Raw genomic sequence first — 116,303 nt, forward strand, 5'->3', positions numbered from 1 at the left:
ATCTGAGAAGTTCCTTGTTCAATATAGAATAAAATGAATATATTTGCAATTGAGGAAGGATATGATTTCAGGAAACCCAGTTCAATTACATGCACCATTTTAAATTTTGGTACGTTATCACCACAAATACACAAAATGTTATCGCAAGGAAAATGCGTTTTATACTGTCTTTATTTGAAATTTGATTCATTATTCACATATACAGACAAGATATAAGATATTTGGGAAATTAACAACAATCATGATTGTTTTAGAAATCCTAAAGTTTCAATGAATCATCATTAGGGTACAGTTCGCAAAATATTACTTTTAAGGCAAATTGACTGTAAAGCATCCATAATAAAAGTTGTAAAGACACTCTAATTAGTTGTACGATGACACATAGTGAAATATATACATTATATAATTAATTTTTGGTTTTTGGATATTGGGTGAATTGTCATAAATATGGTAATATCATTAATTAATAAAAGATGGATTTCTTGAGTCGCAACTTCTTGGGCTTTGCCGACGGAGCTCGAATATATAACTTAGATAATTTGAAAATTCTAAACTGGTGAAAATATTTCAATTAAAATGTACTTTAATCCACATTAATATCGACAGATGTCCCATACCACCTTAAATTCAATGATGTACCATAAAATACCAGTGTACCACTGACAAGACAAACAAGGCTGTCTAGCCGATACCTTATTAAAACTGGTGGAAAGCGGGTTCAAGATAGCCCGAGAAGTTTCAATGGGGAATTCTTAAGTATGAAGATAAGTATGAGATTTTAATTTTTCAACAACTAAAATACTAAGGCCCTATCAGAAATCAAAGTACTGAAGTACTGAAAACTGGGCTCTTTTGGTTTGTCTTTATGCATATTGTGTAGTAAAGACTGACAATCTCTCTCTCTCTCTCTCTCTCTCTCTCTCTCTCTCTCTCTCTCTCTCTCTCTCTCTCTCTCTCTCTCTCTCTCTCTCTCTCATGATTTTAATATCGGCAAAGCGTCAGATAGCGACCAAATTTTGTAAGCGGGTATGAACAAAAATATGTCTGTCTAGTAGAAAAAAGTTCAACAGTTGCTGCCTTGAATTTTGCAACAAGCGTTATATATTCAATCCCCATTTCTCCTACGCGCAGCAAAGTAGTTCGTGGAAATTCATGCGCATTGTATGTGTCCAAAATGCATAGTCTTGTTTTTAAAACACGTTATTAATAAGAAAACTAAAAAAGAAACAAAATGCCTACACTTTTGACAAAACTTGGCTCTTTGTGTAACTATTTGGTATAGCGGAAGCTTTTACTTTGACGCTGTTTGGTTTTTTCTTTACTTACTAAGTTGTGCTATTTATAGTAACATTGGCGATTTGCCTGCCTACAGCCAGAACTCTGCTTTCAGCAGAGCCCGGCTAAAAATAAATTAACTTCCTGGTGGAATATTTTTTTACCCGTTCCTTTCTGTGCTTCCGTGGTTTTGACCCGTTGTTATATTTATTTAGATAAACTAACACTTGATCAGTTAAAACTCAAGGATTTATTGTCCCGGATCTGTCCTCATTTTAAATTTCTCCAAAGTTTCCAAATGTGTAAGTTGAGAGGGTTCAATCGCCATGGCCTTTTTTAGACTATGTGGATATCCTTAAGAAGAGCTCTACACAAAATAGACCTAAGAAGATATAAGGCTTTTAGAACCATTTTGACAAGAGCTTGGACTTAGTAGTTGTGTCAAACAACAATGTGACGTAGACATGTCTATTTCATTGCTGGCCACTCAGCCATTGCTCTTTGAAACCAACAAGATTTGTTTTTGAGCTAAGACTATGCAATCGGTGCATATTTCGCTTGAAACCTCGTCATTTTTAACTTGTTTTGACGCAAGAAATAGATAGCTACGTCCAACCGAAAGTCCACAGTCTTGTTAAACTGGTTCTATTTATTTTAAAGCTGAAATATGTGCATTTTTTCTGTACAAAAAAAAAGGTTTAAAGCTTACTTAAGGGCACACACGACGTTCCTCAGTTTTTGATAATTTGCCTTGCTACATGTATATCATTACGGGCCGCCGGAAGGCGGTCCGTTATTTGATATACATTTAAATATTGTTACTGCGTTTCTGCGGAATAGTTCTTTTTTAATAGAATCAATATTATGCTTATTTTTATGAATTAAAAGTAAATTTGCATGCAGAAATATGTTTTATGCCTTTTAAAAAATATCACATATCTTTTGTTTTTCTCGTAAATGAATAATACATGTATGTAATACTAACTAAAATTTCGGAGTTCTTCATTCTTTTCAAAACAATGCATCGGCATCGAGATCGGTAATCGGGGAATACTAAAGTAACAAAGACCTGAATGTAATTAAATTTTATATAAATGATATATTTGAATTTCTATGCACCGTGTCAAATAAAATGACTTTGTGTGTGTATTTATTATATTTCCATGTAAAATGTGGTAGAAAATATTATGAAATGACATCCATATCAATTATTTACGCAAAAATATGACGGAAATGAAAATTTTCATTGATGAGTTGAATTTGGTATTAGAGTAATGTAAAATCAATGTGTTCTCCATTACTTCATACTATAGCAATGATCATACAATTACCGTTATAAATGCTTACAGTAACGAACTCGATTCTTTATGATAATAGTAAAATATTAAACTTCAAAACAAGTTGCTGAAAGTATATTAAAATTTACCATAAAAATTAGTACAACCAACTCTTATTTTCTTCTTTTTGGTGTGTTTTTATGTAAACAACCAATGATTCATACCACAATTATGTTTTTTGCGGCCCATTTGACGCTTGCGTCAATATGATTTCTTGTTTCTTCTTTATTTGCATTTTTTTGCTTTTTATAGCTTGACAAATGCAATTGAGTGCTTATAAATAATGCCATAGTATATATTTTCAATTGAAACTATTATATCCACATAGAAAAATATCATATCTAACATGAAAATAAAAATTTTGAATTGCGCAGTGGAAATCTTCAAATTGCGAATATGAAAAATTAGAAAATAAAGGAAGATAGGCCGCGGCTGACCTCAATTTCTTGAAGATTATAAAAAAGACATAAAGACTCTTTTATTAACTACCTGTATATAATGTAATAAGAGTTACTATGTATTTATATAGCATCTGTATTTCATAGCTAAATTTTAATATCAGAATAGGAAGTTGTAAGATGCACACCGTTTCCATTCCTTATGAAATTTGTTTAAGAAAAGAAAATATGTGTTCATGTTCATTTTTATGATTGATAAGATATATAATATATAATTCAGTAAGAATGGTCCAGTGGTTAGATTAAAACGAGGAAGTACGAAAACACACACGTTTTATCGATGATTCAAATCTAAATTGTTGATTTAACAAAAAAAGTTTCTGCATTGGATTGATTAGAAATTCAAAATGAAAGGGAGGCAAAACAGACAGAATAGACGGACTAATGACATTGGCATTTTATATTCAATTTTTTTTCCTGAAAAGCAGCGAGCCATTTGTAGACTATATTTATCTCCTTAAGCAGAAAAGCCCTGAATAAAGATAATAAAGATGAATAGGAAAACATTGAAATTGTAGGCTTAATGCATGGAAGTTTTCTTTACTAAATAATAAGTCTATATCTAAACAAACTGTTTAGAAAATTTAAGGTACATGTACACCTGATTGCAATATGTTGACCCTAAATCTCCTCCTGAATATTAGTTCATGTACATGGACTTATAAGAAAGATATTTGGTAGTTTCCTAGCCAAGTTTGTGACACATTTTATGCCCTTTCTTTCTTAAAAACAAACCAAAACTAAACTGTATGCACAATATGATCGGAAATCAGACAAAGTATATGCTGCGCTATCCGACAATAATTTCCTCGTCCTGTAGGTTCTTTCTGTATATCTTTGTCAGTTTGTAAAGAAACGGGATTGCTCTATCGAGAGATCAATATAACCTTGATCTCTTATGGATTAATCCAAAGGTAGATTACAGTGAATAAACATGTATATATAGTATATAGAACTGAGAGTATGTATCAGGTGCAGATCTAGCATTTTAATCTCTTGGGGGGGGGGGGGGGTGTCAGAGGGATTAATAGGTTTGCCAATGGGTACTGCGAGGGGCGGCTAGGGGGTGGGGTGTATCGTGGTCCACATGGCGCAGTGGTTACAGGCGTTAAGACAGTAACCCAAGGTCGCTGGTTCAAACCCAGCTGTACACGGCTTACACTGCATGGGAGATTATCTGCGATGGACTGGTGTCCCAGCCGACAGGAGTCAGGGACTTTTATCCGCTTTGCACCGGGGGTAGGCATCGGCCGTATGTGCCCTCGATCGTACATGTAGCTCGGAGAAGGGAAGGTTGATGCCTATTTTCAGTATTTTACTTGCATTGTGGTCTTGTTTATAAACAAAATACTTATATGATTAATTCTTTAAGTTTGAATTTTCAAGGGGATGTGGATCCCCTGACACCCCCCCCCCCCCCCCATCGATCCACCCATGAAGCCATATATAATGATTGTATTTAATATAAATGAAGAAAAATTATTTAAACACTGACTTTAAAGTTGATGCTTTGGTCACACATGCATTGTACAGCTGCTGTAAGTAGTTAGCCTAAAATAAAATGATATATATCTTATTTGTTGAAGTGTGTCTGTCAATGCTACTTGCACTCTCTGCAAATGTTTATATTGTACACATGTATTAACATACTTTTACAAGTTCATAAAGCGTATCAGCTACAGGTTTAAAGTATTTCGGAATTCGAATTTCCCTCGCTCGTTGATTAAAAATTAAAGAGCCGGGAATCCAACTACCTTTTGACAAACCAAAATAGACCACCGAGTCCGATAACGCCGACTGATTCAGTGTTTACAGTGTGAACTCGTTAACAGCAACGAGGAAGTAAATGTTCCGGGGAAAAGAAAAAACAGGGCTTAAACAGCGGAAAGTTAGGTGACTGTACTGATCTCGTCAATAAATCTAGTCATTCACGTCCCCGAGTACTGCTCCAAAGGTTTCGGAGGCAAGAGAAGCAACACTGGACCGAATTATCTCTGTTGTGTTCGATTTACCTGGACAGGTGATGTAAACAAACCATTCACTTGGAGACGGGGAGGTAAGTTCTTTTGTGAAAATTTGTCTCCTCCAAAGCATCTCAGACCTAGTTCAGAATTTTCCACAGGAAGCGTCAATTTATTGTGAAATAGTTTTCACCGGGGGAAAGGGGGGGGGGGGGTTACGTACAGGTATCATAGACTTTTGCCATCAAATCTGAATAATGATACTGTGATTTAAGCATACCTGAGAGTAAGGTGTTTACTTAACTAAAAAAACAAGTTTTTCCTCCCTCAAGTATATGTATATCAGTATTATGAGAACATTATTTACATCAGTTATTTTACTGACAGACACAGGTGTGGGTTTAAAAAAAAGGCCATGCTATTGATTAATGATATGAAAGAGGAATAGCTTATTATGTCGGGGTCTTGTTACACTGAAACCGCTCTCTCTCTCTCTCTCTCTCTCTCTCTCTCTCTCTCTCTCTCTCTCTCTCTCTCTCTCTCTCTCTGAGATCAAGAGAGATGTAAGGTTATACAGTATACTTGTTTATATGTATATACTCGAGATGACAATACTTTCCAATAACACACTGTCTCTTTCTCGAGGGTCCATTCAGTGTTTCATAGTGTAAGTGGTCAAAACCGTGAAGTGCAGACAATTTTCTAGCAGTAAGTAATCACTAAGTGACATACACGCTTTAATTGACGTCCTTGTCGATGAATATAAGAATATTATGTAACATATGTAAGACGAGGTTAAAATTTAAAACGAAAAACACGCTGCATTGATCAATATATTGTATAGTAGTAGTTGAATTTTTTTTCTGAAAAAAATAAACATATACATATATGTAGTGTATCTACATTTTTTATTATTTATTTTTTAATTTTTATGACAAGCTTAAATTTGCCCAATTAATACAAATCCAGTAAGATATAAAGAGGGAAGAAAATACTTATCTGTTATAAAAAATGGACTCTTTTCAGTTTTATTTAGTTACCTCACATTCAAGAGGTGTAGAGGTCTTCATGGCCAATAATGTCCGTAAAAGTCTGAATGAGCCAATAATACTCATTACTTTTTAAGAAAAAGGACACCCCATTCGGAACCCCTCTCTTGATGTATTTCTCTTCACGCATATCAAAAGAAGCTTTTCTCCTATGGCTGTATACATACATTTGATTTATGTTGAGGGTCTTTTAAAAAGGAAAAAAAAGTGGTAGATAGGAAGTAACTCCTTTAAAAGATATAATTTTAGGCTAGTCACTTCATTTATCATTTGATTGTACAGTATTAGATTTATCATGTGAAAAAAAACGCTCTCTGATCCGTGAGATCAGGATGCACGCGGCCATCGAACTAAAATAACGCCAGAATTTACAACACACAGGGAAGTAAGAAGTCGACACAAACTTACGATTGGTGATCGATTAATTATCTTCCAATACACCTATGTTATACAGTCGTTGCCAAGAATCCGTTGTTATCGTTATTTCATTCAACGAAGGTTTTTCTTCTTCAATTTGCTATTTTAAATAAAATGAAAATATTCCTTTTCTTGTACGTTTGCTTATATGTAAGTACAAGTACGCGCTAGCTCTTATCTGTAAAACAAAAAAAAAATCATTTATTGCCATTTGCATACCATTTTTGTGAGTATTCTCCCTTTACACCTTCAGATCTTATATTGATGATGACACAGGGAAAAAATCAGTACTAATTATTATTTTTAACAGTAATAGACATACAATGTACGTGTATATATAGAAGTATAGAGGTTGCCAGTACATTTGTACTCTTTCACTTTACTTTAAAACTATTTATTAATAATAATTGGATGATATATAAAGAATTGTACAATGTGATTTTTTTACGACCGTTACAGAATTGCACAACAGGTTATATCGATATGCATGCACCAAGTTTCGCTTCTATATCTGTAAATATATACGTACAATGTTATGCAATATTCCCAAACAGAGAACATTCGTCTTTGACTTTGGGCTTTAAAATTCAATTATGTTATTTATATTAAGAAGTAATTCTATACATGCCGTGATTATACACGTGATCTGAACAAATAACGTGCAATGAATGGGTGACGACAACGAATATTTTGGAAACCATGTACGTTCCCGAGAGCTGTTTTACTTTGTATTTATATAGCGTCAATCTACTGGCTGCAGCTAAGATAAAGTCAGACCAAAGATTGTGATCGTGTGTAGATGTTTAGATTACATTGTACCTCTTTTCCACACGGATAGCGCCCCCCCCCCCCCCCCCCCACACACACACACCTTGCTATTCCCTTGTATTCAAGGAATCGAATTTTAATTACCTGTGACGTTTTGGTGTTGAACCCGTCAACATTTGTTTGAGTGGAGGGTATAGTAAAGTACATTTCGGTACTCGTCACTATATATATATATTTTTTTTTTGGGGGGGGGGGGGGTTGTTCACATGTATTACGTGTCCATATTACAAAAGTCACAAAATTCGTCAAATCAAAGCCGGTCCAGTGGAATGAGGAAGTCTTTTTTCTATTATCCAAAGATTGAGGAGCTTTATATTGTCTGTATCTATCGTACATGTATGTCCCTTTAAATTGCCGTGTTGTTGAGATCCCCCCTCCAAGCTTAAGAGGCTGTGATACAAATGCATACACCTATACATGTAATAAGATTGAATTCTGTACAATTCGGCGCAAAACTTCTAGGCGAGAACTTACCTGTGGTATATGGTATGTTTATGGGAAGATAAAACCATCACAGCTAAAGTTAATGACATATGCGCATGTAATATATTACGTTCTTATGTAGGCTATCGCCATTTTGAAATAAATTTACAAGTACCTAGCACCTAGAGAGCAATGCCTTTTTGGATCATTAATAAACCCCATATTTGCAATATAGTACCTTAATTTTGTTTGTGCATGCAGATTTGGGCATTTTTGAAAGAAGGAGTTGTAATTTACGGCTGGGATTTTCATATATTTTTTAATAATAAAGCTAATGATTAATTTGTTTTCCAAAGTCTATCGGAGTAAAGACTACCGTATGTTTATATTAAATTATTACAAGCGGACATCTTGGAGTACTGAGAATATTTTTTAAATCAACAACAGGATCTGTTAGAAATTATTAGAACATGCTAGCACATATGCTTTTATGAAGCGTTTGTTTTTGTCCAAAACCTTGAACGACATAAAAGTTAATTTGGTCAACCAGTTGCAATGATCACATTTGCATATTATAAAATTCACATATTGATTGCGTGTTTGAGGAAATGCAGATTAATTGTTCAACTAAAAATTAAGGAAACTATTTTTTGAAATGATGCATGGATTGATATACATTTTATTAATAAATTTTGACTGATTTTATGTAAAAATGACAATGTGAATTGTAAAACAAAATCATGTTGCAATTTTACAGCTTTTTTCGCTATCTGAATATATGTACATAAAAGTTTACTATTTTAAGATTTTACTATCATAAAAGGCATATTTCGCAAAATCTTGTGAATTATTTTAATAAATTGGTACATTTTTAATCATAAAGGTAAATCTTTTGAATGCATTGCTAAAATTGGCTTATCAAGTGCCCTGTCATGTTGTAAATTTTGTATTTACTGCCACCCGGTAAATTCAAAATTTACATCACGACAGCCCCCTAACCGTCCGTGCAAACACGTACGTGTCAGATACCCAGTGTTTCTCGATTTGGAAAACGAATGGTACCATTTATGAACTTTATTATACACAACTGTTGCTCTACGGGAAAACTCGGTATTGAAGAAACTCTCACGCTTTCCGCTTTCCTAATTTTCGAATGGGTCAGCTTTCCAGGAGGCGAAAAAGGTCGAGCCCTCTCGGAAGGCCCGGGAAACTGCGAATGAAAGTTACGACTACAATAAAGCAGCTATATATATAGAGCTCGTTGGGACGGACAAATAATTATATTGAAAGCATCCCTGGCAACCCTGGATACATTAACATTAACTTACATTCTCTCTCTCTCTCTCTCTCTCTCTCTCTCTCTCTCTCTCTCTCTCTCTCTCTCTCTCTCTCTCTCTCTCTCTCTCTCTCTCTAAAGAAACACTTTAAACACTAGTAGTGTTACACTACCATGGATATTTATAATACTTCCATCTTTCTATAATCGCTCTAATCTCATTATGAAAATTTGACATCAATTTTATTTGGATAGAAATTATGATTTTGATTTCTCATAAAAAAAAATCCAAACCATTTTTGATAGAAAAGGGCAGCCCAACAAGTACAGATGTCTTATCATTCTACACTGTATCCTATCAGGAGATTATTATTATTGTTAAAAACAAATTCTCTAAGTATATGCACTTTCTTGCCGTTTATTGCAAGCAAATGTTACTGGATAAAATGATTAAATCATCCACCTAGCTATTATACATTTTTTTACATCATGTTAAATATTGACACTGAAAGTGGTTTTTAAAACCCCAAGATTACACCATAACAAGTCTCAGATACGGACAAATAGCGGTGGTGAAAACAAGAAATATATTTCTAAACAGGAAGTGAAATGGAATTAAATGTCGACTTTTGTGCAAGAGGGCACTCCAACTGTAGAAACTTAATCTAAGAAGATTTTGGCTTGTTGAATTGACTTATGCGATGTTTGATATAGTGTATTGTACATTTTTGTGAATTAATTTACATGTAACTATGAATTTAAAGAATGGATAAATGTCCCTAGATTCAAGGTTCCATGAATAAATTGCTTGTATAGACCTGTTTATATATGAATTCAAAGTACAATCTTCGTCAGAGCTTAACGTTACATACTTTCTTTTTTATTCAGTTGCCAGGTTTCATTTTTTAAGAAACAGACAGCACCATGACTCACATAGATTTTGGGAGCTGATGCCCACAAAGAGATAAGATAGCGACTCCATTACGAGAGGCCGCCATTGACCAGGAAGAAAATTAGACGAACAGATTCACGTTGGGAAAAAAATCATAATGACTATTCTTCAAGAATCTGGTAGATGGATATCGTTTGTAGTTTGTCTTCTGGTTGTTGTGGACTCGACCGTTTCCGGGTTTAATTACTTTGAGCCCACGGATGTCAAAGAACTGAGACTACTTGGGCAGGTCAGTGCAACATCGTGTGGATCCGGGTCACACTGCAATTCCACTTCCGATTGCACGAGCGGGATCGTGGAATCTCCACAGTACATTGATATTCTGGATAATGTTGAAGAAATCTGTCTAGCTGATGATTTCCTTTCTAAGAATGAGCTGCATCAAGGAATAAAGAAAGATAGTAATTTTTCAACCACTTCCAGCAATCTTGGTAACTGCACCAACGTTACAAAAAGTCTTAATGGAAAGATGTCCACTTACTATGGACTTTCGTTCTGGATCTTCGCATCAACACCAAAATGGTACTTAAGTTTATGCTATATGGTATAATCATAGTTCTTTCTGATTTCATTTTGTCTGTCCGTTTAGGCTTCTTCTTTAGAACTGCTGGACTTGACAGTAAACGGATTTATAAGGGAGGGGAATAGCTACCGTTTAAGGAGCCAAAGCCTTTTGGGAATTATTTTTTTAAGAACTACATGTAAATATGTACATTGCTCAATCTGTGCCATTACCAATAAATATAACGTGAAAATTTCACATTGTTGAAACAGTGCATGTTCACTAAGATTACAATGGGGGCTCCAAAAAGGGTTATAATTGTAAGTGAGAAAATAAATTCTTTTTAAACATATTGTAATAATTGTACACTACTTCCTGAAATAGATTCAAATTTTTTAAAACCATGCAAGGTTTCTTGGACCAATACTTGGGTATTTAGATGGGTGAAAGGTCTAGCATATGAAAATAGCAATATGTGGACTAATGGAAAGTCAATTTGTGCTATATTCACGGAAATTAAAGTTCTGTAAATTCAATAAATATTCATTGAATGAATCTGAAATATTTACTGTAAGTTACATGTATCACTTCATAACAATGTTTACACTATCTGCATTTCTGTTTAGATAAGCCTCTTAATTAAGAAAGAGGAGTTACGAGTATGTTCCTTATATATATGAATGACAAGTACCTTTTATGTGGATTAATGCATGTCAATCAGTGTTCAATTAAATCTCAATTGTTTCATGAACTTTCAAATGATATTTTTATTACTAAATCTGGTCGGGTGAAAAGAAAATTTTTGTTTACTTTTTAAATTTAGATTTTTTTAAAGGAATAATAGATTTAAGAAGTTATATTTTCATGAGCTTAAATGTCTACCTTCATGTATGTAGAACATTATGTATTTATTAATTTAATGAAAAAAAAATGCATTTTCCATTATATATCCAATCATTTTGTTTATTTTTGGCAGCAACCTTTTTAAGGTTACAAATTCAAGCAGTGGTGAATCACAAGTTAAATTAACATCAGCATGGAGCATTGGTATAAATACATTGTATAATTCAAAGACTGGTTCAAAAGTAAAGAGCGGGACATGGAATCATATTTTCTTAAGGGTATGTACAATGCCAGGTGTATATCAATTAATTGCTTACATCAAAATGACAAATGAAGGCTTTAATAATCTTTTTAGTTCACTGAGAGTCGGGGGAGCTTATGCTATACCCTCGGTGTCGGCGTCTGGACCTGGTTAAAGTTTTTGTTGCAGGTCCTGTATCTAAGTTATTACTTGTCCTATCTTTACCAAACTTGCATTGATGATGCTTCTCAACCTACTTATAGACCTGATATACTTAGTTGCAGAATGTGGGCCATGAATTTCAGATGCTGGAGGAGATTAAAGTGTTTGGAGCAGGTTAAAGTCTTTTGAGCAGATACCCTTCGATGGCCATATCTAAGTTACTTCTGTTCCTATTCTTACCAAACTTGCATGGGTATTGCATCTTGTGATACTAATGCACTCCACAGCCTTGGATGCTTAATCTGAGCCATAGGTTTTGGATGATGGAAGAGGTTAATAAGGTTTTTTGAGCTGGTTAAAGTTTTTGGATCAGGTGCCCTTTGATGACCATATCTCAGTTACTACTGGTCCTTACTTCACCAAACTTGCATGGATGATGCGTCCCATGATACTTGTGCACTTGACAGGCTTGAATGCTGAATCTGAGCCATAGGTTAATGGAGGAGGTTAAGGTGTTTTGAGCGGGTGAAAGTTTTTGGATCAGGTGCCCTTTGATGACTATATCCAAGTTATCACTGGTCCTAACTTCACCAAACTTAGGTAGCTATTGCATCTTGTAATACTCGTGCACTCCACAGGTTTTGATGCTGAATCTGAGCCATTGGTTTTGGATGCTTGATGAGGTTAATGTTTTTGGAGCTAGTTTAAGTTTTTGGAGCAAGTGCCCTTTGATGGACAAATCTTTGTTATCATTAGTTCAATCTTTACCAAATTTCCATAAATGATGCATCTGGTGATGATGCACTCCACAGACTTGGTTGCTGAATCTGAGTCAAAGATTATAGATGTTGGAGGAGGTTCAGGTTTTTTGGAGCTGGTCATATGTTAAATATGTAAATAATAGTACTTATTCAAACTTGCAAGGTTGATTTAAATATGTAAATGAATCACAAAGTAACGTAGCTTCAGATACTGAGAGTGATCTTATTTATCTTATGATGCCAAGGCAGGTTTAAAATTTTAGAACAACTTAAATTTTGTAAGGGTTTTGGAGCTGGTTACAAAATGAAGTAATCTGTGTTCATACCTAGTCATACTTTTTCAGTTAATATAACTATCATGGGTTTGTAAATAGAGATAGCTTCAGATACAGAGCTTGATCTTGATTATCTTGATGTTGGAGAAGGTGTTTTTTGAGTGGTTAAATGCAGGTTTGACTTTTGAAAAAAAAATTGTCCTGACTTATATTTAACTTTGGTTTTGAAAAATATGGCTAGCCCCAGATACAGGGACTGATCTCCATCATCAAGGATGCTAAAAAAACCTTGTCCTTCCTCACTCAAACTTGCTTCGTACATGTAATTGTTGATATATGATATATACATGTATTATCATGATTCCTATTTTTTATTGTATTGAATCATATGATATAATATTTTATCATATGATATGATTTTGTATCATATTATGATATTGTAAAAAATATAATAATAAAAGTATAATAATGAATCATTTCTTGCATTAGATCATATGATATTGCATTATATAAAATGATATTGTATTAATATATCATAAAATTGTTTCATATAATGTTGTATTATATTATATAATTATACACCCGCTCCAAAGGAGAGGAGGTATACTGTTTTACCCTTGTGTGTCTGTCTGTCTGTCCGTAACAAAAATTTCTGTCGCATTTATCTCAGCAACTATTTATCGCAGATGCTTGAAATTTTTACAGTGTTTGTTAAGGCATGCCATATCGTGGGATATATTTTTGTATCAATCGGACGTCAACTTCCTGTTAAATAATGATTTTGTTTATTTTTAGCCAAAATTTTCAAACAAATTTTCGTCAAAGATTTCTCAGCAGCTATTTATCGCAGATGCTTGAAATTTTTACACAGTGTTTGTTAAGGCATGCCATATCGTGGGATATATTATTGTACCAATCGGACATCAACTTCCTGTTAAATGAGTACTTTGTTTATTTTAGCCAAAATTTTCAAACAAATTTTCCTCAAAGATTTCTCAGCAACTATTTATCACAGATGCTTGAAATTTTAACACACTATTTGTTTAGGCATCCCATATTGTGGGATATATTTCTGTACTAATCGGATGCCAGCTTTCTGTTAAATGTCGACTTTGTTTATTTTGCATATTCACATCAGAGCGGGGGTATCACTAGTGAGCATTGGCTCACAGATATCTTGTTAATATGTATCTTCTAATCTTTTGATATTGTATCATGTTATAATGATACAGTGTTGTATCATATGATACATTATCATATAATACAATATCATATAATATTACTTGATACAGTATAATATCATATGAAACAATATTGATTCAACTGATACGATATTGTATCATATATAATGTTGTTTTAAATGATATTGTGTCAATGATATGATATTATTTCATATTTACGTGGGGGTGTAAAGAAGCATATGGGCAATTTAGCGTCTTATTTTGACTGTTATATTCACAATCGTGAAATTGAATAACTGTTTTGAATCAGACCAAAAACTTAGTATTATCCTTTGAAATAGATGTCAATGCAATAAAATCGGGTAGTGCATTACTGCCACATTGGTGCGTTATCACATGACAACTATAAATAGCTTATGTATGTTCCTTAACACAAAATTAGATAGAACAACACTACCCCGCGGTTTCCAAAATACAACAAACATACCAAGTGAAGGCAAAACATCTCAGTTTGATCAAAACTACTGCTAGAATCCCATGTTCTTCTTTATTAAATAATATTTATTTATCCGGTTCTTGAAAAACCTTCCCAACTTTTATACATTTTGCACTGAAAACGGTATGTTGCATTAAAACAACACAAAACATAGCATCCTAGCAGCACTTTTCAACTTTAAGCATTGATCAAACTATCGATAAGTGTAAAATTTGAAGTTCAATATATATGGGGTAGTGTTGTTCTAGTCGGATTTTACATCATAAACAACAACAGAGGAAAGCCTGTCCAGGAAATTAAAAAGCAGATTTACATACATGTACCTTTTTAAGCAAATGATTGATAAAAATAACATCTCTCCCAGCATTTTTGTTCAATGCTCAATATATCACACCAATATACTTTAAATTAATAGAGTCCTTAGATTAGTTATATTTCGAATCTGTTTACAATGAATGCTCTCCGATCAAATTCACACGACATTCAACTTTCAGGCAGGACGTCATCAATGTGTAAATGTACGTAATACAATCTAATTTGTGGAAAGAATTGTCTTCAGTATTTTTTGTTTTAGGTCTACACTTCATTTCTTAAATATTTGAATATGTACATAACTAAGAATTGTGATTTCAGGAATTACATGTAACTCAGATTCCATATGCTTCCTTAACACCCCAGCGTATCGTGTGATATGAAACAATATAATATCATATGGTATCATATGATATGATATTTTATCTTTTGATATGATATTGTATATTATATGATTATATATGATATGATTTGTGTTGTATGATATATGATATTGTATCATATTTATCATGTTATTTGATGCAATATCATATCTCATCATATCATATGATATTTTATCTTTTGATATAAAATTGTATTATACAAATATTGACTGGGGTTGAGGGCAACATTGATTATATTAGCCCCCGAGGGACGAAATATTGCCCGACGCGAAGCGTCCCACGGGGGCTAATATAATCAATGTTGCCCGAAAACACAGTCAACATTTGTTTTGTTATATGAAGAAACAAACCAAAAATTTAAGAAAGTAATTGAAAACAGATCGCCGTAATTTTCTCAGCTCAACAAAGAATTCAAGAATTCAAATTTGTGCAAAGTTCATTTCCAAAATATCCTCAGCATCAAACGGTCACTGTTGATATTCCGCCGACCGGAAGAATGAAAATACAGATGTTCTACCTGATTTTACTTCACAGTAATTCGCAAATCCTTATATCCGTTATGATAGCAAACCGTCGCATTGCGCGTCCATTGTTTACTTGCCTTGACTGACTGTCTATTATGACGTCACCTTGTTTTGGAGTCGCGAAGAGTTATTTACGTCATCGTTTACGAATCAACAAATCAGAGGCGATTATTTGAAATAGAGGGAATGTTCTCTAGATATTATTCCTAGCTGGTCAATATCAAAAAAATATTGACCGGTCAATATTTTTCGGACGAGCTAATATTACAGTTATTGACTATTTGTCTATATAGAGTTATATAGTGAGAATATACTACTGAATATAACAATATAATATGATACCCTTATGTATCTTATGATACAATAATGTAATATGTGAAATGATAATGTTTCATGATATGTTAAAAAAAAATTATATTGTATCATATAAGTTGTAATATTTGATATAAATTATGTATCATAAAATTTTGAATTCTTTTATATCATTAAATAGTGTGTCTAACGATGCTACAATATCTTATATTTTGATATAAAAGATCATCAACAATGATTTTCATATTCTTGTATTATGATCAAAGTGGTCTTATAGAGGGGATCGATGCCTCTTTTGTTGAGCTTTGTAATCTGTGATTACCTATGTTTTTATAGTTATTCTTGAACAGAAACTGTTATCAGATAATCTTTTTGTATATATGTATAGATATTTAAATATCAATGTTAAGATAAGTATAAACATGATAAAGTTGGTGATTGATTTATTTTTTCAGACTGAGAGCCTAACTCAAACCTCGGTTTTCATAAATGGAGAGTATTTTAAACCTACCTCTTATACTGGTCTGCCTCAGAATCCAGAAAATGTCATTCTAAATATCGGTACGTTTAAATTTATCTCCATAAATGCATTGTTTTCATACTAAAATGATCTAGAAAAAATGAAGGACACGAAAATATAAAAAAAAATCATTAAATTTTTTTTAACAAGAAATGATTTAATGCCAAAGTAACAGAGTATTTATAGCAATTTGTAAATTAATTTGATGATTTTATTGCAAGATTTTAATTTAAAAACATGTTTTAAAAGGATTTTTTCTTTATTAACTTTTTATTTTTCAAAATTAAGTGAATTTGAAAAATGTCTCAAAACTGAATTGTTATTATTTTACAGACTGTTCCGGTATTATTGTTGTTGACTTTCGTTTCTATTGGAGATACCTTACAAACAGGTATTGTGAATTTGTTGTTTTTAGTTTACCTCAGAACATGGCATGAAGTTTTTAGCTCACCTGAGCTGAAAGCTCAAGCAAGCTATTCTGAACACATTTTGTCTGTCATCCGTCCGTCCGTCCGTCTGTCCGTCCGTAAACTTTTCACATTTTCAACACCTTCTCAAGAACTACTGGGTCAAAACCAACCAAACTTGGCACAAATCATTCTAGGGCAAAGGGGATTCAAAGTTGTGAAAACTAAGGGTCACACCTGTTTTCAAGGGGAGATAATTAGAAATTAATGAAAAATTACGAGAAATTTTCAAAAATCTTCTTCTCAAGAACCATATAGCCAGGAAAGCTGAAACTTGTGTGGAAGCATCCTCTGGTAGTGTAGATTCAAAGTTGTGAAATTCATGACCCCCGGGGGTAGGGTGGGGCCACTATGGGGGGGTCTAAGTTTTACACAGGAATATAAAGAGTAAATATTTAAAAATCTTCTTCGCAGAAACTAAACAGTCAGAAAAGCTGAAACTTGTGTGGAAGCATCCTCTGGTAGTGTAGATTCCAAGTTGTGAAATTCATGACCCCTGGGGGTAGGGTGGGGCCACAATGGGGGGTCGAAGTTTTACATAGAAATATATAGAGTAAATCTTTAAAAATCTTCTTCTCAGAAACTAAACAGCCAGGAAAGTTAAAACTTGTGTGGAAGCATCCTCAGGTAGTGTAGATTCAAAGTTGAGAAAATCATGATCCCCGGGGGTAGGGTGGGGCCACAATGGGGGGCTCGAAGTTTTACATAGGAATATATAGAGTAAATCTTTAAAAATCTTCTTCTCAGAAACTAAACAGCCAAGTAAGCTTAAACTTGTGTGAAGGCATCCTCAGGTAGTGTAGATTCAAAGCTGTGAAAATCATGACCCCCAGGGGTAGGGTGGGGCTACATTGGGGGGCCATAATTTTACAAAGGAATATACAGAGTAAATCTTTAAAAATCTTCTTCTCAGAAACTAATTAGCCAGCAAAGCTGAAACTTGTGTGAAAGCATCCTCAGGTAGTGTAGATACAAAGTAGTGAAAATCATGACCCCTGCAGGTAGGATAGGGCCACAATGGAGGATCGAAGTTTTACATAGGAATATATAGAGTAATTCTTTAAAAATCTTCTTCTCAGAAACTAATCAGCCAGCAAGGCTGATACTTGTGTTGAAGCATCCTCAGGTAGTGTAGATACAAAGTTGTGAAAATCTTGACCCCTGGGGTAGGTTTGGGCCACAATGGGGGGTCTAAGTTTTACATAGGAATATATAGAGTAAATCTTTAAAAATCTTCTTCTCAGAAACTAATCAGCCAGGAAAGCTGAAACTTGTGTGAAGGCATCCTCAGGTAGTGTAGATTCCCAGTTGTGAAAATCATGACTCCTGGGGGTAGGGTGGGACCACCATGGGGGGTAGAAGTTTTACATAGGAATATATAGAGTAAATCTTTAAAAATATTCTTCTCAAAAACTAATCAGCCAGGAAAGCTGAAACTTGTGTGGAAGCAACCTCAGGTAGTTTAGATTCAAAGTTGAGAAAATCATGACCCCCGGTTGTAGGGTGGGGCCACAATGGGGGGCTCAAAGTTTTACATAGGAATATATAGGGTAAATCTTTAAAAATCTTCTTCTCAGAGACTAATCAGCCAGGCAAGCTGAAACTTGTGTGGAAGCAACCTCAGGTAGGTAGTGTAGATTCAAAGTTATGAAAATCGTGACCCCCGGGGGTAGGGTGGGGCCACAAATGGGGCTCGAAGTTTTACATAGGAATATATAAAGTAAATCTTTAAAAATCTTCTTCTCAGAAATTAATCTGCCAGGAAAGCTGAAACTTGTGTGAAGGCATCCTCAGATAATGTAGATTCAAAGTTGTGAAAATTATGACACCCGGGGGTAGGGTAGGGCTACAAAAGGGGGGGTCAAATTTTGCATAGGAATATACAGAGTAAATCATTAAAAATCTTCTTCTCAGAAACTAATCAGCCAGCAAAGCTGAAACTTGTGTGAAAGAATCCTTAGGTAGTGTAGATACAAAGTTGTGAAAATCATGACCCCCGAGGTTGGGTGGGGCCATAATGGGGGATCGAAGTTTTACATAGGAATATATAGGGTAAATCTTTAAAAATCTTCTTCCCAGAAACTAAACTTGGCACAAATCATTCTAGGGCAAAGGGGATTCAAAGTTGTGAAAACTAAGCGTCACACCTGTTTTCAAGGGGAGATAATTAGAAATTAATGAAAAATTACGAGAAATTTTCAAAAATCTTCTTCTCAAGAACCATATAGCCAGGAAAGCTGAAACTTGTGTGGAAGCATCCTCTGGTAGTGTAGATTCAAAGTTGTGAAATTCATGACCCCCGGGGGTAGGGTGGGGCCACTATTGGGGGTCTAAGTTTTACACAGGAATATAAAGAGTAAATATTTAAAAATCTTCTTCGCAGAAACTAATCAGTCAGGAAAGCTGAAACTTGTGTGGAAGCATCCTCAGGTAGTGTAGATTCAAAGTTATGAAAATCATGATCCCCGGTGGTAGGGTGGGGCCACAATGGGGGGTCAAAGTTTAACAAATGAATATATAGGGTAAATCTTTAAAAATCTTCTTCTCAGAAACTAATCAGCCAGATGATTCTTTATAATTGTTAAGACTTAGGCCCCAGGACAATTCTTTGGCCTCACAAGAAGGTTCAGAGTTTGATGTAGGTTTATATCCCATATATAAACTATTGTTAAGGATCTATTTGAGAACTGCAATACTCAACATATGATATGACTATAAAATCATCCTGTTAGAAAAGGGACTAATGATTATAAACATAAGAATATCCAGGGGAAAAATGGATTTTATTTATACAGGATCTACATGTATTATTGTACATTGTCCAGATAGTTTGTATTATGACTCCATTAAGCTGATTTTATCATACCTATTGTTCCTCAGGTGAGCAATGTGGCCCATGGGCCTCTTGTTTCATGTGCTATTAAAGGTGTTTTATTGTCACTGCTAATAATATAATGCAAGATCTATTATCTGTCAAGCAATGCATGGTGTTTGAAAACAGGTTACAATATCACATTGAACATTTAAGTTATTTCAATTTAGCTAGCGACCTTATGTAATTTATGTTACATTTAAACAATAAAATGCTTTCTGTGGTGATCGATTCATGCGGGATATGAAGGTGGCATTATTGCAGAAAAAATTAATACAAAACATGTGTTAGTGGGTTATGTAAATTTTTTCTGCAATGATCGCTACATTCATAGCCCACATGAATCTTCAAAGAATGCATTTTATTGTAAGACTATATTTACATCTTTCTTTTGACAAATTCATAAACTGATTGTAAAAAGTAAGTAAAATTCCCTAGATCACTTTTAATGTACATAAGTACGTTGGCTAAAAGAAACATCCAAATATTGTCTAGCTCCTATAGCTATGGGAATATAAGTCTGACATCATCATGATTATTTCGTGTAGTCTGTGATTTTTCTTGGGTCGCTGTAGGTTTTGACCAATCGATGAATGGGCCATGTAGATTTCAGTCTGGCTGTTTCTTTAGAGCTATATGAATTTATTACTATAAATTTCTGTAAGAAATAGAGAGAATCATTCTTGATAGATGTAAATATGTAACTATGATTATGTGTGTTTGTACAGATATGTGTACTACGTGTGTGCGTGCATGTTTGGGTGTATGTGCTCTGTATTGTCCAATGAACTGTGTATCGATTAAAGTGTATATAGAGTGGAACACTATAGGTATACTAAATTTACTTTTGAGAGTGCAGTTATGATTGACTTCTTTCAGGGAAATCCAATATGAAATAAATGACGGAGTCAGTTTGTCTCGCTTGCCAATTAGTTTTCCTGAGTGCAGGTGCCCCCAGACCCACCCTCAATTTGTGATGGATGCTGCTGACCCCTCAGGCGTATTTTGCAAACAGTTAACAACAGTTGACAAAGTAAGGAGATTATCCAATGGGACGGTGGATAATATGCGGGATAATGATTACAACACAGTATGGACAAGTTCAGAATCCATGCCAACAATTTATTTTACGTTTGATCAGGTTTTTATGGTAAGTATCCTGAGATTATATATAGTACTGAATTGTGTCTGTGGCTTGACCACTGCATTTATTTTTTTTTTTTCATGTAATGATATTTAATGAAGTTTTATTATTTGCTACTGGTATATTTTTATATAAATTTAATTAATTAACATAGATTATACAAGGAGTCTTTTTAAATGTCTAGATTGACAGTGTGAAGATAAATTTTGTATCCAATGGTGAACCAGGAAGTGTAGAAATAACTTTGTCAATGAGAGGCAAGAAGATGAATTCTAAAGAATTTACAAGGTATTGTGGTTTTATTTCTCTAGTACGCGTGTTTGTTGTGGTTAAGATATTTAAATTCTGCTGTTTTGCCTGGAATTATTTTCAACCAGTAAATATGCAGTATGCCCCTAAGATATGTATATATATCGTTTTTACAAATGATAATATGTTCGAGAGAGTGGTCAGCAGGTTTATATTAGAATCATTTTAGATTTATTGGAATTATCATGTTTGTCTGTTCATCCAACTGTTATATCTGAACCTTGACTTACATGGCAAAAAATATCATAGGCACAACATAAATGTTACCTGAGACGTGATAGTATGTCATGACCCTGATTTGAGGTCATTGACCTATGTCAAGGTCGTATCATCATTGTTATGGAAATTATTTAAAAGAGCTTTAACATGTATAAAGCTCAGTATTCAATTTAATATCAATCATTTAATTAAAAGTTTAAATTTGAAAAAACTTTATGATTAATGCAAGATGAAATATGGAAATTGGATACTTATAAAATCATCAATGAAATCTCTAATGACTTTCTGTTATATATGATAACATTTTGTTTTTCCAGCTATCAGTCAAACATTTTAACCTGGGATATTCGTAACTCTTTTGGTCCACTGTCAGAAAACAGCACAAGAAGTGAGGTAGAAAAAATGGTAGCCGATAAAATTGAAATAAGAATGAACAAGATGGACTCTTCGTCAAGTGTTAGCATCAGTGAAACCAGTATTATGGGAAGGTAAGAATGTAAAGACTGTGGGAGCAGTTATTGGTGGTTTATGGGAAATTAGGATTCATTTTTTCATATATATATATATATATATATATATATATATATATATATATATATATAACATCGACTTTTCAGCAGACCAGGTAAACCTTGTTAAAATGTAACTAAATTTAATGTTATCATTAAGGCATAGGATATTTTAATGTGGGGCTAACGTGGTCATTTGCATGAAAAATTTAACAAATGCCCTTTATTCACAAAATTTTATGAAACTTTTTATGCAATGTAATTATTGATCAGATTTTCATCTTATCACAGTAATATTGCACCTTAATAAGGAGCCCTCTCATATTCATTAGTGTGTCTATGTGTCCATCTGTATGTCCAGTATCACTCATAGGGGGCATGTTTTCTCTGCCTTTGGCCCAGCCTAGCTGATACTTCACCCACAGGGTGCTTTTGAGTGTGTACTGACCTTGAACAAAATTTGAAGATCCATTGCCCATTTTATGTGGATTGATCCGATATACACAGTGCACTTGCTATTACTGCATTTTATTGCAGCAGTAAACAGCTTGTTTTCATAATGATATCGAAATTTGAATACCAGAAAAGAATTAGTATTTTTCTGTCTTTTAAGGTATCAGATACGAAAAATAAATTATGTTTAAAGACCATTCTTCTTTATTTGTTTTGCCCAGTTTAGTATATAATTCATTCACCAAAACAGCAATTACAGAATAATCATCTTCTAGCCTTTTTAACCGAGTTTTCCAACAGAAAAATCTGGTTATTGAAATGGTGAAAATGGCGGGCGGGTAGGATGGCAGGCGGGTAGGATGGCGCGCGGGCGGGCAGGCGGCTACCAAAAGGGTACCCTCATTGTATGGATAACTCTTTCTACATTTTTCAAGACAGGAAGTTTTTTGTTTTTTTGCAGATCAATTGTACATGTATCAGAGGTGTGCATATTGCTAGGATTTTGATTTCTGATAATTTATGAAAAAAATACCAGATTTGGAACTTGGTCATTTCTTGTCAAAATATTGCATATAGGGTACTCCATTTCACTGGATACAGTTGGTAGTGTTTATCAATTCAGGGTTGACATGGATAATGGATACAGTTGATATAAAAGAGAACCTAGTTTGCTGTCACATTGACAGCTTTTCAGTTGTCCTCGAGTTCTTTTGATGTTTCAATATTCACTTGCTTATGGCAGATTTATTTTAGTGTATGTCTAAAGAAAATTTTTATAAAAATATTCTTCATTTAATGTGAATACAATGGTCTATGCAGCTGTCATGAGAAAAGGAAATGTTTTGGTACTATTGACTTGAAATTGACCTACAACACAAATGTTGTTGTCCCTATATACAGACATCGCACCCATCTTCAAACAAAACTGTACATGACACCGACAACTCGCACATTAAATTAGTTTGTCAGGTTTGCGTCACACACTCAATCACTTCAAGATGATTTTTAACACTTAGCAGTCAGCCAGAATTAAGAGCCATGACTGGCAAAACCCATAGCACACCCACGGTCACCACACACGTTCGGTCAGTTGTGACTGAGGCTTAAACCCCAAAACTAGGAAAGAGTGAGATTAAAACACTGATGAAATTAAAATGCAAATAAAATTAATACTGGTATCGATCTCCCTATTTACCAAAAAAATGTTAATAATATTAACCTGTAGATTGTATTTAATAGTGTTTTTTTTAACTTTTATCATTATGTTTTCAGGTGCTACTGTAATGGACACTCAAATTCTTGTCAAATCTTTGGGAGGAACTTTAATTGTACCTGTAACAATGAGAGGAATGTACAGGGGGACAGCTGTGAGCTCTGTACTGAACTAGGCAAGTTCCAGGAGGAGTTTGCTTGTGACAACTCGTGCAACTGTAGCAGCAATGGAACTAATGGAAATACATCAGTCTGCCAAGGTGTATGTATATCAAAGACCTTTTTCAGTTGTAGATAAAGGATCTCATGATATATATAATTTTTTTTTCAATGACATTGAATTGTGTCAAAGTCTGTCAGCCTTGGTGAGAGGATAGAACATGTACAGCGACTCATAAAAAGTTGCCAATGGATAAAAGTCATATTGTCAAACAAGATTCTATTTATTACATTACATTTTGACAACGATCAGATGCAAAAGAAACTTATAATGGCATTTCCATTGTAACACTGGAAGGGTGTTACAATGGATTTATACGCAATCCTGTGGAAATGTCATTAGGTTCTTTTAGCTTCTGAATGCATGATGGCTATATATAAAAAGGGATCATTCCAAACAAAGGAGGTTAACAAATTTGATTAAGGTATTTTGTATGAATTGCAGTAGAATATTATATAAATAGTGCCTGTTTGGGAGGGTAACAGTTGAAATTGACACCCCGAGAAAACCATTGTCAACCGACGCGAAGCGGAGGTTGACAATGGTTTTCGAGGGGTGTCAATTTCAACTGTTATCCTCCCAAACAGGCACTATTTATTTTGTTATACTGAATGTCTTAATTTTACAGAAAACATCACTGCTTTTAGATAGGAATAACATGAATTCTAAGGCGAACCGTACGCGCATGATTTTCGCGCATATAACAATTCGTAATGTTACCTGTTGCTAAGTGCGTTGCTAACGCTGAGGGAAATAGTAAGAACAGATTATGAACTGCGTCTAAACCAATCAGATTTCAGTATTGAACATGAAAGTATAACAAAATATATTGTTACTTAAGCATATCACTGAGTAAGACTGTAACCCAAATTGAACTAATAGAACTGCAGGATACAACATTTTAAAAATTATGTTTGTTTTGGGTATATTTCTGTGTGAGCTGTGCGGTATAAGGGGTGGATCTGTGCATTTTTTAGGACATGTGACAATAAGATATAAATAGTAATTGCTTGAGCTTTGTGGTTGTTCTATAACAAAGATACTTATTGCCCCTGCTGGGGTTTGAACCCGGGTCCTTTGGCATGCCAGTCCAGCACTCTACCGATCGAGCTAAAGGCTTAACCCACTAGCCAGAGCTAGTAGGAATGCCATATACCTGACTCTATCACATTGTCCCCCTCCAAGGAAAGAGGAGTCCCGACTCTCCTGGGTGCCAGCACCTATGGGGCGAAGTACTAGAGACAATTTCTCTCACGTGCCAGAGAATCCTCAGGTCCCAACGTGGGCACCAAATGTAACAGTGACACTTTTTGCCTCTGCTGGGGTTCAAACCAAGGTCCTCTGCACGCTAGTCCAGCACTCTACCTTTGAGCTTAAGGGTTAACCCACTAGCCAGAGCTAGTAAGAATGCCATATACCTTTCTCTATCACAATTCTACCGCTCGTTAGGACATAGTGAAGGTGTAATGGCTACCAGTAAATTGTTATTGTGATACAATATTATGGTGTTGGTGTGTGTTTTTTGTAATTCAGAATACTGTATAAATATACTACCGAGCAGTAATCCATATTAATGAGTTTTTTTATTTTTCAATTGATGCAGCTTATTTATACTATATTGGTCCAGGAGTATAATTATTCTATATTCGGACAAACAGACTGAGGGAGAATATAACAGGCCATCTTTTCAGTGTATTTAATTTTGTCTTTCAGGTTGGAGGCCAATGTAACTGTAAGACAAATGTGATGGGGAGAGTGTGTGACGTGTGTAAACCATTACACTACAATTTATCTCAGAGCAATCTAGACGGTTGTACAAGGTGTATCTGTGGTCCCGGAACCAAGTCATGTGACACCAATACTGGAGCCTGCACCTGTAAAAACAATACGGAGGTGTGTGTATACAATTTAACAATAAACAAACAGAATTAAAGTTTGGGAAAAGTATTCTATTCTTTCAATTTATTTTAAAAAATCAACTTTTTTTATGTTCGAGTAATTTCAAGGATTTGTGAGATTGAGCTTGCATTGTTAAAATCATCACAGAAAAATCACAGAAAAATTTATTTTGTTTAATGAGAGATAATTTTCATTATTAAGCTTTTATTAAGTTTTTAAAGAAGCATAATCATTAATTTTGTTTCTGTATCATAAATACAACATTAGATGTTACGGTTGCAATTGTAGTTACAGTAACAGATTCATAGGTATTTGTCCTAAAGATATTTTGTAAAAGGCATCCATAAATTAGACTTATAATTGTCCTCACCTTGCCCATATATAATTACAGTAAAACTCAGTTATAGCGAAGTCCTAGGGACCAATGGATTTAGTTGGTTATATCCGTAATTCGGTATATCCGTATAACAAATAAATTCATTCAAATTATGTTAAATGGTAGTGCAAACTTTTTAATTTGTGAAGAAATTCGTTGTAAATTTAAAAGTATAATTCAATTTTGTTATTATTCACCTCTACAGGACTCAAAATCAGTTCGCTATATCCGTAAATTTGTTATATCCAAATTCATTATGACCGTAAAATTTGGAAAAATTTGAAAAGGTTTGGTAATATTTTACCGGGGACTTAAAAAAACTGCAATATATACGAGAATTTGCTATATCCGTGTTCGTACTAAACAGGTTTTACTGTATTACCCAAGGCTTATAACCATAACAGCACAAAGTAATCAGAGAGCTATTGATTCTTGTGAACTAGACTTTATACTGATACAGATAAAGGAGCTTTTATTTTTTATCGAGTTTTCCAACGGAAAAATCTGGTTAATATATTAAAATGGTGAAAATGGCTGGCGGGCGGCTGCCAAAAAGGGTACCCTCATTGTACGGATAACTCCTCCTACAGTTTTCAAGATAGGAAGTTGTCTTTGTACATATATCAGAGGTGTGCATATTGCTAGCTATATAGGATTTTGATTTCTGATAATTTAAAAAAAATACCAGCTTTTGAACTTAGTCATTTTGGGGCAAAATATTGCATGCGGGTACAGTATTTCACAGGATACGGTATGTAGTGTTTATCAATTCAGGGTTGAGTCAGACATGGATTATTGATACAGTTCACATAAAAGAAAACCCAGTTTGCTGTCACTTTGACAGCTTTTCACTTGTTAATTATTATTTGATTTGGATATTTCTGTATGATTTTGTAGACCACTTCCGATAGATGTGAGAGGTGTCTCCCCGAGTATTATGGAGTGTCGGGTACAGAGTGCGTACCGTGTGGTTGTGACAACAGGGGGATTATTGGAGGAAACCTCTCTTGTTTAGAACCCACGGGACAGTGTGAATGCAAACTGAACGTCCAAGGTGGGTGGAGTGGAAACATTACCTTAAACTATAACTTTATTTAAGGAAAGAATTCAATATTTATTTGTTTTATATGATATAAAATGGTTTGGGGCAGTTTACGCTTTATAGACTGCGAAGCAGTTTAAAAAAAAGCGTAAACTGTTTCAAACCATTTTATATCGTATAAAACAAATAAATATTGAATTCATTGCTTATAATTTAATTTTTTTACTCTTCATTGTAGATAAAAACGGTCATTTGACCTTTAAAATGACGTAAAATTGTACAAAATTCAAACGTAACGTCAGGCGTATTGATACGTTTTTGACGTTAGTCTTACTGTGACGTAGGCAACATTCTTTATACGATATAAAATAAATTTTTAGCCAATCAGAAAGCGTGTTACAACCAGAATTAAATTATTGATAATTATAACACATTGTTTCAAGATCAGGGTGTGTCATGGTTGTTGCCATTTTTAGACTGTGTTGATCTCCTAAAAAATAATTAGTAGTTTAATTTGTATAAATTTCGAGATAGGAAGTAATACAAAGAGGTATGGCGCACTTAATTTCACATAAATCTCGCCTGACGTATAGCACTTTTGCAAACATCAAACATTTTCAATATTATACAATATTTAGGTCATTTGAGTATTAAGGTCTGTAGCGGGTTTAAAATTTTGCGCCCTCTGGGTAGGTATTTCACATTACTGTTGTAAAACACAAGTTTAAAGTAAAATGTTTAATGATACAGGTTATCATGTAACGTTTTTATTTCAGAAAAATTACTTATCAAAAAATTATTTTAAGTGAAATGAATCGTTAGAATAATGTCAGAAGTATTTTAATTTTTTCGCCGCTTCTTCAAAATCGACGTTATTGTCGTCGGAGTCAACGTCTTAGGATGACATCAGTTGAGACTCTGACGTAACAATTGACAAAAATTAACGTCGTGCATTTTCTATTACAGCGTCAATAATTAAAATCAAAACTATAATTTGCAAAATAAAAACATATACGCGACCCTTCTACGTTCTGTGTGAGTGGAAATGTATTTTTTCTTCTAATACAAATAAAATTAAATTTGATTCGTAAACATCCTTTTGTTTTATACAATTCTAATGTAAAATGGCTGGCACGGCACGTTTATGGGATCAAACTATGAGGACGGATAGCTTAAAAACCATTTGATCAATTTCGTTTTAGTTTGGCAAAAAGTTTACTTATATGTTATCCTTCCATCGCTGAAAATTTAAAGAAAATCGTATGTTTGTAAGTTTTTAAATATGAAATTGAAAATAAAAACCCTCATTTTCCTGTATAATCCTATATAAAATGTTGGTGATGAATCCGACATACGACCAAAATTTGAGCGCGACAAACAGATAAACTATCCGGTCAATTTACTTTATATTTTGCACATAGTTTACTCATAAGTTGACATTTCACTGTAAAAAATTTAAAGGAAATCGTATGTTTGAAACATTCTCCCCCTAGACTCCTTAAAGAAAAAAATTATGTAACTTTTGAAATTTTTATTGTAGGTCGTCAGTGTAATGAATGTAAAGACGGATATTATAACTTGAATAAAAGTTGTTTTCCTTGCAAGTGCAATAAGGTCGGGAGGATGAGTGAGATCTGCGACAAAGGAAATAAGGGACTGTGTACGTGTCGCGGAAACTTCACTGATCAAAACAACATTCGCTGTGTGAGTAAATTATGAGATTTCAGTGTTTTAATCCCAGAGAAATTAAAATCTTCCTTGATATCATATATTCCAATGTTTAAATTCAAACCATCATGACTGTCACATTGAAAGCCAATCTTTATAATTATGAATGGATGGCTTGTTTATCTAAGGTGTGACCCCAGTTGACTGTTTTGACAAAAAATTTATTTGATGAAATCACAGAAGGATGTTTAATTCATGAATGAATAGATTATTTATGTCTTGTAAGGCCAAAAAATTAATGTATTATTTCTCAAGCACTGCTGCATATTAGGCAAAATGTTGCTATATATCTATCAATTTTACAAGGTTTTAAATTAATACATATTTATTACATTTTGAAAGTTTTGTGACACAGGATAAAAATAAGATTATTAATACAGTATAAATTTGTTGATATACATGTACTCTTGCTTTATGTAGGATCCAGTGATTGTTCCAAATCAGCTTGATCCAGCATTTGGTCCTGTGGATGGAAATACTACAGTCACTGTCCGTGGGAAATTACTTTACAGATCGGGTAGCAATGTAACGTTTTCTATTGGTACCAGCCGTAACAATAGTCCCTTTTTAGTGTAAGTTAAATATTTTGGAAGTTTAAAATGAAAGCTTTAAAATAATATGTATTGATACATTTTTATTTTGAAAATACTTTGTAAAAGCAAATTTTGAACATTTGATTCATTGCCATTTAATGAAGAGGATCATACCTTAAGATACCATGATTATATTGGTAATTTTGGCTATAAAGTCATACTGTGTTTAAATATCGAATGTTTAGCTTATTTTTTGTCAGTTATTATTTACATCCTTGAATGTTAATTAATCTAGTACCACTTTTTACTTTAAACAACTTTGTAAAATCAGTCGCAAAAACTCTCAAACCCTACTTCTTTGAACCAAATACCATTAGAGTAGTCTATGATAAGGCCCAAGTCGGTGGTTTCCCTTTAGTGATCAAAGTGTCTTAACATGACATCATTTGTCATGAGCATATTTTCTCTTAATTGCCATGGCCAAATATGGCTCAATCTTCACCCTCTCAAAGTGCCTTTGAGTGGAAAAGTATCCAGTGACCTTGAACCACGTTTCTAGGCCAAAGGCCAAGGCCAAAGCAGACCTATGTGCAAAATCCTTGTCCAAACCATGTGTTTTTTCTCTTAGGCCAAATCTTGGTCATCCTTCACTAATATAGTGCCTGTGAGTAAAGAGTGTGTAGTGACCTTGTAAAGGGTTTTTAGGTCCAAGGTCAAATTATATCTCTAAGAAATATTCTAGTCCTAGCTAAAATTTCTCTATCCTTGGCTCAATATACTAGTGCTTAACATAATGAGTGCTTGATGGGAACAAGTGTGCAGTGACCTGGAACCAAGTTTCAAGGATCAAGGTATTAGTCATAGTTTAAGTTTTTTTGGCCCTTATATAAAACAGCTAGAGGCATATTTTGTTACCCTGTTCTGTTATTTTGTCCTTCCCTCATTCCATCATCATTAATTTTCCACTCATTATCTTGGCAAATGTTGTACATATTCAGCTATTGATCAGTCTCATAGGCAATGAGGCATAGCACCCATGTTCACATATTCTTCTCACTCTTCAACTTTAATGTTCTGTTGTTATTTAATTTTAAACTTTTTTTTAGCTCACCTGAGCTGAAAGTTCAAGTGAACTATTCTGATCACATTTTGTCTGTCGTCCATTGGGTATTGACTTTACAACGCTTGTTGCCAAATTCAAGCCATCAACTGTTGAATTTTTTTTCTACTAGACAGACATATATTTGTTTATAGCCGCTTACAAAATTGGGTCACTTCTGACGCTTTGCCGACATTAATATATATATGCCTGAGATATGTGTTATAATATTAATAGCATAAAAGTATGCACCACATTTTCTCTGTCCTTTGCCAAATGTGGTTCAGACTTTAGCAAACGACTACATTTAAATAAAACTTTAATGCAGTACGTGGCCTTAAAGCAAATTTTAGGTGAGCAATTTTGAGTCCAGACCTTATTTTCTTTCACCTTAATTGCCTTACTTCCCATACACAGTGCACTTAATTTCACCCATAGAATCTTTGCTAGATATAGCGTGTTAAACTAGGTTAGTTTTTTATTTAAACAATATTTTATTCAGTATTGAATGGGATTAGGTTGCAGGTACAGCCTCTGTCTGCCTTCTCTCTAAGCCAGAGGGTGTAGGTCAGAGTTTCAGGTCAAAACAACAACAACAAAATCTCAAATGCTTTTTGTCCCATTTAATGTATATTGTTAAACTGGGGCCGATTGAAATGATCACCATGCCCATAAACTATCTCAGGTTACATAATATAATGTATTTTACATTTCTCATTTCAGTAATGACACTGTAATTCAACTTTTAACTCCCCCCAGTACATCAGCAGGAACTGTTATTCTGAAATTGAAGTGGGCTGATGCTTATGATGTTGATAGTGAACCGCCGGACTTCTACTGGAATTTTACATTTGAATACCGACCAAACCCAGTGGTGAGCAGCGTGCAGTCGATAAATGCTTTTATGAGGTAAATCAATATGATGGTCTGTTACTTTAATGAAATGCCTTCTGACATCTATCTGCATCTTTATATCTAATATAGCTTAAGACAGTTGTGTTCTTGGAATTTCAGCCAAATTTAAGTTAGGATCTAGCAAATGTGAGGGGGCTTGACTTGTTTTATCGTGAATTTATCATAATATAACAGTCTTCTTTACTGTTTCTCATCTAAAATTTATGGTTCTTGTGTTGGAAAGGGGGGATAGTTTATATTATTATAGCCATTTTGTGATATTCTTATTCTTATTGGCATCTATCAGGCATCATTTGGATGAGCAAATAAACCTAAGCTCGAGACTTCTGAAATTATGTTATAATAAATTGGAAACCCTTTAGTGAGTGGTTTGTTGTTAGAGGAAGGGGGCTGTGTTTGCCATGTTTAAGCTGCAAGGAGGTCCACCGAATTGTAACATTTATGAGTCATTGGTGATAAGAGGTTCTGGATTTAATAAGGCAATGGCATTACTGAATATATAGGGAAACAGTTTGTAATATTTTTTTCTGAGATAAATCTATGTCAAAGGAACTTGAAAAAGTGTGGCAATTTGAGTTATAAGCCATTTTCCCCCTCTTCATTTATTTTCATTGATTTAAAATGTGTGGCTTTATCTTGAAAAATTACTGATAAAGTTGGACTTTGGTATTTATTCATCTAATTCAAGCAGAATCAATGATAATTCATCATAGTTAATTATTACAGTAATATAGTTACAGTAATTTGGTGTCACTGTGTCATTTAAATTGAAAACAGAAAGAACAAACAGTGAATTTAAGCTGATAAATGGTCCAGTGCTGTATAATTTAGGTTTAATTTAAACAATTTTAATTTTAAATAACCTTGTTAAATATGGATGCATTTGCAGTGGAGGATGTAAAATATCAGTCACAGGAACAAACCTCAACAGTGTGGCCAAACCGATGCTGGTTGTGTATGGAAATGGAATTAATAACAGTTTGGAGGTATAATTACTTGAGCATATTATTTGGATTTTTTTATTTGATCTAGCTTACACCATTATTTTAATGACAGTTTTGAACTATAATTATGAATTAAAAGTTATGACAGCTAGGTTTGATGTTTGTGATGTTGTATTCTAGCAATTTGATACAAACGAGCATAATCATGAAATTAGGTACAATAAGGAATCAACCGTTACTGTATTCATTTGCCTTTAAATCAATTGCTGCCAAATATTGTATTTGCTGCAATACATGATATACTGTAAAAGTGGTTATTTACACATGGGGGAAATTTACACTAGTTTTGTGGTAAGATTAAAACCACGTAAAATGCCCCCAGGAGTGTGGTAAAAAAAGATCAAACCTTTTGTGAGGTAAATGACACGTCCACGTATTTAATACATACGCATAATGTTTGACTCCAAAAAAGTGTACTTTTAAATCACCTACTTAAATTTACAGTACACTGAATGTATACATAAAAAACAGTTATACATGTGATAAAAGTAGTTGTACAAGACGAAGTAAACAGATTCTACAGAAATATACTGAGGAAAAAAGCATTAAGTTGAAGATAAAATCTGTATATATATCATGTTAATTCACATAATAGGGTCAGAATATATTTAAAGCAAAATGAGATGCAATTTTTATGTTGAAAAGTTTTTATATGAAAATGTTATTTTTTATTTAAAGTACAAAAAATATCATGGCTTTTAAATTTCTGTTTGCTTTATTTTTGTGGGAAAAGCCGTTAAGAAGCCTTAATTGAAGCAAAATTGAATTATTGTCATCCTGTACATAAATTGATTTGCTATATATTCCTTAGAAGAGAAATCCTTCTTCTGACAAAAATTAATGATTTTTTTCAAATCTTGTTTTAATTCTCATAAAAGTTTAAGTTACATGCAGACATATCATTCTAACAGGTTTTTGAACCAAAATAAAATTCTAAAAAATACAGCTAATTTATAATAGCTTTAATATGAATCAACTTTTTGCAACAGGATTGCACTCCTGAGGGCCCCGGTCTTATTCTCTGCAATTCCCCAAAGGGGTACAATGTAGGGGCTACCTTGAGATATGGATTACAGTTGGACGGCATTAGGATGTACGAGGACTTGAACAGATTTCAAAATAACACAATAAAAATCGTGATTGACCCAGTGCCCACAAGAGAGGATGAGATAGTACAGGACTACAAGCCAGTGTTTGAAACAGAACTAACCATTGAGGTAATCACTGACAGAGAATGGTACAGTCACTTGAATGTGAAGCCCTTTGTGGCCACACAGGGAGTTCTCATTGTGTTTGTGTGTAAAATATTCTCATAGGGAAGTTGAAAAATGGTCAATCAATCAACATTTATTATTGTTGCAATCTCTTTTTTGTTGGAATAAAATGGTTTTCTTTTAGTCACTCGGCTTCAAATTTTTGATAGTTTTAAAATCAAGAGTCATATTAGCCTTAATTGAGTTGTTTTCTAAATCACACTTTGGCCTAGCTAGTTCAAGCCAACATTGATCAAAGTTACATTAATATTCTTCCATTATGGTCAAAATGACATAAGTCTTATTACATGAAAGTAATATTTTTTTTAATTTTGTAACTACCCGGTATATACGAATTCCTCCTTTATGTTACTGTGTTTTACCTGAACAACTTCTTTCCTTTCATCACAGGGCGAGCAATTTACTTCAGGTTGTTCCGATTCAGACTTCAAAGTGATGTTGCGTGGAAGCTCAGCTAATTATAGCTGTCTAATTAAAAGTCTCGAGCAGGAACTGATTAAGTGTGAGCCTGACTTGGGTTTCCCAGGAGTTGATGAAGAAGTGATGATGATGGTAGAGTATACAATGTGTTTATCATTCAATATATTGGGATTTGTGTTTTATTTAATATAATTATATAATCTAAATGTATTACTGTAGAAGCAGAAATATTCGTTGAGGATTTGATTTCGTTATTTTCGTTGGCAGTATAAACCAACGAATTAAATCCATGACGAATTTTTAACCAAAGTATTAATGAATACAAAGAGATTACGATATGGCAAAATTAAATGCCAACGGAATTTTTTTATTGGTTAAAAAAACAACGAAATTTTGACCCAACGAAAATATGTGCTTCTACAGTATTAAACATGTAAGCCCCACCTTTGGCAAATTTTAGATTTGGCAAAATGACCCTTGTCAGTTGTTTATATAGGTGGAAAGGCCCATGTGAGATACAATTTTAATACATTTTGACCTTTTGACAGTTGAATGTTGGAGAAACAGCCCTTGTGATACTACTTTTTGATTTTGACCTAACAACAGTTTTACATGCATCGGTGAAAAATCCCATATTAAAAATACAATTTTAAAAGTTTTCAATGGGACCTTTTGACAATTTCAATCCATTGGTGTGATCTCCCATAAAAATATAATTATGTTTTAGTTTGGGGCCTTTCAACATTTTTCTGAGCATGTGTGCATTGACGGATAAAAGTCAGTGGCCAGGCCATAAAGTACTACATGTATTTTAAAAGTTTTGGGTCTTTTGACAGTTGTATATTGGTGGAAAGCCCTTTGACATACAGAAGGTAAAACTGCACACCTTTTGGAACACCTGGCAGTTTATCCTGATTGCTGTCGGGGGGTCAGTGTTCATTCTGCTGGTCACACTAATACCCCTCTTCGTCTGCTGCTGCTGCCGCTCCAAAAAAATGAATGTGAACAACGACACCACAGACACTGGTAAAGGTAACAGATACATGTATGATTGCATGATGACACCACAGACTCTGGTAAAGGTACAGATACATGTATGATTGCATTCAGACACCACAAACTCTGGTTAAGGTACAGATACATGTATGATTGCATGCAGACACCACAGACTCTGGTTAAGGTACATATACATGTATGATTGCATGACACCACAGACTCTGGTTAAGGTACAGATACATGTATGATTGCATGATGACACCACAAACTCTGGTAAAGGTACAGATACATGTATGATTGCATGACACCACAGACTCTGGTTAAGGTACATATACCTGTATGATTGCATATAGACACCACAGACTCTGGTAAAGGTACATATACATGTATGATTGCATGACACCAAAGACTCTGGTTAAGGTACAGATACATGTATGATTGCATGACACCACAGACTCTGGTAAAGGTACAGATACATGTATGATTGCATGATGACACCACAGACTCTGGTTAAGGTACAGATACATGTATGATTGCATGACACCACAGACTCTGGTAAAGGTACATATACATGTATGATTGCATGCAGACACCACAGACTCTGGTTAAGGTACAGATACATGTATGATTGCATGCAGACACCACAGACTCTGGTTAAGGTACAGATACATGTATGATTCCATGCAGACACCAAAGACTCTGGTTAAGGTACAGATACATGTATGATTGCATGACACCACAGACTCTGGTAAAGGTACATATACCTGTATGATTGCATGTAGACACCACAGACTCTGGTTAAGGTACATATGTCCATGAATGATTGCATGCAGACATAAGTGAATTAAATATGCTTTTTGATCGAAATGATTAAACTGATAACAAATAAAATTGATAATCACTAAATATAACATTGTTGATCACTTAAACTTGTTTTCAGATTTTACATCTCTGAATAATTTGGACCCACAGCTACTGGTAAATCGTCAACAAAACAGCTATGTGGATGTTCGGATAGATAAAGTATGTAATATACAATAGAGAACAAAGGGGAGGGCATGCATGTAACGTGCAAAATTTGTTAATTCTAGAACAATATATGATTGATATGTTGAATTAAAGGTTCCAAATGATTGTTAATAAGTGCATGCATGTAAAGATAATTAAATAAGGTCAAAATATATATGGCCATATAAAATTAATTTTTAGATTCTCATCCCTGACGCCCCTCTGAAAATGGCCCGCCCCGTAGCAATTTATTTTGTTTTGAAAAAGAAAAAATTATGGAAAAAAAATTTCGGGAAAAAAAAGTCAGGCTCAGTACACAAAAATTCAAAACATTTTAATGGCTGCCTAAACATTAGACTACCATGTCATTCAAGTCATGTTTGTTATCATAAGGATACAAATGTCCTCATGCATTAACAGTTATGTCGAAATAAAATGGAATTAAAAGATTACAACTTGGTTTGTGTACTCACATTAGCATTAACAACTGGAAAGAATAGAGCAGTTGTTATTTCTAGAACATGAACGATAAAAAAAATGTTTTTAAAAAAAATTATAAATAAAATCGCCCATGCACCTGCCCCATATTTTTTGCAAATCAGGATGAGAATCTAAATATTAATTTCATATGGCCTAAGACCAGTTCATTTGTCAGTTTGAAACTTTACCATTGTATTATTCATTATATCATGTACCCATTACAGTAAATCCAGTTATGTCATTAATGATATGCAATTTATTGAATTTCTTTTGACAATTTTTGAAAATTTATTTTGTTTGATTCTATCAATACCAAAGTCAGATTCATTCCAAATTATCTTTAAATTTATATGTAACCTGATCAGATACATGCACAACAAATTAGGTTTCTATAAAATCAATATAGCTTGCACCTAAGGCTCTGATATAACCTTTCTTTAATGTAGGTATTTATATTTGATTATATGTTATTTGCAACATGCAGTCTTATTTTTCCTGTCGTTTGGTAGGACTGCTGGACAGAATTTATACACAAAGTGAGCGAATCGGTCAGGAAAATGTTAAAATCCAGCCAAGTGGATAAATCAGACATTGTTGTGGGGTCCCGATGCATAAAGAAAGGTGACTGCAGTGTTAATTTATTTTTAGATCATTCAATTAATGATTATGATATTATATTGTATGTACAAGGGAATTCAGTGTTTGCTTTCCTTTTTCTAATATAAAAAATGTTACTGTTTCTTGCAGGAGCTGATGTTCGTATTGTTGATGGCCATTTTGCCCCAGGAACGGGTAAACCTTATGCTGGCAAATCCACAATGATCAAAACTATGGTTGGCAACTTCGGCAATTTCGGTATGTCAATATATTATTTTAATTATGAATTAGGTTGAATTTGCTTTGAGTTGAGAGTCTGGGGAATTTAATTCTTGTATTTTAAAGACTGATCTTTTTGAAAAATATAACAATTTATTTGTTGGAAAAATAAAAATTTTCCAATTTTTTAAGCTCACCTGAACCGAAAGTTCAGGTATACTCTTCTGATCACCTTTTGTCCGTCGTCTGTCTGTCTGGTTATCCATCAGAAAACTTTGCACACTTTTGACTTCTCAAACACCACAGAGCTAAATTCAACCAAACTTGGTACTTATGCTCAGGAGATTCTAAATTAATAAATTGGAATAAATGGTCAAACTCTTTTCAAAAGGGGAGATAATCCCAAAACTGTAAAAAAAAAGGGTGTGTTCCTCTTAAAATCCTCTTCTCAAGAACCATTACACCAGACATGCGTATGTTTACATCAAATCATCTAGATGCTTATAGAGGCTTAGGATAAAAAGATTTGTCAGTTGATGCATCTTAGAATATGATGTTCCCAAAGTAGGTTTCTATGATCTACATTTTACATTTTGTTTTTATGCATTGTAAAATCTGGTAATGTGTGAGAATTTTGGCAAGTTTTACATTTTTTAAAAGAGTTTTATATTTAGAAAAATATAGAGAGAAATACACGTACTGTTGTTTAGATGAGAAGTGTAGTCCATTTGGCCTCTTGTTTCTCAATTTAAGAGATCAATTCAACTCTGATGTTAATATGAATTTGACGTAAATTAGTCTCAGGTGTCACTAATTATCATATGATACAAGTACCGGTATTTTAACTTTTATTCTTAAAGAAAACAACTCGGTACCGGAATGGGTGAACACAGGGCTACAAGAATGTTTGAGGTTCCGAGACATCTTTGACGACAACGTTCTACAGATGCAGGGAGTGTCGGTGGACAAGGAACGGTTCTACATTCTGTACCGCGGCTATAAGCGAAGTCTGAAGGATTATCTTAATGACCAGAGCAACGTAAGTAATGAAAGATTTCAAACACATTAATCAAGCTAAATTAATATCTTATATAGTGATTCCAGACTAAGAAAATTAACAACTAGTAGACTAATTGTTCTCGAACAATTAGAGGTCTTTCCACCTGATTGTTTTTTATGTTTGAAATAAGATTGCTTCAATAGAATAAACTATTTTTTCTGCGTTACTTCATAAAAAAAGTGTCAAACGATTAAGTTTGCATTTTTTTATTGCCTGACGACCTTGACCTTTGACCTTTATGTCATTTTCATCTGACAAGGTAGACGCTTCAATACCAAGTGGTCCGATGTATCTATGATTATTGATTCAAAAGTTATTTGTGTTTTCATTGAATGTTCGAAACTTTCTGGGGCAATAACTGCTAGAAAGGGACTTTGGACCCTGTTGGTATGATATATTGTAGAAGCGCCTAAGTATACTGAATACATTAGTAAAAGTTTCAAGTCTCTATCTCTAACGGTTAATGAGGAGTAGCGATAACAAGCATTTTGTACAATAGGGGCAATAACTCTATAATTGTTACAAGGTAAGGGTTAAAGGGTTATATTTTTAAAAGTCTTAAGATGTCCTACTACATCCATGAAAAACTTTTTCTCTACCATCCTAAACAAAAGAGATACAAAATTTCATTAATTAAGAGATTTCCAAATGACCTTGACCTTTGACCTTTATGTTATTTTGTTCGGCCAAGGTAGACACTTTTATCCCAAGTGGTCCGAAGTCTCTATGACAAATAATAAAACAGTTGGAACTGATTTTATAGAAATGTAAATACTTTCAGGGGCAATAACTACTAGAAGGGGGCCTCAGATCCCTTCGGTATGAATAGATTGGAGAATCCTTTAAGTGTACTGAAGACAGTGGTAAAAGTTCCAAGTTTCTATCTCTTATGGTTTCAGAGGAGTAGCGATAACAAGCTATTCGTAAATAGGGGTAATAACTCTGTAACTATTTAAAGGAAGGAGCCAATGGGCTATATTTTAAAAAGTCTCCAGATGTCCTACTACATCCATGAAAAAGTTTTTCTTTACCACTCTAAACAAAAGAGATCTAAAAACTCATTAATTAATGGATTTCCAGACGACCTTGACCTTTGACCTTTATGTTATTTTGTTCGGCCAAGGTAGACGCTTCCATCCCAAGTGCTCCGAAGTCTCTATGACAAATAATAAAAAAGTTGGAAGTGATTTTATAGAAATGTAAATACTTTCAGGGGCAATAACTACTAGAAAGGGGCCTCAAATCCTTTCGGTATGTATAGATTGGAGAATCCTCTAAGTGTACTGTAGACATTGGTAAAAGTTCCAAGTTTATATCTCTTATGGTTTCAGAGGAGTAGCTATAACAAGCTTTTCGTACACAAGGGCAATAACTTTGTAAGTTCTGGGAGTTATCAAGCAAAGGGTCATTTGTTACCATAACTTTTAATGGCCAATAACATAAAGAAAAAATTGTTTTAATATCTCTTGAAATAAAAAAGCTGTCCCTGGAAAAAAAGAGAAGAAAAAAAATAATAAAAAACATAAGAAATACAAAAGGTCTTTCACCTGAAAGGTGGAAAGACCTAATGAGAGAGAGAGAGAGAGAGAGAGAGAGAGAGGGGAGAGAGAGTCAGAGAAAATTTTAGATACATGCATATTTATAAGTAGAAGAGAGAATGGTTATTTTTTGCATCTAGGGAAATATTCTCAAAAGTGGATTGGTCTGTCAACAACTTTACATATTAATTATGTTTATGTAATTTTGTCTACTTCTCAAACTTTTGACATAAATCTTGATATTTAGCTGTAAAATAAAGATTTCCAAATTGGAAGTGTCAAGAGAAATTCATGTTTATTCATTCTTCCAATTTGAATTGATCTAATGATAAGATTTAGACCTGTATTGTAATTTATTTGACCATTGCACATTTAACTAAATATTCTACAGTGACTGTAACAACATACTGCTTAACAAATAGTCACCATGTGGAGTAATTTTCTGTTATTGTGTTTTATCAGGGGGAACAACTCTTATTTTTCATGGTTTACAAATGTTCTACTGATTCAGCTTCTTGAAAACGCCAAATGCATACCAGTCCTGTTTATTTGTAAATTTAATGTAAAATTATCTTATTTTTTACATGAAGACTCCTACCAAAGCCATCTTGTTGAATATGTGTGTTCAGTTAATGGAAGGTCTCCAGTTTATACACAACAATGGCATCACGCATAAAGACTTGGCAGCCAGGAACTGTGTGTATGTACATGTACTTTTCTCTCTATAATTAAAGTGTTGATGCTTAAAGTTTACTTACTCTATGCCAGCTCATATTTGTAACAACTTTATTTCACATTTTTCTTCTGGTAAACTAGTGATATGATGAGAGAAACATGCATTTAAAGACAGCATAATATTGAAATTGTATTGTAAGTTTAATAGTTTATACATGTGTGTTCCTTATGAAGATTTGTACATTTTAAAGAGTATATATATTTTATGGCATCTGTTACTCAGACAAAAAATATTCATACAAGTTTATCAATAGTTAGATAATGTATGTATTTGTAAGAATAAGAAAAATTAATGCATGTTTATTTTCTGCTTTTTTTTTAAGTGTTGATGAAGATGGAAATTTTTTCAAAGTGTCTGATGGAGCATTTTCCTGGAGTCTTTACCCAGAGGAATACATGTATGACTCCCGCCGGGAAAAGTTCCTGCCCGTCCGATGGATGGCCCCAGAGAGTTTGACAGCTGGGTTTTATGATGCAGCCTCGGATGTGGTAATAACATTTAGCCGTTTTATGAATTTAAGTTCATATATATTTGCTGGTTTTACAAATCAAAAGAGATTAAGTTGTGAATAGCGTTAAATATCTTTAATTATAAGATAGACTCAGATGTGGTGATTACTTGCTAAGACAACTGATAACGTGTATTGATTAACACAGACCTAGAGTCATGGTAGCAATAAGCTGGGAGGTGGTTCTTTTGCCTGGGTTTGAGCAACCATTTTCAGATTAATGCAAAAACAAAGTTTTGTGGGCATAATAATTCAATAATTCATTGTTTCAAAGTGACTCTATGAGAACTTAATTGATTTTGTTGTAAAATTTCACAAAATCAATACTGAACTAACATACAAAATTAAGCCAGCGATTAAATTTGTTTGATAATCATTATGAACAATCATAAAATTTCATTCTCAAAGAACATTTCTAAGTACTGTAAATTCCTTAGTTTACGGAGTAATTAATTCTGCAATTCCACTGTTTTGCATCAAATCGCACAATTATAACATTGCGAGCACCAATTTTTAGCTCACCTGAGCTGAAAGTTCAAGTGAGCTTTTCTGATCACATTTTGTCTGTCGTCCGTCTGTCCGTCCGTCTGTCCGTCCATCTGTCCGTCCGTCTGTCCGTAAACTTTTCACATTTTCAACATCTTCTCAAGAACTACTAGGCCAATTTCAACCAAACTTGGCACAAATCATCCTTAGGCAAAGGGGATTTCAAGTTGTGAAAATTAAGGGTCACACCCGTTTTCAAGGGGAGATAATTAGAAATTAATGAAAAATTTCGAGAAATTTTCAAAAATCTTCTTCTCAAGAACCAGAAAGCCAGGAAAGCTGAAACTTGTGTGGAAGCATCCTCAGGTAGTGTAGATTCAAAGTTGTGAAATTCATGACCCCCGGGGGTAGGGTGGGGCCACAATGGGGGGTCGAAGTTTTACATAGGAATATATAGAGTAAATCTTTAAAAATCTTCTTCTCAGAAACTAATCAGCCAGGAAAGCTGAAACTTGTGTGGAAGCATCCTCAGGTAGTGTAGATTCAAAGTTGTGAAATTCATGACCCCCGGGGGTAGGGTGGGGCCAAAATGGGGGGTCGAAGTTTTACATAGGAATATATAGAGTAAATCTTTAAAAATCTTCTTCTCAGAAACTAAACAGCCAGGAAAGCTGAAACTTGTGTGGAAGCATCCTCAGGTAGTGTAGATTCAAAGTTGTGAAAATCATGACCCCCGGGGGTAGGGTGGGGCCACAATGGGGGGTTGAAGTTTACCATAGGAATATATAGAGTAAATCTTTAAAAATCTTCTTCTCAGAAACTAATCAGCCAGGAAAGCTGAAACTTGTGTGGAAATATCCTCAGGTGTTGTGAAAATCATGATCCCTGGGGGTAGGGTGAGGCCACATTGGGGGGGGGGGTGTTAAAATTTTACATAGGAATATATAGAGTAAATCTTTAAAAATCTTCTTCTCAGAAATTAATCAGCCAGGAAAGCTGAAACTTGTGTGGAAGCATCCTCAGGTAGTGTAGATTCAAAGTTGTGAAAATCATGATCCCTGGGGGTAGGGTGGGGCACAATGGGGGGGGGGTCGAAGTTTTACATAGGAATATATAGAGTAAATATTTAAAAATCTTCTTCTCAGAAACTAATCAGCCAGGAAAGCTGAAACTTGTGGGAAGTATCCTCAGGTAGTGTAGATTCAGAGTTGTGAAAATCATGACCCTTGGGGGTAGGGTGAGGCCACATAGGGGGGGGGTGTTAAAGTTTTACATAGGAATATATATAGAGTAAATCTTTAAAAATCTTCTTCTCAGAAACTTATCAGCAAGATGATTCTTTATAATTGTTAAGACTTTGGCTCCAGGACAATTCTTCGGCCTCAAAAAAAGGTTCAGAGTTTGATGTAGCTAAATATCCCATATATAAACAATTGTAAAGGATCTTTTTGAGAACTGCAATACTCAACATGTGATATGACTATAAAATTGAAGCAGGCAGCTATTTTTTCATTAGAATCTTTTTGTATTACTGTTTTGAGTTATTGCCCTTGATTTATTGATTCTTGATTATTTTAATTAATGCATCCACTGTTAATCAATTATTGTGATGATTATTTTTATACAATAATAAATATTCAATGTATATAAGTTGTTCTGCATAAGTAGTTTTGGGTTAGGCCGGATTAGTTTGTTTATTTTTGATTTCCAATTTTTAGATACTATGAATTATTTTAGGCCGGCACATATATAGGGACAGTGTATATTGCTTTGAGACGAGCTACTGTTTGGGGTTACACTTGAACAGGTACGGAGAGATTGAGGGTGTGGACATCCCTGCTCTATCTAATCTTCATGTTTTTCTAACCTACGATACAGAGTGTGCGGTCCTTCCTGCCCTGTATCGCATTAATACAAGTGTGCGGTCATACCTGCTTGTCTTGGTAGTGGTTGCAGCGGAGCACTAGTGTATGGTCATCCCTTCTGGTGTTCTGGCCTTTCTAGCGGTCATCCCTGCTTGCGTTATCTCTGTTTGCGTTAACGTTGGTACCTGTGAGTTGCGTAGGTGTGCGGTCATCCCTGCCTGCGTAACTTTGAGTCCCTATATATGTGCAGGAGCGGTGATTAAAGTCTGGTCTTGTAAATATTGGCAGCAATCAGGGCTATCCGAGTTCCAAGGGGGAAAAATGGATTTTATTTATACATGATCTACATGTATTATTGTACATTGTCCAGATTGTTTGTATTATGACTCCATTAAGCTGACTTTATCATACCTATTGTTCCTCAGGTGAGCGATGTGGCCCATGGGCCTCTTGTTTGTTATGGTTTCATATTGCTCAAAACTGTCTGAAAAATAAAAGTGTTATTTTAAAATCAGCGAAAAACTGCTTCTCGAGATTTTACATGGAAATTAATTCCTTGTGTTTAATTAGGAATTTACAGTATTCAAAGGTAAATAATGTAGATATATAACGTGATTATTATGACCTATATTTTCAGTGGGCTTACGGAGTATTAATTTGGGAGATCATGTCGTTGGCATTATATTTGCCATACCATGACCAGGAAGAGGACGAAAAAATCAAGAGCTACGTCGTAGATTCTGGATTCCGACTCGGGAAACCTGAGCTTGCGTCTGACTCTTTGTAAGTTTCTTGACTTCATTGATAAAAATTTTAGAGGATTTTTTATCTAGGCTTTGTTGAGAGCAAAGTCCTGGTGTAAGTAGGGAAATCGCTAATGTTGCTATGAATAGTACAACTGCAAAAGTAAACAAAAACCAAAACAACACTTAGAGTAAAAGCTACCGCTTTACCAAATAGTCATACAAAGAGCCTTCCTTAATTGTCAAATCTATTAGCGTAGGATTTTTGAAAATAAATGTTAGTGGAGGAAAAAATATATTTTTAAGGTTTTCACAATCAATACCTGTGTTAAAGACAAAATTGGCATTATTGGCACACACACTGCAGCATTTTTTTTATTAGTTCTGAATCAAAAGACATTATTTGGAGAGAGAGAGAGAGAGAGAGAGAGAGAGAGAGAGAGTGTGTTTTTCAGTCTTATCTACACAATATTCACAATTACAATTACACATCAAAAGATCCTGGCTTTTAATACTTTCAGTATTTGATTTAACAAGCCTTTTTTTTGGATATTAGGTCGAATCAACTCTTTGAATTTGTTTTTCAACTTTTGACTCATTTGCATACCAAGGTCACCATTTATTGTTTTATTCCTAATTCCTAAGAATGTTGACCTGTATGGTATACATATATTTAAAAATTAATCAGTAAATTGATTGAAAATATTTCAGATATCAAGAAATCATGCTTCCATGTTGGGAGCATCAAAGCGCACAACGACTAAAATTATCAGAGATCGGCGACAAATTCGAGCTTCTGCAGAACCCAGGGGCACTTGACCATCAGACGTCTTACGTTAATAGTGCTGAACTCCTGGAGGAGGATATGGCAGTGTATTATAACTATGGTATTGAATAAGGAGAGGACATTTTGAGTGGCTGTTAGCATATTTGACATGTAGAAGCTTGCCTATTCCTCTGTGCCCAAGGCAATTTTTGTGATACTTGGAAACATTCCTCATTTATTAATACATGTATCTATGCATTAACATAATTATTTGATGTGAAAACTGTTGATCTGCCATATTTTTCATTTTCATATTTTTCATTTTTTTTTATAATCTATACAATCATGAACAAATGTTACATATTTACTTACCATAGTGTATGTGCAGGCCGGTTCTTTTGTTTTGTTCACCTGGGTCACTCAGGTGACTTATTGATTGCTCTCTGTTATTTTGTCTGACATTGGTGCAACATATGCTGTGTTAGGTTCAATTTCAGTTTTTCTCATAAACTACATAACTTCAATTTATCCAAACATGGTGTGTAGCCTTAATACCAGTCCAACACATTTTTGCATCCATGATCCCTGGATCAGTGGCTCCAGTATTGGGGCAGGGCTTTATTGGTCAAATTATAATGAAAATCCATGAAGTCATATAAAATTTCCTTCTCTACATTGGGACATCATACATGTATGTTACAGTACATGCAAAAGGAACACTATAATGTCTGTTCAAATGAAGACAAATACTAATCTTTATCAAAATTAGGGAATTCATGACATAATCCTTGAGTAAACAGTTCTTTGATATAGTCTTTTATATGACTATAAAAGGGAAGGGCTCCATGATTTATATCAAAATTGCATTACCGCTAACTCTTTCGATTTCTTCTATTCCAGGTCAATTGGACTAGAAAATATGTAAAAATAATTAATTAATTATCTTTGTAATCAAATACATGTAATTCATTGTCTTTTGGTCAAATTTTAGATGGGACGTACTATTTTGATTGTACAGTGAAAATGAATTGATTCTCACTTATATTTTGAATACATTTTCCCTTACCATACATTTTGTCAATATAACAACACATCAATTTATTTAAATTAATACATTTTAAGCACCATTTTATTCTCAGGTGACCATAAAGGCCCATGGGCCTAGTTATCAGTTAATCTTATCAATCATTAAACTGATTTTTCATTGTATACAATGTTATAAATAGTTATAGTTACATGTATATGTTTACCCAATCATTTAGAATTCATTGTTTTACTATTAATTATAAATACTTCATTGTAAAAATACCAGAAAGTTTAAAATTAAGGGGTTTTTTTTCCATCATGTATATATATACATTTGATATACCGTATGAGCATATTTATATATATAATTACGGTATTATATAATATTAATCTGCTATATTTATTTCATCAAATATTGACGTTGAAGTAAATGTTAATGTTGTACATATTTACATATGTTTTAAATGTTATATTTTATAATTAATCAGATATCAGCTTTTGATTAGGAATCATTTTTTTCTCATATTATGACTACATTTTTTAAATTGACTATGCATCATGATTTATTTACTATATATGCTTCACATTCCGACCGAGTGATTATCATGTACATTGAAATATGATATAATTATCTATCATTTAAGGAATTTATTATAATTATCAGCTTTTTAATGGCTACTTAGATACCTTTTGTGGTATATAAATGGTTCAATCTGCAATTAATTATGATCTTAATTAAAGAAAAAAACTATATCAGATTAAATTCCCTATCAATTCATATACGATATATGTCAACTTAAATTATAACAGATGAGCTGAATAGTTTACAATGATATCATCATGCAATAGTATAGAAAAATTTGTTTTGTTTATTTGGTGATCTTTTTTAGCTTTACAATCACTATTTTTTCCTCTTTAATATTTATTTTGGAAGTTTGTATCTTAATTTACATGTGATTGACAAAATTATCAAAATATTTCGATGGCACGTTGCTCTGTGATATTCAATCCGTAGTGCTTTAGTAACACAGTATTATAAGTACCTGGACACATTCACGAAAACGTCGTAAATTAGGTTTTACCTAACCAGTTACGTTCTACTTACGTCTTACGGATGCACTTAAACTAAGTACTGCCTACATCACACCTATGTACTATGTACAATTTACAGCGTTTTTGTCAAACAGGTCTTGACCTGTATACTTTCTGTATAATTATATATACTACTAGAGGTATACAATCACACTATCCATTGCATGGTTTTACACGTTACAATTAATGCCTTGAAAAATTCAATCTTGTCTTTACAGTATTAATTTCTTTTTTAAAATGAGTGGATATGTTAACATTGCTAGTGCTGAAAGTATGTCATAATTAAACGATGTCAGCTATCCTCAGCAGAATGTTCAATAACTCCAAAATACCTGGGGCAGGAATTCTGTTATTATTTATGTACAATTAATAGCTTTTTAGCTCACCGAGCTGAAAGCTCAAGTGAGCTATTCTGATCACATTTTGTCTGTCGTCCGTCTGTCTGTCTGTCTGTCCGTCCGTCTGTCCGTCTGTCCGTCTGTCCGTCTGTCTGTAAACTTTTCACATTTTCAACATCTTCTCAAGAACCACTGGGCCAATTTCAACCAAACTTGGCACAAAGCATCCTTAGCCTAAGGGGATTTAAATTTGTGAAAATTAAGGATCACGCCCTTTTGCAAAGGGAGATAATTAGGAATTTATGAAAATTTTCGAGAAATTTTCAAAAATCTTCTTCTCATGAACCATAAGACCAGGAAAGCTGAAACTTGTGTGGAAGCATCATCAGGTAGTGTAGATTCTAATTTGTGAAAATCATGACCCCCGGGGGTAGGGTGGGGCCACAATGGGGGGTCGAAGTTTTATATAGGAATATACAGAGTAAATCTTTGAAAATCTTCTCCTCATGAACCATAAGACCAGGAAAGCTGAAACTTGTGTGGAAGCATCCTCAGGTAGTGTAGATTCTAATTTGTGAAAATCATGACCCCCGAGGGTAGGGTGGGGCCACAATGGGGGGTCGAAGTTTTATATAGGAATATACAGAGTAAATCTTTGAAAATCTTCTCCTCATGAACCATAAGACCAGGAAAGCTGAAACTTGTGTGGAAGCATCATCAGGTAGTGTAGATTCTAATTTGTGAAAATCATGACCCCCGGGGGTAGGGTGGGGCCACAATGGGGGGTCGAAGTTTTACATAGGAATATACAGAGTAAATCTTTGAAAATCTTCTCCTCATGAACCATAAGACCAGGAAAGCTGAAACTTGTGTGGAAGCATCCTCAGGTAGTGTAAATTCAAAGTTGTGAAAATCATGACCCCCGGGGGTAGGGTAGGGCCACAATGGAGGGTCGAAATTTAACATAGGAATATATAGAGTAAATCTATAAAAATCTTCTCCTCATGAACCATAAGACCAGGAAAGCTGAAACTTGTGTGGAAGCATCATCAGGTAGTGTAGATTCTAATTTGTGAAAATCATGACCCCCGGGGGTAGGGTGGGGCCACAATGGGGGGTCGAAGTTTTACATCGGAATATACAGAGTAAATCTTTGAAAATCTTCTCCTCATGAACCATAAGACCAGGAAAGCTGAAACTTGTGTGGAAGCATCCTCAGGTAGTGTAGATTCAAAGATGTGAAAATCATGACCCCCGGGGGTAGGGTGGGGCCACAATGGAGGGTCGAAATTTAACATAGGAATATATAGAGTAAATCTTTAAAAATCTTCTCCTCATGAACCATAAGACCAGGAAAGCTGAAACTTGTGTGGAAGCATCCTCAGGTAGTGTAAATTCTAATTTGTGAAAATCATGACCCCCTGGGGGTAGGGTGGGGCCACAATGGGGTGTCGAAGTTTTACATAGGAATATATAGAGTAAATCTTTAAAAATCTTCTTCTCAGAAACTAATCAGCCAGGAAAGCTGAAACTTGTGTGAAAGCATCCTCAGGAAGTGTAGATTCAAAGTTGTGAAAATCATGATCCCCGGGGGTAGGGTGGGGCCACAATGGGGGATCGAAGTTTTACATAGGAATATATAGAGTAAATCTTTAAAAATCTTCCTTTCAGAAACTAATCAGCCAGGAAAGCTGAAACTTGTGTGAAAGCATCCTCAGGTAGTGTAGATTCAAAGTTGTGAAAATCATGATCCCCGGGGGTAGGGTGGGGCCACAATGGGTGGACGAAGTTTTACATAGGAATATATAGAGTAAATCTTTAAAAATCTTCTTCTCAGAAACTAATCAGCCAGGAAAGCTGAAACCTATGTGAAAGCATCCTCAGGCAGTGTAGATTCAAAGTTGTGAAAATCATGACCCCCGGGGGCAGGGTGGGGCCACAATGGGGGATCGAAGTTCTACATAGGAATATATAAAGTAAATCTTTAAAAATCTTCCTTTCAGAAACTAATCAGCCAGGAAAGCTGAAACTTGTGTGGAAGCATCCTCAGTTAGTATAAATTCATAGTTGTGAAAATCATGATCCCCAGGGGTAAGATGGGGTCACAATGGGGGGTCAAAGTTTAACAAAGGAATATATATGGTAAATCTTTAAAAATCTTCTTCTCAGAAACTAATCAGCCAGATGATTCTTTATAATTGTTAAGACTTTGGCCCCAGGACAATTCTTTGGCCTCACAAGAAGGTTCAGAGTTTATGTACGTTTATATCCCATATATAAACAATTGTTAAGGATCTTTTTGAGAACTGAAATACTCAACATATGATATGACTATAAAATCGTCCTGTTAGAAAAGGGACTAATGATTATAAACATAAGAATATCCAGGGGAAAATGGATTTTATTTATACAGGATCAATATGTATTATTGTACATTGTCCAGATAGTTTGTATTATGACTCCATTAAGCTGATTTTATCATACCTATTGTTCCTCAGGTGAGCGATGTGGCCCATGGGCCTCTTGTTTAGATTTAGCTTTTTATGTTGCTCAATCTGTTAATAATCTTATCTTACCTATGATAAATATCAACAACTTTAGCCCAGTGATATTACAGACAGCACTATGCTTGTTGTGTGAAGAAAAAAGGGCCTTGGGTTAAACCCTCCAATTCTCCTCAAAGGATCTACTACTTCTGTACCACATTTTTTCTCCACATTTAGTTAATTTGTATAAAATCTCATCATTCAAAACCAAAGATCTTGGACTAAGAGCCTCATATATGTATGAATATATATGAATTGATTTTGTTAAACATGAACGACACAAAGACATATATGCTAATTGTTTTCTGTTGAATATACACAAATGTTAATTATTTTAGTTTTAGCCTTTTCCTACATTAGTACTTAAATATATTGTAAATATGAGATGTATTTTTGTTGAGAACTGATTTCAATTGATTTTTTTTTTGTTAATATAAATGAAATAAACATATTTAAATTATTTTAATTCTTTTAATTTGGAGCCCTTTTTTATAACATTGTATATATAACATGGGGTATAGGTATTATATATCATAATGATTAATAATTAATGATTCAGCACATACTTGTGAACACGAGAACGTAAGGCACTTAATAATTATGGTACATTTATTGTGAGGACATGCTGGCGGTCCTCTCAGATTTAGATTTATAAACTGAATATTTTTGATCACTTAGCGTACCCTAAAAAGTGCTGTATTATATTGTTTCTACCACCAAATCTCTCTCTCCTCTCTCTCCCTCTCTCTTTCTCTCTCTCTGAAAGATAATATAACAAATGTTAAACACCAAATCCAATTTATTGTAATTGCACTATAGATAAATGAAGTTGGCTTGACTTTAATCTGCGACATAATTCTTTTGCCATGATTGGAACAAATCAACAACAATTTCATAAAAGCAGAATGACATAAATTCTACAACATCTTTAAAGCAGATGCTTTAAAATTGAGCTTGGTCGAGTAGAGTAGATAATAAACGGACTTCCAGAGTTATCAGGTGATTGAAAACTGTTTTCAAAACCACTTCAACTTTTTAAAATAATTGAAAAATTGAACAGGAATTCGTTGTTAATTAAAATCTGTTGAATAAGCTTCAAAAAAAGCAAAGTGCTTGGCATAATCAATATGATACATAAATTGGGTTTTTTAGCTGTTCAGAATTGTTACACAGTAGTCAATCCTTTCAATATAAGTGCATGTACTCAGAGGTGTCTTGCACAATTTTACATACATGTATAATGTTGGTAATCTGTAAAATCAACTTTAAATATTCAAGACTTAAAAAAACAATTTTGGCCTGAAAAAGAAACTTAATGCATAAACTATTTACTGATACAATTCAAAATGGTACAAAGGAGTGCATTTTTTAAAATGATAAATGAAAATAACAAACAATATTCAACCTTTAATTCTGTATCTTTTTCAAAAATAATAATTATCATAAAATAAAATTGTATATTTGAATATTTTGATTGATCAGAATTGACTAGGAAACTGTTTTTGGGATCCTTATGTAAAATTATAAACCTTTAGTTACTAATTAAAACCAAAAAGCATAAATTAAAATTGGAAAGATTGGTGCACTATTTTCCAGAACCAATATTGCTTGATTACACCGGATTCCATTTCTCACTTTGTTCAAATCAACATGGATTACTGAATATAGTGCAGGGCAACTTGTAATCAACAAAAAAAATTTCAACATTCTATTTCTAATTTTCAAGTTTTGGATAAAGTAACACACTGGAATGTAGCATGATTTTTTTTTTTCATGCATAACTGAGGTGGTCCAAGTAGAAAATGAACGGTTTGAGAGCATCCTGATAAAATTCATCTTATTGGTTCATTGCAAATATTCATCATTGCCGTACTTTTAACATTTTTACATAATTCCTGCAATGAAAACAACATTGGCTAATTGAACATTCCGAAAAGCACTAGGGAAACCTGAATAGTCTGTTGGTAAATACGGTTATATCAATATAAATTCAAAATCTTATTATTATTAGTAAGGTAAAATAAAAATACAAATTTATTTGTATATTGTAATGACTTAGTATCGGTAAATTTTAAATTTATTTTGCTTTGTCCATGTGAATTATATTAATATAGAGAAGTAGTCAAAACTAGTGTATTGATTTTGCAATTATTGCTGTAATTAATCACGCAAATTACATCATCCATTCTGAATCAGGTGCCAAAAACATTTTAGAAAAAAAAACACAAAAAAGAAACAAACTTGTCCCATGATAGCAATTCAGTTAGATTTCAAAGTTCACTTTTTATAAGAATGTACTCTATCACTTGCTACATCAAGTACAAATGTATTTCAATATTACCGTAAATCTTGACATCAGAAGATTGTGCGTAGAAACCTGAAGGTGTGACGATGTTGTAATTCAATGGCTGATGATGTGTATGTGTGTGTGTGTGAGACATATGTACATGCACATGTGTCATTCTAATTGTGTCTCTCTAAGTGATGTGTAATCATCTAAAGTCACTACACATGAAACAAAACCACAGAAACAAACACGTTTATCACATAACAACTCCATTCATAGACTTTTTGTCATTTGAAAAGAAATTTTACACAAATAAAAATCTTTATAAAGTAATAATTATTTTCATTAGTAAATGAAATTGTAGGTTTTATAACTATGGTCCTCAAAAGTTAAAATTTAAAGTCTGATTTTAATATGTATTTTAAAAAAAAAACAATTTAGAATGAATAGTTAAAGATTTTTTTAAAACCTGTTTAATTATCAACCTTAGGAGAAATTGTGATATTGTGTGATAACTTGTACATTTCCTCTAAGAACATTATATCTAATAAATGATAAATCAAGAGTTTAATAAAAGGGCATGCTAAATTAACTTTCTAGGAAGATGGTTCTACTACCAATTTCTTTGTTTAATAACACTAATTAGTCATGTTTAAGCACAGATAGATTCAATTTGAGAGTTCATAAATGAATATAAATATAGCACTATTAGATTTTAGTGTTTAATCCATGGTGAACAAGAGATGGTTGTCAAAGCTACTCTATCTGATTTTTGGGTATAGATGTTACATGTAATACTGTGTTGATAAAAGCATGAATTTGTCTGAACACTGAGTTGAAGTGTAAAAAAAAAAATACAGGAAAAGGTAATTAAAAATAAAGGTTAATCAAGGCAATATCAGCTAACAAAAAAGACACTTTAACAATAAACAATATCAGATAGATAATAATATATAATAATACATATACAGAAAAACCTGTCAATCCCGATACCTGTTTAACCTGAAACTCTATCATATCCAAAATCACTCTGAAATATACAGACATTCACTTCATTCTTGTAAACACTTCGTATCATTCCAACTGCAATATGCATTACAAATACATCTCATGAAAAAACTGTCAATGATGCCATAAAAAAACACACCCAATATACATGTACCGGTAAACAAGTGTCGGAAAAGACAGATTGGTCCGAGGTTTTCTACAAAAGATCTACAGTTATGCCCAAATAAGCCGTCTCTGTGCAGGTTTTTGTTTTTAATTTTTTAAAATTTACTTTAAATAAAATTTCAAGGATTTCTTCTTGTTTATACTACAGCGTATTTCATTTGAGCGATGATTGTAGCACTAATGTATTATAATTGTTTTGTTACAATAGTTGAGATACAAATGTAACAAAGACTGTTTAATTTCATCTAAATGCCAATTCCTGCAATATACTTGGACAAAACTTACACAGTAAAGAATTAAACAACTACATTTAATATATAAAGAGAATATTTAGTGTACATATCTACAGTTACTATAAGTTTACAAGATTTCTTAAGCATGCATTTCAAGCAGCCTTAATAAGAGATTGTGGTTACACAAGAAAAATCACAAGTAAATGCTCTGTTCAGTGTAAGGTTTCCAAAGAGATAAAAAGTTAAAATAGCTGTGGGAAAAAAAGTCTTAATCTCAAAGTGAAAAAAAATCAAAATAATTGTATTATGCCCCAATAGCACTATATGTGTACAAAAACTGGACCAGGCTTTTTTTTCATAATAAACTCTATTAGAGAGTTTGAGACAACTTTTTTCTTAATAAGAAATAAATAAATAATAAAAAGAATAAATATACATATTTAAGACAAACAGTACATCTACTTGTATGTCTTAGTTCCCAGCTTTCCTATAAGTTTTATATACAGTTGAACTTCTTTATCTCGAACACTGATATTTCAAATCCAATGGATATGTCGAAGAGATTTGTAAGTCCCAACTACATATTTTTTAAGTATTTTACCCTCGATATCTCAAATACTTGGATATCTCGAAGTTTTTAAACTGTCCCATTGAGTTCGAGATAACGAAGTTTGACTGTAAACATAATAGTTGATTACTGTATAAATATTTTTTGTTAAGCTATGAATAAAAAGTTACCTTTACATGGAGAAATATTCATAAATGGGAGATAATTATATATCATACTGTCATACATGTACTGTAATTATCAAAAGTTTCTAGCATTTACATCGATCATAGAGATACAGTGTATTCCCAAAATTTTTCCAGTAATATGATACTAAAAGCCTTGTATTTTTATTTAAAATATGTATATATAAATAATAATTATTCAGTCTTTAATAATTCAACCACTGAGAATTGCTTTAGCTCAAAAAAACTTCTTTTTTTAAATTGGACGGTAAATTAAAGACTCTATTAAAAATAAAACAATCTTGAAATGCTTTGCAATATCATCAATGCATACTGTTTATAAGGTAAGTTCAATAAAAAAAAATCTTTACTGATCTATAAATAAACATCTGTGTAAAAGCCCTACTTTGGGGGAAAAAAATTAACAGGATTTCAGAATAATGAAAGAAAGAGAAGAAAACTATAACCCCTTGAGCTTATTAATAATAAAAAGTTTGAAAACAATCAACACAAAAAAAATAATTAAAGACACAAACTTATAAGATAAGGATGACAACAATTTTCCACTAAAAAAGAAGGCCAGAGACACAAGGTGTGATCCCCATGGATGCTGGGAGTGTGTCACTTTGTCTGTCTGTGTGTCGGTATGGACTGTGATTTTCTGTTGTATCGCTCACAGATCTTGAGATTGGTGATGAAGACTAGATGCTCAACTTGTTACTTCCTAGTCTTCTCATGATTAGAAACATCCTGCAATACAAAAGGATCATTAAAAAACATCCTACCTCCTACAATATGAAGGCATGGGAATTGGTTAGATACATCCTACAATACAAAGTGATCATTAACAAACATCCTACATCCTACAATATGAAGGCATGGGAATTGGTTAGAAACATCCTACAATACAAAGTGATCATTAAAAAACATCCTACATCCTACAATATGAAGGCATGGGAATTGGTTAGAAACATCCTACAATACAAAGTGATAATTAGAAACATCCTACATCCTACTACATACACAAAAGCACAGGAAATGCTTATTTGAAACCAGCAGAGGAGATGCTTATTATAACATCCTAATATACAAAAGGCATGGAAGATTCATATTAAAAATTTCCTTCAGTACAATATAAGAAACATCCTACAATATAACGGCATAGGAGATGATTGACATTATCATGAAGAGGTGGATGCTGTTTTCCTACAATGACCAAGATAAGCTTTACTTCAGGTTGTCTCATGTATGTTTTAATATAAGTTTACAGAAGAATGATCCTGTAAAAATTACATCATTTGGTGATCGAATATTACTATATAATAAACTAATATGACAATTAATCTCCAAATTCCTCTCAAACTATGCAAGTAATCAAACAGTAAAAATCTTAGCCTATAATCCCAATACCTCTAACCAGCAACATGTAAAACATGTCAGACACCATTTAATTCATATCTCTGGAAAATAGAGGAGTACATTGTACACTTACATGGCAGCCCCACTTATAAAGGCTATCGTTGAACTGCAGACGATGTATGGCAAGTTTTCCCAAGAGAAGAACATGGTCTTCATGACACGCGTGTTCCTGACACTGGTGGCCGGTCTCTTAAACCTCTCCTTCCATTCTCTGTCCAAAACAATTTGATGTCAACGAATATCACAATATAGAATCCGATGCATATATCTTTTATTTTAAAGTTTTTTTTATATTATTGAACAAATGACCTGAAGCTATTATATGGTTAAAAAATTCATTAACTTCAAACAAATTTGAATTTTATTAAGAAGAAAAATCAGGTAATTATATCCAACAGTAATTGTGGGTACTTTTCATTGTTCTACATTTGTTTATTCCTCAAGAAAAAAACACAAAGTTGGCAATTACAACAAAATTCTTACTTTGGAGGAAAATACAAACTATCTTATAATGACCAGAAAAACAGGAGAGAGAGAGAGAGAGAGAACGAGAGAGAGAGAGAGAGAGAGAAAGACAGACAGACAGACAGACAGACAGAGACTTACAGTGGGGGGTTGGCCTCCGGCCGACTTGACCAGTCCCAGATCCACTCTGTGCCGGGGTCCCTGGACTCCTGGAGCTCATTGTTTGGGCTATGAGGACTCTTGGGGCTGAAGGTCAAAATATTTTTGAATTTTAAATTACAATTCATTAAACACTTTAACATTTGCAGTTGTTATGAACTGAACATAAAGTCTCATTTAATGCAGTTGCACCCTCTCCAAAACTGATGTATTTGTCAATGCATGATTAACTGTACAGGTTTTTGAGGAAAAAATAAACTAAAATTGGGCTGATTTGTTTTAGATATTGTAAAAGGTTTTATAAATGTTTATTAAACCAGCGAAATAGATCATTACACACACTAATTGATTTGAATAAACATGAGTTGACAGACCTTCCCTGAGCGGAGGACTCTTTGCTGTTTGCGCGGGACGGACTCCTCGATTCCTTCTGAGCCTCAATTAACAGCTTTTCCACCTCCGAATTTCCATTGTGGATAGAGTGGAGCGCTCCTGTGGAATTTCCGCTCGATTCCAGATCCACCCAAGAGTCTACAACCAATGGACAGAAAATTATCCACATATTTTATTCAGGGCTGAGGCCTTAATAGGCATTTATACTTTACAGGGGATTTTTTTAGGCAGGGGCATAATTTTGTGTTTTAAATTGTTTACTGAAAGATTTGTGATTTTTTTGGCTTTCGAGTCCTTTTTTTTTCAACATACAGGCACAGAAAAGCTTATAAATGTACTTGCAAGGGTGCAAATTCAATAATATACAATTTTTACAAGCAGGGCCTACAGTACGTCTGCAACCTCCTAACTTAATGTTCAGGTGGCACCACACACGTCATCACATTTTTTCACATATTTAACAGCACTGGATGGGACTGTTTTAAAAAATAATCTTAACCAAATTAAGGAGAACAATCTTCATATACATGTACATGTACATGTAACATTGACACAATGTGTGTCACAGAGAGCATGCACTGCTTCACAGACTGAAAGAACTAACATTACAAAACACTTGATTGCACTGCCTGCTGACACAATCAATTATATGTCACAGTCAGTGAAAACAAGGAAATTGTGTACAAAAAATGTGATTGTTGCATGCATGTGCAATAAAAAAAATGTAATGCTATGCAGGAGCATACTGAACAGAAAGTTATCAGCAGAACTAGTCTCCTGCATGGCCTCAATTTCAGGATGTTTTTTTTATCTAGAATACCGGTAATTCTAATTGATTTCAAAAGTACTACAAAAATATATGATCACATGCTCTTTGAAAAATTTTTTAAATGATTTTTTGTATATTAATAGAAAGAGTTCATATTTTAAGATTTGAATAAATGACTTAATTTTCATTTGTTTAATTAAGCTATTATTAGCTCCTTAATGTGTAACATGTCCCACATGTTTCATAATTATACATGCAGCCAGGGTCAAAACAGGCGACCTATAAATACAATGTACATAATTATTGATTAAGCTGGTACATAAGCATGCTTCAATGGTCAATATCCTTCCTTCTTTGCATCATGTGTGTTTGGTGTTGATCAATTAATGACTAAAGGATGTCATTTTGTAACAATATTGATTATACTGAAAATCCTGGTGTACATTGAAAATACATGTATTCATGCAATTTCACATACATCTTATATACAATCCACTGATCATCCACACAACATTCATTCAAAAATGTTTTTGGATTTTTCAGGAATTTTTTCCCATAAATTTATAGTGATGAAAATGGACAAGTGGAGAATCATACCTATTTATCAAGAAAAGCAGTTCAAAAACGTGTGCCTGAAATAAACATGACCTCAATAACTGTTACAAAATACACCCCTCCCCCCCCCCCCCCCCCAAAAAAAATTAAAAGGGGGGGGGGGGGGAATTACCGGTACCAATATTCTGTGTCATTTTTAAAAGAAACCAATGGATTGCATATTTACACAGCTCTTTACAGTATCTCATTTATGGGTTTAATTAAGGAGGTAAGGGACACCTTTATATTGTGATGTTAAATTTTCTTGCATTAAATTAATTCTAAAATTAATTTCAAAAGAATTCTTAAAATGCATTTTACACTCAATTCACAATATTGCTTAAATTCAAAATTTGAAACAGACTTGACTTTTCTGATGCTCATATAGATATATCTTCAGAATGTTAACTCAATAATCTCATTGACAAGGTGTTTCATGCCACCTTACTTAAGTTTATCTATACAGTCTGTGTTGCAAAAATAATTTGCATTACAAACCAACTGGAGTCATATCATTGTTTAATCTTGAAATAAAGTGAATTGGCAGGAAAAAAGGGGCTCTGTTAATATTAAAACAGTATTCATGCAGTAAAATAGCTTGCATGCAAGTCTACTTCAGACTCAGACCCGTGTATATTGTACGTGCTCAGAGTACATTGAATTTTAAAGAAATTTCATTCAAGGATTGAATTTCAAAATTTAAAACTTCTTACAAATTGATACACTTTTAAGGTGCCTTGAAAATGACTCTTTAACTCGAAATTCTATGCTCAAAATTTGGTTAATTCAATGTAGAAACTCGATCATGCAGGCAGCATAATGGTATAAAATGATTACACTACATGCTGATAATACAGTTTGCGAGTATGTGACACATAAAAAAAGATGTGAAAACTTGATACCCATAGGGAACAGTGAAATTGCATGTGTAATACAGTTTGCGAGTATGTGAAATATATGGTGTTCCGATGGGGCCACTTCGACCTTCGCACTTTCGCCTTTAGGTCGAGGTGCGAGAGTGCGAAGTTGCGACGGCGAAAGTGCGAAGGTGCGACGGCGAAGGAGCGAAAGTGCGAGGATGCGACGGCGAAAGTGCGAAGTTGCGAAGGCGAAGAAGCGATACTACTATCGCACCTTCGCCATCGCAACTTCGCACTCTCGCCTTCGCATCTTCGCACTTTCGCCTTCGCCTTTTTATAATTGTGGAGCTCTCTATCGTTTAAAGACAATTTTAGCTGTATAAAAGGACATCTGAGGCAGACGATGAACTTTTTAGAATTTATCAACAGCCTGCGCAGATCCATAACTTTTTCTAGGGGGGGGGGATGGATAATTATGTTCCGAGACATATTTTGGAGATTTTATCATATATAATTCATAAAATTAAATTTTCCGGGGGGATGAGATCCGGACCCTCTCTCCCCTTTACTGCATGTGTGAAGTTATTTATATTGAATTCTCCGGGGGGGGGGCGGACCCCCTCTCCCCCTCTAGATCCATACATCAGCAAGCAGTGTCGCATAATGAAATTACAATGTTACTGTGTTTGATCCACGGTAAACAAACAGCTGGTAAGTGACAGGAGTCTGGAAGTGCATATGTATGCATTATGGCGGACATTACATTTTATATGGAGTATATAATGATCAGGCATAGCCAGCACTGGTAAACATATATATATAATATATTATCACATATACACATTTATAAACATTCATAGTAAGCACAATGGCCTAGCGCATGCGTACCAATGATATCATGGATTAATCGGAAAACCTTGGCGAGTACGGTGCCTGCATCAAATTCTATGTAATCGACCGAGACTTTCTAAATGCTATCAAAAAAGGCAAAGGCGAAAGTGCGAAGGTGCGAAGGCGAGAGTGCAAAGTTGCGACGGCGAAGGAGCGATAGTAGTATCGCTCCTTCGCCTTCGCACCTTCGCACTTTCGCCGTCGCATCTTCGCGCTTCGCCGTCGCATCTTCGCACTTTCGCTCCTTCGCCGTCGCACTCTCGCACTTTCGCCTTCGCAACTTCGCACTCTCGCATCTTCGACCTAAAGGCGAAAGTGCGAAGGTCGAAGTGGCCCCATCGGAACACCATAGAAATATAAAAAGATGTGAAAACTTGATACCCATAGGGAACAGTTAAATTGCATAAATTGCATGTGTAAATGAACTATGAGTAACCTCTATGAAACTCGAGCCTTGCGATTCACATCTAGCAAGGATGTATGGGTAACACTAGGTATTATTTTTCAAAAAGGCTGGCAACTTTTCCAGGAATCTCTAAATTGGCAGGTACACGAGTTTTGTGTATCGAAAACTGTCTGAAAAGTTAGATATAGCCTGATTGCCAGGTTTTTATTCTGACAATGCTAAAACTTTTGGGAGGTCTGTTCTAAAATAGAAATTTTCTAACATGATGTCATGATCAATGGAAGGATTTTAGACACCTGGCAGAGTTTTAAAAGAAGAGTGTTGCTGTATAAATTTACATGTGATAATCTAACTCCTATTCTTTTCAAAAATTAAAACATGCTGATATTGAAAAATGCAACTAATATATATAGTACTCTGATCTTGAACAGGTGCAAGTGAAATCAGCCTTAAAAATAGCTGAATAGGTTAATGTATATTAACTGGGTCAGATTACTTAACAATAATTAAGTCCTCTTTATAACTCTCCCCCCCCCACCCCTCCTTCAAAACAGAAAAGTACATGAGGACAGGATTTATACTCATGTACAAATTTTACAAAAAAGCAAAGCCTTTGATTAACTAGCTTTGATGATCAGCCAGGTGAATCATGAGAACCAGGTATAGAGGAATGTTAGAAAGCGGGCCGTCAGCCACTAACAGGGCCACGAGTCCTTATATATAGGCCTGAAAGGTGACCTGGTTATAAACTTTCATAACTGTCCTAGCTAGCTAGTCGAAACCCCCAAGAGGCATTAAATGCCTTTAAACAACCCACTTTTATGGTTAGTCTTGGATCAAATACGAATGTAAGTTCATTGCTTATTACATGTACTTGTACTTGTATAGAGGTATACCTATACATTTAGATGACACGGATTGACACACTCCGGTATACAAATAATATACGTTCACATGTACTTATCATAAATTGGTCTCTTAGATTTCTTTGCCCTGTGCTTAATTGTTACAAAAAGGTTTGAATTCTGGAAAATGCATGGGCAGAACTTGAGAAGATAAGATATAAAATTCTGTTACATGAATGGAATGACCTTGACCTGAAAGACCTTGAACACCAAATTACGGTCAAAATCCATAGTACATTCAACATTTGACATAGTGTTTAATGTAGATGAAATATAGGGTTCATTTTTTCTGCATAAATTTACAAGTAACTTTAACTAGTAGTAGTTTTCAGTCTGGAGTAATTTGACAATTAAATTAAGTCTGTCCCAAGTTATTAATTCCATCAATTTTTGATGATTTTTAATAAAAATACACATACCTGTGAAAGAAATACAATTGAAATCGATGGAAAGGAATATATCCAAGATATATTCATTGAACAATTATCCCTTTTCACTCATCAAATGTCACAAGAACGAAAACAATTTTCTTACGGAGAGTTATAATGGGAAATGTTTACATCTTTTCTCCGTTCGGAATACACTCGGAATACATCGCGCAATTTTTTAACGTTATCATCCAGGCTTAATAATGGCTGATGCAATGCAAAATCTCCGTAGACTTTCAATTTTTGGATGTGTATTAAAACCTGAAGCGGTAGAGGGGGCGTTTTAAAACAGATAATCTCGACATTTTTCATATTAGTGGATGAACGTAGTTTGAGTACAAAGGTATTTATCATTATTGAAATATCAAGCAAAAAGTGGTGGAAGCAAAAACTCGGGACAGAGTGTAGTAGCTATGTCCTTGAAAAACTTTATACATGACTGTACAATTTTGTTGCTGCAACTGCAGTTATAAAAAAACTCTGGCAGGAGCTAAAAGGATAATGTTAAGCAAATATAGATTTGGACTCAAGCCCAACACCATATTCTTTTAAGTACTACTACAAAGAACCTTAGTAAGCTATTTTTTCTGGATAGATGCAATATGCTTTGAAGATACTTTAGCTCCTTTCCTCCCTGCCCCTTTCTCTCTTTCCCCTCTTTTTCTCTCTCTCTCTCTCTCTCTAAAACACACAAATTAACTCACTTTTTTTTCAAAATTCATTGAATTAATGTTTCATTGAATAATTACTGTTTCTATAAACATTAAACTTTAATCAAACTGGCCAGTCCTGCTGTGTGTAATTCATTTGAATCACGGCTAATTATTTAATAACTTCATATAAATTTATGGTATGATACATATGATGAATATTATAAAGCATATTCATATAATTAACTTATTATGAGTGTTTATTAAATCATTTTTCAAAGAAACAAAAAAGGACCATACATGTATATACAAAAAAAAAAGACAAGTAAAGATACCATTAGGTTTTTGGTTTTCTTATTCCCCTAAGCAAATATTTATTAATAACCTTGACCTTAAACATGCACAGTAATAAATAATAAGGTCATGTTCAGTACAAGGTTGACTGCGATGCTTTTTAGTACCGTTATATTATGATGTATGGTCATTTTGGTAACTCAAATATTCAATTAATTTCAGAAATACTTTGAGATCAAGCTGTCATGAATGTCATGAAAGATACATGAGAACAAGAGTTGTTCACCCCAATATTTAATATATTCTGAAAGATATAAACAGCTAGTAGCTAGCAAAACTCATTTAATCCATCATTTCAATGAAGTTTTTATGAGCTTCTGTCTTTGAAAGCTGAGCAGACATTGTATGATCTAAATGAATTGAAATCAAGGTAAAAAAAAAAATGTCCAAAAGTTTTATTTTCGGGAAGAAGGAAAAAATCAAATGCTGAATCAAAATCTTCCTAACATTTTAAGTGACCATGGCATTCAATCATCATTGATAATCAACACATTTCATTATACTACAGTCTAACGTTATATAGCGAATGTACTGCATTGAGTACATAACTATTATATATGTGTGATGTAATCCTTCTAGAAGAGTAAAGTGGCCTTCACTCAATATTTGCCATCACTTTACATTAGCCTATATAGCTTACATAGAAATTCAGTCTGACTCATTGTTTTCCTCCTTAATTCATATACTTTCTCATACTTGTTTCTTGATTTTTTTGTTGGGGGTGACAAATGAATTTAAATGAATTACAAGACTTTAATAAAGAAATATTATATGGCAGTGGATTGAGGCATTCAGTTATCCATGTAATCTACAGATTGAAACAGTTAAGAAAAAGCAAATTATACTTTTAAGTCACATCTAAAGATTCACAATGTAAGCAAAATATAACAATTACATCCAAGATATTTCTTTTAATTAATCATACATGCAATCTAATTTTACACAATTTAACAACAACTTATTTAACACTTGAAACAGAACACATAATTTGCATGTATAGTCTGTCCCAAGATATTTATGCTGCATATTTGAACGATTTTGAATAAAATTGCACATACTTGTGACAGAGGTGCAATTAAAATCGATGAAAGGGAAAATTCCCAAGATAACTTCATTCACACATTATCATTTTTCCTTCGTAAAAATTCACAGGAACGAACACAGATTTCCTACGGAGATTTATAATGGGGAATGTTGACATCTTTTCTCCATTCGGAAATACTCAGGATGCCTCGCGCAATTTTTCAACGGCATCATCCGGGCGTCTACATCTCCTTGGCAATGGAAAAAACACGTAGACTTTTTATTTTTAGCCGTGTATTGATACCCGATAAGCTAGAGGGGGTGTTTCAAAGGGCAAATCTTGGGATTTTTTCATACTATTGAATGAACATCGTCTGAACCAAGAGGTATTTATAAATATCGAATAATTTAAGGAAATATGTGGCAAAAATATCTTGGGACAGACTATAGTAAAAAAGCACTACTGGCGTGCGACCAGTTCTCGCCGAGTACCATTTCTCGCCAGTACATTGTGCCGTCATTTTATCAACACATAAAATGACGTCACAATGTACTGGCGAGAAATGGTACTCGGCGAGAACTGGTCGCATGCCAGTATATCTGGCAAAGTTTATAAATATCAAATATTGTAAATGGATTTTGTACATTTATTACATTTACACATAACAGTGATCAATATAAAAAATCAATTAATTAATATATTGATTGACATTGCTTATATATTATGTGCATGGGCCACCAACGTTATATATTGCTATTAAAATGATAATTATTTACAATGGTTGATCATGCAGGGTTGAATAGTGATGGTCACAATGTAATGTGTTGTGTACTCCGTTACAAACTGTTTATGCCTATTTCATTGTCTATTCAGCTATTTACACAACAGAACTGACTGTCAGTTCAATTATATGTTTTCTGTGTGTACGGAGGACATTTGTTAGGATATGAATTAAATTTTCTGTTTCTTTTTCTGAACTTCTTATAAGAATTTCTCTTATTCGTGTTACAACAGACATTTCCACATCATACACACGCTCAAATTCCAGAAATAGCTCTCTTATACAGGCAGACCTTCTTTTGACAAATGGCTGCGAAAAGCCAAAACAATCGAGGAAAAAAACGCGGGCACCTGTTTAAAAGCCAGTCTAAAACGTTTCTTTACTTTGTACATACCTTGAAAGTCTTCCTGTTTTGACACAGAGGCCATGTCTCTGTTTTTCTGGACAGTTTCGAAAAAGACGCAGATCTATAACTATTGTCTAGTGCTGTCACGACACTTTGTTGATATTTTGGGTTCTATTTACCTCGACGTCATCAAGTCAGTCACATGACCGCAAAGCGACACCTGTAATAATGTCAAGAAAGAACGATAACTCAAAATTTCAAGATAAGTTTTTACGTCGCACTTGCACAATGTATTATAGTAGAAAAATATGGAGGGTAATCGTGTTCAAAAATCCAGACATGTAAACTTGTAAATCCGAATATGCAATCGTATTGATGTGTGAGCCTGAGCATGAATATGTGTAATTCTGATCGTGCAACCTATAAAACTCGGGCATAAACACGTGTAAGATTTGACTCAGTTCCTTCGCATGATGCACATTTTGCAACTTTATTGTTTACATTAGTTAATTAAACCTTCAACTTTGCACACTTTAAATCCGTAGTTTCTGCGTTTGTAACTTCAGGCTCGGCAATAGCACATCTGACATGATACAAATTGACAAATGTAAATTCTACAAGTTTGTCGAATTTTGACATGACCTTATCCTACGGGGAAAAGGCATGCCGTAACCGCCGGACCGGAATGAACGAAAAATAAACATAATATTCAGCTTAACTGTTGCAATAAGCTTTTAATGAACGACACCTTTTCTATCGAAAACACCGGTATTATTTTTAGAAAAAAAATTTGAGGTATGATTAAAACTGGACCAAACAGGAAGAGGTTCAGGTAGAAAAAAAATCGTTGCTGATGTGACGAATGTGCTAATTTCCGTAATATAATTCTCATGGAATTATAAAAGGAAATGCCTAATATCTTATATCTCTAAAAAAAATTTGACATGTAATTTAAACTGGAATATACGTAAATGCTTACTCTTTTCTAGAAATGAGACGGATCAAGAAATTTCCTAAGGGGGTAAATATATTTTGAGCGGCATGGGGTTCGAAGACCGCCGTGAGGTCCCATGTAACTCCATTGCTTCTGAATTCTAAGAATTTTGAGAGTGAATTTTTAACCGGGTTTCCGATTATTGAAATAGTAAAAATTGCAGACGGGTGAGTGGCTGTCAAAAAGGTACCCTTATTGTACCGATAACTCCTCGAACAGTTTTCAAGATAGGAAATTGTTCTTTTGCAGATCATTTATACGTATATATCAGAAGTATGCAAATTGCTAGGATTTTGATTTCTGATCTATAATTTATAAGAATATCAGCTGTTGAACTTAGTCATTTTGGGGCAAAAACATTGCATATAGAGTACCCCATTTTTACTCTTGTTATTTTTCTGAATTAGTTAGAATAAACGACCTGCAAGGATTTGGTAATTTTTCGCGGAAAAATTTATGTTACTTTACATGTATTTATACTTTTTGTTCTTGTGTAAGTGAATGATAAATAATAACACAATCTTCAATAATAATAAATAAAACTAGCGCATATTTTTTGTGCGCCGTAAATTGAAGTTTTACTATGGGAGGCACTGTAGCTCAAAGATCGTCCATCTGTATTTTTAGACAGGGAGCTACATGTACAGACCTGCAGCTAGTTCACAAGTAGCTGTAAAGCTGTACTATACTAGCTCTCCAGAAATTTTTTATCAGCCAACTTCACAAAATGAGTCTGTATTGAACCGACATTGTTTTCCTATATATTGCCGACAATGCAAAGAAACATTTCTTAAAATAATTTATACACATTTTAATTTCACGACAATTAACCTTATCTTTGGAATTTTTATTCATTTTCAATTTGTTGCATGTACTCTAATAACAGTGACTTCGGAAGCAAATTGAAGGGGGGGGGGCTAAACTAATCATGAAAAATATTGACAAAAATTCCCATAATCATGAAAATTCTAATCCGTTGGGGAGGGTATACCAATAACTCCAATCTTACCTGCCCAATCCCCCCCCCAAATCATGAAATTCCTAATCCGTGGTGGTGGTGGTGGTGGTGGGGGGGGGGGGGGTGTGCTAGTATACCTACTATGACTCTAATTTTCAATATCACTATTAATATTTCATTCTCTTTAAGGTCTTTTAAGGAACAATTTTGTTTGTTGCGAGGAAAAAGTAGGGGGGGGGGTTGAATCCTCCCTGTTCCTATGTTTCTAATGGTTAGGTCTAACTTGGCAAAAAAGTGGGGGGGGGGGGGGGGGCTAAAGTCCCCCCCCCCCCCCTAGCCCCCCCCCCCCCTCCCAGCTCAGACGCCTATGAATAAAATTGCGTACATATCTTTATACACGTGTATTCAAACAAAGTCATTAACAATCTCTCACCAGAGGGCGTATTAGTGAAGCTTGCGGAACGCGCCCTCTGGTGAGAGATTGAGTCATTAAAAGTTCTAAGAGGATATCTGAAGCCGATCGAATTCTTTACTCGCATCTTTTATACATTCTCTTGATAAAATGTACACCAATCTCCGAAAAATGATACTCTATGAAATGTTGTTATCCAGAGATGATATGATGATAGGCTTACCTAATATTTTTTTTTATTTATTCCTTCCCTATTCCGGCGATTACGGCATGCCTTTACCTGCAGCTAGCCTTTTTTTTTTTATCAGTGACGTCACTGTTTCCATATAAGGTCATGTCAAAATTCGACAAACTTGTAGACTTTACATTTGTCAATTTGTATCATGTGAGATGTGCTTTTGCCGAGCCTGAAGTTACAAATGCAGAAACTACGGATTGAAAGTGTGCAAAGTTGAAGGTTTAATTAACTAATGTAAACAATAAAGTTGCAAAATGTGCATCTTGCGAAGGAACTGAGTCAAATCTTACACGTGTGTATGCCCGGGTTTTATAGGTTGCACGATCAGAATTACACATATTCATGCTCAGGCTCACACATCAACACGATTGCAGATTCGGATTTACAAGTTTACAAGTCTGGATTTTTGAACACGATTACCCTCCATAGAAAAACACCAATGAATTGTTTTTCATGGGCAGGGGGTGGGGGTATCTTGAAATATAGAGAATTAAACTTCTTTTTAGAGAATTATGTATACTATAAACGACACAGCCAGTAATAAACCATAAAATGGCATTCATTCTGTTTTGACGGGGAAAAAAATCAGAAGATTCGCAATTATTTTGACAAAAATGCAAAACATACAAAATGATCAAAGACATGTTTGTGAACATACCTGTAAGAGTTCTCAAAAAAAAATTCAGAATTATAAATTTAAAGGATCTTTTTTTGATCTTGTTTTCAACATAATTATTAAATCTGTTAATTACAGTGTTAAATTTTTTAAATCTGTAAATGAAGAGTCTGAAACCGGAATTACACATAAAATCATTTAAATGGTCAAGCCTAGTAAAAATTTAAAACGGTATTCATACATGAAGTTCTCTCGATCACATTGAAATCGCACTGTCAAATTCCACCTTATATAAAACTATTATTTCTTGTCAGTAGGACATATCGGTATTGCTTTTTTTGATTGAACAACAAAAGTACTCGTAAACCGGCGCTGGATTCGCCTTTGAATCTTATTTTTTTAAATATTCGTTGCTAAAAAAAAATGTTCCTACAACCTCCAGCCCCCCCTTAAACCATTCCGCGGTGCTGATTGGAATTGTTAGAAATTCAAGTTAAAATTTTACATGTACATGTAAAATCATCATATCTACCGATTTCATTTTCTTATTTTAAGTAAAATCATATAAGTGTGTTCACATATACATGACTATTGATTTATGTAATCAATTTTAGTACGGGGGGGTTAGCTTCCAGTTCCTTTGTCATTCCATTCAAACTTTATATTGCAGAGTTGATCACGTTTATGCTTCTCTTCCACAATTAATTAAAGGAACTTTGCTATTTAATTTCATTAATTATGAACATTATTTTTACTGGACCGCAGGAAATTTTTTCGCTTATGGAGAAAAAGAGTCAAAGAAATTTCATATAATTAGCATACAAATTTAATTTAACAACCAACAAGTATCGATATCTAACTTCGGTTAAGACAAAGGATATCAAACAGCCTTGAATTCCCTCGCATGCAGCATCAATTACTGAAACGTTATGTACATGTACATGTATTTCAAATTTTGCAGTATTCACCTACTTCACTGCTCGTTGTATTTAAACTTAAATTCCAATCAACAAATAAATTAAAATAGTTATCAATGATTGGATAGTTTACAATAACCATGTTAGCCTTTTACCTGTATGCTATATTTGTATTTTCATCGAGTTAAAAACAGACGGACGGTTTTTTCACACGCTTTATGAACTGTAGAACATGATAATGATATTTTCTATCTATTTAATTCAAAACTTTCATTGTAATTGTAAAGTGTTATGTCAAAAAATGAAATGTGCAGAGAGAGATGTGTTCAGAAATATGTGTCAACTTCTGTATTTTTCGCAATTGTTAAGATTTATGCATGGCACGGAATTATGAATCTAAAAATAGCGAGTGTATTAAAAAGCATACATGCATGCATTACATTCATTCGACGCTGCATTATGGAAAAGCACGTAAAAACTAGTATTGTTTTCTTCACCTGAATATATATTTTACTTAATTGCAGGTTAGCATTAATGAAAACAATTATACGAATACACAACAAAAACTCTGCATATAGAAAAATATGCGTTGTTTTTATTGTTAAAAATTGTATTGTTTCCTATCTTTTCCTGTTTTTTTAACGAAATGCCCTACACGAGAAGGAAATCCTCGGGAGGAAAAAAAAAGTACTGATATATACATGTATATATGCATTTTACCTACCTGTATTTTTGGGGGTCGATGTTCCTAGACTTTTATCAGCTATAGCTGTTCTGGGAATGAGTCAGTGGACTTCTGGGCAGACAAATAAACACTGTAAAGTACGTGCATGATTTCAGGTGAGCGCGGAGTTAATTGTCTAAAATCACTATAGGAAACAAAAGTTGAAGGGAACGGAAGCGACAGTCATCACGTCGGCCATGTTGTAACTTTTAAACTAAATTCAATTTGTAGACATTATGTTTTTTATACGTTTTATCTATACCAAGAGCGCTCTCTCGTGTGTACAATGTTATAATGCACATGTTAATGGAAAAGAGCTGTAAAGACTCCTCAATGGACCGCGCAGCATGCGGATCAACAGACAGACGGACGGTGGACTCTTCTACTTCGTAAAAAAGCAACTATTTTCATACATAAAATCCTTAAGTTTCTTATTAAAAATATTCGCCTTTTTTCAACATCTTCGATCAGGTCAGCGACGCATTTGCTTGCCATATGCGAAACCCAAGTCTATATATTTTCTTAATAAACTGATTATAACAAATATTGCACTTAATTCTCGGGTAGGTAATTTATCGTATTTGACTCAAAACAGCAATAACTGTATAATATTCACCGCTTGAAAAATGAGTTACATACTTCGAATAAGAAGTGCATGGTGTTGAAGATTTTTAAAACTTAGAATAAAAAAAATTTGGGGGGAATGGAGCTGTCCGATGTATTACATATTTTCCGAGACAAACCTCGTAATATTTACTTGAAGCTTACCTTTCCAGACAATCATAATTGTATAAAAAACGCAATGCGTAATATCTGTGTATTTAAGGAATAAGGAATCATTCTTTGAGTATTATGAGGTGATAATTTTAGTCGGGGCGTGATCAAATCCAATAAAGCCCGAAAGGCTTTATGAAAATCTGATCACGCCCCCGACCGATATTATCACCTCATAATATTCAGAGAATGATTCCTTATTACTTATATTTATATAACTTAAAGCCCTCGTTGGATTAAATATTTAAATATAAATAAGCAAAGCCCGCTGGCGCCTCAATTTGGCGTCATTTGAAGTTATGGGTTTTATAGTACAAAATCGATACGCGTAGTATTATCACAGGCAACGCCCCTGGAAAATGTAAATATATACATGTATGTTATAATTGTATTTGCAGTGACTTATAGGCCCAATGGGCTTGGTGTTTCATTATTTATTTTGTATTACATATACGTAATTTTTTATAACACAGTGCGTAATTCAACTAAATTTTCTTCAATAAAAAAAAAACTAAATAAAAAAGAAAAAAGAAAAAAAAAGGAATTCAAAGAAAATCTGAAAAATTCACTATATACGATCAATCACATGGAGATTCCCTGTCAGACCCAAAATCAAAGTACTGAAGTACTGTCGGGAGTTGATTTTATTGATTATTATCAATTTTAAAATCAACGATATGTTACTTTGACTGGTAAGTAGTTTTTAATCTGTATTTGAATTACGCACATTTTTATAATATGAATTCTCGAACTTTACCGACAAGAATTTTGAGAAAACCCCATATGAATCAAGTTGTGTAATATTCAAAGATAGAATTAATTCCATCAAACTATGTATCGGTACTCGGAAATACTCGGTATATCAGTAATCGAAATGTTTCTAAAAATTGTACACGTCTGGATCCAAGCAATATTGAACTCTAGTCTCGTTCAACCAGATGCTCGGCTGTCTCCGTTAATCTCCGACTACCAAGAGAGACTCTCTGCTTGCCGGAGATTTACGGAGACAGCCGAGCGTCTGGTTGAACGAAACTATATTGAACTCTGGCGTAGAAATATATACAACTACAAAAACAATTAAATTGTTCGTACTATATAAAATCTAACTATTTTCAAGGTATTTATAAATACGGTTCTTTTGAAAAACAATGGTACAGCATACAGAACACCGAATTTATCTATTATTTTCAAGATCTAGACTACGTCTTGTCAGCGGTGATGATTTGTGCTTAGGTCCAAACACTGTTTCACTTTCGGTTTGCCAGAACGTTTCTAACTTTTTTTAAACATGCTGATTTTATTCAACGTGGTAGATATCGGTCCAAGTGTGGAAATATTACACTAAATTCACTTTGTGATGTTACATGTATCTCACAAAAAAAATCAAAACAAAACAAAAACAAAACAAAACCTGGGAATGTAACAAAATTACGATCAAACCAAAAGGCATTTTCTCCGCCTTATTCGCCTATATTCTTTGCAATGGACGCGCTTGATTTATCTACATTGTTGTAGATGATTTACACCATATAATCAAGCGAAATTTGGTGTAGTGTATGTTTTCAATATGGACGCCAAAGTAGTGACTTCTGCCGAGAAGTTCCGTTTTTAAGACAATTCTTTTAATAGCTTTTGAAAATAAATCAATTTTGTAATCCGTTGCTACCCTTGCCAGTTTTCAGGTTCATGCAAAGTACAGTATATGTTTGTCTTGTTGTTTTTAAATTGGCTATTACAAAATTGTTTGTTTATAAGTTTATTTTAGGAGAGACTCAATGCTAGTGCATTAATTCATATGCATTGAAAAATAAATGCGTACAAAACGATCTTTTTGTACTTCTTAGTACGCTATACATGTTCAATGTATCTGTTGACTTTTGCTGACAAAATATGTTTTCTTGATACATTTAAAAAATGCAAAGCTTTTGAATTTATTTTTCTTATGCTTTGAACACTTTCATATTTACACACGCAATATGTGCTACAATTAGGCTATCAACTCTAGCATATTCAATGTGCTGACAAAAAGAAATTCTTCAGATTTCTCAGTTTACCGTTTTGTCGCCATATTGAAAATAAGAGTGTAATTTCCAACACATGCCCTGCACAAAGTGTAGACGGTGTACACCTAAAGTGTACACTTTTGCACTTGATTAGAGAAAAGTGTACACCGGTTGTAAGGTGTAGACAAATCAAGCGCGCTCTTAGTTTTAGTGCTTCATGTCTATTGATAATATACATCGACCCTTTTTTATTGCTCCACTTTACTCAAATCAATTATGTGTTAACTATTAAAAATGATTTATAACATACTCCCACGCGACGCAAAATGACTTGAAGTCAAATTAAAAGAAGATTAATTTTCCATATCTTTTCAACGTTTGAACTTTCTTATTAAAACGACGACATTTATATTTCCATGGCTGATTTGTGCTGCACGGTGGTTGGTTTTAATTGATTAATGGTCTTTAACTTTGATCACATTTATCATGATTATTACATGTACATTATATAATTGTAGGTGGATCGCTGTGAGCCAATTATTTTGCAGACTGGGATATGACCGGTATCAGGCATATAAAGTGGTGGATTTTAGGGATGCGACCCGCACCCCACCCCCACCAATGTAAAAAGGTCAATGTTAGGATAAATTATTGTTGGGAATGAATGATTGTTCACACTCATGAGTCTAACAACCATTTGTAAGCAACTGATGTTATGAAAACAATAAAATGCTTTCTTTAGTGATTCATGAATATGAAGGTGGCGACATTGAAGTGTGCCAATAGTGTATGAAAAAAAAATTCAAAGTGCATTAAATTTGGGACCAAATCATTTTTTCAAAGTGCGTTAAATTTGGGACCATGTATACCCACTTTGAAAAAAAAAATTCAAAGTGCGTAACAAAGGTACATCAACATTTTGTAGTATCAAGACACTTGATGCACTTTGAAAAAATATGTATAAATCACAAATTCTGGAATTGAATTGGCGAAGTATATAACTTCAATTTCATTTTATTTTCATATCAATTTTTTTACATCCTCCAAAAAAAGTGGGAGGGGGGGCCAACTCCATGATAATTCAATTTTTTATATGTAAATTTTAAAAAATTAGCTGTTGCAAGAAAAAGGTGGGGGGGGGGGGGGGGCAGGCCCCCCTGCCCCCCCCCCCCCCCCCCCCCCCGATGCTACGTGCCTGTAACCAAAGATACAGTTAATATTACCAGTGCATCATTTAATTGATTACAGGAAGAAGGCCTATATAGCTATAACCCTGATTTTTTCTTCCAAAACATATGATATTCAGTAACTTGGAGAAATTGTTTAAGATTGAAAAAAGAAATACAATTTATTGTAAATCAAGTACAGTGACATTGAAAAAACGAACTAGCCAAACAATACTTTCTGTAATGGCATGTTAAAGAATCTGTAAATGTTACAACATAAACCCTCTTTTCAAATTCTAATCAAATAAATCACTACATTATAAAAAAAACCCATTCAATTATTACAAAAACTAAAAAATAAGGATTGGGATGTGGTTTGTTTTCTCACACTGATTTTCTAAAAGATCATATTGTTTTTGATAAACATAACTAACGTATCCTTTATTTCACATCATGTTTGTTGACAAGCACTTGTAATTGAAGCCAGTAGAAACACGTTATATATACATTAATCTCCATTGTCAGTAAACACAAATCAATTTCGTTTCTGGCATAGCCCAATGTGCCAGATAAGAAGTAAATTTATGTGCTGCATATATACACAAAAAAGGAAAATGCAGATGCTAAGCGATGCAGTTTATGTCATATTTGGATAATTAAAATCTCCCGATTTGTTTTTACGTGTAAATTAAACAGCCAAATGTGATTATGGAATACTTCTTTTTATTCATTGGTTAATTGTCAATATTCTCCTATATTATTAAAATATCAGAGCTGCATGGAGATATAGATATATATACATGTATATATATATATATTGCACATTTTATAAATGACTTTATCTACATGTAGATATAATCAAATTCACGGGATCTAAGATTTCCGATCAATTGAATAAATTAAAGGATGTGTGCACTGTTTGCTAGTGTTGCAAGGCTGCATAGTGGCAGTATTTGCAGCAGACATGAAGAACTATATATGCCATCCACTACATGCAGTTCCTTTACAAGTTAAGTAATTTTATCATAGAGATCGGCAGAGCACAGTAAAATTTCAAGTAATTAAAAGTCGAATATCTTGGAAATGGGGAAACGCATATCTATTCTCGTGTGTCAACACATGGACGAGAAGGTGGACGAACGAAGTACCCCCTCCACCTTTGGATTCCACCTCAGCAAGGATTGCGTGTTAAATGAATCCTAGAGAAATTGGGTGGATAAGGCGTGTCAAATGCCTACATGTATATAAGTAAGGATAAGATACTGATAAATTAAACCATCAACAAATCTTTTAATTTTCTTCAAAATAATTAAAAACAATGTAAACTGGCATATGCGTATCAAAGCCCCTTTTCTTTTATAGAGTGGGTCTATGCTCCATATTTGTGTCATAGTCTAATTAAGGTCTAATGAAAAACAAACCGATTTTGATCAACAAAAACGTGGAGAGATGACCCACTATACATTAATTAAGGGGGCTGTTGCTTTTATATCATTTGGCAAAAATTTTGGCCTGTTTCGGGCAGAAACAATTAAGCCAGTTCAAGAAATGTTTACATTCTTATCCTCAAATGTACAAGGTGGCCGCACATCCCCCTTAAAAATATCACTTTGTATCCCAACAATTGAACATTTTAGAAAAATTATATAAGTCCGTAAATTCGTGGCCAAAGTCCAATTTAGCATTTAAAAACACACTTGGTTGTGACTGAAATGCCTCATGCAGTGGGTAGAGCACCAGAGCACCAAAAATTAGGTACACTAATAGAACAAGGATTAATTTGCTCGAAACCACCAACACTTATTGCAATATTATATTTTTATCGTTTGTTACATATTTAAATTTATTTTCTGATTATAGTTTTAAATGTGCATTTAAAAGCTTGTATTTTATCATTATCAAATAGGTTTAATTGGTAAAAATGAATTTGAAATGGCATTTTCCGACGAAAACAAATGGGCATTTGCGCTATCTTATCCCCCATCTTCTTTCTTTAAATGATTCATTGCTTTTAAACCAGGACATGGTTCCAGTGATAGACAATCAAGACTCCATTCAGAGTCAAATTGCTCTTCCCGAATTTCCTTTGTTGTTTACATTAGATACCACAGATTTTTCTCAATATTTTCATAATGTAATAGAACGAAATAGATTGAAACAAAATAAGTTGGTATACTATAAAAAATAGTCATATTCACAATTAAACATCTGAGGGTACAAAATACCTGAAAACAATATTAGGTATCACAACACTATTTTTTCGAAGGTTCACGTCAAAACATGGCTGAGTGAAAATAATTCCCGAATTCCCCTTCGTTTTTAGGAGTTTTCCGCCAGAGACAGGGACTGTACTTTTTTATGAGATAAAAAACAACATGTAAAATGCCTGATTTTCCCACCTTTGTAAAAATACGAGGTCACTTGAATTTTTGATGCCAGTTGTTTAGGCAGGGGTGTGAAAGGGCTCGGACATGATTTTCAAGCACATGTGTAACTTTGATGTAAACAAACTCTCGTGCCTTTGTGGATGGCTGTGTGTTTTTTGCTACTAAATTGGTTAGGAACAATTGTTTTAAAAGTTGTAAAGAGGAATTTACCCAGAAGTTTGTTTTAAATTTGCTACCCGTATCTAAAGTTGTGTAATTTTGGTAAGAATATATAGTAAAAATTAATAGTGTTGTGCAACCTGAATTGTCAATGAAAAAAATCAACTAGGAAGCCTTGTACGCAGTATAGTATTAAAACCAGTTATATGTTGAATAAATCCCGGATTTTTGAAAAATTTAAAATACTACAATTTACCGCAAACAATTAGATATAAGCTAGAATATACAATATGTATGGCGTTTATGCACAAAGAGCGAAAAATTGATCGGAATAAAACTTCAATATGCATAAATGAAAGACATCAGATGGAATATTTCAACGTACGAATTATCTTTTATGGATCTAATCTCCCCCAAAATTATGAATGGACTCGCCCAAATCAGACGTCAGCAGTAAACAGCACTCGGCGTAGCACGATTAATTTGTAGACAGTATTTCGATGAACTGTCGATATTTTTATGACACAGGATGAGGAAGGGTGACGTTCGTCTCGCCGTGGGGATTACGGTGGTCGGGATAACTTCTTTGATTTTGTCTTTTGCATCTCTAGCAGAGAAGGATCAATCAGAGTCGCTATGGTCTCCAGGGGATGCTTTCTTGGAGGCTGGTCCATGGGAAACCAAGGGTAAGAAATTCTCTGACACTTTTTTCTAAAATTATCAAACTGAAATGATTTGCCACAACTTCATCACGTCATTTGTGATAAGCATCCCTAGCAGCATGTGTCCCCGACTTGATTTTTTTTTGTTCGGGGGGGGGGGAGGAGGGGGGATGGATTTTGGGGTGGGGTGGGGGGGTTCACTTAGAGATTCCTTTTGTTGGTGAAACAGAGATATAACGGATGGAACATAAAAGAAATACATCCAATATCCTACACAGGCATTTCTAAAATTAATTAATTTTTAATCAAACAACAGAAATTGGGCTGATTGAATTAGCTCTGCTCATGTGCTCAATTTTGAAAGATAGACATCACATTACAGTTGATATTAAATAAGCAAGACAGCTAGGTCATTTCCCCATTCTTACATCCTACAGTCTGTGTAAGCGCCGACTCTTACAAGACCTAACACTGTGTTAACAAAATGAACAATTCATCAGGAAATTCCTGTCTGTGTACAAGACTTTATTTCTGTAGAGGAAGTTGTAAACTAATCAGGAATTGCAAACTTTAAACCAGTTGATGCTAAAATATCAATATGAACTAGATTTGATTTTTTGTTGTGTTCTTTGCATGTTTTATGATGTATATTCATGATGCATACACTTTGACTGTACATAATTATTAATGACATGCAATTTAAAGATGTCAGATATATTCATATTTATTTAATAGGTTGCAAAATATTTTGAGTGAAAAAAAATTACATCAGTTCAACTGGTGCGATTATTAATTGAGGAGTTACATGAGCTATTGGCAAGCATTGTTAATTTCCTTTCTTTAGTCCAAAATCATATATGGTGAGTTAACCATGCATCGGACACATACCTTGGATAGGACAACTTTGGTTATAAATATACAAATAATAGTACATGGGATCATGTGCTGTTTTGTATATACCTGTATTAGAACTAATGAACTTTATCAATATTAAGAATTTGACAGTCCTATTGTCAAAGAAATAACAATATAGGCCTGTAAAATGACGTCAAATATGCTATCATTGAAAATTTAGTTATGAAGATTTTACACTAAAGCATTATTTGAATGTTGTGCATTTGATTGTGACTTAGTGCAAATGCACTCTCTGCGTAAAATAATTAGAAAGAAGTAAATTTTGAAACAAAATTTGATTAAAATAAGTCAAAGAAATTTGAACAATTAATGTCAAGGTCATTTTTGCTCCATCTGTTCATTTCACCATGGATCGGAGAGAACAATTTTCAGTGTGCACAGGATTTCTTATAATGATAAGGAGATTATGTGCCCATATTCCTTGTGATATACTTTAAATACGAAGTAAAATAAATATTAAAAAAAAGAATTGATACAACCACTAAAATTGCAAGTTTTACGGACACAGCCTAATTTTTAGTCCAAAGTTCTAGTAGGAGCTGGCACGATAAAGAACCCCTCATGATAAATATTCCTTTAAACAGAAACACTAGTCTAAATTCCAATATGTAGATTTGAGGATTTACAATAAATTGTTTCAAAAATCTAAATAGCAATTGAATGAATTTATTTTTCTGAACCTTTGTATTTTTGCATTAAAACCAGAAAATTTAGTTATTTTTAATCTCTTCTGATAGTACGTTGTCCGATACATGGTAAATATTGTCCGATCCATGGTGAAATAGTTCAACACTACATTAATTTGCTTTATTTTCTACATTTTTAACAAATTCACAATTATTTCTCCAATAATTCAGCAAGGGGAAAACCTATAACCTTTAAAACAAGTTTTATTACTAAAACCGATTTGGTTTGACTTTTCCGATCGCGTCGCGTTCAACTTTTTCAGCTACGTCATACATAAACAATACCCGCACCTTAACCACAGTTTTTTTATTGGTGGATTCAGCTTACCGCTGATTGGCTGCTGGTTAACTAAGACTAAATTATGCACGGACAGAACAACAACATATCAGAGAATGAAAAATTCACATGGGTACTCGTGACTGTCGAAATTGGGCTATTTTTCAAAAGTTTACACTTGTGATAAAACAATACATACGGTACATAACATATATAGCTGTAGCTCTGTGTATAAATTTTGGGTTAGAAAATATAAAGCTACAGTGCATACAATATATACATGTACAAAAAAACTTTACGGCAATTTGCAGCGTATAAAAATAACACTATTTTGTAAAAATATTTACATCATACCATACCACATTTTGTGCAAATAATCCATGTAAATAATTCTTCATTTAGTTTACTTCTGTTAATAATTGTAGCTTTACCCGCCCCAAACTTTCTCCTTTTAAACAACCTTTAACCGTACTCGGAAAGTGGATCAAGAACTGTATTTTTTTATGTATGTAAACAAACCAGTGTTCATGTATGGAGCGGGTGATCGGGGGTTCAGAGACAGGTAAAATAAAGAAATCTGCAGTAAATGGTTTGTGGATATTTTAGTATATATATTTACACCGAAAGTGATAGGGCAACAGAAGAGAAACGAATCGGACACTTGCCTAATGAAGACGCACATGTACAAACCTCCTTGCACTCTCCACTTCCGTCTCGTTCTTTCACACCATCGTTCAATACTTTTATTGACTGTCGATTTCCGATCGAAAGGTGTAGAAATCGAGGAATTCATACCTATCACTTTGACTGGCAAGTTAGTAGGTATTACATGTGCATTATACATTTACGGTATTTACATGAAATGAACGCTTAGCACATGCAACTTTTAAATATTATATTTTTTATAACGCCGTACTCTGGACCGTAGCTTGAGGCTATGGTTTAACGCCCGTTTACACACACACAGAGAGAGAGAGAGAGAGAGAGAGAGAGAGAGAGAGAGAGAGAGAGAGAGAGAGAGAGAGTTTAGCACAGAATTTAAACATACGGGATAGTCGATTTTCAATGAATAATATTGGGGGGAAATAAACTGTTCTGAGAAATCCTTCAGCTCTGGCATTGCATAAGCGTATACTGATAACTCGGCCTAAAAATAGGAGTTAACCAATCATATAGTTTTCACACCAGCGGCGTGTATAATTTATGCATGACGTAGCTGACAGAAATGATCGTGACGCTATAGGAAAAGTCAAACCAAATCGGTTTTGATAATATTTATATTTGGGCGATAGTTGATGCATGAACAAAGGGAAAAACCCAAAGGTGTCCGGTGCATGGTGAAATCACCCTATATGATTTATCCTAACCTCATGCATTTACAACCATCATAAAGCTCAGTGGGTGGAAACACTATGAAGTGGTAGATATTTTGTAAAATGTTTCTATTTTATCTTCTGGGACCATGAATCTCTTGATTGTTTATAAGTTTTCTATCATACCATGCATGAGGTTGACAATGTGCAGGTTGAGATTTCATTGTTTTCTGTTCCAATGCATCATACTATAACAAATTACCTAACCATCATGTATAGGTTTAGTCTGTTCTGATGAAAAGCAGATCTGTAGAATAAGTACTACTTGCAGTTTCCACGAATTTCCTTGGAACAGAGCTCTAGCTATGAGTCTAGTTCATCACAAAATCATTTTTAAAAAAAGCCTCGCTTAATTGATGGATTAAAATTTCCAAGAAAAATAGTACCTTTTTCATTGGTTATTTAATTTTTGACAAGAAATTAATTGATATCCCTTATACGTCCTATGATTTAAAACCATTACATATATAGTATTTATTCCTGCCATTCAGAATTCAATGACCATGAACTGTTTCTGACTGTTTTGACCAGAGCATCAGTGACTTTTAAATCAGACTTTAAAAGTTCACAAGTTCAAATAAAATTGTCAGTAATTTGAAGTTTCAGTGCAGTTGAAAATGTTACATTTGAGTTACAGGTGCATGACTTATACGTATTTTAATGTTAGTATACCCGGTAGTATAATGGCTGACTTTTTCAGTGAATGATATACTATTATAGATATTCCTGGTATTCATCCTTTTCAAATGTGGCTGTGATTGAGATTTTGTAATAATTAATTGTAATGAAATTTTTGTTGTTGATACATTGATTCTATATAAAGTATCAATATATCATTTAGAACTCAGTTTTGGGTGCAAATATAAGATGATTTATTATAAACATATTTAGATTTCAATCATAGTTAACTTTTGTTTTCATGAGCAACACAATATGGTCACAAACTATGTGGTAATAAAATTGCTGTTTGACACGAGGTTATGCAATTTCCAGGAAGAAGAAGGAATGAGTTTTGAAGTGCGTTATGAATTGAACAGTGTAACTTTTAACTGTTTTTCAATCATGTCTCAATCATTTTATCTGAGGTTGTTTGTGTGAGAGCTTCCTGTAATCTTTGCTTGTAAGATGTCCAGCCTGCAATTTATGTCTTGCTATATATTGATTTCACAACAAACTGCAGTCATAAACCTGAATATGTTAACATCTTAAGAGGATAATACCAAACGATGTAAAATTAATTAACAATTGTAACACATCACATTCTTCTTTTTCTCTCTTCTGAGAGTTTGAGTGAATTAATGCAATCAAATTTAATTTTTTCACTTTACAATTTCTTGATTCTTAAAGTACTTGGCAGGTCAGATTGCTCGAGATCTTTATCAAAGCTATATGCTTTAAATAAGGATTAAGGGATTAAGAAGGATTTGATCACATCGAAATTTTTCTGATTTATATAGGATTCAATTTTGTAAAGGTCACTTAATTTTAATCAGAATAACAGGATGTACAGCCAAGGCATGTAATTTAATTTTCAAGCTTCGATGTAAATATGTTGTGTTTGGTTCATTCTATTTCAAGAGTATTCAACAGACTGCACTTCTGTCATGTCTACAGAAACCTATCGTTTTCCATTTAATGATGTTACATTGATAACATGCACACACGGAACGCCTTCTGTCAGTTGTCACCAGAGATTTACATGCTACTAGGGTTACAGAAATATAAATATCTGAAAGGTCTGAAATAGAAATGTGCAATCTACATGTATTATCAGAATTACAAAAAAAACACCCAGGTAGATGTTCTGGTTTTAGTTATAATGTAGTATACACGATGGCATAAGGTTTAATAAATTAATATAGTCTACATGTAACAAGTCAACTTAATTATTACATCAGTCACCAAATTATGCAGAAAAGGTTTTTAAGTGTTTGACATTAAGATCACCTTGAATGTTGAGCAAATTACCATGAACCATACCTTATATGGTATTCATCACCTTGAACCATACCTTATATGGTATTCATCATCTTGAACCATACCTTATATGGTATTCATCACCTTGAACCAATACCCTTGATTCTATATATATGGCATTTTTCATACATCATTTTGTATCAGCTTTTTTGCTGATAAAATACATTTGGATATGAATCTCACTTAAAATGATAGAGGATACTGTTTTATATACAATATATGTACAAGTACTGTTGCATGTTAAATTGGAGAAGTATATTGAAGTTGGATATTAAATCAAGAAACTTGGTGTTCCATCAGATAAAATGATCAAGAGCAGTTTAAGTTTTGTGAATAAAATTGTTATTTCCATCATAGTTTAAATGATTGCTTGGTTGATGGACCTTGTAGAAAGAAATTGATGTATATCAGGTGTATACAGGTAGAGATCACACATGAATGGTACAATAACACACCATCACTTACCTGATCTGTAAAGTTAACCTATAGATCTACTGAGAAATGTGATACATTTTGTACAATTGTGTGTGGGTGCTGTCAGAAAAGAGTCATCATATGTTGAAAAATTAATTGTTCTAATGATGTAGACATCCATTGAGAGAGAGAGAGAGAGAGAGAGAGAGAGAGAGAGAGAGAGAGAGAATTGGATTATGTATATTTATGGAGAAAAACTTGATACAGATACATGTACTTAGTATTAATTGAGGGGAGATTGCTCTATGGAAAATCTAGTAGATACATGTAGTCTATTTATGCTAGTGACTTTGTCAAAATGACAGTTAGAGTCACTTTAAAAAAGTATTTCAATCATTTCATATTATCTCAAGATGTTGAAAACCATAATCTAATCATGCAGTTTTTGTTCATTTACAGTTGGTGCTCGGAAATTGAACTCCCTTGTCAACTGTACTCCACGAGCCATCAAACAATTTCCGCGAGACCTCTTCACGCAGAAACAGAGGGCAGATGGCGCTGTTCTCTTCCACATCTTGGTGTCAGCGTACATGTTTGCAGCATTTGCATACATATGTGAAGACTACTTTGTTCCATCTCTGGAAATTATGAGTGATGGTAAAAGAAAAATGAAAGAAATAATAAATATCTCATTTTTTCATTCTTTTTTTCTTACAATCAAGAAGTGCTTTAAATATCTTATTTCAAAATTGAATTTTTATTTTATTTTTATCAGCAGTATGTGATCTCAAAAAGTGCAATTTTAAAACATGTAAAACTACTTTAAACAAAGTCTTAACGCATGGACTGATAAAAATGAACTTTTGATTTAAAAAATTAAAAATGCCCTTTAAGGTACCCCTCCCCCTTCACACTCCCTCCTTTCTCCTGGGGCTACACATTGTCTTGCAGAACAGACATGTTAATTGTTGAATGGCACATATTCATCAATTTTAACTAGCAGTGTAATCAATAAAAATTATCTTGCAGTAATCAATTAACTCCTTTGCTTAAAATAAGTATATTTACGAAAAACATCACTTAGTCTAGGACATTCACCATCTCCTTTCATTACAAGCAATATAATTTATCAACATTCCGTACTGAGAGCCCAATCACCCCTTATAATCAAATTCATTGAGCAATTATTTCAGAAGGTAGATGATGTCTTAAGGTGAAGACTTACACCAAAACATGTTCCTAGAGTGAAATTTTGTTTTAGGTTGGGGAAGGAGTCAATGTTAATTCTAAAATTTCGGGGGAGGGGGGGGGGGGGGCAGACCCAGTTGACACCTCCTTTCCCATACACCCTGCCTCTTTTAGAATATGCATGACCCCTAACAAATTGAATGTACTTGATGTACCATCATGTAACTCCACAAATGATAAAATAGAAAACACAGCCAATTAAGGTTTATTTCTATCTGACGTTTGCTGTCTTTTGGAATGATAGAATATACATGTAGCAGCTGTGCTGTAGGAGCTCATTCTATTGCAGTAATTCAGTCTGTTTTTTGGTGGTTTATACATGTATTTGCTTCAGTTAGATGCTCGTTAATCACAAGAACAATTAATCTTCATGATCTATTCATCAAAAACAGGCTTTATTCATCCACATGTATCTCCTATATAATATGGCATAATATTCAGTAGCATTATTTTACAGTACAAGCAATCAATTTTAAAACAATCTACCAGTAATTAAAATGAGATGTTCTGAACCCACTACCGCTTCTCAAACATTTAAGAAGTGGTAGCAGATTCAGAACATCTCATTTTAATTAGATTGAATTTGAAAATGAATTAAACAGTTTAAGAAAAAAGAAAATGATTGTGTGATTTGCATTATTATGCCCACTCCCTTGAAAAAAAAGTTTACTGCGGATGTACATCTTTAATGCATAGAACATTTAATTAACGTGGGAATATTTAAGATCTTTACATAAGAATCCCCTAATCTGGATAGTGTATCTGTTTAAAGTATTGATTTTTCATGTAATTCACACAATTCAGGTACATACATCATTTTATATCATGTATATATGTGTAACATATTTGATACGCTACATTTATTCAAGATGAAATTTTCAAGAAATTGTATTAATATGATTATCTTCCTTCCTCCTAAATAAAACATCCATTTAATTAAATGTAGATAGATTACCAGAATTAATTAAGTGCCTGTTGTATAGTTTTTTAAGAACAAAACATTGACTTAGGGTTTTTGTATATTAAAATGTGTTTGTGTGCCATTTTTTCATTATTTAGGTTTTTTATTTTGGGGGGTAGTAAGCAGAAATCTGAGGAATAGTTGTTGGTGATTTTGATATTTTTATTTTTTTGTAATAATTAAGATGGCCAATTTAGCCAAGCTTAGTGACCATGCATTTTAAAAAACTTCTGTACTGTAATGTGACATCTTCTGGTTTGCAGCTTTTCACATCCAGCCAGATGTTGCGGGAGCCACGTTAATGGCAGCAGGAAGTTCCGCGCCAGAGTTAGCCACAGCTGTCATCGCAGTGTTCATAGCAGAGGTATTCCTGAATTATATTTATGATTTAAATAAACACCATTGAAAACAAATTGTGCATTGAAAGGTTCCATTAAAAAAAAACTTTCTTACATAAAAACTGAGATGATTAGCTGAAATCAATTATTAAAAAATCTTCCTATTTCATATGAAACACTAAACATAATACACATATGAAAAAAACATGTCATTGATTAGTTTAAGAAGTTAGCGTTCTTTCCCAGAGTTTTCTAAATCCAAAATTTCTTGTATGGTAAAAAAAATCAAAACTTTAGAGTAGTTAATCGTGCATCCGTGTATTTAATACCCACGCGTATTGTATGATTATTGAAAGCACGTATGTAACCACCTGGCCAGCATAAAGAACCATTTTTACAGTCATTTATTAAAATATTGACCCCCTCCCCCATGTTACCGGCAAACAAGGATAGTAACAAACACATGTCAACAGTCTTAATAATTAATATTCCCCTGAATGGTGGGAACAAATTGTCACGATCAGTGTGTACAGGCAGATGGAGGGATCATGTATAATAGCTACCTGTATACTTATACAGGAATAGCTACCTGTTCATATATGAAGGCTCAAGTTACGAAACAATAGGTGAACAATTGGAGGCGGTTGTTTGAGAGTAGCATATGGATAAATGATCTATTCAAAAGTATCAACTAAGTATATATATGCATTTTTCAAGGAGAATTTTAATGAAAAAAAATATATGGCATAATACTTCTTGCACCAGCCAGTGTAAATGTATGTCTGACTCAGTTTTGGGGTATAAACAATGTGTATTCTTTGACATGGTCTGTATTTGTCTGCCAGGGCCCAACTTTACTCACTAGTCAGCTATAAAAAGGGTGGTACATGTGATCTAAGGGTAATACATTTACATTATCACCCAGACCAACAGTAGAATGCCAGGGACAAGCAGTTTGTGATAGGCTATAAATAGAAACATGTTCTATGAATTTATTATGTACATTTTGTAAATGTTAAATATGATTGAAACTAGGAGGAATATAGAAATTAATGTACTAGTACTAGGAACTAATTTTTTTTTATTTGCAAAAGGTAATCATATTATGATAAAGATTCATCTGAGACAGTAAAAATTTGCATATTTTTTTTAATTTTAAACTGCTGATGAAATCGAGTCTGATGAAGTTTGATGTATCATTTTAATTCTCAGTAAAATTTCTGTTTTAGGATGACATTGGGTTAGGAGCAGTGGTTGGCTCAGCTGTGTATAACGTGATGTTTGTCATCAGTGTCTGTGCTCTGGGTGCTGGCATGGTAAGTCTCTTTGTGGTCTTTGTCACTAGTTTCTGTGCACTGTGTGTTATGTGTCATCAGTTTTTGTGTTCTTTGAAAGACTCAAAATGTATTGATTTTTTTTTTTCCACTTTGTGTCTATATGCACTCCTTCATCACATAGTAAGTTGTTTTGTGAATAATAATTAATAGGGAGAAAAATTAATTTTTGTTAAGTTCTGTAAGCATTTATCAATCTCATTGTCATACAGTAAGGCTATTGAATCCATGCTGTGATACATTACTGGTACCGCATTTAGGTATTTTATAACTCCCTCTACATTTTTCAATACTTTAGATTGTTGAATATTTCTGTAGATGCATTGGAGATACGCATGTTGATTCTGATGGTTTTCGGACTTCACACTTGTCAATCCATAATTTATTACTCAAAGCAACTGGCTCACTTTGCTTTTAATTTCTACCCTCCAGAATAATATTTTTGTTGTTGTTAGAAACTATTTGGTCAGCTCGGATAAAAAATTTTGTTTTAATAAAGATATTTTTGATTGTAGATATATTTTTATTTTTTTAAGCTGCAAGCTGATGTGTCCTGGCTAAGCTCTACTAAGAAATTATTAAAGTAAACAATTGTTGCTTATAGATATCACTATAATGTGGCTTATTTCGCACATTTTTACATATTAGTAGTACACTGCACAGGTACAATTCTAACAATTAAGTGGATGTGGAAAATAACATGTAAATTAAAATATTGATTCAATTTCTCATGTAGAATAACTCATTTCATAGATATTTGACAGATGATACAGTTTCAGTAATGAAGTAACAGGAAATCGGTTCCCAAGCAGAGCAGATTTAAAACTTAAACAGAAATGATCTATTGTGGTTTTGGGGTCTTATTCATTTACCCATTTACCCTTAAAATCTAAATTAAAAAAAACTTTCCTGTTTTCTTCATTTTAATCAATCTCTTTTTTTTCTCGTCTTTTTGCTCTCTGGGACAATTTACTTTCATAATTTTGTGTAGATAAAATTATATTTTGCATGATGATAGCGTTTTAAAGTTAAAGTGACTGAAAAATGACTGAACTTCTTATTTTGCAAATCATTATATGGATAGCAGAAGAATATGTCTCTCAATCTCCATTCTTCCTTTAAAGTCAGCCGAATTATGGGTTTATCTGCAAAGTAATTTGGCCAGATTTATAATGGTATTTAATGAAAAATCAAATGATTTACTAGTTTTTCTCAGAACTAATATGGCTAAAAGTAATGTTATCAAATCCAATAGCAGCTGATTCTTGTATCATTCTTGCATTAAATAAATGGAAATGTTGATACACAATGGCCTTCTCCTAACTGGTTTTGACAGGTTGTGAACCTTCACTGGTGGCCGTTGTTCCGAGACTGTGCGTTCTACGCGCTGAGTGTGGGAGCTCTGGCCGTGGTCATCCTTGACGAGAATGTGTATTGGTAAGATATCAAAAAATCAAAGGACTGAAAGTCATGACAGACACTGATATTGGTATTATTATAGATCATGCTATGTCTTACTGACCCAAACTCTAATTTCTATACTTCAGTGAATTTATAACCCAAAGACAGCTTTTTTGATATGAAAATAACAAGACAGACTAGTGGCATGCTGTTTTGATAGTAATTAAATGTAATAAACACCTACATCCAAATTCCCTTGAGCCCAGGGGCCTTACCTGTTTTCTAGGGAACTTCTCTTAGAAGTTACAGAATCAAATTTTGAATGAAATTCTGTTTAAATTAAATGTACATTTAATTGATTTTATATGACTAACCGATTTTTGTTCTGACTAAGTAACCATTTAAAAGATTAGAAATTGTCACCCTTAATAAAATTATATTAAAAGTTTGGCATTTGCAGTTTTATTTGCTCGAGATTTGATACAAAAGTTTTTGGTTAAAATAAGGAATTTACAGTATTCCTTAGAAATTTTTTGAGTTTCAGTAACGGAAATTGAACTTGCTTTTTTCAAAGAATTTTACAAATATACGCAGGAGAGATTCAGAAATTTTGGCCACTTTTTCCATGTCAGCAGATTTCTTCGAGGTGTTTATTGTTTAAATGAATTCCCAAATATCAGTCTGAACTGGTTCTTGTTTTATATTGTCTTGAGTATATGTTACAACCAGTATAATCATTAGCTTTATCTGTCTAGTTGCACTCATATAACAATTAAACTTTTTAACATCAAAATTTGAGCTAATAATGTATATTATATAAATAGTGCCTGTTTGGGAGGGTAACAGTTGAAATTGACACCCCGAGAAAACCATTGTCAACCGACGCGATGCGGAGGTTGACAATGGTTTTCGAGGGGTGTCAATTTCAACTGTTATCCTCCCAAACAGGCACTATTTATTTTGTTATACTGAATGTCTTTTTTTAAAATTTTTAAGAACATTTTACTGCTTTTATATAGGAATAACGTGAATTCTACAGCGAATCGTACGCGCATAATTTTCGCGCATGTAACATTTTTTAATGTTACCCGTTGCCAAGTGCGTTGCTAACGCTGAGGGTAATAGTAAATATTATTAACTGCGTCTTAACCAATCAGATTTCAGTATTTAACATGAAAGTATAACAAAAAGGATATGCTGCCTTGACATTCTTAACATATATTCTGATATCATATACTCCTGATAGAAGAAACATACTTTTTTCTCCACAGTTATGAAGCTACTAGGAGACATGTCTATTAATTAAATGAATATTGATTTTAACAGTCAACAGATGACTGGAGAAAACTTTATTAGCAAAAGGAAATTGTTTCTTCCTATGAACTATTCATTATCTTCTATGTCTAGTTTACCACCTTTGGTCTTTAAAGAATTTATGAAAAGGAGCCCTTTGTAACATCTGTATTTCATTTTTTACAATATATGTCATAATTATATGTGTAACTCTTAGAAAATGGTAATGAAAGTTGGTACCTTTTTTGTCAATTTGAAAGTATTTATTTAGTGGTACATACATGTACTAGATTGCTTTTTAAAAAAAAACACCTTATTACTTGATATTTGGATGTAGAAAGAAAATGGCCTACATCATTGGTCAAAATCAGATGAGTAAGTAAATATGTGACAAATCTGTTCAGTTTTAGTGATTTAATCCCCAGCTGTGTATCTGTACACAGTTTTTTTTTTAGCTGCTGTAAATATTGTAATGCTCAAGAAGCTTTGATAGTTGATGGACCACATCAACATTTGATGCTAAGAGGTTTATAGCCAACAGATAAAAGTTTGAAGCTAACAATGGGAGAAGTAAATCACACACGCTTCAGTCTCAGCTGCCTCAGGCCGACAGTGTGTTTGCTGTTTGTTTGTTTAGGGTTTAAAAAAATTATTTTCCAACTTGCTTAAACCAGTTGCTATGTTCATTGTGAGTCTATGAGATGTTTATGAAAACAGATTCTAAGGATAGTTATTTATGTCCAAATGCCTATTACGCAATAGAATTTTTTATTTTGAGTGGTAGGTAATTCATAGACATGAAATGATTTAAGTTACAGTGTCACATTCAAATTGATGAAAAGATATTCTTGATTCTTTTTATTGTTTACACAAACTGATAAATGTTTTACAGGACATGCCTAATGATGCACAGGAATATTAAGTTGTTTACATAAAATACAGGACAGTTTACATGAAATGCTTAATAGCTTACACAAGTCACAAAATGGTTAATATGTTCATGGTTTCCAACAACTTGTAAAAGCATGTTTCATATAGAGGGACTTAACTTGAAATTGCTAATTAAAATAGATTGTTATGAAAATGCTATACTGATCACATAAAATATGAACCATACCACAAGACATGAGAAAGCAAGCACTTTTAGTACTTTGATTTCCTTTTACTAGGTATGAAGCTCTAGGCCTGCTCTTGCTATATCTGGGTTACATAGTCCTGATGTACTTTAACTCTAACCTAGAGCAGTGGATTGTCCCAAAGTTCAAACACTGCTGTAAACCGCACCACAGGCCCAACAAACGTGACCCAGAGACAGTGGTTCTATATGAGAAGCTGAGGACCTCAGGGGACCTCAATGGGAAGGTGTCCAAGATAGAGAATGGAGGGGGTCAGTACAGAAGGTCTCATACTTGAACGAATTGGAGGATTCCATAAATAAATCAAGGAGATAAATATTGTAAACCAACTTTTATTCAGGACGACTTTATTTCGCGATTTACTTCAGATAAACTGGTTTGTGACCAAGCCTTCCCCTGACCAGTTTTGATATAACAAACATACGACTACGAATGGTTCGCGGCGAGAAATATTCGTAATGACTATGTCCTCGAGAACCTTGCGAAATTTTCTCGTACGCGATTAAAAGTTGGTTTACAGTAAATAAAATTAATTATACCCCGAGAAACGAGGAGGATCAGTGTTCTTTGTAATGAAAACATACTACAGTGTATAATATAATTACAAAATTTGAAAAATAAAGTAAGATGAAAGCTACCTGAAGTTGTAAAAAAATCACAGAGGAATGGTTGGGAAGGAAGATTGAATGTTTGGATAAGATTTAGCAATGTGTTGATTCAGGAATTGTATCCAATGTAATAAAACTGTTCTATTAAAAGAAAATTGGTCAGGAATGGTTTTTTTTTGAGTTTTTTTTATAAGGGAAATACATGTGACTCTCTTTTTTATGTCTTTAATGGAAAGCAAGAGAGTTTTAACTGTACATTTGAGTTACTTTGAAATTCATAATTGCAGATAAATTTGACAGAGTACAGATTTCGTCCCCGGACTCTGATTACAACTCGGACGATGATTCCACTGAGAACGAGGCAATGTACAAGGAGACAGGTAAGTTTTAGTTAGAGCACTGTGTATTATTCTGAGATTGATGTAATTGCTTATGCAGACATTTGTCTTTTATTTCACTGTCATTCAATACTTTTACATGTATGATAACATAAAAAGACATTCAATACTTTTACATGTTTGATAAAATAAAAAGAAATAATTCAGAAAAAATTCTTGAATTAACCTGTGAATGTGTTAACTTCTCATAATATGTTTTAAGAATGTCAACACTAATAAGCCTGCAAATTTAACTGAAAACAAAATTTTCCAATTGTATATATCACATGATTGTGTAACATGTAATTGATTTGAGAATTTTCACATGAATAACTTCTATGTGGACATTTGTTTGATTCTCTTTAGGCCCGCCCTCAATGGAGGAGCCCCATTCTGTGTTTGAGATGCCGTCCAGTGCTGTAGGACGCTGTGTATTCGTGGTGTCTATTCCCATCAAGGTCCTCCTGTACCTGACGGTGCCCGACTGTCGCCGCGCGCGGTGGAGAAAGTGGGTCATCGTGACCTTTATCCTGTCCCTAGTCTGGCTCTCTCTCTTCTCCTACCTCATGGTGTGGATGATCACCATTATAGGTAAGGACCTCTCTCTCCTGTCTGTCTGTCTGTCTCTCTCTCACTGCATGTCTTGCCTCTTGTCTCTCTCTCTCTTCCCTCTGTCTTTTTCTTCTCTACTCTCTCTCTCTCTTTGTCTGTCTGTTTCTCTCTCTCACAGTCTATCTGCTCTCATTTCTCTCTTGTCTTTCTCTTGTCTCTCTCTCTCTCTCTCTCTCTCTCTCTCTCTCTCTCTCTCTCTCTCTCTCTCTCTCTCTCTGAAATACCAGCAATCCTGTAAGTTGTTGATTTACTGGTATTTAAACATATACTTTGTTTGTGACCTGGTTTTGGAGTGTTGATTTATTCTCATCACTTACTCTCTTAGTAGCATGCTGATTTTTTTTTTTTGCACTTAATTGAATCTTCAAATTAACATCAGATAATAATCTAAAATTTTGAAAGATTGATTGTGTTGTAATTTATAGGCTACACATTACATATACCCGACACAATAATGGCCCTGACCTTTGTTGCCTTTGGGGTCAGTCTACCAGATGTGATATCCAGTCTCATAGTCGTCAGAGAAGGTAACGACCAGATATCTACGGTCAGATATCTACAAGATATATTACTGTATGCACAACTTAGTAACTGGAAATGTCAAAGTACTGGTAGTTGCATCACTGAATTTTGTTCATTTTAATTTGCCTGAATAGAACTTTGTGTTTACTTAATCTTCAGTCTGAAGACAAGGATAAGGCTATTACAAGTAGTTAACAAGGAAAATTTATTAGATATGAAAACTTAAAAAAACCCAAGATGAAATAGAATTAAATATGTAAAAGAAGAAATGAATTTGCATCTCTCTTCATAATTAATATACATACAATTATTTGCCTGCAGTTCAGTGCATATCACTCTTAAAAATTATATGTTTACATGTTTTACTTTGGTAATTAAAATGTTTTCTATTAGACATCATATTAAAATGATCTAGCTTATGTGAATTGGGCCTGTTGTCAAGAAGTGTTTCTGATTTCACCAACAGGTCTCGGTGATATGGCGGTGTCCAATGCAGTGGGGAGCAATGTGTTTGACATCCTGATCTGTCTGGGCCTTCCCTGGCTCCTCAAGTGTGGCCTCGGGGGCTTCAAAGTACCTGTACAGGTGTACAGTGAAGGTGAGGGTTAGTGGTGTTGGTGAGAGGTAGTTTGTAGCTTTGCTGAACGTTGTGAATAAATGTATACATATCAATGTCTCAGATTTCCTGTTTCATAGGAAGATATCGATAATTAGATTTTTTTGGGTGAAATTTTTTTTTGTAGAGTTTATTGTTTTATGTGAAGCTATATTTAGAATTAAAGTAGGTCAGCTTTTTCTAAACATGTTAGAAGTCTCTATAATTTTCAGTAGCTGTTATACTTTAACGGAAACATATGTCAAGTGTCCTTAGAAAATATTACATACAGCTATCTTCCTTTATACGTTTGAATGTAAAGCCCAAAGCCTTTACCAAGTAATACATGTTTATGTACATGTACATATATACTGTAGAACACTCTACTTTGAAAAAAAAATGCTCTTAAAGTAGTCCGAGTATCGCACTGTGTCATAATACGGATTTTACAATAATGGTTCGACTTTTACAAAGCGTTTTTGATACCTGGTATTGATTTTGCTCTACATCGCTGTTGTAAACAATGGCAATAATAAGCAATTAGAACGGTAATATATGTATTCTATGAGAGATAGAAATGATTAATGTTGAGAAACTCAATTCTGTTAAAGTAAAATGAAAAACGAAGTTTCTGATTTAACCAGGATGTCAGGTATGCTCATATCTTCTTTGTTTTGACCCCCCTCCCCCCCGAATTTTTATTTTTCTTTTACTAAAACCGGTTTAAATTTAGAGGCAGAAGCTATTTCGAATTTTATCAATCGTCAATTAATTAATGTTTAAATGATACCTAACATTGTTGACAGATCTAGGCAGAAAACTGTAGCAAAATGTGATTTTTATGGATTTTTTCGTCAAGGTCTACTTGGTTTAGAGCTTATAGCGTGAAAAGTAATCCGTCAACATATAATTTATTTGACCAAATCTTTTTTCTAAGATGTCAATCTATAGAATAAACACCATGAATTTAAATTTGAGTCCATAAAATAGTAAAAATATTACTAAACGCGATACTAGCATTGCATTTTTTGTATTCTATTTTGATACATCAGGTCCATAAAGCGTACTTACTTACAAAAATTTGCGCAAAATTATTGATGAGATATGGCTTAAATAAATATTTATACTCTATTTTGTATGTCCAGTTCTAATTTTCTCAAAATTGGTAATTATTTTTAGGAAAAACGGACGTCTGGCAAATTTCATAATTGTCAATAATTTTCGCAAGGGGGTACACCCGTCTGAGAGGTGATAACAAACAAACTAGCATGTAAACATACATATTTTCTTTTGTATGTGTATTGCTAGAATGTATATTTATCATTTAAAGCTAAGCTTTTAATGATTGAGCCCATTAAGTGCCGAGTATAGGACTACCTTAACCTCTAACTGATATGCTTTCATTTAGCCAGTTTCATTACATTGACCTTTGTTTTAACTTTATCCCTATGTTTATGTTTCCGGTTTAAATTTTTAGGTCTTTTATATTCCACTTTAACCTTGTTGATCTATTTTTGGTTTTTTAGGTCTTTTATATTCCACTCTAATGTTGTTATTGACCTATTTCTGGTTTTTCAGGTCTTTTATATTCCATTTTTACCTTGTTGACCTATTTCTGGTTTTTCAGGTCTTTTGTATTCCACTCTAACGTTGTTGTTGACCGTCGTCTTTTTGCTCGCCTCCACCCACGTGAACGGATGGAGACTGACCAAGCGTTACGGCATCGCCCTGATGATTGTTTACGTCATTTTTAACGTTCTCGCGTCCCTATATGAGCTCAATGTGTTTGGTTACGTGCATCCAAATGAATGTCCCAGAAGCGATTAACGAAAAAAATGTTATATTTTAATGTGAAGTTTTCTTTCTTTCTCAAAACAGAAAATCAAGACAAGTTACTGTGATCTGAATTGTTTACACATATTTACCTTTTTTTTTTTTAAATGAGAGTTACTGTAGCTTTATATATCCTAGTTTACATACGAAAACATACCAATGATTTATTTTTGAAATTGTTTAAGAGAGGTGATTTTAGATTTATGTGGAGTTTTTGTTTTTGTTTTTGACTTACCAAAAGTTATATTTTTAAATCAAGGGTCATCTGATGTATATTTATATTTTGATGTGTTTTATATATATGAAATCTCGACTATTTTGGTCCAAAATATATATTATATTTTTATATTACTTTGTTCAAGTTATATTAAAGTTATTTGCAATACTGAAAAATATGCTGGGGAAGCAAAAAATTTGTACATATTTTTCTGTAAAGATATTCCAGTTTATGATGAAAGAGGGGACCAACAGTGGGGTGTCTATGATTTGCCCCAAAAACTTAAACTCAATATAGAAACATTTAGAAATCATTAGAGCTTTTGAATTATACAAAACGAAATTTGTTGCTGTGTGAAGTGTGTCTCCATAATAAATATTGGGGTATATGTTTTAAATCCTTGACTCATAGAAAAGTCCATAATTTATATATTTTTTCTGACTGAACTCTGTTCTAAGACCATACAGCAATTTTTGACTTCCAGCAAAATTCTTATAATTCATAATTCATCAAAATTAATATTTGCCATGTTTGTGCTTGGAATTTGTAATAAGTAACATTTCTTAAAGACAATTTTTACTGAAATTTCAATCTTAAATATGATTCGGTGATAAAATCTTCAATAATTTTTTCCATAAGTTTACAGCTGCATGCTTTGTAAGCCATCTAGGGGCCTGGTGTAATTTCATCAAAGTTTATTTTTGTGAATAAAGTTTTCAGAATCGATTCCTCATGTATGTCCCTGTGATTAAAGATCAGGGACATTTCTATGTTATGCAACTCTATTCTTGAGCAGTAATGTCAAGGTCAGAAGTTAATGTTAGTGAGGGGTCAAGGTCAATGATAGAATTCAAATTTGTGTTCCATGGGACTTGATCACTGTGGAGAAATGTGGTTTTACCAATGCATCTTGTTTTTGTTTTTCAATTTTGTAAAATGTCCAATTTCAGAGGGTTTTGTTGTTGTTGATTTTTTTTCTTTATCATTTCATTATTTATGTAATGTTTTATTGAGTTGTTGATATCTATGGTAAAAAATGTTGAATATATATCTATATATGATATATTTTTGATTATGATATAATAACTGTTATGTATGGCACAATTAAATGATGCGTGAATACTGTGATCACTTGAAAGATATTTTAAACGAAAATATTTTTTCATTTACATATTGCATGTCATATAAAATATTTGTGTTCATTTTGCCTTTACATGTATTGTTATATTTTCCAATTTTTTCTGGAAAAAAGTAAATCCCACTTATATGTTAAGTAATATATAAAACTAAGTTGCAAAATTGTATTGGCTGGATATGATATTTTTTCTTTCCAAAGGAAAAAAGTTATGGATTCGGAAATATGTTTTTTTTCCCTTCAAAATATACATGTAGACACCTACATGTAAATGTGATACACATCTGATGAAATAGAAATTGTCAATATAAAGTCTTTTTATTCTACCCCAAGCAATCAAAGTTTTTTTAAAAGGGGGGGGGGGGGGGGAAATCAACAGGAATTATCTTGTCTGTCTGTCTGTCTCTCTGTCAGTCTCTGAAATTGTGTCCAATCCAAATCTCTCTTATAGAGAAAAATTGGAAGTTTGAAAGTTCTTGCTTCACACAAAAGATTGCTTATGATGTGGGTGTATCTCATGACTTTTACCCAAGGTCATTTGGCAAGTTCAATGTCACTGGAAGGAAAAGTGCATATTTCATGTCCTGTCTGTATCTTTTTTTTTATTGAGAAACGTTTGAAGTTCCTACTTCATACAAAGATTTCCTATGGCCCGAGGATGTGAATGATTTTAACCCAAGGTCATTTGTGCAAGTTCAAGGTCACTGGAAGGAAAATATGCATATTTTTGTCTGCTCTATTCCTTTCTTATGGAGAAACACTGGAAGATACTACTATACATAAAGAGTGCTCATGATCTGAGGATTTGTCAAGAAATTGACCCATGGTTATTGGGGCAAGTTCAAGGTCAATGTAAAAAATTTGCATGATTCCTCACTAGGCAAGAGCTTGTAATGGAAAAAGATGAGAAGTGAAACTTCGATCATTTGTGCAAGTTCAAGGTCATTCCAATAGAGAAATGCTGGAGTTATTTTATTTTGCTAGCAGGGGGTGTCATTGGAGAGCTTGTTAACAGTACCTCGAGTTTCTTTTTGAGATGTGCATCTCATCAAGATTATCTCAATTTAGTACTTGTTAATGTTCATTAGTCACAAATTCTCAGAGAGAGAGGAGAGAGAAATGCTAGATAATTTGGCTTGAAGAATTTGATCGAAGTTGTATAAGAAAAAGACCCTCTTATGGCATTTAACGATGTTCATGTATACACGTACATTATATATGCATGTAATGGTTATAGGTTATAGGGTCAAGAGAAATTTATATTGTCATGGTTTTGTCCTATTCTGTTTGAGAGTTACTTCTCTTTGACCCGGCCCGGCGCAGTATGTTCGTGGCGGTACTGTAGAGCTCGACAGGTCGGGGTCTTCAGTCAATCGCCAACTTTCATGGAAAAATGTTTTATACGTGTATGATATATTAGGTATACATGTTCATTTTAACAATAAAGTCCTTTCTTTGGTGATTCATGCTGGGTCGTTATGAAGGTGGCGACATTACAGAAAAAACACATGACCCATGTTAGAGGGTTATGTAATCTTTTTTTCCTGCAATGATCGCCACTTTTATAACCCGCATGAATTATCTTTCTTATAACAAATTAATAAAGTGATTGTAAAAAAAGTGAGTAAAATGCGCTAAATTACGGTAAATATACATCAGTATGTTAGCTAAATGAAACAGCCAAATCGTCTCGAATGGGAATTTGGGTCTGGCATCATGAGGATTATTTCGTGCAGTCCGTGAGTTGTCTAAGGTCCCTGTAGATTTCGACCAAACGATAAAAGGGGCCTGTAGATTTCAGTCTGGTTGTTTCTATACATGTATATTAACATCTACCAAGTATTATCCCCTCTATTTCTTAGGGAAACTTATAGTTAATTCATAGTTCATAATTCATAATATAGTTAATAATAGCTCTATAGAAACAGCCAGACTGAAATCTTCAAGCCCCGCTTATCGATTGGTCGAAATCTACAGCGACTGAAACTGACAAGAAAGTGACAGGACTGGAATTGACACGCCCTGATTATCGATTGGTCGAGACCTACAACTATCACGGACTGAATGAAATAATCATGATGTTGTCAGCCTCAAAGCCTCACAGGAGACGATTTGGCTGTTTCTTTCAGCTTACGTACCTATGTACATAAACAGTAATTAAGTGAATTTCACTTAATTTTTACGCTCAATTTCTTAATTAGTATTAAGAAAGATGTTGATATAAACAATAAAAAGCTTTCTTTATTGATTCATGCGGGTTATGAAGGTAGCGACCATTGCAGAAAAAAAAAACCATAACCCGCTAACGTGGGTTAAGTATTTTCTGCAATGTCGCTACCTTCATATCTCGAATGAATCACCAAAGAAAGCATCTTATTGTTTAAATAGAACTATGAATAAACTGTAAGTTTCTGTAAGAAATAGAGGGAATCATACTCGGTAGATGTAAATATCTAAACAGCAATTAAACATTAAAAGACTTTCTTTGATGATTCATGTAGGTTATGAAGGTGGCGACATTGCAGAAAAAATACATAACCCGCGTTAATCGGTTCTGTAATTCTTTTCTGCAATGATCGCTATCTTCATAACCTGCATGAATTATATTGTTTATATTGAATATAAACAATGTGATTCATGTAAAATTTTTACGTCTTTCTTTTAATAAAATAATAAACTGATTGTAAAAAGCACGTAAATTTTACTAAATTACTGTTAATATACATCAGTGCGTTGGCCTAAAGAAACTCTATGAAAATTTGAGTCTGTCATCATCATGATTATTTCGTGCAGTCCGTGATTTTTCTCAGGTCGTTGTAGGTTTCGACCAATCGATATACAGGGGGTGTAGATTTCAGTCTGGCTATAGATATTTAAGCATTGAATCATTATTTTTTGAAAAATAGTCTCACAACTGCAGCAGTGTGCGCATACAAATTGAGAAACGTGCGCTACTCAATTTAGGTCGCTAAAGACCAGTCGATAAACAGGGCGTGTCAATTTCAGTTTTGTCAGTTTCAGCCACTGTAGATTTCGACCAATCCCTGATGGGCGTGTGGATTTCAGTCTGGCTGTTTCTATAGAGTTAGGAATTTATTATGTTTCCGTAAGAAATAGAGCAGATGTAAATATAGTAACAAATGTGTAAACTGTGTAAGCAAGTCTATGTTTCACAATGAAACGTAGCTGCAAATCACAATTAGATGACAAAGGATAAGTTTTGTGAGGTAAACTTTTATTGAAAGCATAAAGACATATTAAGTTCTCAGGTGCGTGATACGAAAGAGACAACAATTATTTTGGATTTTCTTTGGTTTTATTCTGCAAAAGAAATAAAAATAAAACAAAATAATAATGATACATAATGATAGCCACCATATCTAATATATGAATTTTAAAATTCTTAGAACTCTATTCATCAGAACTTCTGTATTTTAACTTACTAGTATTTTTGAATAATTAAATTACTTTTTCAACTACATGTATATTTTGATAGAGATAATATATTTTGAATGGTGTATGCGATATTCAGTAAATATGTGAAATGAACGTACCTGTAAAAAATGCTCCAGGTCAATTATTGATTCAAGATGAACGCCAAAGCTGCAGTTAATGACGTCATTAAGACAATCATTGATGCAACGCTGATACCTATGGTAAAAAAAATTTAAAGTTAAAGTTATGAGAACGTTTAAACTATTCAAATCAATTTTTTTTTAATCTACCAAATTATATTTATAATGGGTTAAAAAAAATACGTAAAGTGCTTATTAGAATAATAGGCGCACAGAAAACTAGTGAAGTATATCTAACTCAAAGTTATTATATAATTCGTTGGATTAAAAAAAAAAATCGTTTGTTTTTGTCTTGAAATGCTAAATAGAAAATTTACTTTTCGATAAGTTTTTGTTTTTGAGTGCGATAGTGAATTGTATTCCCTATACGATATAAGATATTTTCAAATCGGCGTATTGCAAGGCTCGAGCAAATGCATTTGAAAAAAAGTTCTCAAAAATTAATCACATGATTTTGGGCACATATTTTAAAAAGTAGATGTCCTATACCTGCTCCATTCTTCAGCAGGCACTCGGCTACATTGGTACATCCGGCGTACGTGTCTGTTTCGTCACTTCCGTCGTCACAGTCGGATGAGCAGTCACACTTGTATATTTCCTGTATACACGTCATTCCGCCGGACTGGCAGGTGAAGTAGCCGGATGGGCATTGCTTTCATAAAAAAAATATTTAGAGTGAAAACCAGCTACAGGACAGGTAAATATATCATCTAAGCTGCTTCTGTTTTAAGAATTTAGTTTGAAACAGTTTCATGAATTTATTTTTTTTAAATTGAATCAAATTTTTAAAGTGTTAAAAATGGTTAGTAAAATGAGTTATCAAGTATATTTTAATTAAAAAATTAATTCATCAAATTTTATTACATGGAAGGATGATTGGAATGGTCAAAAAATAGAAGAATGCGACGGAAATATTGCAGCTATATTCCAGCATGGATAAGTTTTATCTTTCACCTGCTGGTATTGACCGGCCGCTACTGTTGGACAGGCGTCAGTGCTACAGTCACCATAGTCACTGGAAGCACCGGGACAGTCCAGTCCGCCATTAGCCGGGGCCGGATTGTCGCAAATCCTGGTCCTTGACCTTTGGCCTCCACCGCACGTGACACTGCAGGTTCCCCACTGACCCCAGGAGCCCCAAGAACCGTCAACTATAAGGAAGAGGTAACTCTTGATGCATAAACTTCAAAATTGGTGTTGACATGTAATTCGGTTTATATATTTAAGAAAGGAATTCAATGTCTATACCCAAAGTATAAGAGTATAACCAGGGCAGGGGCAGTTTACGCTTAATATAAAATATCGTAAATTGCTCCAGCCCAGGTTATACGAGTATAAATTGGGTAGCTATTTGAGTTCTTTCCTTATGATTTAATTTTCTGTAATTTACTGTACACATTTTTTGGGTGTGCTTTTCTTTTGAAAATGATATCAATCTGTTCAAAATTCAAACGACACGTCAATCGGATTTGTACGTTTTTTGATGGTGCATTATGACGTGTATTGTGACGTGCAGACCAAGTTAAACAAATTTAAATTTCTATCCAATCAAATGCCACGTTACAACTAGAATTGAATCATTGAAATAGAGACACGTTCATAAACACTGGTACATACATGTTCTTACCGATTCAGTCTTCTTACTTATCACTGGCACTATCTGATAAAGACTTGTTTTATTCTTACTGATACTATTACATACTTGTTTCGTACTCACTGACACTCACTGATACAGACTTGTTACATAAGTTAAGTGATACTTACTGAAACAGACTTGTTACATAAGTTAAGTGATACTTACTGATACAGACTTGTTACATAAGTTAAGTGATACTTACTGATACAGACTTGTTACATAATCACTGATACTTACTGATACAAACTTGTGTGTTACAGTCCTGTGTACTGTTATTAACGTCCACACAGTCGGCGCCGCCATACTGAGGAGCAGGGTTCGTGCACGTCCTGAATCGGTCCTGAGTGCCCCCACCACACGTCACCGTGCACGTCTCCCAGGATCCCCATGAGGCCCACAGACCGTCAACTACAGACAGAACCACGCCTCAAATTACTGACCATTATAATGGATAAAAATACTGGCTTTGTCATGCATCAAAATATCGGTTTTTATCATGACTGTATCAATATTCTGCCTATTATCTGGTATATTTCATTCAATATTATTGTTTACTAGAATGTATCTTTTACTTAATGACATTGTTTACTTATGGGTTTAGCGCCAAAGCAGTTTTAAGCTTTTTACCAAAAATCATATCCAACGTAAAACAAAACCAATTCCGTGAAAGGACATTGATTCATTACTACTTATTAGGGCACTAACGTAACTGAAAACATCAGTGATTTGACAATTTAAAAAAAGGAATTATTAGGCGCTTGTCGTCTTTAAACATCAAACCAACTACATGTAGTAGCTAGCAAATGTTCTTGAATTCAGCATGATTGTGTCTGGTCAATTCATTACACTTAACTAATAGTGACGAAAAAACCACGATAATCAAGTTTTGCTCCTATTTACGCTATCAGTACTTTGATTTCTTACTTGGGCAAGGATTGGTGTTACAGGACTGTGAACTGGAAGTGGCGCCGGAACAGTCAGCTCCACCATATTGAGGGGCGGGGTTTGTACACGTGCGAGTCCTCTGCTGGGTCCCGCCCCCACAGGTCACGGTACATGTATCGTAACTGCCCCAGCTTGCCCAGTTACCGTCAACTAATTTTAAAGATAACATATCATTTTAATATTTCAAAAAAAAACCCATCGGTAATTAAGTTTTATATTTGTACTTATATATATTTTAAGTGTATATATTTCATAATTTTAAGGAAAGTGCCTAACTCTCACACCCTAATGATTATTACGTTGATTTTTTTTTTCGCAGAGATCAAGTTCCTTTATACATTAAAGATAACATCTATTTCAATAAAAAAAAATTGCAAATATAAATATGATTTTGCTAAAGGTTTACAAATGTTCAGCATAATACTCTACGTAGAAATGAAAGAAATTAAGGAGTTTTGTCAAGTGATCTATTCCTTGACTCCCTCCCCCTCCAAATGATACTTACTTGGACAGGCATTAGTGTTACAGGCCTGGGACTCAGTAGAAGATCCGGGACAGTTGTCTCCTCCCCACTGAGGGGCGGGGTTTGTACATGTCCTTGACCTCGTCTGAGTACCTCCCCCGCAGGTTTTGGAGCATGCGCCGTATGAACCAAATCCCGCCCATCCACCATTAATTGGTGGTGCTAATGAAAACAAATTTAAAAACAAATTAATGTGATAATATGTTAAAAAAGACACAAAATCTGCTCTTGTCGGACGTATCATCATTGTATACTGAATTAAATGCACTGGATGATTGCGGCCATTTTTCGACCTCCTTTTAAATCTCATTACAAAAAGAGCTCTGTATACATGTAAATCATATATAAATTTTAAAGTGAAAATAAATGATTTTTCTTTCCTGTATAGTAGTCTATAGCTAAACAAATGATTTTTTTAAATATGAGGTGAATCTGGTGGTTGATTTGTTCAGCAGCAGGCCTCCTCAAGCAAAGTGTGATGTGAGGATATCTTGGGACAGCATATATTTGGAAACAACGGCTGTAGTTGTGTCCTAGGCCTCATTGATATATGGTATTATTATAATAATTTGACTTACTGTTCTTTTCGCACACGAACTGAAGAGTTCCCAGACAATTTCCATCATTCCATGTTCCGTCGCTTTCGTACATCATGTTGCAATCTTCGTCTCCAGAGTTGTTGGGCTCGCCTGTAATAGTTTAACATGTTTATTAGCAAGCTCTCTTTTAAAGCATTCCGGTCAAGTAAGTAGTACCATTAGTTGGTGGACCAGTTTTAATAAAAATGCATAAACTACTCAGATTCAGGCTTAGGAATCACGAAAAAAAAATACTAATTGAAGAAGCTGTAGGTCTGTAGCTCCCGGTCTGAATAAATTCGGATGGGCGACTTGGGAGCTACCGTGCCTCCCATAGTAAAAATCTGCAATTTACGGCGCACAAAAATCTGCATGCGCTAGTTTTGGATTGCTTAACCTTATTTACACACAAAGTCTGTGGGAGAAATTCGTATAATGTACCATTAAATAATTCATGCAATTTCCATCTGATATCTTCTCGTCACTTGTTTCAGACTTTGCCCGAAACCCGCCAACCGACCTGGGAAAATGAAGTACTGTGGAATCATTAAAATTCATGTGGGCCAACTTATGTGGATTACTGAAATTTTAAAAATTCGTAGGGACGTAATTTTGTGTAATTTTTTATGTCTACAAAAGGAAATATGACTTTATAACCCAAATTTAATAATTCTTGGAGGATGTTAATTAATGGTTAAGAGGTACCCAAGAATTCCTCGAAAATTGGGCCACCATGAAATCTAATGATTCCATAGTATGTTAGATTCACGTGGAGATCGAGACTCGCCATTTTTACAAGTTTAAACAAATAGCATAACTTCAATTTACGGGACTGGTAAAGGTGTTTAAAAGAATAACAGAGGCAAGTAAAGTGACGATATATGTAGTAAAATGTCCGAAAGAATTTTTTGAATTAAAGATTTGTTAAGAATGTGTTCGAAAATGTCTGTAGTAAAATGTCAGAATTTTTTTTTGAATTAAAGATTTGTAAAGAATGTGTTCGAAAATAAGATTAATCAGTCCAAAACTAGCGCAATTTTTGTGCGCCGTAAATTGCAGTTTTATTTCCTATGGGAGGCACTGTAGCTCCCAGGTAGGTCGTCCATCCGATTTTTTTCAGACCGGGAGCTACAGACCTGTTACTATAATTGAAGAATCTCTATGATTACAATGCAAATTATTAGTGTTTATCAAATCTCTCACCAAGAGGGCGTATAAATATAGGATCCGCGTGTTAATTTAGCCCGATTCCTGAGGCCTTCCGATTGTGCAAACACGGAATCGGAAGGCCTCGGAAACAAGGCTACGTGTTAATCCCACTTTAAAAAGAGCGTGCTCTCTGGTCACAGGGGCTCGTCACGAAGTTTTTTCAACCTTTTATATATACCACCTCTATACTATAAAATACACAAGGGAGGAATCAAAACTCGGAAAAATCGCTACCTCCCGATTTCGGTCGCCTCGTATTAATTCTTCTCGGACGTTAAACCCTGCACTCTAGGTATCATTAGATCGGGAAAGGACCATAGTTTTTAGGAATACCTGCAAAATTTAAACATCGGCAACAATTTCAGAAGTTTTCACGCATTTTCTTCCAGTTTACTCTCCGGTGACACTTTCTTCAATCAGATGTTGCGCACCAAATTTATTCATGCGCTCTCATTGGTTAATTTTGTTGATCAAGATAAATCGTACGTTGACTCGTATTTTAGAGGGATATTCAAATGGTGAGTGAAGAAGTTCTTATTACGTGGTGAGTATATGTATTAATTTTCATATTTATGTAGAAATATTTTAACCATACATCGGACATTCGGTAGGACGTGACTATGTATTTCTTGCATCAAAGCAAGTTTGAATATCGTTTGAAAATCCCTCTAAAATACAAGTCCGCGTACGAGTTATCTTGAGCAACATTGAATTGACCAATGAGAGCGCAACATCTGATCGAAGAAAGTGTCACCGGAGAGTAAACTGGAAGAAAATGCGTGAAAACTTCTAAAATTGTTGCCGATGTTTAAATTTTACATGTATTCCTAAAAACTATGGTCCTTTCCCGATCTAATGATACCTAGAGTGCAGGGTTTAACGTCCGAGAAGAATTAATACGAGGCGACCGAAATCGGGAGGTAGCGATTTTTCCGAGTTTTGATTCCTCCCTTGTGTTTTTTATAGTATAGAGGTGGTATATATAAAAGGTTGAAAAAACTTCGTGACGAGCCCCTGTGCTCTGGTGAGAGATTTAGATTTATAGCGGAAGCATCTTTTTTTTTATATGATGCCCCAACGTATTTCCCTTCGGATGAAAACTAATTTTGGTTCCAAGGCCTCCACCTACCAGCCTTCCAGTTAGTGTAGCTCCAGGTGAACACTCCCCCGGACCACGCCCACGATCCCTCCGTCGTCCCGTCAAACCCTCCCATCCACACGCTCTTTCCCTGAAGCAAACCTGTTAACACAAATCCTCACAATTACCAAACTTGTTTCTTATAGAAATAGATACTGCATTATCATGAGTATAGAGTGAAATATTGAAGTTTTATATTTAGAATCATTTTCGAGCAAAGATAGACGATGTACATGTATTTTGATTTCTATAGGTAAGTGAATTTACAAGGAATCGAACACGCGTGTTTAAAAATAGTAAAGATGACATATAATGGACGTATATTGATTTATACCTCTTTACTGGTAGTCCAAACAAATTATATAATAATAATTACATGATGTTATAAATTCGTGTATTGTATAGTTACTTGTACATGTATTTGTTAAACACCAGAAAACGTAGCTGAACTTAAGTTACTACAAAATTACCGTAAACAAATGCATTTTCCCCGGAATCAGCAATGTTAACCAGGTTAGCTGAGTTGGCCTGACAGGTTTTCAACGCGTTAGACCATGTGACCTCTGACGTAAACAACTTGTAGCATTTACCGTCCCTGAAACTCCAGGTAGAGTCACAAGCATCCAAGGCAGCTAGAATCATAAAAAAAAAAATAACGTAAGGAAGTTTACATGTACAATGTAACGTTATATCACTTTTACAGTGTACATGTTTTGACACTGACTCAAAACGAGCGCATGAAGGGTAAGTGATAAGCATGCGTTATACTAATTCATATAATAAAGGTGCAAGTGACCTAGATTGAAGCCTAAGTGTAAAGTGTAAATTTACATAAAAATGTCATATACAGTAAATTCAAAAGGAAATGGACGAAAGGGGAAAATAAAATGCTTATTGACGGACAAGAATCTGAAAAATGTTACGATCTATTAAACGAATAGACAATTTTGCCATGTTATTGGCCCATCTTCTTTAAAATATGCGGAGGAGGTGGGGGGGGGGGGTTCTCTCTCACTTGTTTGTTCACAGATGTAGGCCATGCTTCGGCTACATGGGTAATCGTTCCACCGTCCACTGTTCAGCAAACTGGCACAGTCCTCGCCACCAGAGTCATTGGGCTCGCCTGGATGAAAACAATTTACTCCGTTTAAAATTCATTCTTCAAATTTGCAAGAGTTGAAACATTATAACTAAATGAATTTTTGTTAAAAAATGAAGAAGACATTCCTGAATAGAATGCACAAACAATTAAGGTTTGAAAAAAAAATAATTAAAAAAAAAAAATTTAGAAGAAAGCGTAATGATTGGATAGTCTTACCCGAGTTCCATTGGGTGTACCCCCAGGACTGGATGCTCCCGTACCACAGCCATTGTCCCTCAGTGGAAGCGTCCGACCCACTAATCCAAAATTCATTCCCCGACGCCAGATCTTTAGGTAAGATATAAAAAAAGGTAAAAGTCGCCCACAATTTATGCCTTAGAGAGAGAGAGAGAGAGAGAGACAGAGAGAGAGAGAGAGAGAGAGAGAGAGATTTTCTCACTGTGTACAAAGGTCTGTTCCCCGTCTGAGCCTACGTCCACCAGACTACTACCCACGGCCTGACACGCCTTCAGGGCGTCCGTCCATGGCAGGGTAGCAGTGTACAACTTGTAACAGTTTTCTCCATATTTTGACCAACCAGAACTACAGGTAACCGCGCCAACGCGGTGCTCTGAAAATTCGAAATTTGATGTTTAAAGTGTAGTGTCCCACTATATTTAACATAGATATTTATGAAAGAATAAATATCTTTTTCTAAATGACTTGAAATTTTTCGTATGTTAAAAAGTTGCATATGATGAACATGTGAATTTTTGGTGGAAATAGGTGTGTTATGATTTTTAAATTTATAACAACATAATTATTCTTTTAGAAATGATTTTTTTGAAAATGGTATTACATGCATGTACTTATAATTTTTATCAACGTAAAAATGCCTGAAAGTTCCATTTATAATTGATTTACGATAAGATACATGTACATGTAGATGTAAAATGTCATTTTAGAAGTATGACACAAATTTCAACAATATTTCACTGTGCACACAGACAAAAAAAAAAAAAAATCAAAAAACGATATATTGGGCACGATTTGAGCTCAAAATTTTCAAGATTTATTTTTTCAATTTGTATGTCTAGAATAGTTACATGTAGAACCATTTTAACAAGACCTTGGACTTTCAGTAGAACGTTACTATCTATTTCTTGCGTCAAAACAAGTTAAAAATGACGCTGGTTTCAAGCGAAATATACACCGATTGCGTAGTCTTAGCTAAAAAGCCAGACAAATCTTGTTGATTTCAAAGAGCAATGGCTGAGTGGCCTTCAGTGAAATAGACAGGTCTTCGTCACATTGCTGTCTAACACCAACTACCCAAAGTCCAAGCTCCTGTTAAAATGGTTCTAATATAGATGTTTTTAATGCTTAGACAAAATACGAAAGTCAAATATTGAGTTACAAGCGAGTTACAGAGGTAAGAATTCTTTCTTTTGTAAACAAAGCTCGAGTCCTGTTAATGTTCACATATTTGTTGTATTGGGGTAAGTTTCAATCTGATGTTGCTGTTTGCTGTGATGAAATTGTCTATGAACCCACTGAATCAGTCTATCTTGTTCCCGCAAGTTATTTTGATAAAGAAATGGCGATTTCTTTACTTTACATTATTTGTAAACAAACTTATAATACTCGAGCTTTGTTAACATAACAACAACTTCTTTCCTCTGTATCTCCCTTGTAACATGACCTCTTAGATTCAAATGGTGAATCATTCAAAATACAAAAGTTAACCATTTTATACATAGAAATCAAAAATAAAATTTTCATCTGAAATCGTGTCAAGGTCCCCTTTCAAACAAACCAAGAGACAATCCTTTATTTTTGTGACCGATATGCGCCAATATCAAAAGGAAGTGTCATTAAAGAATTTTACCGTTACTTTCAGTTCAAGCCTAGGGCAATTTGTTTAAACTAGTAAACTCTGTAAATTAATTCAGAACACCTTACCAAATCTTTTTAAAAAACATTGAACATGATTTCAATGATAGATTTAACAAACCACGGTATGTTTTGAAAGTGTTAAAAAAATCTATTCAAAGAAAAATGAAGAGCAATTAAAGATATAAAGCATTTGAATGCCTTTTTCGATGCAGGTGATATTTACTCTAATACTGAGTACGTATACTAGGCCATTATAGCATTGAATCATGATTTTTTGAAGTATACACTCTCATAACTGCAGCGGTGTGTGCATACAAATTGAGTAACTCTAATACTGAGTACGTAATGAAAATTTGTATGCTCACACCGCTGCAGTTATGAGAGTGTATACTTCAAAAAATCATGATTTAATGCTTATATTTACATTTTTTTTAACTTCTTGCCTTGTCTGCAAATGTGATTCATACCTTAAAATTCCTATCTTATCCTAAGGGTAAGTTAATTATTGATAGAAGAGCCACAGTAACAGCCTCAAGCGTGAACTTTGATTTTCGCTTGTGACGTTGCAGTTTACAGCGTTCAACGTTTGTAACATCATAATAAAATTCGTCAATTTGATCTTTGACTACTTGTTGCATTTAGAGGCATTTGAAGATCACAGAATTTAATGGAAAAACACAGTAGAATGTAAATATTTCTATTTGGGTGTCAGCTTAACATGCATATTTTGTCTTTCTGCAAATTAGAAAAAAAAATAAAAATCAACACCCCTCTCCCCCCCCCCCCCCCCAAAAAAAAAAAAAACACTGGAAAAACCATCCCGCAAAAAAAAACCCCAACAACAACAAAAAAAAAAAACAAAAAAAAAAAACAAAGCCCGGCCCACCCCCTGGTTGGAATAAAATATTTTCATGTGTAAGAAAACTTATGATTTATGATTTTTGTATACATGTAGATCAGGCTTGCGTTTTTTTAAATCAGAGGAATACTCACCTTGGATAAGAATAGCAACGACCAGAACGGCCAACTGTCCAACCCTGACGGATATCTATAAATCAATGATGATAATATCATTTTGATGATTCTGATGATGATGATGATGATGATGATGATGATGATGATCTTCATTTAAACAATAAAATGATTTCTTAGGTGATTCGTGCAGGATATGAAGGCAGCGACATTGCAGAAAAGATACATAATATTTTCTGCAATAATTGCTACCTTCATAACCCGCGTGAATCATCAAAGAGAGCATTCCATTGTTTATATTTACATCTTTCTTTTAACTAATTGATGAATTTATCATAAAAAGTAAGTAAAAGGTACTGAATTATTGTTAATGTACATCAGCACATTAGATTAAAAAATTGCCAAGACGTCTTATATGGGAATTTGAGCCTGACATCAACATGATTATTTCGTACAGTCCGTCATATTTCTTCGGGTTGTTGAAGGCTTCGAACGATCGATAAACTGGTTAGAACTGGATCGTGTAGATTTCAGCCCTGTCCGTTTCTATAGAGCTATCAATCGGTTTTCTTAAGAAATACATACGAAAAATTACTCGGTAGATGTATAAAACGTTCAAGATTATTTTTCAAATGGCATGGACAAACATGTAACGGTTTATATAATAAATAGAAAATCAAAATACTCGAATTGTTTTGTTAATTCCTACAATCCTCCCAACCGCGTGTAATAAACTATTTGAATTAACAATTTTATAAGAGAGAAGGAAGAAAGAATTATGTAGTTGGATTTTTTTTTTAAATTGATATACAGTGAAATCAATTCAGGCAGTCAGTTATCTGTTTGAAAAAGACACACGGAATTCAATTAGTTTTATTGGGCACATATATGTTTGCGTAAAATCATTTATTGATTGAATACAATCGGTGAAGTAACGAAAAAAAAAGAAAAAGATTTCGACCATGGAGTTAAAATATAAACGATAATGTTTTTGATAAAAGATAAAAGAATGAAAGAAACTTTCAATAAAAAAAAAGTGACAAGAAACAAATAAAAAAAATGGAGATGAAATTATCGTAATTTAATTGTAAAATATCAACATTTGATGGAATACAAATATCGAATCATTGTCCATATTTGTTAAAAAAATAATAGCTCGAATTATTTAACTCTGTACTCTTCCTAACTTGACCCTGCATTTGTACATTTGTAAATATTTTTGTTTTTTGTACCTCATGTACAATTGATATGGTTCAAGAGAAATAAACATTCAATTCAATACAAGGTTGGGATGACATTAAAAGATCGTTATAAAAAAAATTGTGAAAATTTCAAAAAACAAACCCATAAATATACATGTATTGATAAGAAAAATCTAAATAAAGGTTGATGACAGACAGTTAGAAGAAGAAATAAAAGTAGACAAATAATTTAACCAAAAAATATATAAAATAAAAAAATAAATCAATAGATTTATAAACAAATGAATAACTTAATGAAGTAATTAATAAATTAATTATTAAAAATAATATATAAAAGATTAAATAAAAATTAAATGAATAAATAGAATTACCAAATATAAAATGAACAAAACTAAAAAAAAGAAAAGAAAAGAAAGCGGACTATTTACCATGGCTTCGGAGAGCTAACGATGGTCTGATTCCAGCGGTCAGTCCGCGTAGTTATAAATATATGTCATTTCAGTTGACACCGTTTCGTTATTTTTTCAGGACAGCAGTAATCTATGTAAGTATTACCAATATTTACATTGCAATTTTAGGGGATTAAAACCGAGCATTAATGTTACCTATTATGTCCAAGATTCAAATATAAGTATATCTTTTGGAGCTCGCTTTAATACATATCTGTAACATCTAAAATTCTAAGCAATTACATAAATATTCCGGTAAATATGGGACAAAGAACTTTAAAATACCATGAACTCTTCTCTTATTAAGTGTGATTGGAGAATCATCATCACCGTCGTCATCATCTCTCCTCTTCCTCCTCCTCCTTGTTATCATCAAGATTCATCATTTATCAATCAATCATCATGCTTCACCAAAACCAATGTTCTTCATCATCATCATCATCATCATCATCAGAATAAAGCGTGTGTTTCAAACTAAAATTGATAATAAATTGAAATACAGATATTATGATATCAATATGATTTAACACCGTAAAAATTTAAGCACTGTAAAAATAATCATATGCATATTTGAATATTACATAATTATAAAACATATTCATGCGTGCGCTCTAGATGACTTTGGACCTATTCATAATGCGCATCAAAGTGGTAGTTTTTGGCATTTTATGTCTAAATCTTGAACGTATTAATAAAGTGCCAAACTGAAGAAGTCATAGCGGCAAAAAGAGAGGGACATGCCCCTAAACTTCATAAGTTGTTGTCTACTATAATATTCTCTTATCACGGCCTATTATTGCAGTAAAGCTTGGTTTTTCGATTGTTTGCCATCTTCGTTCATGTCTTAAATTTGAAACAGTCATTTTTTGCTTCTTGTCCACTTTATTAATATCCAAATGTACTTCTTCTGCACATGTTTGAACCTTAGAAGACTTGAGATTGCTATACAAATGTATCTAAATCAAACTATTTAATTGTTTTTTAACATTAAATTTTCTTACCCCCCCCCCCCAAAAAAAAATAAATAAATAAAAAAATATGTTACGTTTTTGAGATACAGAGATATAATAAGTTCGTGAAAACTTGCATCGCATGTAAATACTCTAATGATAATTCAATTTAAAATGCCTGTATGCTTATACTTATGCGGGACATAAGAACATGTAGTACATGCACACCCGTGTGCTTTTCGAGTGTCAAGGTCGTTGCACTAGTGAGGTATACGTGACCAGTCCACGCATAATGATCAATACACACATTCCTAAATACGCCCAAATGCTTTATGCAAACATTCGAAATTCAGGTCAGTTAAAGAAATTTAAAAAATATACAAATGAAATGTGGTGAAGAAAAGTATCTATTTTAAACAACACAGGTGCGCGATCTAGGTTCATGATCTGTAAGCACACGTCCTTTTAAAGGATTAAAATTTTAAAAGCTATCGATCTTGTGATATACTTGTATGACATATACATGTAAGCTTTTTTTAAATTAATATCTATCATATAAGTTAAACAAAATGCTGAGCATCAGTGCCTGTTTTAAAAAGCATTTCAAAAATCTACATTATAATTATTGTGGTATGAATCAATACCTACAATATCCATCTTCCGAAGTCAAGGGTTTCTGATCCGCTCAGAAACCCTTGACTTGGGAAGATGACAATATCAGAACTTAAATCATGTAATTTACAGAAGGCTGAAAGACCCTCTGCAAATTAAGATTGACAAATCATTTAAAGAGCCATTATTTAAATAATAAAATGCTTTCTTTGGTGATTCAAGTTGTGGGCATTAGAGAAAACAAATACGTTACAGGCGTTTGCTGGCAATGTTGACATCAATATTTTCCGCATACCTTCATACCCGTTCGAATCATCACAGATTTTTATTTTTATTTTTGATTATTTATATTTATAAATTCATAGATTATTGAAACAATTATCTAAAATTATCACATATGGCGATTTCTTCAATGCGTAAGAATTTGAGTTCGATTGGTTAGAACTGGATTGTACATACAGCCCGTTTCAGTTTCTATAGAGCTATGAATAACAATAAGTTTTCTTTAAAAAATTAATGGGAGAATACTCATTGCATGTGAATATTGGATCGAATTCCAGATATCAAACCACAGCCACTTGTTTCAGCGATCACGTTTTACTCCATAGTATAAGAATAACACATGGGTTACATGAAGAGTGGAGTTGTCTTTCCTTTCATGGTGTGTCAATTGAATGAACTTGGGTCAAATGCGTTATAACGGGTGCGACAAAAACGCTAGATATTTTTTTAAAATGTAAATTAAATATGCATGTAATCTTGAACAATTTGAGAAACTACATGTAGATAAACGTGTGAAGGTCGTTGTGTAATATATTTCAAAATGTAGAAACAGACAATTATATGATTATGGATACAAGTTACTCTAGCCAGGAGATGTGTAATTTTGGAACCCCGTTATTCAAGATTTTCAGTGGCAAATACAGGGACAACATCGTTGGCAATTTTTCATCAGAATTTTTTGGTATCAAATATTTCCACAAATTTAATAAGGAAATCTGTTAGTAAAGTTCAAAACACACACCCGTTCAGTTTAGCTTATTTATTCCTTTAGTCCAAATGACTCATCATATACACAGAATACATAATATATAAACAATATAAGAAATAATATATAGCAATACACGTATATGAAATTCATCAAAGTATTATCTATTCATATTACAAACACACTTCTGAGTGTTTCTGCTCTCTGTAGATATTTTTCTAAATAACTTAATTCAGTAGTATTTTCAGTTGTAACAGTTTAAACATACTTGGCTTATACCAATAGTATTTTTTGATGTAGATTGAGTTTCCTATATTCAGATACGGCGAACATTTAAAGATAAAGTAATACTCTCCTTCAACTTCCAAATGACAAAAAATACATAATCTTTGCTCTTTAGGTAACTGAGTAAATCTTCCATTCTCTTATCATTAATAAGTGCGCACTCTTGTAATTAACTGACTATATTTAACTATTAATAAACATAACTGTAGACACAACTTGTTTTATAAATACTAGTACCTAAATCTATACGTCAAGCACATTTTGATGATGTTTAGAAAAATGCATTACAATCTTGTTGAAAACAGTTCTGTAGTATTGTTTAAACTAGTTAACAGCTATCATCAGCCCGTGCAAGTCCGCGCAGTTTGTACTTTCAATAAATATATACATTTGTAGCTTTGTTGCAATCGAGCAATAAAAAAATCCACGCAAAGTAAGCAATAAAAGTGTATAAAAGAAGACATCAATGGACGACGTAATTTTTTTTAAACATTATCTATTTGAATTAAATTTGTCATTTTAAAAGCTTAACAATACATCTACAGCAGTTTTTGAAAATTAGAGAGTGCATAAATTCTTATACCGATAGAGCTCGTACTGTAGCTTGTGCTTTGGATCGCGAATATGCATGGATAGTTGTATAAATTACAGTCAATTTCCGTAAGATATTCGAGGGCTGTTCGGAAATCATTCAGACATTTATTCTTACTCTCTTAGGAAAAAAGATAAATCATTGAAATTTCACCAGAAAATAAACCAGGATACCTTTTATCAGTGAAAAAATGGCATTCATTCCTGGTAAGCTTACAAACTTGCCTTCACCCATTGACTCGGTCAGCAACCACAAACTCACTGCAACGTCATTTTAACGTTAATGCTCCTATGTTTTACATGTAAACACCTCACATACGAAACCGTGCATATTCATTTTTCATATTTTTCTTTTATTTCAAAATTGCAACATTACATATTCTCTCCATTCTTGATATTTTGAGGAAAAAAATCTAGGTATTTTTTCCCAAAAGTCAGTTTACTTTGAAACATCTCTTACATTCATTCTGTATATATCTTAGAACTGTTGAAATCAGTTTGTAAAAAGTACTTGATATTTAGTCCCTTTGTTTATTTCTAGTTAAGAGTAGTAGGTAGTAAATAAACCACGAATAACTGAAGCTTTTGACCCATTTCCATTGTAAAGTTTTTGTATAAAGTAAGCAATTTCTTGGCCAAAAAGGCATTCTTCCGAGATTCTTACTAATTTGGTGTATTTTTGCTGTGCCGCCTTCCGTCAAAATTCAATGAACCGTCGCAGTCAGATTTCTATTGCTTGGAACATATTTTGTACTGTCTCCGTATTTCAAATCAAACACTAGTGAAACTTGCACAAAAGTTAGTCACAATAAATAGCAAAATGAACATATATAATTCGGTTTCTTTCAATGTAGGTCTACCAACAATTAAAATGTAGATGTTTAAATTTTTAAACTCCGAGTTTGGACCTGCGCCGTCACCCCGACCATCGACTTGTTTACGTACCGTTGTAAACGAATCCATAATTATTTAGTAATATTACTTAGCTCAATTACTTGTTAAGATTTCTTCAATGTTTATGCCAATTTTCAATAAAATTCGTCACTTAAAAAGGGAACTATTTGTGTTGTCTCAATAATTTCGAACAACCCTTTTAAACATGCTAACGGATACAAATATATAATAATGGTATCACACGAAATCAGCAGCTCGCATTATTTGAAAAATAAAATAAAATAAAATATCGTTCGTTGAAAAATGAATATTTTATAAGAAACAGTCCTTTAAATTGTTCCTCATGCTCGCAATCGTTTGCTTGCAAAATCGTCCCAACTCCAAGGTTCACCAACTGCGTTTAAGGAAACCTATCAAATAATTTTGAGTTTTCCTGATTGCATAATAACTCTTATTTGTCG

General features: G+C 33.7%; 4 protein-coding genes across 5 annotated transcripts; 2 read left to right on the forward strand and 2 right to left on the reverse strand.

Moving 5' to 3' along the window:
* Nucleotides 1-10,069: 10,069 nt before the first annotated feature.
* LOC128179924 (hepatocyte growth factor receptor-like) lies at nt 10,070-47,676 on the forward strand. 2 transcript variants are annotated; one of them, XM_052847606.1, is made up of 25 exons: nt 10,070-10,498; nt 11,455-11,599; nt 16,424-16,529; nt 16,822-16,879; nt 20,707-20,977; nt 21,156-21,259; nt 21,817-21,987; nt 23,734-23,935; nt 25,607-25,786; nt 27,066-27,222; nt 28,751-28,914; nt 29,359-29,510; nt 31,294-31,479; nt 32,375-32,471; nt 33,479-33,706; nt 34,154-34,315; nt 35,020-35,215; nt 36,120-36,202; nt 37,177-37,288; nt 37,415-37,522; nt 38,344-38,522; nt 40,672-40,781; nt 41,140-41,305; nt 44,314-44,459; nt 45,131-47,676. In XM_052847606.1, the coding sequence occupies exons 1-25, from the start codon at nt 10,074-10,076 to the stop codon at nt 45,315-45,317; spliced, it is 4,095 nt and encodes a 1,364-aa protein (XP_052703566.1). In that variant the 5' UTR covers nt 10,070-10,073; the 3' UTR covers nt 45,318-47,676. The 2 variants fall into 2 exon arrangements, with proteins under 2 accessions (XP_052703566.1, XP_052703565.1); XM_052847605.1 differs by lacking the exons at nt 10,070-10,498; nt 11,455-11,599; nt 16,424-16,529 and having other exon boundaries at nt 16,828-16,879; nt 35,020-35,209.
* A 3,292-nt stretch (nt 47,677-50,968) lies between these two features.
* On the reverse strand, nt 50,969-65,266 carry LOC128179934 (BCL2/adenovirus E1B 19 kDa protein-interacting protein 3-like). Its single transcript, XM_052847620.1, has 5 exons — nt 65,105-65,266; nt 57,030-57,186; nt 56,638-56,742; nt 56,105-56,242; nt 50,969-55,362 (listed from the first exon to the last, which is right to left on the reverse strand). The coding sequence occupies exons 1-5, from the start codon at nt 65,136-65,138 to the stop codon at nt 55,314-55,316; spliced, it is 483 nt and encodes a 160-aa protein (XP_052703580.1). The 5' UTR covers nt 65,139-65,266; the 3' UTR covers nt 50,969-55,313.
* An 11,554-nt stretch (nt 65,267-76,820) lies between these two features.
* On the forward strand, nt 76,821-96,624 carry LOC128179929 (probable sodium/potassium/calcium exchanger CG1090). Its single transcript, XM_052847615.1, has 11 exons — nt 76,821-77,090; nt 83,168-83,365; nt 85,181-85,281; nt 86,485-86,571; nt 87,926-88,026; nt 90,453-90,670; nt 91,315-91,407; nt 91,771-91,995; nt 92,442-92,543; nt 93,005-93,136; nt 94,761-96,624. Exons 1-11 carry the CDS (start codon nt 76,934-76,936, stop codon nt 94,958-94,960), a joined length of 1,614 nt encoding a protein of 537 aa, XP_052703575.1. The 5' UTR covers nt 76,821-76,933; the 3' UTR covers nt 94,961-96,624.
* Nucleotides 96,625-99,872: 3,248 nt separating this feature from the next.
* On the reverse strand, nt 99,873-111,592 carry LOC128179928 (A disintegrin and metalloproteinase with thrombospondin motifs adt-1-like). Its single transcript, XM_052847614.1, has 14 exons — nt 111,502-111,592; nt 109,893-109,947; nt 107,464-107,634; nt 107,241-107,351; nt 106,938-107,045; nt 106,393-106,554; nt 105,914-106,024; nt 103,576-103,686; nt 102,980-103,159; nt 102,454-102,624; nt 101,767-101,937; nt 100,848-101,044; nt 100,383-100,545; nt 99,873-99,969 (listed from the first exon to the last, which is right to left on the reverse strand). The coding sequence occupies exons 1-14, from the start codon at nt 111,502-111,504 to the stop codon at nt 99,896-99,898; spliced, it is 1,788 nt and encodes a 595-aa protein (XP_052703574.1). The 5' UTR covers nt 111,505-111,592; the 3' UTR covers nt 99,873-99,895.
* Nucleotides 111,593-116,303: the final 4,711 nt, after the last annotated feature.

This window comes from Crassostrea angulata, chromosome 4 (assembly GCF_025612915.1).
Source record: "Crassostrea angulata isolate pt1a10 chromosome 4, ASM2561291v2, whole genome shotgun sequence".
NCBI classification, from domain to species: Eukaryota; Metazoa; Mollusca; class Bivalvia; order Ostreida; family Ostreidae; genus Magallana; species Magallana angulata.

Bases quoted from the DNA above. Each gene is read 5' to 3' on its own strand.
- LOC128179934 (XM_052847620.1), bottom strand. From the start codon at position 65,138: ATGGCCTCTGTGTCAAAACAGGAAGACTTTCAAG. The intron at 57,187-65,104 runs GTATGTACAAAG...CATTGGTTGTAG, and splicing joins AAAACAGGAAGACTTTCAAG to ACTCTTGGGTGGATCTGGAA. The intron at 56,743-57,029 runs GTCTGTCAACTC...TTTGACCTTCAG, and splicing joins GAGTCCTCCGCTCAGGGAAG to CCCCAAGAGTCCTCATAGCC.
- LOC128179924 (XM_052847606.1), top strand. From the start codon at position 10,074: ATGACTATTCTTCAAGAATCTGGTAGATGGATATCGTTTGTAGTTTGT. The intron at 32,472-33,478 runs GTATAATTACTT...TTTTTGCAACAG, and splicing joins GAATTAATAACAGTTTGGAG to GATTGCACTCCTGAGGGCCC. The intron at 34,316-35,019 runs GTAGAGTATACA...GTCTTTTGACAG, and splicing joins ATGAAGAAGTGATGATGATG to TTGTATATTGGTGGAAAGCC.
- LOC128179929 (XM_052847615.1), top strand. From the start codon at position 76,934: ATGAGGAAGGGTGACGTTCGTCTCGCCGTGGGGATTACGGTGGTCGGG. The intron at 90,671-91,314 runs GTCAGTACAGAA...TCATAATTGCAG, and splicing joins CAAGATAGAGAATGGAGGGG to ATAAATTTGACAGAGTACAG. The intron at 92,544-93,004 runs GTAACGACCAGA...TTTCACCAACAG, and splicing joins TCTCATAGTCGTCAGAGAAG to GTCTCGGTGATATGGCGGTG.
- LOC128179928 (XM_052847614.1), bottom strand. The intron at 107,352-107,463 runs GTGAGAAAATCT...TCTTACCTAAAG, and splicing joins GGAACAGACCTTTGTACACA to ATCTGGCGTCGGGGAATGAA. The intron at 101,938-102,453 runs GTAAGAAATCAA...TTCTGTCTGTAG, and splicing joins TAACACCAATCCTTGCCCAA to TTGACGGTCTGTGGGCCTCA.